General features: G+C 37.4%; 3 protein-coding genes and 1 long non-coding RNA gene across 6 annotated transcripts; 1 reads left to right on the forward strand and 3 right to left on the reverse strand.

Annotated features, from left to right (window-relative positions):
* Nucleotides 1-13,519: 13,519 nt before the first annotated feature.
* On the reverse strand, nt 13,520-17,509 carry LOC149500301 (uncharacterized). Of its 2 annotated transcripts, none has more exons than XM_089736820.1 (2): nt 17,402-17,509; nt 13,520-13,790 (listed from the first exon to the last, which is right to left on the reverse strand). In XM_089736820.1, the coding sequence occupies exons 1-2, from the start codon at nt 17,409-17,411 to the stop codon at nt 13,603-13,605; spliced, it is 198 nt and encodes a 65-aa protein (XP_089592946.1). In that variant the 5' UTR covers nt 17,412-17,509; the 3' UTR covers nt 13,520-13,602. The 2 variants fall into 2 exon arrangements, with proteins under 2 accessions (XP_089592946.1, XP_089592944.1); XM_089736818.1 differs by lacking the exon at nt 17,402-17,509 and adding an exon at nt 17,130-17,286.
* Nucleotides 17,510-23,742: 6,233 nt separating this feature from the next.
* Nucleotides 23,743-24,692, reverse strand: LOC114240484 (uncharacterized). The gene is made up of 3 exons (XR_016325017.1): nt 24,490-24,692; nt 24,218-24,286; nt 23,743-23,814 (listed from the first exon to the last, which is right to left on the reverse strand). It is a non-coding gene; the product is annotated as an uncharacterized LOC114240484 (long non-coding RNA).
* Nucleotides 24,693-29,342: 4,650 nt separating this feature from the next.
* On the forward strand, nt 29,343-108,050 carry spg (dedicator of cytokinesis spg). Of its 2 annotated transcripts, XM_028171554.2 has the most exons (36): nt 29,343-29,573; nt 30,083-30,166; nt 30,860-31,053; nt 34,097-34,245; nt 55,215-55,329; nt 63,999-64,289; nt 66,414-66,626; nt 68,820-68,919; nt 72,604-72,839; nt 74,217-74,376; nt 75,174-75,297; nt 75,617-75,771; nt 76,062-76,230; nt 76,740-76,874; nt 77,929-78,175; nt 79,906-80,089; nt 81,294-81,541; nt 82,069-82,230; nt 82,313-82,441; nt 83,250-83,379; nt 84,012-84,240; nt 85,324-85,341; nt 85,744-85,900; nt 86,498-86,611; nt 87,278-87,406; nt 89,882-90,076; nt 90,761-90,902; nt 94,238-94,398; nt 95,529-95,636; nt 96,287-96,600; nt 99,299-99,388; nt 100,616-100,712; nt 101,458-101,630; nt 102,537-102,634; nt 103,270-103,413; nt 103,858-108,050. In XM_028171554.2, the coding sequence occupies exons 1-36, from the start codon at nt 29,537-29,539 to the stop codon at nt 104,025-104,027; spliced, it is 5,601 nt and encodes a 1,866-aa protein (XP_028027355.2). In that variant the 5' UTR covers nt 29,343-29,536; the 3' UTR covers nt 104,028-108,050. The 2 variants fall into 2 exon arrangements, with proteins under 2 accessions (XP_028027355.2, XP_028027362.2); XM_028171561.2 differs by lacking the exon at nt 85,324-85,341.
* Nucleotides 36,541-49,625, reverse strand: Inx3 (innexin 3). Its single transcript, XM_028171570.2, has 9 exons — nt 49,175-49,625; nt 44,940-45,127; nt 40,660-40,853; nt 40,434-40,556; nt 39,582-39,677; nt 39,370-39,480; nt 38,879-39,015; nt 38,348-38,495; nt 36,541-38,217 (listed from the first exon to the last, which is right to left on the reverse strand). The coding sequence occupies exons 2-9, from the start codon at nt 45,100-45,102 to the stop codon at nt 38,032-38,034; spliced, it is 1,158 nt and encodes a 385-aa protein (XP_028027371.1). The 5' UTR covers nt 45,103-45,127; nt 49,175-49,625; the 3' UTR covers nt 36,541-38,031.
* Nucleotides 108,051-144,179: the final 36,129 nt, after the last annotated feature.

Genomic DNA, 144,179 nt, shown 5'->3' on the forward strand with positions numbered 1-144,179 from the left:
ATGCACGGCACGCAATGTAACATAATGTGAAATCTGCTGACCCACGAGATTTACAGTCTCGCCCGAACTCGAATTACGACCACCGCCACATTGGTTGTACATTTCGGCTTAACGAAATATTAAATCACTAAAATTTTATACCAGTTTAGTAACTTCCAATCAGGTCACGTTCTTGGTGCCCGAACAGTTCACGATTATTCAATCATGACACATAATATATAGGTACAAGTTCGTTAAGGAAAAAAAAACCCAATCTATACTAATATATAAATCTACAGTGGTTTTTACGGATGTTCCATAATAACTACTGAACCATGCATCCTTTGACTTGAAACTTGGTATTCATATAGAAAATACATGTACTTAATGGATAGGCTAAATATTTTAATTAATGAGTGTTGGACTCCCTAATAATAATGACAATAAATAATAATGTTAATTTTAAATGCCCAGCGAAGCGGGCGAGTACGGCTAGTTATATTATAAAACTATACTGTTTGTTTGGCATTTTAGTGTCATTTGAGTCTGAGAACAGCCTAATGAAGGTTATTTGTGTAATTATAAAGGAGCAGAAGTTCAAGGTTTCTAAAGGGTGGTAACAATGTAGTACAAACTGTCAAAGGCCTTATATCCGACCACGTAAATGACGGCCTAACCGCGATTCAAATGCGGGAATGTAGAAAGGCAGCCCGAAACTTTTGTTTGGTTTGGTTGGTTAAAAGCAAATTGACGAAATTCTGTAACTTTTTACAGTAGGTACACCCGCAAGAGAAACGCTGATTCATAGAAAGCCCTTTCGTCGGACCATTAGACACACAAAGAAACTAAACCCGCTCCTGATTCTTCAATTGTATTTGAAAAGAGAAATTTGCGATTTGTTTTTAACTGTAGGTAGAATATTCGTTTTATAAAGAACGGTATATTGAATTACCGAGAGCTCTTTCAGTCAGCCATAAAAGAAATAAAGCCTAGATTCGAGGTATATTAGCAGACTCAAATTATTTCTTCGTATATAAAAATCATAATCTCGCAAATTTATCAAACATTTCACCGGTCAAACGGTTTGTCAAGACTTGGCTTAATATAGCGGTATGATATACACCGTGGAAACTTCTTTTACATTTTCTAGTAAAAAGATTAATACTGTATGCACAGGCGATGAAAATTGATGTTATCAACATAACGTAAGGTCGTAAGTCGTATTGTTAATTTCGAAATAGCGTGGTTGGTGTCCCTGTCGAAATTGATTAGGGCAATTTGGCTAAGGTAAAGTATATTTATTTTACTTTCTCGATTTCATCGACGACAAAGTACTGAAAGTACCTTTGTGGATTTAAAAAATAACCTGTAATAAAATATGAAAGTATTAAGTAAATAATAATAATAATAATTTCTTTATTTACTAAATAAACTCTTAAATCATGACCTAGAATACTATTTACATATTTAACAAACTGAGAGATTACGCAGATGGCATCAACAATATAAAATTAACCAATGATCCTCACACTAGGCATAGCCTATATCGTGAGGACCAAAATGCGATTTACTATGTATATAATTGACCTCAAAACGAATTCACTATTATTAATAATTATTACGCTCAAAAACATGTGTTACAAGATTCAACATAATATAATAAAAAAATTTGAGTAATAAAAATAACACATCAAATAATTACACATATGTGGGGAGCGTAGACATAAACAATTATAAAATAAATTAATAAGAAAAAATAAAAAAAAGATACAAAACTAATAAATCTACTGCTATTTCTTGCTTTTAATTAAGTTCTCTGTGCCCATATAGTTCAATGTAAACAACCATTTTTTCACTAGTGCTTTAGCTTGCCTAACCGTTTTGTGTTTTAGGTTTTCATTACAATGTCTAATAACCGCGTTATAAATATAGATCTTAGCAACATCTTGAAATAGATGTTTTTGGATATATGGTAATTTTGTAGCTGTCAAAGTGACAGGTAATTTGTAAACCGTACATTGCAGAAGAGAGCACCGCTCTATGTATCAATAAAAATATTTTTAAAATGAATAAATAACTGACGCACGTTGAGAACTTGACTTTCCCTGTAAACGCGTTCTGTAGAGTACCTTCGAGGTTTATTTAGTATCACCAAATCGAAGGGGACGAGACTATTGGCGAACTTATGTTAAATTATTACTGGAGCCAATTGATACTTCGTGTTTGCCGCCACCCGTAGTCGTTTTTCTACGGAGGCAACAAAAAGGTAAGGGTTATATACATATATACTAGCTGTACCCGTCCGCTTCGCTGGGCATTTAAAATTAACATTATTATTTCTCACCCCCACAAATATTCTCATCATTAACGGCCCCGCAACTGGTGTAGGGAGTCTAACACCCGTATCTTTAGTCGTTTACACGAGCTTAACTCGACTCGACTCAACCTCCAACACGCGTTTTGGTATGATTAGTCGTAAAAATAAACTCCACTCAAACGTCCTTGGAAAAATTTCCTAACCGGAGTGAAGTGACCGAACTGTCAAGTCAAGGTACGTCGCGACGTACCTTGAACGTTCCTCAAGGCTGGTTTTCTATCGATGTCCAAATAGTATGTGGACCGCAAATGGAAATATATGATATTGTTGTGCAATGGCCTGGATCTGTGCATGATTCGCGCATATTTTGATAATTTAAGTTTGATAATATTTATTAATAAAGTAAATAGTTCGAGGTTAGACATTTGAAACTCTTTATTTTATTTACCTACATAAGAGTCATATTTTGCTTACTACCTGATAAATAAAGTCAATGCGATTATAAGTTTTATTTAAATAATAATAAACTGGTGGTTGTGGAAAAGCACTTCAACAACACGATGCAACCAAAATCACACAAAAGCGGCGAATAAAAATACAAAGCCGGATCCGAAATCTAAAATAATAATAGGTTAGAAAATAAATAATACACTTTCAGATTTACCGCACACACATATTTACGAATAACTCAGCAACAAAAACATCAAACAAGTTCATCTAGTGTCAAACAGACAACGGCAGCTTGACTTTGACATTAAGCAATGACCATAGACTACAGAACTCTATGGGTTTGATGCTAGCTTGATCAAATTTTCATCATTATTACCTCATTATTACCTTATTACCTAACAACGCCGAACCACAGGCGGCGGTTAAGTAACCTGTCAACGGCTACCACAAGCCGAGAAGTGTGCAGTAAGTGACTTTCTGAAAAAGTGGTTATGGTGCCTTGGGAAAGTACTATAAAAAAAATTATCCCAACCCCCTTTTTAAATGAAATGTCGAAAAATATGGAATGTGTTATGTCGTGCCATCCGGCTGACCCCCGGCGCTCCCCGGTACCCGGGCCGGAGAGTGAGAAATTTGCTACCGAAGACCTCACTGAAGTAGGTGACCAGGCTTCAGTGTTCGTTAATGCTACTGGAAACAAGAAGAAACTAGTGCAGCAGGCCCTTCACCCAGGTTTATTTACCAGGGCCAAGAGTATGTCTATGAGCAACATACCAAACACCCAAACCAAAGAAAGCTCCTCTCAGCTGGATGCTGAAATGCAGCAATCAGATTTAGAAACAGTCACCCAGTGCTCCCAAATATCAAAACCACCAGACTGGCAAAGAGTTCCCATGCTACGCCATCCAAAAAAAAGAAAATTATCCTCCACACCTTCTCCCGAATTAATAAAAACAACAAACAGCTTTAGCGGACTTCCGATAGATCAGCCGGAATATAGGGCGAGAGATGCAAAAGACAAGAAAACTAATAAACCTCCACCTATAATCTTGTACGGAATTGAGGATGTTCATAAGCTCACTGAACTCCTAGAAACCGCAACAGATAGATCTAATTTCTCTTTTAAGATTATTAGCAGAAACCAACTTAAAGTTTTATCAGTGGACCTGGAGATATACAAGAAGGTAATAACTGTTATACGAGAACATGGACTAATAGGACACACCTTTAACAGAAAAGACCAAAAATCCTACAGGATCGTTATAAGAAATCTCCACCACACTACTCCTACTACTGCTATCAAAGAGGCTATTGAAGAGAGTGGCAACACAGTAGTAGGTGAGATTATTAATGCCAAATTTGGTCCCGACAAAAAACCCACTTCTACCTTTTTTGTAAATTTGCTTCAGGGTCCTAATAATAGAGCTTCTAGGGATATTAGATTTATATATCATCAAGCTGTTACTATTGAAGAACCCAGAAAAAGATCCAGTGTAGTGCAATGTCAAAGATGTCAGCAATATGGTCATACCAAAAACTATTGTATGAAACCATATCGCTGTGTCAAGTGTGCTGGACCGCATAAAACTTCGGAATGCACAAAAGTGGATCGCAATACACCTGCTTTATGTGCATTGTGTTTAGGACCCCACCCAGCAAATTATAAAGGCTGTGAGGTATACAAGGAAATCCTATCAAGGAAAACCTCGCAACACTTACCACGTAAACATAAGCAATTTGAGTATAAACCTCAAAAAAATAAGGAAGAAACTGATTATAAAACATCTGCAAATCAGAATAAAGAGGAAATTGAACCGCTGCAGGAGCAGAGGAAAGCACATGAGCACAAATCGTATGCCGATACGGTCAGATCTCAGGTACATCAAAACAATACAATCCATCAACCAGACTCTTATAAAGTCATAGAACAAATGTTTATAAAACAATCCCAAAAGATTGATACTGTATTACAGCAAATGAGTACATTACTTGAACTCATTACAGTACTAGTCTCTAAGTTAACAAAATGACTGCACTAAAAATAGCTACATGGAACATCAATGGCTTGGCACCCAACATCGATGAAGTGGAAATTCTGATCTGTCTACATAGTCTAGACATTCTCCTAATTTCAGAGACACATATGACGACCAGCAGCTCGATAAGAATTAAAGGATATAAGATCTATTCCACAAATCACCCAGACGGTACAGCCCACGGCGGGACAGCAGTGATAATCAAAGCCACTGTTAGACACCATGTGCTACCAAACTACTGTACCGAACATATCCAGGCTACCACAGTAGCAGTCAGTGACAGAAATGGAGACTTTAATATATCATCAATTTATTGTCCCCCGAAACATAAAATAAGTGAAGCACAGTTTTCTGACTACTTTTTAAGCTTAGGATACAGATTTATTGCTGGGGGTGACTGGAATGCGAAGCATTCGCACTGGGGCTCTAGATTAATAACTACACGTGGAAGGGAGCTGAAGAAAAGTGTAGATAAACAGTTCTTGACTACTGTGTCAACTCCAGAACCAACACACTGGCCCACAGACCAGAACAGACTGCCAGACGTTCTAGACTTTTTCATCACAACAGGACTGTCTCGACTGTTCTTCAATGTTGAGTCATGCCTCGATAGCTCATCTAACCATATTCCTGTAATATTGACAGTGAGCACCACTATTCTTAAGAAAGAAGTTCGGCAAACATTGTACAACAAATACACAGACTGGGATAGCTTCCGGGAAATAGTTGATACGGAGCTAAGCCTAAAAATAGCACTTAAAACAGAAGAGGATATCGAAGAAGCCACAAAGCATTTCACCACAACAGTTCAAGCTGCCTGCTGGAAAACCTCTCCGGAGCACTTGAATCCCAGGCCACGGCAAAATAAGATATCGTTTGAAATAAAAGAACTGATTCTGAATAAAAGAAAACTGCGAAGAGTATGGCATACTAGCAGGCTCTCAGTAGATAAAAGAGCTCTTAACAAAGCAGTCAAGGATCTTAAACTTGCCATAAAAAATGCAAGGGACAAAACTATGGAATGTTATCTAGATTCCTTAACTGCAACAAGTGCTACTAACTACTCTCTATGGCGAGCTTGTAGGAACTATAATAGGCCTATGGATCCCAAACCGCCGTTACGGTTGCAGAATAACACTTGGGCAAGAACAAGACAAGAAAAAGCTGACGCCTTTGCTGTTCACTTAGCAAAAGTATTCACGGCTAATGATGCTGACCCAAACACTGATGATTCCTTCATAGATTCGGCCCTAAGTCAAGACTTCCAGCTCGATTTGCCGATTAGGCCTACAACTCCGAAAGAAGTCGTGGCAACAATCTCAAAATTGGAGGACAAAAAAGCCCCCGGGTTTGATTTAATAGACAAAAAAGTCTTGAAGGAACTTCCCAAAAAAGCCATAGTTTTTCTAACCATCTTATTTAATGGCATACTAAGAACTGGACACTTTCCATCACTGTGGAGAGTTTCACAAGTAATTATGATACCTAAAGTAGGGAAGCCAGTGAACGAACTTAGCTCATACAGGCCGATTAGTCTACTAACCGTAACGTCAAAACTTTTTGAGTCAGTCCTGCTGCACAGATTATTGGAGGAGATTCATCAAAGAGCCATAATCCCGGACCACCAGTTTGGCTTTCGCCAGCAGCATGGCACTGTGGAACAAGTCCATAGAATCTGCTCTGTGATAAGGAAGGCACTAGAGAGAAAGGAGTACTGCTCCTCTGCCTTCCTAGACGTGCAGCAAGCGTTTGATAGAGTATGGCACAAAGGTCTCTTGTATAAAGTAAAAACTCTTCTACCCTGTACATTCTTCCCCATCATAAAATCTTATCTAACAGAAAGAATATTTCAAATAAGAGAAGAAGAGTGTACATCGCCATTTCACTCAATCAAAGCTGGTGTACCGCAGGGGTCTGTCCTGGGTCCTGTCTTGTATACCATTTACACATGTGATTTACCACAAAGCGAACATGTTACATTAGCAACATTCGCAGACGATACCGCTGTACTGGCATGTAGCAATTGCCCAAACGAAGCTTCAGACTTCCTACAGACTGGATTGCAAGAAATTGAAACTTGGCTTTCAAAGTGGAGAATAAAAACTAGTGTGACAAAATCCGTTCATGTAACCTTCACCCTCCGTAGAGGAGACTGTCCGCCAGTAACTCTGTGCAATCAACAACTTCCGCAAGAACACTGCGTAAAATACTTGGGAATACACCTTGATAGGAGACTCGTATGGAAACAACACATACAGAAGAAGAGAGAAGAAATCAACCTGAAATACAGAGGACTCTACTGGCTGCTTGGCAGAAATTCCAAGCTGTCAGTAGATAATAAGCTACTCATCTACGAAATGCTCTTGAAACCAATTTGGACATACGGGATTCAACTATGGGGTTCGGCGTGTGACTCTAACATAAATATCATACAGAGGGTTCAAAATTACATCCTGAAACAAATATCGAACTGTCCGTGGTTTATAAAAACATCGGAGATTCATGAACACCTCAAAATCAGGACTGTTAAACAGGAAATCAAGACCTGGAGTATGAAATACAGAAAAAGGCTAGAAATGCATCCTAATAAGCTTGCCACGCAACTAACCACACCGGACCTAATAAATAGGCTTAAAAGGCGACAAATCCTAAGTCTTGATAGACACGGTTGACAGAGTGGAGCAGTCTCGATGGAGATTTTGCTCTGACCGTCTAACAGCTCTCAACACATCTGCTCATAGTCTAGCTGACTGATTGCAAGATAAAGAAAAAAAAAAAAAAAAAAAAAAAAAAAAAAATTACCTCACTCGAGGACAGTTGAGCAATATTGTAATGGTCGACTAAAAATACCAAACTCGAGTAAGTTTGGAGGGAATTCTCGAGCATCATCGGATGAGTTAAGAGTGGAGGACTATTTTACGAAACGTCTAAAGATACGGGCATAACACTCATATAAATATTAGCGTATTCGTTAAGTACATGTATTTTCTACATGGATACTATCGGACATCTACATGGATCGGATGCATGGTTCAGTAGTTATAACGGAACATTCGTAAAAATTACTGTAGTTTTATATATTAGTATAGATATCGCAAAATAGGTAATTGTGCAAAGATACTGCGCATCAGGAATCGATGACAGTTCCGAGTCAGTCTTCACTCTTCTTAAGTCAGGCAACGATCTTTTTCGATTTAACCCGAGCGATGACACTTCGACTCTGCCGAAGCACAACACCCGAAGTGAGCCGATGTTTGACGAGTAGTTGCGGCACACATTCACTAGGTTGCACACTTTCGCTATCGATTATCGTGTCCGAGCGCGACATACCTAAATGCCAGCCATATCAAACTTCTGCTTCCTCCCGAACCACTAACGGTGCTTTTAGGTACCCCCAAGCACCGGTCAACGTTCTCGTCAAACCCGACGCCTGCGACGAAGGACTCGACGAGTAAATTAATGGACTCTCAAGGCCAACAGTTTAGGAAGGAAAAAAAAACTTCCCTACCTACCTCGTAGCCTCCTACCTCGCCTACGTCCTGGTCTGCGTTTCAGCCTATCTTCATATTCCAGTCCCAAGCTAGATAGATAGACTAAACAGTTAATTTCTCGTCGATTGATTCGTGATTTATTGTAAAGAAAACTAATTACTTGGAAATTCTTCAGTTAGTATGAAACAAGTTTGACACTTAGTTCCTTTTACTTGAGCATCTAATGTGGTTTGTGTAAGGAAAAGTTCCTCAAGATACAAAAACGTGGCGCGAAATTGTACGTTTTGATCTTGAAACAGATTGGGCCCAACATTTAGTTACTTTTATAGTGATTACCAGCGAATTTTCGTGATTCCCAACAGGGCGCTCAACGTATTACGCGAGGCTCCCCCTCATTTTCGTGTGTTTACGTGAAACCAGACACAGTTTCCAGAAAATTCCAAAAGAAACATGTGTATGAAATGCATGCTTCGAGATCGACACTTATTTTATACCCCCAGATATAATTCGCTTAATGAAATGAGTAGTGATTAGTGAGCATATTTCACATATACATACCCTTTATTTTAAATTTATCTGTAACGTCGGCCCATTTTGTCCACTGGTAAACATATGTATATCGGACATCCCAATATGCGACAAAATGCGTATACATCATAACATGTTTCGCTCTTTGGCCCTATATAAATTACTAAGAAAATATGACACATGCTCCGTACAGAAATGTACAAACAAACCTTCATCATTATGTATAATGCTCGTGAGGCGCATAACATCTGCCCACAGCAATTATACTAAATGACGACCACGACCGCTCTGATAAGAGTGATATGACAAAGGAATATAATAAAAAATATAGTAATGAGAAGCACATAAATATAGCAAGCACAATAAAACTATTATGCAATAATGTTTGCAATCATATTGTTATCACACTATTTTTCAATTATCTTATGTTAGTGAAAGCGCAAACATATTTAAAACAATAGAATAACAGAGTTAAATAAATTCCGAGAATATTTTTATTTCATATTCGACCCTTATATTCAACAATTTTAAAGGAACATCGTCTCATCAATTTTGATTAGTACGAGTTTATTGACTTTTTAATGGATTCAGAACAAACAATAATGAAAAATGGCGTTTGTCGTACATACGTATAGTGTATGCATTGGTACATCAGCATCATTCAGTTGTCATGTTGAAAATGTTTTTTTTGCTCACTGCCCACCTGGTGTTATGTGGTTACCGGAGCCCATAGACATATACAACGTAAATGCCACCTTGAGATATGAGTTGTAAGGTCTCAGTTTTTATAATACAATTAGATAAAGATACATGAAAAAATGTACAAGTATTTATTTATCTATGTTTAAATTCTTACCACATACGTGCATGTCGGAGCATCACTTGAGAACGAATCGACCAGTTCCACTGATTTATTTAATTACTAGGACAAAGTTGATACGAATATATTTTTTGGAAAACCCATCGAGAGCTACACCGCAACATACCTGATATATTTTTTTCAGAATGTCTGTAGATAAACGGTTGACTGAAAGAAATTGCTTTTAGCAATAAGACCGCCTATTGTACAAATATATTTGCCAGGCGACTGTTTTTCAATGTAAACTGTATTCTGTTAAGCAATAAAGTATATTAACTCTCTCTTTCTCTCTACAGTCACACTGGAGCGTGGTTTTTCATTCGTTTTCACAATTATGCAATTTAAAATAATTTTTTTACACGACAGTATAGTTTATATTGAATTTATATCCGGCCGAATGTGTCAGGAATATAAATTTGCGTTGACAAACCAAATACCTTTGTATGAGTGAAGCTCGCGTCCCGAAGATTCTGGGTACAAGTTATGGCTCGTCGTACATGGCTACCCAACCCTTTAAAATGAATGTTATTCATGTATTATAATAAAACATACATGTGAGCTCAAACAAAAATAAAAACTTTAATAATTTTTAATGTTATTACATCATTAGGCTGTATAGTTTGTGCTTTACCTTTGTCTATATAATTGAACAAATAGGAGCAAAATAATTTAGATTTCAGGGGAATTGTAACAATGGAAACTAAATACAAAACAATTAGCAATACCATTACAACTTTAACAGCTGAGAAGATGCGATTTTTATTTGATACTAGCTGACCCGGCAGACTTCGTTGTGCCTCAATCGATAAATAAGAGACCTAAACTTTTGTATGAAATAAACTTAAAACAAACAAAAGGAATCCGTCCGACGGGTGACACATCAAAGGAAAAACAAAATTGTTATTTTTATTTAATTCCGAGCATTTTCAGTCATTTATCTACCTTTTAAACCTTCTCTGGACTTCCACAAATAATTCAAGACCAAAATTAGCCAAATCGGTCCGGCCGTTCTCGAGTTTTAGCGAGACTAACGAACAGCAATTCATTTTTATATATACATAGATTATTTATTCTCCACTAAAAATAAGAATTACTACAATCTTAAACGTCCAACCAAAGGCTTTTTCCTTTTACATATTTGAAAGGCAAACTAAACTTTGCGAATGAAGTGCTTGGTCTAACTTAGATTTTCTACGATATCTAACGGCCAATGTTTTACAAAGGTAAGTTTGCAAGTTATAAAATGTATTCTATATCAAAAATGCAAATATATTGTCTTCAGATTTTTCCCTTTTTTCTACTTTTTTTTTCTTTTATTGCCAAATTCTAAGCTAAAGGGAACTGCTCTATCGATTTATCTGAGTCACAAAATACGACTTTATCTTTTGTTTGCGTTAACTAAGAATCTAGAGAATATGTCTTCTTTTCGTCGTAGACGTAAGTATTTGAAGATTTTTTAAATAAATAAAGAACAAATTTTCCGCTGCTATTCAAAATGACTCTCTCTCTCTCTCTCTCTCTCTCTTCCCAGCTATTTATCCCACATGGTGGTGGGGTCAGCTTTCCTGACTTTACTCCTCCACTTCGCTCTGTCTTCGACATCCTCGTCAGAAACATTGCATTCTCTCTTGTCCTTCAGCACTACGTTCCTCCACCTTGTCTTGGGTCTACCTCTAGGTCTCCGACCGGGGAGGTCGAGCAGTAGCGCCAAATTCCCGACGTAGTCAGGCGGCCTCCTTTTCACGTGACCATACCATCTCAGCCTACTCTCCTGCATCTTGTCGGCGATGTCCCGTACACCTAGACTTCCACGCACGTACTCGTTGCGGATTTTATCGAGCCTAGTCCACGCCGCACATCCAGCTCAGCATCTTCATTTCAGCAACTTGGACGATATGCACGTTCCTTTTGGTTGCCGCCCGTGTTTCGCTGCCATACATAAGAACAGGCCGCTATTCAAAGTGACTGTTAGTAATTAAAACTGTCTTAATACCAACGATTAAGATAGCAAAGGTTTTCAAGAATTTCAAGTGAAAACAACTAATCATTAGTTAAATCTAATTTAAAGTACTGAATTACATTCGAACTTGATGCCTTTACCCGTTCCTGAAGAAAACAGTCTTGAGTATCGTCACGTCATTGGTCCTATGAGGGTTCCGTCTTTTCCTTTTGACAATTTGAACCTTAAAGCAAGAAATTCTTCTTCATAGTCGTAGTCTTCTAGTAATTTAATTAATTTAGTAATAAATTGTAATGTTATGATGTAGTACAATTTCATTTTTAAACAAAGATGAGCAGATAAACTCGTGAACTACTTGACGATAAGCAGTACTTCTAGCGCATCAAAGATGAGTTTAAATTTATTATGATATTCCACCCAAACATATATTATGTACATGGCAACAAGACGAGATAATAATAAGGGGTAAAATAAGATGGCAGACAGATGACAGACAAAGAAATACCAATGCGAAAAATCTTCATAATTATTTTATTAATAATAGATTAGACAGAACAGATTGGGATCTTACAAAGCAACCGTTGTGATATCACAATTAAAAACCGAGACAGAGTCCGGTTTTCTTTTAGATAGTCGTGTAAATACTAAACAATATGTTGCAGTAACAAACGTATGATTAAAAAAGGATATATGTATGAAAGTAAAATGTTCACTATCTTTACAGGACCAAATTTTAACACAAACCACTAATGATAAGCTTCGATATCGAGACTGTTTGACGTCATATATGGAAGTGGGCACTTTTACTGTTCGAGTACATTAAGTTCGATAAGGATTTTCGTAACCAATAAACATAAAACCTCAAAATAACGCTATGCTCTTCTTCAAACTAGTTTAAAAAGTCCCTGCTCTTCTTAGCAACGCTTACCGCCAATGCAAGCCTTATGTTCATTATTCTATCGGCACAATAAATAAAAAAGTACTTATTTAATTATTAAACATTTTAATAGTAGGTAAAACAACAAAGATTGCCAATCCAATTAAATATTGTGTCTGCACGCTTATAATACTACTGGATCTGGCTAGAACACATACATAGCATTCAAGTTTATGCAGGGAAGCAAGGACTACTGGTGGCTGGAAAGTCTTTCCAGTGTCAGGAGTCAGGAGGACATGAGCTCATGGTGAGTGGCAGCATATAGGTACACACATACGTTATGCTCGTAGCTTCATCCATATACCCGTCTAAGCTATAAAAAACAATACAAATATTGGACACCTTCTGCACTCAAAGTTTAGGTTTTCTAGTTTAATGTCGAAGTCTTGCACCTTCTACAATACCTCCAAAAGACCGCCAATTGTACTTTTTTTTTGTATTTAATGTTTCGCATTGTTTGTGTAATTCGCCAGAGTCTATAAATTTTTTGTTTCCTACCTATGCTGATAGCCTTGCGAGGCTATTTCAGCTTCACCCTAACGTTTGTAGGTGAGCTCCCGGGGCTCAAACCGGAGAGTTGCTAACACTGACCCTAGCCAGAGCAGTGCTTCGCAAGATCTACCGCCGGAACGGAAACGCGACCCACTGAGAAGATCCGGCGAGACCGAGAAACTAAGTGGGCTGTGTCTATGGGTTAATTCGCTCGTCGAGCCATTCGTCGCAAGCGACGGGTTCGACAAAGACGGTGACCGGTGCTTGTGGTGCCTACAAGCACCGTTAATGGATGAGGATCCGTAATGACGTACTTTGGGCGACGTCGACGGTTTACCATTCGTAGTCTATACGAGTATACATACATAAATACTATAATAGAATGTGATTTTCATTATTTTTATGACAAAATTCGCAATTCGTATTATTAGCGTCACTAAAAACGAACTAAACGAAATGAAATAAACAAATCGATAAAGCATTTATTCAAGATTTCACATAGAAAATTACATCATCTATACGCTCGAACAGTAATGAGATCGGAATTATGTAACTAGTCCAGAATTTCATCGTATTTCGGGCATTCTTTCACACATTTGTGAGCGATAGAGTCCCTTATGAGGCCAGGCTTGCACCAGCAGTCACAGTAGTGTTTCCTGTTTGAGTGTGCGCTTCGTAATGCACAGATTGTCTCGAAGGCGCAATTTGGACCCGGATCGTATTGGTCCGGTGGACATTCCGCTGCAAATGACAAAAACATTAACAATAGTACAAAAACAAAAAAAGAAAATCGACTATGAGAATATCATCAATGTAGCCAAAGTCAATTAAATATGCTTTATTAAGAATAACCCAATAAGTACTGGTCAAAACGTGATAAAGTTTAAATGGGACGACACGAGAAGTACCTTTAAAGAAGAAGTAGAAGCTTTTAAATAAGAAGAAAATCATGAAAATCTGTTCTTCTAAAAAAAACTGAGGTAACACAAACAATACAGTCCAATTCACAACCTGCTCCTTTTTTGAAGTTGGATAAAATAGGATAAGCAAGGTGTATTGAAAACGTTGTCGAAATTGAGTCGGAATAACCTACTACCCGAATGGCAACGGAACGGAGAATGTGATTAAAAAACTAATCATACTGATCGTTTTAGCAGAACAAGGCACGCTACCGGAGCAGAATTCACACATACTATCTGGAACAACTGGATTCATCCAGGGTGGGTTTTCAGAGATCTTTTTACCATGTTTTATTTTTACCACATTTACTTCTTCAAGTCTGAGGAGAGTCCTTAGTAGTAGACAGCGGCTTTACTGAAGTCCATGAGCGATAGTGACCACTCCACATCAGCCTAAGTAAGCTCGTAAGCTCGTCTGCTGTACGACAACAAAAACTCCAAACACTGCTTTAAGGGTAGGTGGTGCATAAAATACATAACGATACGATAAGCAATCACTGAAAGTTTTGATCACTAACTATCGCAAGTTTTTTTTAAGGGATTTTATGACCAGATTACTAAGACCTTTAAGTCGTGTCTTATTTTAATTTATATAATCTTATTTTTATGGAAAATGATAATATGGAGTGAAATGAAATGAAATGAGATTAGATGATATGGGATGAAATGTAATCTCACTAAAATGGTGGTCATTTACTGAGATTTTTTCAGTGGACTTTTTGGAGAATCCCGAGAAATTACGCCCAGCGGCTTTGTTTCGTTTTCCCACATTTGTGCACTTTCACAGATATTAAACAGTTAATAAACCACCGTTATTACACATTTAAACCTGAAGAAACACTAAAAAGGCAAAATAAAACAAATCGCACAACTTCACTGCTCGCGTTCCCGCCAAAAAGTCACTACCGCAAGTTGATGTGTTCCTGCATTATATATTATATAATATTTGTGAAAGTGCACAGATGAAGATGTGGAGATGTATGGAAATGGTAGTGCAAGGTAGAGGGGGAAGAGGTCGACCGAAGAAGACATGGATGGAGTGTGTGAATGACGATATGAGAGAGAGAGGAGTGAGTGTTGAGATGACGGCTGATAGAAGAGAATGGAAGAGAAAAATTAGCTGTGCCGACCCCACATAGTGGGATAAGGTGGAGAATAAGAGATTTGTGAAAGTGCACAAATGTGAGATAATGAAACAAAGCCGCTAGACATACTTCACGGGATCCTCCAAAAAGTCCACTGAAAAAATGTCAGTAAATGATCACCATTTTACTGAGATTATTTATCATCACATATCATCTCATTTAATTTAATTTCATCCCAGTTGATTAATGTCTCGAATTAATCATATTCATTTCATTTTACTTCATGTTATCATTTTTCATAAAAATAAGAATATAAATTATAATAAGACATGACATAACGGGCTTAGTTACCAGGTCATAAAAATCACTTAAAAAAAAATGTAAATCAAACAATTGGCTAAACGACGCGCGCACGCATACAGCATGCACCACAAATAAAATAATAAATATATTTTTATCATAAATTTGATATAGTGCTATGAAATAATACCTTATTGATTGAGAAAATAAACAGAGAAAATTTAAAACAATGGATGAAAAAACCTTCTCCCTTACAAAACAACAGATGTCGGTTCTTTTATCATATTGTTGATTATCATAAAGTCTACTATCTTTAATCAAGTAGGTAATTTATTCGGGAAAGTTGCATGATTTTTCTTCTTTGTAGCTACATCGTGTATTTCTACATCAATTCATTTCTCTGAGACTCGCGAATCGTATTATTTTATAATAAGTATCTACAAGTATTTTTTAATCAATAATTCTCATTAACGATAAGTAATTTAGCTTTTTTTGTTTTGTTTATAATTAATATTCGTTAGTTTTTTTTATATATATTTTGTTGCTTAAATGAGTAAACGAACTCACGGCCGACCTGGTCGAAGTGGATTTTTCAGCTATAAACAGATCGGACCTTTACAGTATTTGTATTCTAGATAATATCTATTTCTAGGTAAGTATCCACTGGTAATACTGGCCGTAGAAAGTACTTATATTGTGAGGCCACACGGGTAAAATACACGGGGTTCCTTATCGTAATCATAAATCAGCTAACTACAAAATTATAATTAAAACAGTTTCTTAGGAGATGGACTTATCTTAATAATTACTTCCTATATTCATAAGGTTAAGTAAGATTCAGTACGTGGCACCGTCTGCTTACAAAATAATGTATGTTTACAAAATAATAAGTAGTGAACGAATTATTATGCTCATTGAGTTGAAAAGGTACGCAATTTCATCCTTTATAGTTAATTTCACATTGTCCGTTAACTACTTATAGGTATATGTTAAAGCTGTACCTATATATTCTGTTATCAAAACTAAGTTACTATAGTTAGGATTTATAGACCACAGGACATACCAAATCGCGTTATTTATATACATACACAACTCAATACACAAGCCGTAAATGAATATAATATTCATAATTCTGTTAGTACCTACCTACTAATTAATCATTTTATTCCATATTATGTTAAGCTTCTTGTAAGATATGTTTTGAATTAAGATAATTGTAAATAGACATCCTTTGATAAAAACCAACTTCAAGTAGAAAAAAAAAGATATTCCAAAACAAATTAATATACACTAAAAACAATAATCATCGATCAGTTATTGAGTGATTCATTTATTTGTCGCGCACGTACTTAATGCAAATTTAAGACTTATGTGGTTTTCTCGAGGATACCATTATAAGAACTGGACTAAATTGAAATGGGACCACACGGGAAGCGTAAGCTTTCTAATAAAAAAAGAATTATCAAAATCGATTCACCCAGTCAAAAGTTATGAGGTAATTAATAAACACAAAAAAATAACATAGTCGAATTGAGAACCTTCTCCTTTTTTTAAGTCAGTTAAAAAAACAATAAAACATAAATTTGATTGTTTGTATTTATTGTACCAAATAAGTATACTGAATGACGTAATCATGAATACGTTAATTTTTGTAGAATACCCAGAACCCGAAACAACGCAACATGTTATTTATTACAACATATTTTGTTCTTTTTTTGTGTCGAACAAAAACTTACCAGAGCTAATTCCCAGACACGAAATAATGAATAACAAAACAAACCAAAGATTCATCTTGCCTCGTTTCACTCACAGCGATGACTACTTCGTTTATCATCGTTTGTATACATTTTATTTAACCTTCAACACTTTATCTGTCTTACAACTGTATGTATCTAGTGACATGGTTTAATTTCTTTCAGTAAATGGGCCGTCATGTCGAAAAAACATCACTGGTTTTCATGTAATTACCGAGATCCAAAAACATCGCTATGGGTACGCCTTCACTCACCTTGAAACATGAGGCCTATCTCTCAATTTTATTCGCGCAATATCCTTCAATTCGAAACACATGACTGCTTAATGGTAGACATAGCTAGAGGGTGATGGTGCCTACCCGTGCTTCCAGTATTGTAAAATACGCTTTACCTACAACCAGTAACAACACAAATTAGACATATTTTTTGTGGGTTCAACTTTTATTACAGTGATTTTCCTTCATCGTAGACAAGAGTTAATTACATTTTTTTGCGATCCTTTATATTTCTATTACAGTAGTACCTATCACATTAGTGCAATTAGGTAATTGAGGCATTAACTGTTCTCTATTTAGTAAATTGAGTACTCGTTATACCTATAATTAAAACCATTTAGTTCCAAGGAGTCTACAAGTACACATATAGGCTCACAGCCCACCTGATATTAAGCATCACCGAAGACCGTAGACATCAACAATGTAAATGCCGCCACCCACTTTGAGTGGGCAAAGTCTCAGTTCCAAAGTAAAATGGCTGTGCCACTCTTAACAAACTCAACGCAGTACTGCTTGGTGGTAGAAATAGGTTGGGTAGTGCAGGCTAACTAAACGGACAAAGTGTTTTTTATTCATGTACACTTTTACAGGCACTTTCGTATGGTCACAACATTAACTATGTTCCTTTAAAATAAAAAGTGCCCCGGTGAAGTCAATATTATTTTTATTTCAATGAAATCTGTAACAATTCCTTGGAATGACGCATTCGTTCGTATCGAGGTTCCGATTTATTCCCGGTTTGCACCAACACTCCCAAATTGGTATGCTTAGAGTATGCGTGGGAGCTTCGTGCGGCACATGTCGGCTTTAAGCCACAGTTCGGCCCGGGTTATATCGTCTCACGACATTAGAAAATACGACAGTAAATAAGTAATAGTAATTTTTTTATTTCCATTGGGACAGACATACCTATTTAGACAAACGATAAAGGTACATTTTTTATAGTATAGTGATTACCAGTGTGCTTAGTGCGAATTTTTTAACGTTCTCGATAGCGTAAAAGTTAACTCAAATTTGTATGCAATTAGAACGCTGAGAAGATCCGGCGAGAAACTCAGTGGGCTGTGTCTATGGGTTAATTCGCTCGTCGAGCCCTTCGTCGCAAGCGACGGATTCGACGAGGACGGTGACCGGGACTCGCACTAGGCACACAGAGCTTATATGCAAAACAACGTCGTGCACCACTCACCCTGAGATATGTGATTGAAGTGTCATTGTACCCTATAACGGCCGTCCCACTCTTCAAACCGAAACTCATGATAGCTACGCGTGAGAAATTAGTAGGATGGCGGTACCTACCCGTGCGTTCGGTCCTAAAAACACGCCTTATCACAAGCTAAAAAAACAACATTTAAACGTAGGTATTCGAGTTGTTGTGTAAGTATAGTGGTGCTCTAAGATAAATTAAGAATAGAAATTTCTATCAATTTATGAGAATATCAACAGCAATTAAAGATTACTTCAACTTACGTAGTAGGTACTTGTTAAACACGAGATCTGATGTAAAATTCCGGTGAACTTGAAACCGTTCTGCATCAGAGCTCATGACTACACGATGAGGTATAATCAATTACCTGCTGCGTATGTATGTTATTTTTGCCCAAGAACGTTGTTATTCTGATAATAATCACAATTTTTCAAATCAGTTTGTAAGCTAACAGAACTAAGATGTCATTGCAGATCGGCCTAAAACATTTCTAATACGAACAAAACATTGTCATATAATATTTGTTTACGTTTAAAACTCCAGCAGTCACAGTGGCCGATAAGAATATAAATCATTACACGCGTACTCCAAGCTAAGCACAATTGACCTATGAACTATCTCGGGCATTCTCGGGTCAACCGCACTGTTGCCGGATTTCTTCAGGGGCAAACAAACTATTGACTCTCGTTATCGACGTTCATGGCTATGAATTAACCAAGGGACCAACCAAGATACGGAACATCTCAATAGTAGCTCATACTTTGATTGAATCACATGGAATGCACTTTTAATTAGGTATTATTATTTTTGGAACTAAGTTCCCTATGGGACGATGCGGAGGGGTACGCTAACCGGGAAAAAACGTCCGTAACGTAATATTTTTTATTAGTAATGCACACAGTGTACGACTTAACTTTGTAATAACGTACAAAAATAACATATTTTTTTATCATTTATTGACCACGATCTCAGAGCGTTCGTTTGCGCAATACACTAACTCTTATGCAAACAACCGTGAATGAAGTGTACCACAATAAGTTCGCACGTTACCGAATGACCGTGGGTTGTTGCTAAACCTCCAGTTTCATTTTCTTTATACCTCTAATAGACCTTAAAATTAATATTTTTATAATAAGGAACTTCGTTTCTATTCGGTGACCCACGACACCACACATCTTTTTTTATTCGTCCAACCTTGCTGCATAAGAATGACTTCTCATCGAACAAGTCTGTAGCGTTAAACGTGGTTCACGAACACTTCGATGTCTGCCATCAGGCCTGAAACTAAATAGAATGAAAGCCCTTAAACATATCTTCAGAAGTCGTTAGAATACGATAGCACAAATAAATGTGCTTGCATGTGATATAAATTTAGGATTTACCATTTTATATCTCGCTAGTTCAAGACATAAAGGTCAACTCATATCGACTTGCTGTTTTGCATTTGCACTTTGCATACAAACATTCAGATAAGGACTCTAGTTGTAAGTATGACCTATGATTTATTAAAAGATATATTTGGAACAGAAAAGTCGCGCTCGGTCAATTTTATAATTTCTGGACATCTCCTGGACTATGCTCCTGGACAAATCCGTTTGCAATTCAATTTGTGAGTGAGCATGTTTATTTTAATTTTGTGAGCGAAAGTTTTTAAGGTCAAATTACAATAAAATAAATTGAAAAGTCAAATCGTTAGTTCGCTCTAGTTTCGTCATATAATTGAGTTACCGAGAATTTTAATATCGAGAGCCGGTGTGCCGTTCGATGTGACTTATCGGTGGTTGTGACGAGCTTTAAGCTCATTTAGCAGGTACAGCAGAAGTCGTTCGGATTATGATGATGATAATGAAAGCAATCTTTAAAACTGTGCATAGTCGGTATCATGTATAAAAAAATGATAAGCTAAAAAAGACGGCGTATGTTCATATTTGAGCTAATTCTATCACAAGTTTTCCCTCAATAAATTAAAGTGAAAAAGTAAAATTGGTTATTAAAATCTATTTTATTTAATTCCTTTGAAGTATATAGTTATAAAATCAAAATATTTCAGCTAATTTAAGAATTTTCTAAATTATCTACCTATTGCGTGTCACACGATCAAAATTATTCCCTCCAAATCTGTGTAATGTATTTGTAAGTACTAGAAAATGTTTACTTGATTCCCTTTTCACGTCATAATACCATAAATAACAAAAAAATTTTTAGTGCTTAAATGGGTCGACGAGAACACCGCCCGCCTAATGTTAGTGGTTACCGGAGCTCAGACATCAACACCAAGAATAACTTAAATGCCGCCACCCAATACCGTCTTTACCATAAGCGTGTAGGGCCCCCATTCTCAGGGGGCCCTGGGCCGACAGACCGACAATTTCTCTCACACGTTTATTCTCAACACATTTTTGTCGGGCACATTACACTTTTTTCACAAATCAGTAATCAGAAGGTTTTTACAAGGCATATACCTAGTCAGGTCATAAGTATTGTCACACAGTAAAAACTTTTCTTTTAGAATGCTGGCCACAAAAAAGTTTATTGAATTCGAATTTCGAATTGTTCATGAAAATAAAAATGTATACTTTTAGAATTTTACTCATTTTTAAATATGGAGTGGACGCTTAAAGAAGACCGTGTTGCAGTTATTGCGTTGCATCGTTGCGGTTACGCGCCAATTCAAATTTTTAACATACTGAAAAATTTGAATATAACCAAAAGATTCGTTTATCGTACCATCAAACGATACAATGAAGACTCTAGTGTAGATGACAGGTCAAGAAGTGGTCGCCCTTGGTCTGTTAGGACTCCAGCAGTGATAAAAGCTGTGAAGGCGCGAATTCAAAGAAATCCCAAACGTAAGCAGAAACTGTTGGCCCTTCAGATGGGGTTAAGCAGAACCACGGTGAAAAGGGTGTTAAATGAAGACTTAGGGCTTCGGGCATATCGAAGAAAAACGGGACATCGTTTGAATGCTCGTCTAATGGACCTGAGACTGAAGAGATGCCGCGCTTTGTTGAAGCGGTACGCGGGAAAAAAATATCGGGAAATTCTTTTTTCAGACGAAAAAATTTTTACCGTAGAAGAGAGCTACAACAAACAAAATGATAAGGTGTACGCACACAGTAGTGAAGAAGCGAGCAACCGTATTCCGCGTGTCCAACGAGGTCATTTTCCATCCTCGCTCATGGTATGGTTGGGAGTTTCTTATTGGGGCTTAACAGAGGTACATTTTTGTGAGAAAGGTGTAAAAACGAATGCAGTTGTATATCAAAATACAGTCCTGACGAACCTTGTGGAACCTGTTTCTCATACCATGTTCAATAACAGGCACTGGGTATTCCAACAAGATTCGGCGCCAGCTCATAGAGCGAAGAGCACACAAGACTGGCTGGCGGCGCGTGAAATCGACTTCATCCGGCACGAAAACTGGCTCTCCTCCAGTCCAGATTTGAATCCGTTAGATTACAAGATATGGCAACACTTGGAGGAAAAGGCGTGCTCAAAGCCTCATCCCAATTTGGAGTCACTCAAGACATCCTTGATTAAGGCAGCCGCCGATATTGACATGGACCTCGTTCGTGCTGCGATAGACGACTGGCCGCGCAGATTGAAGGCCTGTATTCAAAATAACGAAATCATTTTGAATAAACTTTAAAGTCATAAGAATCTATGTTTTGTTAAGTTCATTTTGGTATATGAATGGTTATATAATGAATAAACTTGTTTCAATTATTTTACATTAAACATGTGACAGAATTTATGACCTGACTAGGTACTATGCCTATAATAGAAAATTTTGCTCAACTGAAATCCCGAAAGAAACCGTTATCAAAATTGTAACCAAAAAACCAGCAGCATTCCAATATCATTAATGACATATAATATCATACTGTATTTGATTACCTACAATAAATGGTCATACTCAGTAATTTTTTATTATTATAATTCGCTTTTTTTACTTTCCAAAAGGACCTCAAATTCTTGTGTGCCCAAGGGCCCCATCCTAGTTTAAGACGTCCCTGCCGCCACCCACCTTGAAACATGTTTTAAGTCGCAATTCTACAGTACAATAATTGCCCCACCCATCAAAACAATGGCAGAAATAGGCAGGGTGGTAGTTCCTACCCGTGCGGGCCCATATTATTTAGCAGTACGTACCATTACTTACTTTATATAATTATATATTTTATTTCTTGTATTTTGACTAAACTTTATTAATTAACATTTTATTTATCACATATTTTTCTGATTTGCTCACAGCTGTAGAAGGTCACTGATTTAAGTCAAACTATGCACAATAACATACAAATGTATTGATTTCTTATAAAATTATTCCAAAATTCAACTTGGTTAAACAAGCTATTTTTTTTTTTCTTAAATCTTATTGGTAACGGAGAAACATACCATTTAGTAGATCTGGACCCTGAATACCAGAATAAATTTAGAAATATAACATTGTTTCTGATTCTTAATCAAAGCCACGATACAAGAGTCAAATACTTTTTATGCATTGCAAACATTTTCAGTAGAATGAGTCAGGAATATACAAGTTTTATTATTAATTTTAAAGATTTTCACAAAACAGTCTTATATGACTGCTCTTTCCACTTAATTACAATTTAATCTTTATAATTACTTAAATAGACTAAGCTATCCTATCTACGAACAGAAATAATAGAATGTAAAAACTAAAATACACTGTAAATACAATACTTATTGCTTTTCAAGTCATCAGTTGCTAATTACTGTTAAAACTTTTACCAAGACTTAAAGATACTAAAAATATTTGTTTACCCTATGTATTATCTATGTTTATATTGAATATATCTAAATATTCTCATAGCCAACAGAATAAAAAATCAAATCCTATTATTAAAAATTTTAAAATTTTATAATATAGGTCAGGAAAATACCTACATTATGTAACACTGTCTATCTATACATAAGAATAATTCCTTGGCTATTTTTAAATTATTGATCACAACAAAGACGCTGTCCATTTAATCAAAAACTTGCTTGGTAAATATTAATTTGACATTCTTGTAATTTTAAAGATTTTAATAAATTGATTTCTAGGTCATTATTTCGTGTTTTGGCGAAGTTGAGCCCACGGATCTTCCAGCATTGAAGGGTGCAAATATGCATCTATACTAGGCCCATTATCTGTATTATAGCTGTTGTTGCTATCACTCTGAAAAAAGAAACAAATGTAGTGCCTGTGTAGAATGTCTTAATATATAAAATGAATAAATTGACAAGACAATATACGTGAATAGATATGTCATTTTATTATTTAATATCATCCATATATATCACATTATCTGACTTTTACTGACTCTAGTGGTCCTGTAGTTAGCACCCCTGACTTGTGCCTGACTTTTTGTGGGTTCAATTTCCAAATCACACAAATATTTGTGATAAACATGTGTTTTCGATAAAAAGGTTTGTTTATTCTTTGTGTTTGGGTGTTTATTATTTATATATGTATATATAGAAATAACGATGTAGGTCAGTCAACACACAGGGAATTCTAATTTGGAGCCCGATTACCCCAAAGGTTTAACTTGGAAAAAATATAGCAATCTATAGCATACCCCAAAGGTGCTGTTCCTTGAATTGTTACCCCATCGGTTATAACCACTGCGTCTATGACCATTACCGTTCTGAAAACGATTGTTCTGATAATTCCTTTGATTTTGTTGTTTTCCAGGTTGCCATTTATTTTGCACCGGAGTGCTTTGATTTAACGGAATGAAGCCGTCTGACATTGTAATAATTGCTAATATTAAATGTTAACCAATCACAGTGCACAATATAGCAATACTCTAAAGTTTAAACGGTGATTTAAATGGGTAGGTGAACTGACCCCCTGTATTTGTTATTTATTTAGATTTTCCAGAGCAATTAGTAAATGTTTTATTAAGCTCCTCAGCAACCCCAGTTACACCACGACTGCTAGCCAAACGGTTTATAATTTATAACTTTATAATTACTACGAGTCTACTCTACCAAGAAGAAATTTATCGTGTACGAGTGTACGCCATAGATTATACACTTAAAGTGTACGCCACTGAAGTAGGAAACCTATGGAAATGAAACGTCAACAATAAATTCGTGCCACTGTGACGTCATCTGGCCACAAAACATGGCGGTTTTAGTGCTGCCCAGAAGATTTTAATGTTAGTAGGTTTTATCGATAATCGTTCTTGGCTTATTTTATTTTAAATATTGTTGAGTATGAATGTATTTGTAGAATTTATACTTTAATAGGAAGTATATTGTTATGTGCAAAGATGATGTGATTTAGATATTATGTGAAATCTAAGACGAGTTCGTGCTTCAAATTTTCCAAGTAAACGATATGACGATTTTTAAAATTTGCTACACTGATTTTATAAAGTTGTCGTTTGCCCCAAAACATAAAGATATGGCATAGTACAGTGCCATCAGCCCATTTCTAGCATGCTGAATGTTATCGTATTTTGAGTACGTGTTTTTCTTAGACTATTACAATCTATTTTAATTGTTTTGCTGACTCTAAAGTCCGTAACACACAACCGCAGCGCACCTCAAGGAAGGTGCACCGCACTACCGCACCGCACGCAAATTTTAAACTTATCAAGGGACCGCCTGATAAAAAAAAACACCTACAGAACATTTATTCGTTAATGAAATTACAAACGTCATTCCTTGTGACTTCCTCTCTAAAATCACTTAATTAATAAATATTTAACGAATTTACAATAGTGTTTTACTCACTGCGGAATAAAACTATTTTATTTAAATAGTTCCGAAGAGATTTTTTCGGTAGCCTTTTTCCCGAAATATCTAAACAGAATGTCTAAATATGTTTTGATGACATATTTTAAAGAGGTATTTATGATTAGTGTCATGATGAATAGATTCCGACCGAAAAATGGTGTCTGATATTTCGGATTCAGATATATTAAGTGTATAATCTATGTTTCGGATGAGGGCTCCATAATGAATTTAAATATATATAGATAATAGTTTTGGGGCATCGACTTTCTTGAGATCCTATAAAATATGTTTTAATTATTATTTTTGTATGTTTTAAGCATGAAAAAATTAGAAATTTTATATAAGCAATCATATTAAATCGATATCAAAGTCAATAAATAACGTACAACCCAAAACAGACGGCCGAACTGACGTGACAATGACATTTGGCGCGCTAAACATGGCGGATTTTCGGCCTCATTAGACGGAGACGGAGACATTTACGTATATTCATGTTTCATTTTATGTACGCACTGAAATACTGTTATATTGTTTTCCTGCGAGTTAAAGTGCTGAGTAAGAACGAGATAGATATATGTTTATGTGTGTGCCTTCAAAATGGGTGCTATTTATATAAGCAATTGTACGTATAGAACAATATGTCATGTCCCTACTATATAGGTCTATGGTGTACGCCGATAAAAGTTGAGAATTTTGACATAATACGATTCATAGATACCTATTTTTTTTTTCCTTATTAGGAAAGGCAAGGGGAGAGTTCATAGATAATACACTTGAGTGACTTATGCAAATGCATTGAATTAATAAGTACCGTACCTACTGCAAAATGCAAATGCTATTGTCATGAGCGTCCATGGCACTTAATTTTTTTTAAAAGGGTTTTTATGATCTGGTAACTAAGACCTTTAGGTCAAGTCTTATTTTAATTTATAAATATTCTTAATTAAGGGTGAGTCCGCTATATTAGTATTCATTAAGATATTCATAATACAGCTTGTATTCGTGTATCGGTAATCCGTCGAATTCTGATATGCTAATATTCCGTATTCACTCTATTCATAATATTAGCCAACTCACATCGGTCGGGTTGTATCTATCACTCGAAAATATACTGGCATACGCCGTACGTGTCTCGCGGATATCTGTCTATCACATTCATAACAATACTGCATGCGCTAAGAGTAAGCGAGATAAACTACATGTTTACATATTGAGCAATGAAAATAAGTACATATCATTATGAGTCTAAGGACTATTTTTTAATTCAACTTTTTACATGTCAAAGATGCTAGTGGGAATTTTTAAATGCATTACTTTTTAATGTTTGAACTTTCATTTCTTGATTCAACTAAAGATTCTACTGAAGGCAAAATATTGCATTTTTATATTTATTGGAATAAAATCGGTGAGCTTTATTTTCATTATTTTAATTTTATTTTCTGTTTCCTTTGAATTAGTTGGTTTTAAAACGATGATTTGAAAAACGAAAGTAGGTACGGTAATTGACATTGTTTACCAATTTCATAAATTAAATTTTTTTTACACAAAATGTAATACTGCCACAATTAAATTAAGTGTTTTTACGTAATAAATTATGATGACAATATATTTTTGCGGTGGTATTTAATTATCTTCTAAGGACTTTTCAATATTTAAATAAAAGTTTGATTTTTGAATCGAAATGACTTTCTAACAGTTCGTGGATTATAATATTATAACTGTTGTGTACCCACTAGCCACCTCAGTACCATGTGAGAGGATTTTTTCAAAATCTGGTAAAATCATTTCTGACCGACGTAACAGGCTTTCGGTAGAAAAAGTAAAAAAGCTGATGTTTTTATGCACCAATAAGAAATAAATAATATTACTAACTTGTTGTTTATATTAATGTACAATGTTGACCAAATTCTGATTTAATAATAATATTCATTTTAATGTACATAATATTACTTGTAAAATATTTAGATGAAGTCAAATTCCTAGATACAATATACTATTTATATTTTTAACTAGCTGACCCGGCAGACTTCGTAGTGCCTCAATCGATAGATAAAAGACCTAAGCTTTTGTCTATAATAAACTTAAAACAAACAAAAGAAATCCGTCCGACGCGACGGGGGACAATCAAAGGAAAAACAAAATTGTTATTTTTATTTCATTCCGAGCATTTTCATATTTATTTTACCTTTCAAGCCTTCTCTGGACTTCCACAAACAATTCAAGACCAAAATTAGCCAAAACGGTCCAGCCGTTCTCGAGTTTTAGCGAGACTAACTAACAGCATTTCATTTTTATATTATTATAATACCTTAACTAATACATGAATATCCTGATATCTTAATATCCTTCGATAAAACGGATAAACGAGTTAAACTTAATACGGTAACGAATACCGTATTAAGTCTATTAATAATCATTAACTTATTTCACGAATACCGTATTAAGTTTAACTCGTTTACCCGTTTTATCGAAGTATATTAAGATATCAGGATATTCACGTATTCGTTAAGGTATTATAATATTACATCATGAATATATTAGTATTCGCTAATATTGACAAATATCGGTATTAACCCATCTTTATTCTTAATTTTATGAAATGTGAAAATATGAAGTGAAATGAAATTTTGGGATGTTTAACGACGGAGGGAAAATCTTCCACCGAGCGGGTGATATTGCTCGATAGACCGACGGTCCGAATATTGTTATTCGGAACTTGTATATATGCGCTTTATCTTGAAAATGTCGTAAGCGAGATTCAGGCATCTGTCAATTGTCTTGCGTTGTATGATAGCTACCGCCACAAAGTCGTCGTGGCCTAATTGAAGTCGTCGTGGCTTATAGGATAAGACGTCCGGTGCATTCGTATCTAGCGATGTTCAATCTAGCGGGTACCAATTTTTCTAATGAAATACGTACTTAACAAATGATCACGATTGACTTCCACGGTGAAGGAATAACATGACATCGTGTAATAAAAATCAAACCCGCAAAGTTATAATTTGCGTAATTACTGGTGGTAGAACCTCTCGTGAGTCCGCACGGGTAGGTACCACCGCCTTGCCTATTTTTGCCGTGAAGCAGTAATGCGTTTCGGTTTGAAGGGTGGGGCAGCCGTTGTATCTATACTGAGATCTTAGAACTTATATCTCAAGGAGAGTGGCGCATTTACGTTGTAGATGTCTATGGGCTCCAGTAACCACTTAGCGCCAGGTGGGCTGTGAGCTCGTCCAGCCATCTAAGCAACAAAAAAAAAAAGATAAGACTTAAATAGCTCAGAACTTATGGCCTACCCGGTGCTAAGAGGTTGTTAAATCTCATTAACTGTTTCGTCTTCACTGAAACATCGGTTAACCTACTTTTTAAATACTTTCATAGGTAAATACCTATAATTATAATGGTAAGGCGTTTTGTGAACCATGGGTATTACATTAATGAAAAAGTAATTTTCGTTTTTTAAGGACCTGAATATCCTGAATTCCATACACGTAATACCGTCTACCGGCTAAGAAACTAAATGCTCCATATTTTCACACTGTTCGTGGTAGGACTGGTGTTAAGACCTCCCATCTGACAAGTAAAAAAAAACAAAAAGCTCCATAATATTTCTCCATATTTTATGTTTCACCATTAAGGATGAAGAAATTCTTTCTTTGTAATTGTCCAAGCCCCGTTCCCACACACGAATAATATTAGTTCAGCAGACTCGAATCTTATCAGTTCTATTAGGAAGCTTGGACACTAGAATTGAAGGTCGCTACAAGCCATAAGGTATAGCAAGTACAAATAACACACCTGCCGTAATTGGAAGTTATTGGCGAAGAGAAAAAAATCTCTTCACAGGCGTACAGTATAACACACAAAAACACAAACAAGAAGCTTTACGAAGATTCAGTGATTAACCTGTTTTTCTTTAAGTAATTTGATGTATCTCTATTAGTCTGTCACAGCTCTATCGAATCGCCTGTCAGCTGTCAAACTGAACAAATGCTAAATTTGAAGTTTTATGATTCGGGTTCCATTCAAAGTAGATTTTGTTCGGAACTGTGGGGAATTGATTATTTTTACAGAATAAAATAACACATGCTTAACAATGATTCAGTGGTAATCGTAAATTTTCTTTACATATGTGAACTATTATTCAATCCGAAATGTGGATACCATCGAAAACTCCGAAACTAGCCGTCGGTAAGTTATGATTTTAACTCGATCAACAATACAGCTTAGAACACATCCTGCCAATTACAGCGGAAACGAAATAACATGACGTGAATTTTAACTATAAAGCGCACGACAGGAATCATTTTATGATCTTTTATCAAATACTGTAAACTGTAGCATTGAATTTAATAAAAACAAAAATAGATTTACTCATGGCTGTTTGGAAACAAAAGCTTTTTTGTTGTGGTTTAATTATAATGAATGAAATTAATGGATATATTATGTTAATTTTTACTATCATAATAAACTGGATAATTTCAATGTAATTGAAACTCGTCTTAAGGTGTGTGACATTCATGTTTGATGTCTGTGGGCCCAAATAACCACTTAATATCAGAAAGGCAGTCATAAGCTTGTCCCATCTTGCAGCGGTAACAAAAGATGACATTAATTTTTTACCTAACATAAAAAATATATGTTGGATTTTGTTGAATTTTTTAGAGCATAATGTGAATGTAATTTTTCTTTTTCTTTAGCGGTCTACAACTGGAAAGGGGATGTTCGATCAGGTTTACCTTTGGAAATAGGTGAAACTGTACAGATATTGGAGGAAAATGGAGGTAACAAAACTTTAAAAACATTAAGTAACACATAATTGATTGCTTTACAGTTCCATTAGAATGTATGAACATTTTGTGTATTTGGAACAATAAAGTAATAAGGAAAATCAAAATAAGAGTGAACTCCAGATTAAAAATAATTAATTAATTATACTCATTATTACTAACTATACCCAAATTAGATGCCAAACAAGTCACAGATATTGGTAAGATAAGATAGCTGATTTGAAATGGAGCTGACCTGAACACTTAGCAAGGCGAAATTATGATAGATAGAGTAGGACAGTGATAGAAAGGTGCCAAGCTTAGGATGTAGAATTTCGAGACCCATGGCGCAGTGGTCTAATGACATATGACGGCGTGGAGATGTAGATGAGCATGATGGGCAATTGAACATTATGACATAAAAAAGGGGAGGCCTATGCCCAGCAATGGGTATCGAAGGACTGAAGATAAACTATACTAAAAACTTATATTGCCTTTGTTTCAAAATTGTAATGTTTACATAATTAATGATCTCTTGTACAAATAAAAAACACATTTAATTTTTTAAATAAAATAAATAAATTGAATTTAATAAAAATATTATAATATTTTTTTATTTATATAATTACTTATATAATAATATAATATTTAATAAAAAATTCAATTTAAATAAATAATTTATGTAAAATCTTAATAAATTATTTTCAGCTTGGTTCCGTGGGTTCAGCACAAAAAACAGATCAACATGGGGTATTTTTCCTGCCTGTGTTGTGTCTCTCAGACCGTGCACTGTGAAAGGCTCTGGGGCAACAGCTGTTGCGGAATTGAAGGATGATCCTCTAGTTCGTGAAATTGCATGTGTACTGAGAGAATGGGCTAGGCTTTGGAAGAAATTATACGTGGTAAGTGTTACATTTTTCAAATCTAATTGTTGTTAATCAATCTGATCAAAGTATAATTTTTAAATAACTAAGTTTTTAATCAAATACACATCTGTAGGTGAAATACATATTACCTTTATATTAGAACTAAACATTAGACTGTTATTAAACAAACTGTCAAAATGCTGATTAAGCAATTAATTGTGGGTTTTGCATTTCAAATGCCAATTATTATTTTTCATCTTTTCCATAAAATTTTTTGTTTAGTTGTTATACTCCAATCATTGCTTAGTCATCTTTTAATTACTTAAGTGTCTTATGGAGATAAATATTTTCAGCTGTAGTAAGATAACCTATGTTTTTAAACTAAGTCAAATCAAAGTTAAATATATAGTGGCACATTATTCTTGTGTATATTTACATTGTATTATAATTGTGGCAATCTCTTTCATTGGTACACTAGCAGAGAAGGTTTTACAAACTGCCTGCATAAAAGTATTCTAGATAGTGGAACTAATAGACTCCAATCTTTTAATGGGCTATTGAACTATTTGCATTGATTGCACACTGTCTATCTATCTATCTATCTTACCCATTGAACTAGAAACCACATTTGCTTCAAAATAGACAAATTAAATATTGGTTTTGACCCATTAATTTAAATTTAAAAATCTTTGTTTACAGTTTAGAAATCTAGATTAAAGCTGTAAGATTCTAGAATCTAGATTACGAAAACAAAGCTTTCGTTGAAGATTTAAGTGAATTGTAAACATATATCATGGCTTCCTAATGATGAGAAATAGACCCAGTAATTATGGTTGTTTTTGTCTTTAGCACAGAGGAATTTACATTTAAAAAGAGCGAGTTCATTTGTTTATCATTGTTTAAACTATGAATCATGTCATAGTGAGTGGATATTTTTGCAACTCCAGTTCTTAGAGATCATAAAATAGAATGAATTACATTATTTATTTATTATTATTATTGGCAGATAATCAAATGTCATATTTATTATTTAAATTATAAAACACAGCTTAGGTCCGAAAAAAAACGTAATCTAACATTTTTTTGTAAATGCAACTGCAAATATACTTAAATTATTTAAAACCTAAAATTAGAAAGAAAAATACAGAAGAAATCGAGAATATCGATTCCGCGCGTCACTTTATCTTAATGGAGCATACAATGAAAAAATATTAAGTCAGGGATGAAAGGCTATTTGGTTCAAGCGACATTTCGCTTAATACGCGACATTTATCTTTGTAAATAGCTGACCCGGCAGACTTCATAGTGCCTCAATCGATAAATAAAATACCTAAACTTCTGTATAAAATTAACTTCTGTATAAAAAAAAAAACGAACAACAGGAATCCGCCAGACGGGGGACACATCAAAGGGAAATACATATAATTGTTATTTTTATTTAATTTCGAGAATTTTCATATTTATCTACCTTTTAAACCTTCCCTGGACTTCCACAAATAATTCAAGACCAAAATTAGCCAAATCGGTCCAGCCGTTCTCGAGTTTTAGCGAGACTAACGAACAGCAATTCATTTATATATATAGATAGAAGAAGAAGATTAAGGTGTGTTTTATTTGGTATTTCCATCAACAGTTCGATGTTTTTTAATCGAACTGCGATTAAGTTTACTCCATTATAATAGCGTAAGAAGTTGTTTTGTTGTGATATTTTTACAAATTTGAAATTTTTATTTTCATTTTAAAGTTGCAAAAATCTCACTTAAACTAAGCCCTTAATATAACATAATTTTGAAAGTATTTTTAGGGCTGATAAAACTTTTCTAATATACTCTGCATACATATTTACTTTAATTGACAAAGTAATTAACGTAAATATTGATCTACAAAAATGTTAATCGATGATCTACAAATTTGTTAATCGATGATCTACAAATTTGTTGCGGATATTGTACCAATGTACTGTTGTACTCAAATTGGTCGAGTCTTGTTTGTTTTTTTTTAAATTCCCACAGTACATTTATCTGAAGAGCTTAGAGCCCGCATAGATTGACGCCATCTACTTGTTAGTAATTGTGTCCGTGTAATGGGGACTTAATCTGTGCGCGTGTTTTTTCAACTAGTAATTTAAAGTAAACGTTGCCTAAATTAATTCGAATGAAGCTAGCAGTGGTATTATACATTTATGTAGGTTTAGGACTCCCATTAATATTAATGCGCATATATATAAAACACAGCAACACGTTCATCTGTAATCTGTATATTTATTCACTGTTGGGCTGTTGACAAGATTTTTTTTTTTGCGACTACACAAACATTTAAATCTTTCGTCCTAAAAAAATACGCGGTTTATTTTTGATCATATTAAAGCTGAATACTAAAGCTTAAAAAAAAACATAGGTAACATAAAACAGCATCTCATCGGCGCAGTCTCACTTCAGCATCTCAACGCATCGCTGAAAAATCCACATCCAAATTTTCTTGCCCTTATCCCATTATGTGGGGTCGGCACCGCGTGACCACTTTTTCCGTTCAGGCCTATCATACGTCGTCTCTGCACTAACACCCTTCTCACGCATATCCTCTTTATCGAAGTTTTTTTTAGGACGAATAGGAATAAACAAATAAAATACAAAAAAACTACGTCAAAATCCTTACAAAAATTTATATAGTGTACATATTTTATGTAAATCCACGGTGAATGTAACGCAAAGAAAAATAGAAAAAAGCATGCTTACGATTTTATTAAAATTATAGATTAAACGTAATTTACTTACTTTACTAACTTAATTTTTACGTAATTTAATTACTGGTGGTAGGACCTCTTGTGAGTCCGCACGGGTAGGTACCACCACCCCGCCTATTTCTGCCGTGAAGCAGTAATGCGTTTCGGTTTGAAGGGTGGGGCAGCCGTTGTAACTATACTTGAGATCTTAGAACTTATATCTCAGGGTCGGTGGCGCATTTGCGTCGTAAATGTCTACGGACTCCAGTAACCACTTAACACCAGGTGGGCTGTGAGCTCGTCCACCCATCTTAGCAATAAAAAAAATAAAAATAAAATAAAATTGTAATTTTATAGGAACGCGAAACGTACAGATTCAGCGCAGTTGCGAAGGTAATGCGGGAACTGTTAAGTGGACGGCGTGCTCTTCTCGCGGGGACCCTAACACAAGATCAGACTAGAGCGTTAAGACTGAAGCTTGTTTCTAAATTAGATTGGGGCAATAGGTAAGTACTTAAAATAATGAATGACAAAGACTTTATATAATCTTTAAAAAAACAGGCGGATAAAAAGGTATCCTCAATAAAAGAAATTCATTGTCATCGTGAAATCTTTTTCATTGCTTAAACTGGTGGACGAGCTCACAGCCGACCTGGTGTTAAGAGGTCACTGAAGCCCATAGACATCAATAACGCAAATGCCGCTACCTACTTTGAGACATGAGTACTCAGTCATGTTTCTCAGTTTTTACAGTACAACGGCTGCCTCACCCTTCAAACCGAAACGCTGTATTGCTTCACGGCAGAAATAGACAGGGTGGTGGTACCTATTCGTGTGGACTCACAAGATACCTTACCATCAGTAATTACGCAATTATTTTTTGCGGGTTTGATTTATATTACACCGTGTTATTCCTTCCCCGTGGAAGTCATTCCTGAACATTTGTTAAGTATGTGTTTCATCAGAAAAATTAGTACCTGCCTGCTGGATTCAAACACCGGCACTGTCGTATCTTTAGATACGATTTCACCGGGCGTCTTATCCTGTAGGCCACGGCTAGTTAATATTTTATTACTTTAGTTTTGCAGAAAAAAGTATTCACCAATAAAAAAGGATATTATATAAATGTATAATATGTATGTATGTATGTACATGTGTAATCGTGTGACTTCTTAAACCCAATTCACCACCCTAATAAACCTCGCAAATTGTAAACTTAATTTAAAAAAAAATCGTTTTCATCCTATACACAACGGGACACTTGATAAATGCCTGTTTCTGGGCTCATCAAAACTGACTTAATATGAAGAAGCATAATAAATTTTTTTATTCCTTAGATGGGTGGACGAGCTCTCGGTCCATCTGGGATTAAGTGGTCACCGGAGTCTATAGACATCTACAACGTAAATGCCGCCATCTACCTTGAGATATGAGTTCTGAGGTGTCAGTTTTTACAGTAATTAATGACTAATAAACGTAAAATAAATTGGCAATTAAAAATGGTGGTTATGTACTAGCAAAAGTGATCGCTCAATTGTCATTGCTCAATCTTAGTAGCCTTATTCAGAGCTTATTTTTAATGTTTGTGACGTATTTCGAAGCCAAAATTGACCACGAACCAACCATAGAATCGACATTAAAACATCAGTCGTCATATCATTAATATTTACAAAAACAGTCATTTGATAATCGTTTTATTTTAATTAACAATCTTTATAACGACTTTTTGGTTTCTATTGTTTTCGGTTAGCGGTTGTTAATTTCATTTCGACCTTAGAATATTTTATTAATTAGGCGTGAACATGCGTAACGAATCTGATTTAATTTACGCAATTTTGGCGCTGTGGGCAACTACGAATATCCATGTTACTAAAGTTACTAACGTGGTCTATTCGACAATTTATGTCGATATGAAACTGAAATTGAATTACAGCCGAGATATTTCTTGTATGACAAGCTACTTTTATATAGGAACTTCTGCGGCGTGATTCGAACTTACTGATGGTGGTAGAACTAATTTACGAAGGAAAATTATTTACAATTCTTTTGGTTTTTTTTTATTGCCCTTGTAGGCAGAAGAGCATACGGCCCACCTGATGGTGAGTGGTTACCGTCGCTCATGGACTTCAGCAATGCCAGGAGCAGAGCCAAGCCGCTGCCTACCGCTTAATACTCTCCACAAGCCTCGTTTGAAGAAAGACATATCATAGCGCTCGGGAAACACCGTGGAGGGGAGCTCATTCCATTGCCGGATGGTACGTGGCAAAAAATACCTCTGGAAACGCAGTCTCAGGTGTGTGGTACGGGTCTCTCACCCTACGAAACGTCACGCCTGACTGATTCGCTGTAAAAACAAGCAGGATAATAAAGCTCATCTGTGCGCGTTTACATGTCGCCCTGTCACTAGAAAATATCGTTTGACGACCTCAATGTGCTGGTATAATACTCAGTATACACTTCTGCCTAAATTTCGATGAATCCTTTAGTTGCATCCTTCAACCCACGAGAGATGATGAGTTGAGGCTATTGTCAGCCAAATAATGTGTAAATGTTATAAGAATATATTTTGTAGAAATATACAATTGTTTGGAAAGTAGTCTGACAGATGTGGTGTTAACGAAACCACTAACGACATCTAGTTTGTGTTTACTAATTTGAATTTAAGTGTGTGTTCACATGTGTGTGTATGTGTGTTCATTCGCTTCTCAAGCGAAAAAATACATGTTCGAACTCACTCAACAAATGCGAAGTTATTACTAAATAGTACTTAGTACAGTTAATAGGGAATAAAAATAAATCACTAATATAATTATATCTTTAATATCGAGACAATATCGGCCAACGGCAAAGTTTTACATTTTACATTTGTATTAAAAGCAGTCTTCCTGTTTGTACGTAAGCAGATCAGCGAATACAACCACTGCAGGAATGATGAATAAAAATTTGTAAAACATTATGTTTTAAATCTTAACTACATAAAAAAGAAAACTAAAAATAATTGTCACAGGGTACTGCAATGTTATTGTGTTATTTAAACTAACTCTACATAGTAAATTTTAATGGCATTTTTAAAACTAATACACAGATGTAATCCTATTATACTTGAGAATTGTAGTTTTCTTTCCCATACCAATTATTAGTACATATAAAAATGCAAAAACGTTGACTCCGAAAATTTTATCTATTATAATGGCACTATGAGTATAACATCACTAGTCATAAAATACACTTATACAATGTCACACTCATTCGCAACTTAGATATCTAAACTATGAAGTTAGTAAAATAAATTCATAATTTTTTTTTATTAAAACCGTCTTTCATTAACTTTCTGATAAGCAGTTCAACTCTAAGTTAGAATTGAAATGTAGATGGTGAAGAAGAAAAATAGGAAAAAAAAGCACATAAACATTGTAGACAATATATCATAACATTAATAGATTTTATTGTCAATACATACTAATTGAAGATCACTAATGACTACTGTACTTATATACTAGGAGAGTTCAGATAATATGCATCAAATTATTAATTTTAAAAAAATGGAACAGAATTTTTTTTGTTAAGACTTCGAATGTGAGACAATAGCCATCACGGTTCCTTGTGAAAACTTATTTAAGAAACCAATACGTCTTTTTAAAACTATGATATATAAGAAAAAAAAATACTTAAAAACTAGTAATTCAATGTACTCTAAAATAGTGTCTTTCAAAAAAGATTTAAAATAGTGAGAGTCTTCTGCTAAAACAATAAATTTCACTAATAAATTTTAATGACAGTCTTAGTCAAATCGTTATTAAAAATCGTATCAATTCGTTATTTACCTACCTATTTTCTTTATTTTCAATTGTGCCCGTTAGACAAATTGAATATTGTAAATCTAACAAAAAAATAATAATATAAAGCTGAAACGAATGTTTTTTTTTTCATACTGAGATAATTATTAAAATGCGGAATGTCATGAACAGTTGCTTACATTTGAAAAAAATATCGAACGATCGTAATTTCCAGAACCATTCACAGTAAATTACATTCAAAGTTTCGTCCTTACTATTATTTGAAAGTCAAATACATTTAGTAGTGAAATATTAACATTTAGCGGAACTGTGACGTAAATGCTGAATATAAATCTTAAAAAACTATAATATTTCATCGAGGAACATGCTAGTTTGCCATAGTCCAATATTTCTAACTAAATATATTCAAACTAATAAGTGACATAAGGTGGTATAGTTCTGATTTAGAATGTAATCTTTACAGTGGATTGCTCTGTGTGTCGATTAAAATGACAGTTACGTTTCGGTTTCCTTAGAATACTTGTCAATGTCAGGATAAATAGGAGCCATCTCGAGCGTCGACGGAGCTGACGGAGCATGGGAACCTAGATTAAGTCTTCGTGATAGCTCATCCAAAACTTCACCAAACACTCGCAACGACATATTCTGGCCCAGCAGATGTAGAAGCAAGAAATCGCCAACCTGTAAATCGTATTTTACTAAAATCCAGACGCTCCGAGATTACGTCATTCGAATAAATTAGTCTTAATGGTCTTCATAATTCCGGTCAAGACCTTTGCAATTTAGTGTTATTGATCGCTAGGATAAGTACCTGTGTCTTCCTAACGAGCGCTTCGACGCCGTTTGGTGTTCCGAACCGGAATCTTCTTTTGAGTATAGTCTCACGAGTGCTTGGCAATAAACATACCGCAGCCGAGTATACCAGTGCCAGTCCGGAAACCACTGACAGGATGATGAACCTGAAGTAACAACAAATATAAAAATTTTTTTTTAATGCTTAGATGGGTGAACGAGCTCACAGCCCACCTGTTATTAAGTGGTTACTGGAGCCCATAGACATCTACAACGTAAATACGCCACCCACCTTGAGATATAAGTTCTAAGGTCTCAGTATAGTTACAACGGCTGCCCCGCCCTTCAAACCGAAATGCATTACTGCTTCACGGCAGAAATAGGCAGAGTGGTGATATAAACCCGTGCGGACTCACAAGAAGGTCCTACCAAAAGTAAAAATTGCGCCACAAACGATGTGTATTATTATATAAGTATTGGTTTGTTGAAAGATTTTAATTAGGGCTCTCGGTATTCATAAATCTCACAATTGTCCGTAACATAGACTCACCAGAACCACAGGAAGATGAAAATTTTCTCGTTAAGAATATTCAAAGCGAGGACGCAAAGCGCGTCGTGTTTTTGTATCGTTCCGGAGGCACCGAATTTATGGAATGTACATTTAGTAATTCTCGGGAAAACTTCGATCTGAAATAGGAAGATGGAATGTTAAAAATATGTTTTTTAGATGATTTTTTAGAGGAAAGGTTTCATGAGCTTGTCCGGTCATCGTTCTCGTCGAACCGTCGCTTGCAACGACGAGCTCGACGAGTAAATTAACCCTCAGACACAGCCCACTGAGTTTCTCGCCGGATCTTCTCAGTGGGTCGCGTTTCCGATCCGGTGGCAGATTCTGCGAAGCACGACTCTTGCTAGGGTTCGTGCTAGCAACGGCGTCAGGTTTGAGCCCCGTGAGCTCACCTACTAGTTAAGGTTACGCTGAAATTGCCTCTCAAGGCTCTCAGCTTAGGTAGGAAAAAAATGAGCTTGGTGTAGACTCACCATTGGATCTGTTCGTTGCTCTTGATTCATATTGGAGAATCTGACTACGTCGGTGCCGTAGGTCAAGAATGCGCCGCCAAGGAATGTGTCCAAGAAAAATATGTTTCCCACCTAAAATAATAAATAGTATATTTTATTTATTTATTTCTCTCGGTAAACTATACGAAATCCATGAACATATTCGTAAGTATAATACGATATTGTATACTTACGACATTAGCGAAATTTAACACTTCGCAGAAGAAGTAACCGAAGGAGTAAGTGTTGTGCATGTGCAACGTATCCAACAAATATTGAACGAGTCGATTCTGTAAAAGAAAATATAGAATTTTTTATTAGCTCCGACGGACGGATCAGCTCCAAGTTCTACTTGAAGTTAAGTAGTTACTGAAACCATAAAATTACGTCAGAGCAGCGTGAATGCCGCCACTAATCTCAAGACAAGGTCTCAGATGCATTACGAAAAAGCTTTTTTATTACTTCAAGCTTAAATAAATACAAACGCCTTCTGTGACCACGAAAACTGTACAGTATTCGGAACGTCGGAAATAATTTAACACCTTGAGGTCCAGAGTTCACACGTATTGGACATAATCTTACATTACATTCGTCTTCCGACCTCAAAGGGTTAGTGACAATAAAAAAATGCTAGATTAAACCGTAAAAGTACTTTTAAAAAGTTTACGATTCGCGAAAATAGAAGATGGTACCAGATACAAAATTGTTTTGGTGCCTGCCTATGGTTTGCTCTTAAGATGCCCTACCGCTAATAAAAATACTAGTTATGTTGCTGAACTAGGAAGAATGGTAGGCACCTCAAATAGGAATTCTAAAGTAAATGGGTACGACGTTGTATTATATTAAAAATATTCCTTTTATATATACGAAATAGATCGAGTCGTATACTTGTTAAAGACGTTAATCGAGCTTAATTAGTCCATAGATGTATCTCAGTTGTGCCACTTTATTGAGTAACAAGATATCATTGCCCATTAAAAGCATTCCAAGTTGTTGAGCAAAGCCCGCGGTGTTCAAATATGGGAAAATGTGTCTTTTTATTTCACCTGACGATTGTTTTTGTCATCAGCTATACTGGCCATTGTGCCTCTCATGCCTTCTGAAATCAGACGGACTTTTCCTTCTTCCCAGTTCTTCCAAATCCAATGAGGAATGTAAAAAAGTAGGCCCTGAAAATAAAAAAAGGTTATATGGAACTTTATATATAACCTATATCATAGGAGCTTAGTTGAATGAAGATTTTTTTTTACTATTTTTGGATTAAATCTTTACCTGGAAGAACAGCATGAACGGTACCCATTGATAGTAAGAGTGTATGCGTTTCTCATCATTGTCGTCGCCGAGACCAGGATGGGCTGCGGTTTTAGATGTAGTATTCGGCATCGTGAAAGTGTACGTGATCCAGCAGAACGTATTGATCACGTGTCCAGGGTTAGCGCCGTCACTAATGCAAGCAATGGGTTCACCTGAAAATATAAACTGACACTTAATTATTTTCGTATTAAACAAACGACTTTCATTACTATTAGGTAAAGTTGATTGTTGCTGGTCATGACACAACCAAAAAATACTTTTGCGTCATTCAAAATTGAATACCGAAATACCTTTCACTAAGAGATTTCAAGTCAGTAAATGTTTTCATGTTCGGTGATTACGAATCCTCCAATTCGTTGATCAAGAAAAAATCTAACAATTCTCCTCGTCAAATAACTATTGCACCGTTATATCTGCGAATGACCCTAATAGTTGACATTGCATCTGTCCCTACCTACTTCAATTGTAACGGCCGTGACTCAAAATACCTTGATCATTGTTGAGGGCTTTATTTAAATCTTTATAACCAATGCTATTCGTATTTAACTAGATTTCTAAAATATCCACAGCAGAATTGATCAACATTGTGTACATGAGTATTTATTTGTCATAGAGAAAAATGTTGTTTCATTATAGTGTTTCATTATGCCGACAGAGAATTAATTATATTGTAATTGCTATACTCCAAATGATTTTAAATCAAAATTTAATTAGAAGACTGAATCGGGAAGTGTAACATTGTGTTTGTCAATTCAGGTAGCTTACAAGGTTTCATGACAATCAAAAGAGGAAGTTAACCATCGAAATTCAAAAGAAACAAACGAATAATGAGATCGATCCTAAAAAAAAAACGTCATTTTTGTTTTCAAAATTCCAATCAGCAGATAATTTTAAAGCGGTATTTTCCTTAAATCCAATGTTTGTAACGTGGTTCTTAGAAATCGTTTCACAACACGTTACGGTATATCGCGAGTCATTTATGTTCGATTCATGTTTGCAAAGTAGCAGCCGGCGGCAGATTGCCTTAACTCGTATCTCCTTAATTTGTTGAATAGGGAGCGTCTTGTAAGTGCAGATATTAGTATCAAGGAATTACTCATACCCGATCCGGTGGACCGAATGGTAAACAGTCAACGTCGCCCTAAACATGTCATTACGGATCCTCCCGATCCATTAACGGTGCTTCTAGATACCTCAAGCAACGGTCACCGTCCTCGTCGAACCCTTGCGACCTTGCTTGCGACGAAGGGCTCGACGAGTAAATTAACCCATAGACACAACCCTCTGAGTTTCTCGCCGGATCTTCTCAGTGGGTCGCGTTTCCGATCCGGTGGTAGATTCTGCGAAGCACTGCTCTTGCTAGGGCCAGTGTTAGCAACTCCCGGTTTGAGCCGCGTGAGCTCACCTACTATATATTTTGTGTGAGTCTAGAATAACCTCTTGAGGTTACTAGAATAGGTAGGGGAAAAATGGAATTATAATAAAGAAATGAAAGAAATCACGTATAAGCTACATACTTTTAGCTTTCCGAAAAATAACACTGAACTTCTTCGAAATTGTTATAGGTAATATCAAAAGAACGCAGGCCATTATCAGTTTTTCTTAAGAAGTATTACTGTGGATCTAAAAGCGTTAATATGATAATACAAGTTATGGTAATCGCTAGGAAATTATACCATAAGAGGCCGCCACGTGTCATGCGGTATAACGGTACCTTTGCGTCTGTATTCTGTTTCGCTCATATACTTGGACCAAGCTATACTAGGTCACGGTAAACGTCGTACTAACAGCATTTTAAAACTACAATATCTTTATTTAAATAAATTACTGCATTTTTGTTGCAGGTAAATAAATATTCCTAATAAAATTCTCGAGTTTGAGCTCTTGTAAAATTAATCCTAAAACTTCTAGAAATTTTCATTTTTGGCTTAAGTGCTGTTTAATTTAGTTTTCTCTATAGGTTAGTCAGTTTGCAACGTGTTTTGTGTTCTTATTTCAAAACAGCTTACATATGCAATCTGATTACAAGCACCTGAGGCATAAATGTGATTGTGTTTGAAATCATGTTTATAGCATTAACATACGTACTATGCGCGGTTTTATGTCACGAATCGCATAATACAATTCAACTTTTTTTTTTTTTTTTGTTCCTACCTAAGCTGATAGCCTTGAGAGGCTATATCAGCGTAACCCTAACTTTAGTAGGTGAGCTCACGGGGCTCAACCTGACGATGTTGCTAACACGAACCCTAGCAAGAGCCGTGCTTCGCAGAATCTACCACCGGATCGGAAACGCGACCCACTGAGAAGATCCGGCGAGAAACTCAGTGGGCTGTGTCTGAGAGTTAATTTACTCGTCGAGCCCTTCGTCGCAAGCGACGGGTTCGACGAGAACGGTGACCGGTGCTTGAAGTACCTAAAAGCACCGTTAGTGGATCGGGAGGATCCGAGATGACGTGTTTTGGGCGACGTCGACTGCTTTCCATTCTGTCCGCAGGATCGGGAATGTAGTTACCGGCGGCCACGATGAGAGGGTTCTCGTGTCGTGCCGCTTTATCGAAGTGGACAATTCAACAAAATGTTAACTATTGATTTCTAAGCTGGTTTTATCGATATTGAACGTGACCCAACTCAAGCACATGCGGTTTTTTTTACGTGCCGAGGAAAGTATGAAATGTGTTCTTTGGAAAGCCACAGACAATGAAGTACAGTCTAATGACGCGTCAAGTGATATCGACCACATAGTAATGAAAACTACATATGGTAGTTTAATCCAAGCTAACCCAAAACAATTTAAAACTTCTCACCGTAATGATTACGAGTAAGATATAAGTAGCAATTAAGAAATTGTTCTGTTTATGTAAGTAGCTGACTAAATGAGGGGCACGTGATAACGTAAGCATAAACATCGCTTATGGCACAAGCTCGAACGATAGCTTCGGAGCCACTTAAAGCGCCCGAATCACGTATCTAAACATCATTACTACATCAATGATCGCGTATCGTGAGTTAAGTTATAATTTTTTTTTTATTTCCCCATCTACTACAAAACTGTCGTCTGCATTTTTATTAAAATTCTGTATTAGAACTTAACGTGGCATGTGGTTTCATCTGTCTTGAATTTGTAATTCAGAAAAAATGTAACTGCCAGTCAATTTATGATAAACCTGTGAACACTGTCGAATTTATTACAGCAGATACATCCGGAGTCGCCAAGTGTATATCATATAGCACGCTTAAAAGTATGTGTAAATCCAGGATATAAGTTATGTTAAATCCAAAAGTATTCGCCTGCGTTTGCGTGATTGAGTAACAAACATCCCAACATACAAACTTTCACAAAATACTATTTATTAAAGTATAGAATTAGGTATCGAAGAACCGATCTTCATGTTATTGTAATTCATCTACAGAAGTGACGTTGAAAAGAAAAATTATAATTCAAGAATAACAATAAGAATGGCGATCTAAAAGATACGATGATTTAAATTTCCTGTTCATTTTACGAGCAAGACGCATCGGAATTTTAATCAACCCGAATAGTTGCCTTACAAAGACAGTAACTTTTATAATTACGTAAATATAAATTTTGATATTTGACATCATTAACGAGACCTAATTAAGGAACCCGTCACCCAAACACCGCAACTATTTTATGGACGGTGTTAGTTCGCTGACCCGTTTTGCTCTACTGATTTCATATTGGGCTTATCAAATGCGATACAAACGCTTGTATTTATTTGTACAATCAATTTTTCGTGACGACGTATATTTGGGTAAATGTTACGTATACGGGGTTCATACACTGAACGATGACCTGAAAATGATTCATAATTTAACAGTAGTACGAGATTTTCGTCTCGACGTACTGTTATATCTATTTAGACCCTGTATGTTATTCGGTCTTTAGGCTAATTCTCTAAATGTGAGCGAATTTCGGTTAAAGCATCTGAAACATTTTAATGAGCTACTACTTTCGCTGATTTAGTTTCGCGGTGCACTGGAAAGAAACCGGCAGAAGATATGAAAATGCTAATTATGTATTTTTAGAAAAAAAAGGCTCTCATGGTGTGTACAGTTTAGAGCTAAGTATTTTAAAATTCAAATGAAAACGCTTCCATTGTATGGCTTAAACTAGAAAAAAAAACATTTGTTATGTGAATGTAAAATTTGAACTATCCAAGAATATGTATATACATATTTCTAAAATTAGTATTCAGGATATTCAAGGTACTCACCGATCAGGTTATTAGCCGTAACGAGTATGCAACAAAGAAACAGTATGGCCGATGTGATCCGATAGTGCATACGGAACACCATGTTATCGATGACAGCCTTGTCGATCAGATAGCGGACCTTCACGAAGCCCGCTACTGATGATACCAAACCGAAAACAGCCATCCCTTATGATTTCGCTTACTATCCTCTGAAACAAAGAAAGCACCAAATTAGTCTACATAAAACAACTATCTAAGCGTGACGCGCGGTCACAATACTAAAAATAAATGAATTCGGGTAAAATAACGTGACAAGTGCCGTCTGTTGCTCATACCAAATTAGAACGTAAACGGTAAACGGTTTATTGTTGTTTTGATTTCGTCCAATAGTCCAATGTGTGTAACAGCTGTGTCTACTCCCTAGTCGGCTTTATGTCTTTATTTTCATGAGAACGTGTAGCGTGACGCACTACTGATAGAGCACTCCGTCTTTAAGCTTCTTGAATTCGATAATTTAATGCACCGTTATGAAAGACTCACGGATACTAGTATCGGCGACGTGAACTGTTCAATCAATGACCTCATATGAAAGTTAACTATGCAGCTACCTCTCGCCCACGCCTCAGTTGTAACAACTTTTTTTAACTTGTCTATACAACATAAGGAACGTGACTTTTCTCATTGAAAACGGAAGAAGTTATTCTAGTATTCCAGACAATTTATGATTAATGGATCCAGCCTTGACTACTTGATCCTATTCCTACGCGTGTTACATGACAAGCTAGGACAATGTGGGTCACCAGCGGGGTACGTAGAATTTATGGAACGTTACAATTGATAATGAATGGATCGGTAGTGTTGTAGTTGCAAATTATTCGTTTCTATAATACAGTTCAGATGGTTCTCTTTTTAGTATTGCGCTTCACTTCAATAAGAGTTAGAGAAAACGGACAAAGAGATTCAATAAATTCGCTAGCATTACTTATATCAACCTGTGTTGGAGTAACGTTAAGCTGGCACAGGGCTGGCAGGTCATCGACCGGCGCTGCTCGTGCGCCTCCTGCGTTTTCAAACCCCCTCCCCTCTGCACCTCGCATCTTTACCTTAACCGACCCTGTTTGATGCATCGTCCGGCAACGCGAATTTTACGCGGAAACCAGTTTAGGCGACGTCAATTTTGACGGATTCACACGTCATTTCGACAATCGATTATTATTACGAAAAATATTTCAACACGCTAGATTCGTTGAAAGCTTTTGATTAATCTTGGTACACTTCAGTTTTACAATACACTCTGTAGCATAAGTCGAGCAGTGTAATACGACTGACTTGTAGCTAATATTCTTGAGCGAACTTAAATTCAATGCTAAGCACATTTACCCCAAATAATGATAAGACATGTGTTTGAGGTAAGCTCTGTTTGTTATGTTGACTGATAAGTATAGTGAGGAGCGGACCGACACACGCATTCCTTCGCTTTATGGCATACTATCGTTAAGTCCAAGCGACTTGTCACTGTACCTTTTAAAGTACATTACTCCTATTTATTCTGATATTTTTTGTGAAAGGTGAAAAACATTTTTCAAAATATGGCAGTGGTATTGAGTGAGATATTATTAGTACGCGTGGTCCGTTAGCAACGTCCTGTCTATTTTATACTGCAAAGCAGCGATGCGTTTCGATTTAATAAGATAAAGGATAATCGTTATTCTCATGTTATTGAAACATGTGTTCTCTGAAAGCTCCGGTAACCTTTCAACATGTATAAGCTTGTCTGTCCAATCTAAAAAACAAGTGAATAACATATTATAGCTTTTTTCATCTTCACGAAAGCTGATAATGACATTAGTATTAACGAATTTCTTGTTCCTAAGCGGTGTATGAATACCTTGTAATTGACGGGTCGAATACACGGTGTCGAACTCTAAACATCATAAATTTATATACAATGCAACCTACGCTCTCGTGGGAAAGGAATCTTAAACCTGTTCTCCGAGCGGATCGATGATCCTTCAACAATATATCTTTCATCAGACGTAAAAGCGTGTCCAATGAGACGAAATAGTCGAACAGATCGTTAGGTAATCTGGTGATCTGCGGAGAAGCGATCGAGTGAATGGCCGGTTTCTGTCCTCTGTTGTAATTTACGTGTCTCGAGTGACGCTTGCGGCAACTACTGGACCCGTTTTCATATGCCGACAATGATGCTCAACAGATATAATTAATTAAGCCCCATTGAACGCTCCAACCTCCAGTAGCAACTATATAGTATTCCCGCTTGCCAGCGTACTATGGGAATCGAGAATTAGACACGCAACAAAACAAATAATCGGAAATAAGTACGCAAGGGCGATTAGTTAAGATAACAATTATTGCTCATGCATCCTGAATCGTCATCTATTTGCGGATTGTGCCATGAGGAACAATAATAAACCGTTTATTCTCGGTGCTATTTTTTTTTGTAAATGTTAATTACTGATCCAAACTGTAGACTCGTTGTTATTTTTGTCTATTACATTGTTATTAATAAGATACTTTTGAGATAAGAGCAGTTATGGCTAGTCTACAGTGATATACCATGCATTTGTAAACAAAAACTCTTTGTAGGCCCAATGCGGGCTAATTGATATCGCGTGTACCGCGTGCACAATGAGTACTATAATGAACCTTCGAACCATCATAATATATAATCGAATCGTATTGAATTGATCTCAATTAAAATTAAAGATTTAGTTTCACGTATCGCTTTGGACCTTTGTTTGTATTTCGCAAAAAAAAAAAAAACTTGAAACAATTGCGTAATTATAAAGTACGGTGGGAATGTATATATTAATACGTGAAGCGTAATACGTGGACGGAATAGTATGAAATTTCCCACACTTATAGAGAATATAGAGAAGGAGTGCAGAATGTTAATATTTTATTAAATTATGCCTAAAAAATGCATTAAATCAATAAAAAATACATTACACACACTACTATGTATTTGACACACACACACACACAGGCACGCATACTATTTGTTTTTTGTCAAACCTCTCTTATTGCTTTTTCTGTGGTCAAATTCAGAATAGAATAAATATTGTTTGTCTTTATTAATATTTCTAAGTCTAAAGTGTTAGCGTTAAATTTGTGATTATAGAAGGTTAATAGTCTGTGACAATAGAATCATAATAGTGTACAAACTTATAATTTCAATTAATTATAGTCGAGTTTCGACTACCGGGGTACCACTGTTTGATGGTAATACGTATATAAACTAGTTTGCAAGTTCACAGTTTAATACAGAAGGTTATGGTCGACGGCGCTCGGGAACGATCGTCAATGCAGGTGGCGTCGCACGCGCTGCGTGACGGGATTTCAATGACGGACCGGTTAAAGATATGCCCCCTTTCGTGTCACCATCGAACAAGACTCTCACGGCACACACTTGGAAACTGATAAATTATTGACGCGTTATCGTCGCTGCGCTTTTTGTAATTTTAATGCGTTTATAGTAACTGTATCTTCCCGAAACGCCAATGTATATCAATTGACCTAAGTTCTATACAAGTTTTTAATTGTGATACCGGAATGTATGACATAACCTCTCTATGAGTATGGGTTGCTTATAGAATCGGCAAATTGATGTTCAATGTTAAAGGGGATCGGTTTTGTGAAGCCCCCTATTTTTTTTTAGGCGTTCCAACTGATTTATATAATTTAAAAAAAAAAAGTCAGTGATGTGATTAACAACCGCCTGCGATCGTAAAACGTTCACAGAAAAATCACCGACCGTATAATACAAAGCTAGCATATATCGTAGTATCGTTGTGATGAAACAAAAAAAAATTGTAAATTTTGAGAAAAATCTGCGTAATAATGCAATGACTTTGAAGTCGTGGTATTTTAGAGGCATGGCTATAAAAACTCTTAGGCATTCTATTCAAATATGTTGTTCCCGGTAATGGAGACGCGTCCCTTCCCTTTTTCATCGCCACTCAGGTAAACGAGCCCTACTGCTACCTGCGATTTTTTAAATAATATTTCCACCATCAATCGTTAATTTACATAATAATTTGCAACGTTTATAGAAAATTTTTAAAATAACGCACGACGTACTCGCAAGAAAGCGGGCGGAATAAAAAGAACCAAGATGACTATGCATAATGCTTTTGTTCCTGCATACGCATGCTGTCAAACAGCATTCCTCTTTTCATCCATGGGTAAAAGTTAAACATTAAACGTTTCAATTGAATCTCAGTGACACTACTCACCTTTTCGAATCTAACAGTAATTCGGAACTTCCCCGTTCACTTGAAACTTAACAAACACAAGTGGGCAGTGTCCACAGCACCAGCAAAACGATCTCACGTTAGTTTATAATTTCGCTCCGATAGTGTATTACTTCATCGCGTTATTCAAAATGTGTCATTATAGTGAAGCGATTTGTGGAAACGAGTAGCGAATGTGTACCGGCAGCTCACGACACGCCAGCTGCCTGCGAGTCGGAAACACAAACTGGCTCTGAGTCTCTGACTGCGAGTCGGTAAGGGCAGCCGAATTGGCCTCCTGCATGCCGCGGGCTCACTACCGAACTCTTCGTCGGCGCGACGTGTGCGCATCTGTATCCGTCTCTTTCTGACACGAACAATATCACGCTTAATGTTTGCCTTCCCTTTTTTGAGAGCAAAATGCACAGTAGTCAGTAGTTAAGAGCATCCATCGCTGAACGGGTTCTGTCCAGGATCTTGACTTCGTCTTTTCTCTGTGGGCAATACCACAACGTGTCTTACGCAAATTTTTTGTCCGTTATTGAAACCTGTTTCTCATACTCATATCATCTAATTAACTAATTGACTGATTAAACTAATTAGCAAAATATCTCTCTTAATCTGTAGTGGAATAATTTAAATATTTATACATGTTGAATGATTTCAATAAATATGATATTAATGTTATGTCCCTCTTGGAACGGTAATTATTAATTTGATAGTTCGACTTTTACTATTAATGTATTTTATATTTACGCATATACGCAATGAAATTCACGGCTCACTTCGTGTTAAGCCACCGCCGACCTTAATTCATAAGATCGACGTAGACGAATTTAATTTTATATTTTATATATATTTAATAGTATATTGTAATTGACGTCCTATTCTTCACATCACATTAATCACAAACAATATTATTTTGCGGCAAAAATAGGCAGAATGGCGATACCTGACCGTGCAGGCTTACAATATGCCCTGACACCAGTAATTAAGTTGAAGTATTCCATGTCCTAATAATTTGCGGAAAATAGTAAGTACATGAAAGATTGGTATGGATCTCTGCAGGATTTAAACATGACATGGTCATGACATGGCTTTATAGACGTATATTGAGCGTTTTATCTTTTAGGCCATGACCACGGAATTTCCGACGATTTCAATCGGCATATTTATAAATAAATGCGATATTAAATCGTGAAAGTATAGAACGCCACGAAAAATTTTGGAAACGCTATATTTCAGGTGTATTCCTTTACAGCTCATTTAAGGATGTCAAAAAAAAACATATATGCTTCATAGTTGTTTATTAGTCACCAGGGATTTTACTTTAGCAGTTGTCATCAAGAATGGTCGATACCTTTTCCGCTTACAACATTTTCGAAATGATTAGTTTTTATATAATGAAACATTGAGCCAAAAAATTGGAGATAATTCTAGAAGATAGGCTTATGATAACAAAACCTTTTACCAGCCTGCCAATCGTTTACCTAATTAACCAACCAAAGCTAACCATTTAATCATTTGCGGGATATTTTCGTGTTTCTGAGATCTCTCCCTACCTCGTTGTTACCCCAGCGTTATGAGGTGACCGTGGCCCTAATATCTTCTTACTATTCCTATCCATATCCATGAACAATAACGACTTAAAGCCGCTTGAATCTGGCCGGTCTTTGTTTGCATTAAACAAATGACTTATCTATTTTTATATTAAAAATCACAGTACTCACCAGACCTTGCGCTGACAGAATTCTACTTTTTCCAAAGCTTGGACAACTTCTTGGCAGGGAAAAAAAAATTCCACACTCCAGAGACAGTACAAAAACTTTGTTTCTGCCCGTAAATCTGATCTCTTCAAGAAGGCCATTGAAAAATTACCAATGCGCTGGCAGAGAAGCACTGTTAACGTGTGTGCATATATTGATTGATAGAAATAAAAAATGTATAAAAAAAACTTTAACTTTTTGTATACTAAGCGGCAACTTTATAAATAAAGCCCTATTATTATAGTAGTTCTAAAATAGGCGGTATAACCATCTACCATTACATAACAAGTCCCAAAATAATTACGAATGTTGATTGACACTGATGTAATTTATTACGTGTACTGATTTTGTTTTTCTAAGAAACTACACTAATTACCTCATTATTGACTATCGGAGATGCTCAGAGGACTTCGTGTCTTACTTTTGACTCCTAGACACAAATACAAAATAACATTGACACAATGTCGATCCCTCGAAACAGATACTCGTTATAGCTTCACGCCAGATTTAGACGGGATTGTGATACACACACATGTGCTGACAATATATCCTACCAACAATACGATACCAAGCTGTGATAGGACCTAATGGGTTGGGAATTGGGGAGTCGAATTTAAAAAATAGCTAGGATACTGCAGGAATGGACGAATGATAGGGATATAGCTATAGTTTGGAGAGCCACATGCACACACCCCTATCTTTGGACATATAGCAAAAGAGACTTTCTATCAGTGCGCTCTGAATTTCTGCACAACGACGCAGAATAGTATCTCACATTTAGAGCTGTTAGTCCTTTGACTTAAATACTATTCAAGGCTTTGATTTTTTTTATTAATTTAATTTATTCAGTCCTATTCAATAATAGTTTATTTCTTTTATTTATGATACGTTTCATAAAATTCATCAGGTAAAAATTATTTTATGCGTAACCTAAATGTCTGCAAAACTTGATAAACCAGTTTCATCTGTGCGATCGTCGTCTAGGTAATTCAGGTTTGCATTTTTACTTATAGCCTACCTGGATTACATGTTTAAATTTAATTTCAACAGTTCAAGTACTCTCCCACGAATATTAAAAATTAAATTGAACCATAATGCACTAAAATTAATTTGCAATGCTCATTTTGGAATTGTCAATGTCATGGCAATCCAAGAATTTGTAAGCCATACACGTTACCTTCTAAGCGTGTAGCAGGTTTATGTAAATCCATATAAAATAGACTATACGTAACTTTAAAACTAATATAATAGAAAGGTAAATGACCTATGAATATGTTAGTAGGCGGATACAACGATTCATGCTAGTTATGTCAATTTGACCACGTGTATATTTGAACACAAAAGATAATATTATGTACTTTTATAGACCAACAATCGATATAGAAGCATCGTTTGTTTACAACAAGAAATTGATTTTAGATAAAGTAATTATCGAATTAATTATTTTAAAAAAATCTTAAAACTGGTTAAACGCATGCGTGCTCCGATCTTGTGTCTTGTTTAATTAAAGGTTTGAAATAAAATACACGCTTAGCTATTGTGTTTATTTGTTGGGCCGGTCATCGAAATATCCGTTACATTTAAAATGAGTATGTTTGATTTCGGTGGCCGAGCAATTCCAGACGTCAACCAGTGTCGCTTGACTAACTGGTTTGGTGACCTTTCTGTGTTGCACACGAACTTCGGTTCGGTTCCCATCACATGAATTTCTTTATTTATTGTTCGATCACAAAAACTCATACAAAAAATTCGGCGCGGAACGAGCTAACGATTCGATCGATGGCCTTACGAAACGTAATCCGTCTGTAAAAAAATATATATTAATTTGGTAAGTAGCAGTGGAATGAATAATTTAATGTTTGAAATCTTATAATTTTTTTCTTAGCTGATCGCTTAAAATAAGTCGTGTAATCCGGTAGCCCAGACAGACTTATCAATGAAATATAAACTGAATTACTTGAAGTACTGCTTTCTGATGTTAATTCGTTTCATATTTGATAAATTCAGTTTCTTCTACTCGTCGTCTAGGAAGTATTTAGATAAGTAACGGTAAATATGAACCGTTAAGTTTGTCTTCGTAAAGAAAATACTAAGTGACGAAATTTGTAGTTGTTCGCTTGACTTACTTTAACAACCCAAAGTTTTTTTTATTTTTAGGAGAATTTAATTCGGTAATTTTCATATTTTTTTATTTAAAAAGTACTTACTATGTGATGAGCATCGATGTCTCTGTGTGAAGCCATAACCTACTAAGTTTCTCGCCGGCTTTTCTCAGTGGGTCTATTCTGATCCGCTAGTAGATTCTGCGAAGCACTTTCCTTGAGCTCGTGAGCTCATCTAACCGTTCGCGATAAGCTGGAATAGCTAATTAGATTACTAGCCAGTAGTAGGAAAAATGTGAAGTCATGTCACGTGGGATTACAAGTTAAAAGATAACTTGCAAATTTTTATTAATTACCGAAATACACTGTGCCGAATGATAGGATACCGAGCCAGTACCGCCGTTTTCGTTGTTCAAACCAAAAAATCATCCAAGTTATATGTCTATGGGTCACGGTAGCCTCTGATAGGCTAGCAAACTATATGCCAAAGAAAAAGTAAGCAAAGGAGAAATGGCTGATCACAAAACCTTTTTTTTTGAGTGGATTGGTCGCGTTTGGCTTGCAGATTACAATACATTTAACAAATTGCATTAGTGCTTTCTTTGAATAACAAACAATTATCTACGCGTCAATTTAATTTATTAATATGTACTTAAAATTCTAAATTCAATTATTATTGCGTTTCAAATGGAAAAGGACCAAACATGTTAAATGATGCCGTAGCTCTATATTTAGTAGATTTGCCATTATATGGTCGTATCTCTCGCATCATATTATTTCATGTGCAATTTTCGCCAACCCGACTATTACAGATACGAAGATTGACAACAAAATTGTATGCAAATTGTATTCTAAAACTTCAATCATTGTTCGGAATGTGTTTTTTTTTACATTTTAACACCAACAGTTAATATGATAGCGTTTACAAAAGCCTTTTGTGGCTAAAGCTATCGGCGATATCCGGTTATGCGAATTCTAAGAATGCTTAAGTGATTCATAATATTCGCATGGTCAGGTAGGCATCCTCCGCAGCCCATCTGAGGTTTTAAGGACATTTTCTTTGTAGCGGTCTTCCCTCGTTTGTATTTTACGAAAGTATTTCACCTTGATTATTTATCATACACTAGCGACCCGCCCTCGCTTCGCTTCGGAAACATTAAAACACACATGAAACAAAAAACAAAAAAATTAAAAAAAGTAGCCTATGTTCATCAGGGACAATGTCGGCTTCTAATGGAAAAAGAATTTTTCAAATCGGTCCAGTAGTTTCGGAGCCTATTCGAAACAAACAAACAAACAAATCTTTCCTCTTTATAATATTATTATTATTATTATTATAGTATAGAAGAAGTGACTGTTCCTTTAAATGGATAGTTTGTTCTTAAAAGCATATATTTAAATTCCATAACGTTCTCTTGATGCCAGGGTCAACGAAGATAACATTTTTATTATTTTTAAACCTTGAGTCAAAAAGAGTTACAACGCGCAATGTTTAGTTTTTTCCGAGGACAAAAAAAATATTGTGCGAATTTATGTTAGACAAATTGCATTCTGGATGGTTTTCACTAAACAATAAAATCGTAATGTAATGTTCACACATAGTTATTTGTCACTTTAACCACATAAAATTATGCAATTAGTCATTTTAGTGTTTGAGGATAAATTTAAGGTAAAAATACATGATCGTTAGTCAGGTTAGAAATTATTCTTCAGTTTCTTGAGAGAATATTCGTCGGCTTAAAGTAACATAGATAATACACATAAATTAGTTATAGATAAGCAACTCAAGCATTTAACAAAAATGTTTACGGGCGTCGGACACTAGATGGCCTCGCTTCGATTAGTTTGTCATTGCTCCTGTAGATGGCAGTAACATATTACTTATCGTATATTTTATTTTAATGAAGTATTCTGTAAATTTACTATAACAAGTAAAGTCTTGTATGATTTATTAATTTTTTATTTTCTTTGTTTAGTTATACAATAATTAGATGCCTTAACTTTAACAACATATAAGTTTAGGGGCATCCGCTACAAGATGTTGCTAGTTGCCATACAAAAAAATATTTGTCTTAAAGTATCGCAGTTATAGGGCCCTATAAAGTAATGTAATCCGATTATAGCCCGGGTAAGTTGTTAACCTCAAAGTGAATTTCAAATATGTTTTCTTAACAGGAAGCTGGGTCTGGAGTTAGTACCGCGACGAGGGGCAGAAGCAGTCGAACCCGAAGATATAAGCCTCGTTGAACTTTATCGAGTTCATGTCGAAAGCGCGGAGAGAGCGGCTGCGGTAAGATTGCGATTTTATAATTTTTTTTTATTGATATATTACTGTAAGTTTTCTGAGAGAACGCTCAAGGACCTAGAATCTTATCAAAATGCTAGCTTATGCTGACAGTTTCGCTTGTGTGCAGCACACGTGGCGTGGATATGGGCGTCGCCATGTTCAGCAATAGTAGAAAGAAAAGTAGCATGTGTAATTCTTCTAGATTCAAACTATTTCCAACCGAATTTCGTAAAAGAAAATGGATTCATATTCAGGCTTATGCGTGAAGACGTAACAGAGAGATAACAATTCCAAAAATAACAGGTTTTATGTCCTAGACAATTCACTCCCTTACGATTTTACCCTACTTCTATAATTCATCAGAAACCAATATTGAAATTTGTTTAAGAAAATAATCAACATTAGTTGGAGTAGGTTTTTAGTTGTAGGGCCAAACATTATAGTAACCGTCTACAATTGCAATGGTTTGTTTGTAGCCTTGAAGTAGCAATAAAATGTATGAACGCAGGAGATTAGTATTAGATGTGCGGACGATGCTAAATATTACATTTTTTATTTATTTATTGCCCAAGCCGGCAGACGAGCATACGGCCCACTTGATGGTAAGTGGGTACCGTCGCTAATGGAAGTTAGCAATACCAATGCAATATTACATTAGTGTTTTAGAATTAAAGAATGCTAAACGTAGACACACGAGACAGATAAATTTATATCATAACTGCTATTGTACAAGCCTCAAATAAACTTATTAGTCGAGTCATGTTATTTCAGATACGTATATATTTTTTCATAATAATATATTATTGTAATGTCCATAAACATATTTAATAAACACATGTAGATAAGCCTACTGGGATAAAAATTTATAGGTACATAAGATACGGAGCGCTTATGAATTTCAAATGGGCGTATATGTCATACTCAGCTAGCCATACAGCCTATACATCACTGCGTCACCAGGTTTCTCCAATAAATAAATGTTTTCATTAATTTTAGTCAAATAGTTTTCCGAAATAACAAAACGAAATAGTCTGTCGACCATAAACTGCGGCTACAGGGCGCTCAACGGTTGAACAAGACTAAATAAATAAATAAAAAATCGCTATTTTATTTTCATGCCCTGACAAATGGACACATGAACATGTCGGTGATCATGTCAACCATCCACAGCTGTGTGGTAAACAAATAAATCAATCTAAAGTATGCATCATATTTTGAGGTTACCCTCATTCATGTAAAGGATAAATACATAACAAAAAATTATTCATGCGAATAATTCTTGTAATTGTTACCCATAAGTTTGGGTTTTAATTGCAAAATGGAAAATCTGAACTTTTGCTGACGTTTAAATAGAAAGTAAGTTTAGTGTTATTGTGAATTCGCAATAAAATCTACGATATCACTCATAAAACAAGTCTATTACCACTACAGCATATCAGACGCGTTATGATTTGAAGTTCAATAGGAGCCACCATTTTTTGTGCATTAGTATATATAGATTGAATTTGACCGTTCCTCTTCCTTGGGTCGAGCATCCTCAATGCTGAGGGTCGTGGACTCCTTTAATAACTTTCTCCTGGATTATCCTGCGCCAGCCCTGTCTATCCTCGGCTGCGCGCATGGCATTGTGGACTGAAGTGTGGAGAGTAGAGCGTATCTGGACCGAGCAGCGCATTGGACTCCTGCCTTTTTTTTATTGCCCTTGTAGGCAGACGAGCATACGGCCCACCTGATGGTGAGTGGCTACCGTCGCCCATGGACTTCAGCAATGCCAGGGGCAGAGCCGAGCCGCTGCCTACCGCTTACAGTTGCCTCTGGGCCATCTTCCACTTTGACCACTAGCGATAGTTATATTCGTTCTATCCAAGGGGCCAAAAATTATGAAACTTAATTATGTATTATACGTAATATATGTTTTTTGAAGCATTGGGTGAAAGATCTTACGGCCGACCTGATATTAAGCGGTTGATATCAATGTTGTCATCCACCTTGAAAGTTATGGTCCAAATCTCAATTGTCTCAACTATTTGAGGCTATTATACCCTCTATATACACCGAAGCCCGTAATTGCTTCGGGGCAGAAATGGGCAGGAGGATACGCGTCCGTAGGGGCTTACCTACAAAATTTCCTACCACCGATAGAATAGATGCACCGACGTATTTCCGTAAAGAAGTTAAGACCAAAATCGCATATTTTTGTACAGAAAGGAAGATGGCAAGTTTGTCATATATACCTTTAAACTACTGGTCCATCCAGTAACCTATTAACATCAGAGCAACATAAAGCACTCTTTTTGGCCTTGAGAAACGATAGAGAAATAGCAATTTATTTGTTATATGGAAGTTGTTGCAAGGCTAATCGGCTCACAACCACTGCTCCGTCCGTTCATTGTTAAGGACCGGTTAAAATAATTAACCAGACTATTTCAAATGTACAAGGGAAACAGGAATATCGTCTGGACGTTGTCTGCTGTGGGCATTCGGCAGAAACCGGTCATTAAATAACTGAGTCGCGTTCCGTACCCATAAATTATGTGGCCAGATTATATCTTAGTTGCAAATGTCTCAATTCAAAAACGTGGACGAAATTTAAACGAAGCTGGTACGTTTTGTTCTCAACTATTTCGGAGATAAGTGGATGTTAGTGTCTTAGCTTGATTTGAACGTGGCTTTAGTCAAATGCGATAATGCAATATGGATGTGAAGCGCTCAGTTGCAAGCGTAAGCGTAAATCAAACCCGCATAATCTTTGCGTAAATACTGATAATAAGGCGCTTAGTGAAGCCGCATACGTAAGTACCACCATCCTGCCTATTTTCAATATGCAAAGTAGTTTTGCGTTTTAGTTTGAAGGGTGCGATAGTTGTTCTACCACAATACAACATTGGCCTCACATCGATAATCCCATTCTCACGGATCGTTTGGAACCTCTAGGTCTACGGAGGGACTTCAGTTTTCTCTGTTTTGTACCATATGCTCCATCTTCCATGCTCTGAGGAATAATTGATTGAGATTAAACTATTATCTTGTTTTTACCATCGCCCGCCATCGGAGCAAAGTTCATCTATCGCCTCTGCTCGAAAAAAATATATCAAATTGTAATTATGAGCTCTGTTCACAAACGAACACCAGGTGGATATTGAGTTGGTCTTAACTTCCTAGAAAGAATGTACTCGTTTTGATGAGGTCTAAACCACAATTTGTAAAAAATACATAATACCACAGATTATTTGAAGGTCGGTAAAAACTTGCGTAACTATAAGAACCATAATATCGTAATAATTGTTAAAGGAGAGTGGGGATGATTTCCGAACGGGAATTTTAATTACTGAAAATTAACTGGAACCACTTGGTTCTAGCATCTTGAGTTTTCTTCACTGATTGAGAGTTTTTAAACTCTGCAATGATGTACCAAAAAAAAAACGTCTTAACATATTTCTTAATAATTCAGCGAGCTCCTAAAATATTCTTAAAAATGCTTGCACGTTTTGTGATTACAATTTCGGGATAACGTTCCATTACCATTGTTCAACAGAACACCCAGAGAGAACATCGTGAATACTTAATAAAATTAAATTATTCAAAATTTAAAAGTTGTGCTAACGGATAATTCACCTACATATATAGTAACAAACAGAGCTGTGCGCATTATCAAGAATGAAGAACGTGACCTTTTATCAAGTATCGACAATGTGTATTTGTTATTATATACAGATAACATATTGAATAATGTGAAAAAAATATTCCAATTCCACTTTACCGATCGGTCTATCAAAAATTACGAATTGTTCACTATTCGCGGCTTGAAATTAATTAAATAAATAACGCATGTGATTCGGTTTTTATTGTTCCGATAACTGATGTGTTTGTTTTTTAACATCAACTTTATAAAGCTTAGTTTAAAAAGGAGGTTTTTTTTTTTTTTGTTAAATTGTATGGACACCGTCACTCGTCGAAGACCGGTTTCCAGAGCCTGACCTCAATAAGTTTGAGTTTCTGACGAAGTGAGTTCTAGTTTTTGGCAATTGTAATTTTTTTTTAACCAGTAAAAACCGGATCTGCTAAGATACAATTTAATGAATTATCGTATTTATGGCCGAGAAACTGAGTTTGCAAATCTGATATTAACGACGGGAGAAGTCAGGGACTCAAAGCCCTAAACGGTATGTTCGATGTATCAGTTAATTCAAAGCGGTTTTTCCGTGATAAGAATTTCGAATATTATTAACGCGTATTTTTTTTCTGTAAATTGTTTTGCAACACCCTGTATTATTTAATATTTATAATCGACAGTAAACGTATGAGTATACATGATAAGAAACCATTTAGAGCTGTGTCAGGGCTAATAGTGGATATAGGCTGTGTTTTAAAATTACGATTTTATCGTCAACATTTAAAAGCAAATATTAGCTCACATAATTTTTTACGAACATTTTATTTATTCGTCTTTTGTGAAATTGAATGTATGCGGGCTATAAATAATTTATTTCTAGGTGCTAATTTCTTATTGTTAATTTGTTATGGAATTCAAAACTATGAACAACAATTCAACTTATTGTAAAAAAAAACCTCCTCAACATTTTCTCTTTTGTTTCGTTAAATAAACATAAATATCATTGTAGGAATTAGTTGACAATGCGATAGATGACGCTATTGTTCACTCTTTCAAATCGCTTGGAAATGCAACTTTGCTGTTCAAACCATGAAATATAATATCACGATTAAGAAAACTAATAACGCCATCTATCGAGCGCTGCTACTATTGAATCTTCTTCAAATGCTCGTATAAATTCGCTAGGTACATATTGTAAGTTCGAGCCCACAGAGTTTCTCGCCGGATCTTCTCAGTGGGTCGCGTTTCCGATCCGGTGGTAGATTCTGCGAAGCACGGCTTTTGCTAGGGTTCGTGTTAGCAACATCGTCAGGCTTGAGCCCCGTGAGCTTCACCTACTAGCCCGGTGACGCTGACATGGTCGCTTTAGACCATCAGCATCATCATCATCATTCTTTCCTATTACCCTCTGCTGGGGTGTAGGGCTCGAATCAATTTTTTCCATTTATATCGGTCTTGGGCAGTCTGTTCTAGCTCCTCCCACGTCATGCCCAAGACCCCTAGCTCCTGCTCCATAGACCATCAGCATAGGTAGGAAAAAAAATGTAAGTTCGCACTTCGCTGTTTCTTTGTCGCGGTATCAAAAACCAACAAAAATCTTGAAACACTGCGCCAGCACATCGCTTCGCGTGCAATTCGTGCGGTTATGTCGAAACTAAAGTTTGCGCTCAATAAAAATATATCTGCAATGCACTTTCGAACTAGTGGTCTGCATTTTACCTCCGAATGTATTTTTTAAATTACAACAATGTCTTTAGTCTGAAGCTACATTAAGATTAAATGTACTATGCGCTTACAGATTGTTCTTTTGCTTATAAGTCCTTGCCTCTTGCAAATTTTATGATTCTAGGTCAACGGGAAGAGTTAAAAGTTTTATTAGTGATATAATAGGGTTTATATCCTTTAATTGCTCTGAATGTAGTAGGCTGCGGCTTGGCTCTGCCCCTGCCATTGCTGAAGTCCATGAGCGACAGTAACCACTCACCGTTAAGTGGGCCGTACGCTCGTCTGCTTACAAGGGCAAAAAAAAAAAGAGAAATGAGAGACTTATGTATCTTGTCCATCTTACGCCTTACCGCCTTAGTTGGTTCTTATTTCGAATTTATACTCTATCCTCTCGTTAGAAAAATGGTCTTCAGTCAGACAGATAAACAAGCTGACATACGATTACCAAAATGATAAGGGTTTGGTTTTCTAGAACCTAAAAACCATAATTGGTTGACAATCAAATCGGTAGGCAGCGGTTTGGCTCTGCCCCTGGCACTAATGACGTCAATCAGCGAAGGTAACCACTCACCATCAGGTGGGCCGTATGCTCGGCTGCTTACAAGGGCAAATAAAAATTAGAAAAACAAGACTTCAAAACTCGCATGTGTGTTATTTCATTATAATGAATGGAAAATGCATGTATACCTAATGAGGGTACATACACAATTCTAAAAAAGAAGGTTCTCCAATTTTAATTCCATTCGATATACGTATTACTTATTACAAATAGAAGGCTGTTAGAAGCCCAGCAACATGTAGTCATAAATAAATAAGTACAATGATCTAAATGCACTTGATACGGTAGCCTAATTGTAAATTGATACGTATGTATACAAGCTTACTTAACACATTCACATCTGTCTGGAACGTGGTATGTAGCATTTATCCAGATATAACGAATCAGCGTTTTTCTCTATCTCTATCTGACTGGACGGGCAGGAACGGAGTTCAGTTTATCTTTTTAAATAAATATTTTTTTTTTTAATTCGGAACATAAGTTTTTTTTTATTGCTTAGATCAGTGGACGAGCTCACAGCCTACCTGGTGTTAAGTGGTTACTGGAACACAGTAGAAATCTACAACGTAAATGCGCCACCTACCTTGAGATATAAGCTCTAAGGTCTCACTATAGTTACAACGGCTGCCTCGCCCTTCAAACCGAAACGCATTACTGCTTTACGGTAGAAATAGGCAGGTTGGTGGTACCTACGCGCGCGGACTCACAAGAGGTCCTACCCCCAGTAATTATGCAAATTATAATTTTGCGGGTTTATTACACGATGTTATTCCTTCACCGTGGAAGTCAATCGTTAACATTTGTTGAGTACGTATTTTATTAGAAAAATTGGTACCCGCCTGACACAGATAACTGACGCAGATAACTGTGGCGCCTGAGATTCGAACACCGGTGCATCGCTCAACACGAATGCACCGGCCGTCGTATCCTTTAGGCCACGACGACTTGTAAACTATATTTTATATAAACTAAATTCATTTGTCTCGTCGGATCTCAGTTGGTCGCGATCCGGTGGTAGATTCAGCATAGGACTGCTTTTGCTAGGACTAGTGTTAGCAAGTCTTCCCAGATTGAGCTCTACTGTATCATGCGTTGTTGGAATAGTCCCTAGACTGCGAACGATTAGGAAGAAAACAAAAATCATTCATTGGTACTACTCATCGTGCAACGGCACAAACTTTTTTAACTATTTTGTCATACAATGTAATATAGAAAATTTATTTAGACTTAGATTTTTGTTTTGTTTTCCGTTGTTCTTAAGTTGTTGTATTCGGCATTAGTAATAATATAATTCTATGACAGTCTTACCGCTAAAAGCGATTTCTTCCCAGCAACCATTACTCAATAACAATAAAAATTAGTATGCAAGAAAAGTAGGTAGGCTGAAAAAAACGTAAACATATCTTAAGAAGTAAATGCTTGTCAATTTTGCACCTACAATTAGTAGTAATATTTATAAAGAATGCACATGAAAATCCAGCACTAAATTTTTGTTAGAAAACACATTTAGTCACGTTACGCTCAAAAATTTGTGAAAATAATGAAGTAATCACATGAAACGTGCAATTTCGGATTTTCCCTTGTCATACAGGAACCGGACATACGGATAGAGAGATACTCATACCCCAAGTACGAAATACCTCTATCTATGTTCTTGATTATAATGTGAAATGGGCTTCACCAAGCTTTAAGACCAATAAATTGGGAAATTAATTAAGCTTTCTCTGACTAATATCTAAAAAAAGCAGCCTTAATCCGTTCCCGTGACTGATACGAGTTGCCTTTAAAGGCGCGACACATATCGAACCTAGTAGAGGAGGTCGGATTTCATAACCATGTCTGGCTTATGCCAAAGTCGTATATGTACTTCAAAAGTGTGACCTAAAGATTGTCCTAGATTTTGTGTTTGTTATGAATTGATTTTGTCTTTGTAAATCATTTTGGAAAGAAACCTTTGGAGATTTTCTATGCCCATTTATTTGTTCATGGCCATTGGAATGAAAATCTCTTGGTCTTCAATTAATTTTGATACTTTTGTTACTGTTGATAATATCTGTATACTTTTTGCAAGAACTACAAAAACCTTTGCCTATAATTTCTTGTTAACAATACTTGTGTATCTTCATAAATATAAAGCGGCCTAGTCGTAGTATCTTTTAGCAATGTGATATCTAAACGAACAATAGATAAATAGTTTATGAAAAACAGTATTGAAAAAAATTTCAAATAAGACTCAATGTACTGATAAAGTTTTACCATTGTACGATCAAAAAATATACTGGTATGAAATAAATTTAAAGTAATAGTTTTGATTAGTTAGGTACTCTTAATTTACGTTAATCTTTGAAATCTGTATTTAAGATGTTTTGAAAACATACATTTATGTAACAACATAGATAAACAGTTTAAATATATTGGCATTCTATTATATCGTAAAAATCGTATCTAAATATAATTTTTTTTTATTGCTTAGATGGGTGGACGAGCTCACAGCCCACCTGGTGTTAAGTGTTTACGGGAGCCCATAGACATCTACAACGTAAATGCACCACCCACCTTGAGATATAAGTTCTAAGGTCTCAGTATAGTTACAACGGCTGCCCAGCCCTTCAAACCGAAACGCATCACTGTTTCACGGCAGAAATAGGCAGGGTGGTGGTACCTACCCGCGCAGACTCGCAAGAGTTCCTACCACCAGTAAAATATAATCACGTAAAGTATTATAAAATTACAAGTTTATTAGTTTTAAGCAGAAATCAATTTTGTTTCCTTCAGTGGCGCGGGACCCTGCGTCGGGCTGGCGGTTCAGGCAGCAGTTTCAACTCGGGAACGCTCACGAACAACTCGAATAATGCTCCGCCCACGACCACGGCTCAGTCCCACCACCTCATGTGCAGCATGCGAGACTTCGGTCACACCGCTGGCGGTGACGAAGCAGAGTTACTGCTGTGGCTTCATGACGCCAGACGATCGCAGCCGCTGTCGGAACGTTTCAGAATCCGTATAGCTAGAGATGGATTCTCTAATTATGTAGACCGCCTCCACGCTAACAGCACTTTATTTGCCGTAAGTATTGACTAGTATATATATAAATGTAGTTTTTTTTTATTGCTTAGATGGGTGGACGAGCTCATAGCCCATCTGGTGTCAAGTGGTTACTGAAGCCCATAGGCATCTAAAAAACGTAAATGCGCCAAAAGGTCTCAAGTATAGTCGCAACGGCTGCCCCGCCCTTCAAACCGAAACGCATTACTGTTTCATGGCAGAAATAGGCAGGATGGTACTTACCCTTGCGGACTCACCAGAAGTCCAACCACCAGGACAGGATTTTATGGTAGAGAGCGGTTTGACTCTGACCCTATCATTGCTGACGTCCATGAGCGGCGGTAACCGCTTACCATCAGGTGGGCCGTATGTTCGTCAACCTGCAAAGGCAATAAAAAATAAAAAAAATATCTTTAATTTTAAGTCAAACTTTTATATAGCCGACAAACAAGCCCACTTCAGAACATATGGTGACAGTCGCTCCATGGATCACCACAGACATACTAAAATTTTTATGTTATAAATAAATAATAAATATTTACTAACAATCACGCCACGTTAACTGGTCCCGTGCTAAGTTCGTAAAGAACTTGTGTTACAGGTACCAGATAACGGAAATAAATGTAAGATTTTTATTATACACATACATACATATATTTAATATACATCCATAACCCTGGAAAAGACATTTATATTTATCATACAAATATCTTCCCTTGGCGGGATTCGAACCCGCGACCCCCTTGTGTAGTGACCATGTCACTTACCACTACACGAGACGGCCGTTAAATCGAGTACCAAGCAAAGTATTGTGAAAAAGTCATAAAATTCGTTTTCTTGCATTAAAACTGTATAATCTCAAAACTTACTAATTTTGCAGGAGAATGTCTTAAAGGTTTAACAACGAATATTTTTAATATTAATCATCTTTGTAACGTTTATTTTTTATTTTTTACCAGTTACATTATCTGTCTTTTAAAGTAAGCTAAAATTATGTATTCATTTTGTTAATAGTGGTCAAAACATAGGTAAACTAAAAAAAAATAATACTAAAAGTAAACTACACTCTTTTGACAGTATTTATGAGAAAAATACTGGTAATACCAAAAGTTTACGTGTTAACTCAATTTCGAATATATTTGGAAATTGTACACTTTTAAATGCGAAGAGGCGAATATCAATATATTTGAAAGTTATATGAATAAGTCTGTGGTTGCAATAAATATTTTGCAACGTATTACGAGGAATTAAAGTAAACGGTGTGTTATATCATTCCGTTTACGTTGAACGATGAATCAAACACTGCCATCGATGAGTCAAAAATGGGATTGTCGTGCATACTACAATGAATACGTGTACTATCTGCATAACAGTATTTGAAAAAAAAATTATACAAACAAAGATTGCTACGCTTTTATTCATGAACTTGATTCATTTTTAAGTTTATCGTGATACATTGGATATGAATGATAAATCTTAAGAGTTTTAAAAATTGACAATCAAGTAATAGTGATTCATTATAATTATGCTTATATATAATGTTATATTCATTTCTATCACAACTTTCCCACTCGGTGCTATGAAAGTTCTTCAATGAATACGTCTTTCTGGTTATTAACTTATTGGGTGTAGATGAACTGCAATATCATTTACCCTCATCTATAATCTTTAATGGTGGTAGGACCTCTTGTGTTGGAAGGGTGGAGCAGCCGTTGTAACTATACTGAGACCTTAGACCTTATATCTCAGGGTGGGTGGCGGCATTTAAGTTGTACATGTCTATGGTCTCCAGTAATCACTTAACACCAGGAGGGCTGTGAGCTCGTACACACATCTGCGATGCTGCTCGCTAAGCTAGCTGGTTGGACAAAGTTATATAACGCCACCCACTGGCGGCATTTTCGTTGTACATGTCTATGGTCTCCAGTAACCACTTAACACCAGGTGGGCTGTGGGCTCATCCACACATCTAAGCAATAAAAAAAAAAATTAGCAAATAAAGAATTAAGAACTTATCTTAAAACTGTCTATTGTACAAATGTATCTGCATTTTTGACTGTTCTATCTCTCTCTCTTAATCTTTAATCCAAAAAATGGTTTTGTATCTAAGAAATATTTGTCACTTAATATCTCGCCGTCTTTCAGGACTTGTCGACAACAGACCTGACCAGGGAGCTGTGGTTGGTTGCGTGGGTGATACGGGTGGGTCGATGGGCCGGCGCGGGCAGTAGTGGTAGCGGCACCGGAGAGAGACGGGGCCCGGTGGCTAGAAGACCTCTGGGTGCCGGTGTGCTTTCCTTAGCAGATTTCCTTAGACAAACCGGGCAGCATCCTGCCGAAAAAGAGTACACCTTCAAAGTAAGATCATTTCAGATTCATGTTTGAACGAATATAATTTTAACTTTTCTATTATTATTATCTTCTAAATTATTACATTAAAAATAGCACTTCACATAGAATACGAAAATAAAATACCAACAACAATATCGGAATAAAATTAAAACAAAACTATCTTTTCTATAATAATTTATTGCTAATAGTACACCGCAACAAACCTTCTATATCTTTATCCTTTCCAGAATTTCTGTAAATTAAACGGTTGTCTGGAAGAGATCGCTTTTAGCGATAAGACCGCTTATTGTACAAATACATCTGCTTGTTGACTTTTTTAAAATAGTAATTGTGTTTTGGTGTGCAATAAAGTGTATTCTCTCTCTTGACCTATAGGCTGGTTTGGATCTATAGTGCTCAACGTTGAGTAAGGAAAGCACATTTATTACAATCATACCGCAAATGCTTCCGAATCGAAGTCTCATCTTCGTTGAATCACCTTTTGAATATTTCGGACCGGAATTCATGATTCTTTCAAAATGAAAAAAATCGAATCGTAGTTTGTTGCTTAAGATATAAATTAGAACGGTACGATACGGTGGCGATAACGGGAAGCTATTATTAAGGGCAGATAGCTTACTAACTGATTAATAACTTAATGGGACTATTATCATATTATGTTCTCTGATATATAAAGAGTCAAAGGTGGAATAGATCTATGATAAAAAAGAGTAAAAAGAGTCGAATGGTGAATTTCTTCGGACACGTTTCGCGACGAGATGGCCGGTCCATAGAACGCCTCGTTGTACAGGGAAGCGTTGATGGTACAAGACCGCGCGGGAGGCCACCAATGCGGTGGACCGACCAAATTAAAACTGCAGTGGGAGGTCCCCTAAATGAGTGCAGTAGAATGGCCTCGAGCAGAGAGAGATGGCGCGACATCGTGAGACGCATCAAGTCTGCCCCTTCCAACACTACATGACGATCACGACCACTCTGTCAAGAGTGACACGACTGAGAAGAAGAAAAAAAGAGTTACAATATATGTCACAAATAATACCAATATACAGTAAAAGCTTCTTATTCGCGCTTCTTTCGTTCTAATTTTCACTATTCGCGGATTAAAAAAATACAACCCTATTCCTATATTTGCGCTCAAAGATTTATTTATTCGCGGATGTAATAAGTACACACAAACATTGATTAAAAGAATTCCAATATGCAGGTATCCAACCGAATATTGTAAACGATTTTTCAAATGCTCTAATAAAAAAGTAAAATAGACCTTATTATAACTGTGTCTAAGTTATGTTTATATTTTTTGTCACCTAAGAACGCATCCCTTATACCCCCATATAAGTAAATTATCGTTCCATATTTACGGTTTCTGTATTCACGGCATATTTACGGAACATACATACATATATAGCCCTATATATGTATAGTCCTCGAATATAGAGCTTTTACTGTATTCAATACGAAAGCTATGTCCTAGAATAGCTCTATCTAATGTCTTCCTGTCGATGACGTGAAATACGACTAATAGATACCGCAGAGTGGACAACAGTGTTCTTACAGAGTATTATATTAAACTAGCTTAATGCGATCGTCAACTGGCACTTACTCGTGGTCTGAGCCTCTACCATCTCTTTCGGCTTAAAGAGAAGGCAGTGAGGGTATAAATTCAATATGGACTTGGATCTCATTTATCAAAGCTGCATTCCTGCTGTGATGTAACGGTATTAACAATAGGCAGCGGCTTGGCTCTCCGCCTGGCATTGCTGAAGTCCATGGGCAACGGCACCCACTCACCATCAAATGGGCCGTATGCTTGTCTGCCTTTTTTATTTATTGCTTAGATGGGTGGACGAGCTCGCAGCCCACCTGGTGTTAAGTGGTTACTGGAACGCATAGACATGTACAACGTAAATGCGCCACCCACCTTGATATATAAGCTCTAAGATCTCAGTATAGTTACAACGGCTGCCCTACTCTTCAAACCGAAATGCATTACTGCTTCACGACAGAAATAGGCGGGGTGGTGGTAACTACGCGTGCGGACTCACAAGAGGTCCTTCCACCAGTAATAACAAAAAAATGTCTACAAAGGCAACAAAAAAATGTCTTTCGGCTCCGGTAACCCTCTTAAAACCACTTAACCCGTAAGCTCATTCTTCCATCTGCCAAAACAAGAATAGTGTAATTTTCGTTATTTTCTAGGTATACCAATGCGAGGAGAAAGACTTCCATCAGCTACATGACATGCTTATACGAAAGCAAACAAACAAGTGCAATATTTTACCCGGACAACCGAACTACGGTTAGTAATTCTTTTAATTGCTTAAAAGGTGTTTTCCGAGCGCTATGACTTGTCCTTCTTCAAACGAGGTTTGTGGAGAGTACTCAACGGTAGGCAGCGGCTTGGCTCTGCCCCTGGCATTGCTGAAGTCCATGGGCGACGGTAACCACTCACCATCAGGTGGGCCGTATGCTCGTCTGCCTACAAGGGCAATAAAAAAAAAGTAAGGTCAGTAGACTACACCCTATGCACTATGGATTACATCTATACTAATATATAAATCTACAGTGGTCTTTACGGATGTTCCGTTATAACTACTGAACCATGCACCTGATTGACTTGAAACTTGGTATCCATGTAGAAAACACATGTCCTTAATAGATAGGCTAATATTGACATGACTGTTGGACTCCCTAATAATAATGAAAATAAATAATAATGTTAATTTTAAATGCCAAGAGAAGCGGGCGAGTACGGCTAGTTTTTAATAAAACTCAATTCGTTTTTATTGCAATAGATGCTTGGAACAGTTCAAAGCTCGCGTGATGTTAAGTGGTGTTCAGGATTGAACAAAATGATTAAATTATAATTTTGATACTTTTACTGTTCATTGCTTCCGCGCGATTCCATTTTCATAGTTTTTTGACAATATTTGACACTTCATTCTAGTGAGTTATAAAAATATATATTTAAATACAAAACTGAAATAATTTAATTATTTTATTTTATTTATATATTTAAATATCTAATTTTACATTTTTTGTTTTCGATATATACCTAGTCAGGTCATAAGTATTGTCACACAGTAAAAACTTTTCTTTTAGAATGCTGGCCACAAAAAAGTTTATTGAATTCGAATTTCGAATTGTTCATGAAAATAAAAATGTATACTTTTAGAATTTTACTCATTTTTAAATATGGAGTGGACGCTTAAAGAAGACCGTGTTGCAGTTATTGCGTTGCATCGTTGCGGTTACGCGCCAATTAAAATTTTTAACATACTGACAAATTTGAATATAACCAAAAGATTCGTTTATCGTACCATCAAACGATACAATGAAGACTCTAGTGTAGATGACAGGTCAAGAAGTGGTCGCCCTCGGTCTGTTAGGACTCCAGCAGTGATAAAAGCTGTGAAGGCGCGAATTCAAAGAAATCCCAAACGTAAGCAGAAACTGTTGGCCCTTCAGATGGGGTTAAGCAGAACCACGGTGAAAAGGGTGTTAAATGAAGACTTAGGGCTTCGGGCATATCGAAGAAAAACAGGACATCGTTTGAATGCTCGTCTAATGGACCTGAGACTGAAGAGATGCCGCGCTTTGTTGAAGCGGTACGCGGGAAAAAAATATCGGGAAATTCTTTTTTCGGATGAAAAATTTTTTACCGTAGAAGAGAGCTACAACAAACAAAATGATAAGGTGTACGCACACAGTAGTGAAGAAGCGAGCAACCGTATTCCGCGTGTCCAACGAGGTCATTTTCCATCCTCGCTCATGGTATGGTTGGGAGTTTCTTATTGGGGCTTAACAGAGGTACATTTTCGTGAGAAAGGTGTAAAAACGAATGCAGTTGTGTATCAAAATACAGTCCTGACGAACCTTGTGGAACCTGTTTCTCATACCATGTTCAATAACAGGCACTGGGTATTCCAACAAGATTCAGCGCCAGCTCATAGAGCGAAGAGCACACAAGACTGGCTGGCGGCGCGTGAAATCGACTTCATCCGGTACGAAGACTGGCCCTCCTCCAGTCCAGATTTGAATCCGTTAGATTACAAGATATGGCAACACTTGGAGGAAAAGGCGTGCTCAAAGCCTCATCCCAATTTGGAGTCACTCAAGACATCCTTGATTAAGGCAGCCGCCGATATTGACATGGACCTCGTTCGTGCTGCGATAGACGACTGGCCGCGCAGATTGAAGGCCTGTATTCAAAATCACGGAGGTCATTTTGAATAAACTTTAGTGTCATAAGAATCTATATTTTGTTAAGTTTATTTTGGTATATGAATGGATACATAATGAATAAACTTGTTTCAATTATTTTACATTAAACATGTGACAGAATTTATGACCTGACTAGGTATATATGTACGATATGTCTACCCAAACACATGCGATCCAATTAGTTTTCCAGTTAGTCCAGTTAGTTTTCCAGTTAGCCCTATTAAAATAACTTACACTGAATTTCTCGGGAACGAACGCATACAATTGAAAAATAACCGCATTCAAACCGCATTCGTGCAGATCTGACGTTCACGTATCTAATTTTCCTGTGTTTGTTGCGGTCGAAGTTACCAGTTATTCAAATGTGTGAATGACTAGCTTAGCTTACCCAATGAAACATTTGTTTACCGGTTCTGTGTGCCTGGTGAGTTTACGAAAGAATGGAAATGAATATAAGCGCGTTTATCGACTCAACCCGTACCTAGTTAAAGTACAAAATTGTATAGCCAAGTTTGGTTTCTAAGTAAACAAGAACCATAGTTCATTTCCTCTAGTTCAACTATTTAGTTTACTTAATTATTTTTTTTGGAAATTTCGTAATTTACTTTAGTGTTTTTTAATAATCCTATAGACCACTGCCCTTGTCCGTGAAAATCTGAGGTTTCTCCTAACCATGTCGGTTCTTAAACAAATTTATAAAATCTATGATTTGATACACACGAGAGTAAAGCCCAAAAAATCCCTCTAGTGTGAAAAAACTAAAACTGGTTAAAAAAAGGTTTTAAACTTAAACAGCTACTTGAATAATAATATTTCGGCCTCCTTTTAAAAGTTGATACCTACGCATTTGGTAAATCTCAGTAACATCGAAAATATTTCATTTTGAAATCACTTTAAGACAACTGCTCATTTCAATTTATATTAGACTTATGTCTTTTTTTGTCTAAAATGTAAAATCGATATAATAACTGACTGACTCGGTGGTGCAGTAGTTAGCGATCATGACTGTTGCGCCGAAGGTCGTGAGTTCGATTCCCGCATCGGGCAAATATTGTGTGATGAACAGATATATTTACTCTGTCTATATTTATGTATATATCTAAAACATGTTTAAGTATGTTAATCAGTCTTGTCACTCATAGCACAGGGAATCCTAAATTGGGACCGGACAACCTTGCGTGATTTGTTTCCAGTTATCATAGTTATAGTTACGGACGTTAAGTTCTTAGGGGAGCTGGGTGATGAGGATGGTCCATGAGAACTTGCATATATCAGAAACTAGAAACTAGTTGTATCGGAACCACGTTATGTTTCCGAAAAAAAAACAGAAGTTCTTAAGACAAAAAAACGAGGAATCCGTATATAGATTATGAATTTTTATCATGGTTGTTCTGAATGCCCCATGAAGGAAATTTAATGCACCATGGGCAAAATTACGAGCCATGGAAGAGGGAAATGATGTTTTAAAGGCTTTTGTCACTATCAACTTGATAGTATCAAGTGTGCAGGCGACAGCGCAGACTGACTTGTAGGGAAAAGACTATGTTAATTATCTATGAATTGTTTTTTTTAAAATACAAAATACAGCGTGTTGTATTTTTTTTTTAATAAACATGCTTGAAGAATACAGTAATGCATTTTTAATTGCAAATTCCATTTTATGACTTGTTTCAGTATCTTACCTATTATCGTAGAATTAAATAAACAAAGTGAAAAAAAAATCATACTTACGTATTAACATAATGAAGTTTATCTACAGGTATAGTAGTTGCTCTTCGTCTTCTTGCAAATTCTGGTAGCGTGACGGAAGCTGTTGCGTCAGGCGCCACCATCACTGCGAAACGTGGATTCCCTGACGTCATCATGCCGGGAGACGTCCGCAACGACCTCTATCTCACCTTGGAGAAGGCTGAATTCGAACGCGGCGGCAAAAGCACGGCTAAAAACGTTTTAGCCACTGTCACTGTGCATGACAACACGGGACAAGTAATCAGTGTAAGTACATATACGTAATATTACTTTAGACTTGGTGTGTCCTGCGGCTATGCCTGCGTTGTATGCTAAAAATAGTAAACGGCTTTATAGAGCTTACTGCTGAAGAATAACCTCAATTTGAAACCCACGGTACAAGAAAATGATTAATAGTAAAATCTAGTGTTGACATAATCATTTTGTTTTTAATCCTCATAGAATAATAGGTTTCATTTTGCAGCAATTAAACATAAAAATTTATTGCATTCAGCAGTTGCGCCCCATCAAGGGTCAGCTTAGTAAAAAATATAATACATGTTATATTAAATAAGTGTGTAAAAAATGTCCATATACAGCAGTCAGTTAAGATATTACATAAATAATTTATTAACTAGTGCTAAGAATATTAATTAAATTATTCAGTTTAATAAAATTTAAATTCTGTTGGATCTATCTTGCAGAATATATCAAAATAGCTCTGTAAACTGCGTAGATAGTGGAGAACTGTGAGGGAGGCCCAAGATCGGCAGTAGACGTTTAAATTTTCTTTTTTATATAAGACAAGCTTTTATTTGTGCTTTATACCTATTGTATATTCAATGAAAACCTAAAAGAAAACTCCAGTCGTGCATTAGATTTGACACTCTCATTTTAAATAGATATATCGTAGGTAATTACCTTATCTTGTTGTTAATTTGTAGCAAATCTTATTCTTTTTTTATGAATGAGGTATTACTGGTGACCCAGAGGATTTTTTAGTTTCACCAAGACAGGTGAGCGAGCAAAGGCTCAGCCAGGAGAGGTGGCGTTTACTAACAATTGCCCGAGCGTCCAATATTTTTTTCCTTACTATTCTGATAGCTTTGAGAGGCTATATCAGCTTTACCCAAGCATGTAGGTGAGCTCTCGGGGCTCAAACCAGGAGGTGTTTCTAACACTGGCCCTAGCAAGAGCAGTGCTTCGCAGAATCTACCACCGGATCGAAAACGCGATCCACTGACAAGATCCGGCGAGAAACTCAGTAAGCCGTGTCTATGAGTTAATTTACTCGATGAGCCCTTGGTCGCAAGCGACGGGTTCTGCGAGGACGGTAACCGGTGCTTGAGATACCTAAAAGCACCGTTAATGGATCGGGAGGCTCCGTAATAACGTGTTTAGGGCGACGTCGACTGCTTACCATTCGGTCCACGGGATCGGGTATGAGGAGACCTAACAACTCAAGAGAAGATCCGGCGATAAACTTAGCGGGCTGATGTACGGGTTAGGTTGCACGTTGAACTCTTTGCCGAGTTCCAGAAGTACGGTTATTCTCAATAAAATACCAATCAAATATTTTTTATGTCCCATTTCCAAACAGAATGTTATATTGATACCCTATTATACAAGTGCAAATCATTGTAGGACTGCGTGTGGGGCGCAAGCGGGAACGGCTCGACGTCCTACGAGTCACTGGTGCTGTACCACAACAACAGTCCGGCGTGGGGCGAGCAGCTGCGGCTGACCGTGCCTCTGGAGACCTTCACCCACGCGCACGTCAGGATCGAGTTCAGGCATTGTTCGAGTAAGTCGAATTTCGTATATAAATAATAATAATAATAATAAGCCTACTTTATTTTCAAAAACAAAGAAAAAATAATCGTATATACGGGGTATTAAACTTCCGTGACCTAATAGGAAAATTCAGTAAGATGCTTCGCGAACGACTTTAACGATAAAAGAATAATATTGTGTAATAAATTCAAATTATTATCTGATCTTGGCTACTTCTACAACATGAAGTCCTCTCTCCTCTATGGCCATAAAAAAATTGTTACTACGTGTAAATTCGGGTACACACACGGGTACATCCACGTACACACACACACACACTAATTTTCTTTTCAATTCGATTTTTCACTATTGAAGTACTTCGATTTCTCACTATTCGCTCACAATCAGAAACGGTACCCATATCTTTACTACCTAAGTCTCTCATTCCTAACCGCCTAACTTAATTACTTAGAGATAGCTTCTTATGAAGCATTAGGAACCCATAGGATTGGCACCATTATGTCTTTCTGTTTAATGAATGTAACGATGCAGTCCGGTTTGTGAGACGGGTAATTGACAACCTAATACGATATAGGAATTGCATCGTGTAATTAAAATGTAATGCTCAAAATTTCATACATGCTTAAGGCATGGCATGTTATGAGCTCTCACTGGTAAATATCACTCATCTTGCGTATTCTGGCCACGGAATATCATTTATACTTCAAAGTGGTAAGATAAAAAAGCTCTTGTATCAACTTATAACAGATGCATCGTGAGTTCGATAGAGCAGTAATTTTTTTAAATTGTTTTTTTTTTTTATTTAAGCTCGAGATAAGAATGAACGAAAGCTGTTTGGGTTTGCCTTCGCAAGGCTGATGGAGGCGAGCGGAGCGACACTAAGGGACGGAGCACACGAGCTGCACGTGTATAAATGCGATGACCCTTCCAAGTAAGTGAATAGTGTTAAATTTTTTTTTATTGCTTACATGGGTGGACGAGCTCACAGCCCACCTGGTGTTAAGTGGTTACTGGAGCCCATAGACATCTACGACGTAAATGCGCCACCCACCTTGAGATATAAGTTCTAAGGTCTCAAGTATAGTTACAACGGCTGCCCCACCCTTCAAACCGAAATGCATTATGGTTTCACGGCAGATATAGGCAGGGCGGTGGTACCCACCCGTGGGGACTCACAAGAAGTCCTGCCAACAGTAATTACGCAAATTATAATTTTGCGCCGCCGAGACAGTAAATTATCCCAATTCCAGACTGCTATCAGCAAGTTACCTGTCGCTGCCGTCGTGCGCCAACGACGCAGCGCGCGCGGCGCCCCCCAACGGCGTCGTGCCATCCTTCCAGAGAAGCTCCAAAGAGAATTGCACCATCAGCACGTTGTTGTGTTCCACTAAGCTAACTCAAAACGGTAATTTTACATGATTACGTTTGAAGAGTTAATTGTAATACGTATTGGACAAATTGAAAGCGTCTAAAATGAGTTAAAAAAATCCAACCTATCATTTCTATCGAAGATATAAGATCCGACGTAAGCAAGCTTCGTTATAAGCGGCGCAGTCAGATTAAATCAATATTTAAAACTAGTGAACAATTGAAAAACATTCCCGAATGAAGTTTCAGAACGCGATATAACGACACTCGAAAATGTACTCTATCTTTAAGCGATAAAATAAAAATATCTTTGTTTTGTACTAACAGAGGACCTGTTAGCCCTCCTCCAATGGCGCGCCCACCCTGAGAAAGTTCAAGAAACATTACTGAGGGTGCTCCGGCTCGGCGACGGACTGAGCTGCGAAGAGCTCATCAAGTTCCTCAGAGACGTTTTAGATGCTTTATTCGCTTTGTTCTCCACTGAAGATGGTAACAGGTAAATAAAAATTATATTTGATTAAATTAAATTAAATTAGATTAAAATAAAATATTCTTTGAAGTTTTTAAATCCTTGATTACTCGCCATGCAAATTCACTTTATCTTTTTTTTTTTCATAAAATCCAACTAGAGTACTTAAATTCAAAGTATGCTTAATCCTTTTAGTACGGGACTTATTTTCACATATTTTACAGAAAATTATAAAGAATTTTTGAAAAAAAGAACCGGTTCCAGTATCTTAAATTCAATCAATGCTAAAGTCACAGCAAACATTTTTTAAGGTTAATACTTTTTAACTTAATAAAAACTTGATAAATGAGCGCGCAAACAGACGGCCGTACTGGTCGATAACTGTAATAAAACTGCGCAATGAGTCGGCAATCCAACGCTCCATACTTTGTACGCATTAATACAGAGTCGATATATCGACTGTTTGCGCGAATCGGAAGGTTAAGAAATGAAAAAAAAACAGTTGTTGTAAATAATATTTATAAAATTTGTTTCAGCACACCACACTCTGGCACCGTGTTCTTAGTGCTTATATCGATATGCAGTTTGCTTGACGAAAGCAGATTCCAACATTTTAAGCCGGTCCTTGACGTGTATATCGAAGAACACTTTTCTGCTGCCCTTGTTTACAAGTACGTATTTTATTTTCAGTATCTACCCAAATTAAAAGTATAAGGTTTATCTCCGTCTTGCCTTTGCCTCATGCAATGGAATCGGCACAACAAGAATCTACGATCTTCCATCTGCGTGACGTTAATAATCGTTTATAAGGTAACATAGAATAGGAAGACAAAAATACAATTCAAAGTTCAGTTACTTATATAATAATAAATAAAATGGCGCTAGTAATGACGGGTATTTAGACTGTATCTCGAGTTTCTGTTTGGTTTGTTAAGGACTTCAGAACTGCAGTTTCATTGAATGATGAGCTTGTTTGCAGACAGCTACCGAGGTCGCTATGTTTAAAAAAACGTTAGTCGTCGTGGCCTAAAGGATAAGACGTCTGGTGCATTCGTATCGAGCGATGCAACGGTGTTCGAATGCCGCAAGTGGGTACCAATTTTTCTAATGAAATACGTACTTAACAAATGTTCACGATTGACTTCTACGGTGAAGGACTACATCGTGTAGTTAAAATCAAGCCCGCAAAATTATAATTAGCGTAATCACTAGTAGAACCTCTTGTGAGTCTGCGCGGGTAGGTACGGCCACCCTGCCCATTTCTGCCGTGAAGCAGTAATGCGTTTCGGTTTGAAGGGCGGGGCAGCCGTTGTAACTATACTGAGAGCTTAGAACTTATATCTCAAGGTATGTGGCGGCATTTACGTTGTAGATGTCTATAGGCTCCAACACTAGTCACCTAAAAAACTTAAGATTTCTAAGGTCTATTCTATAGCAGTCTAATGCGATGTTGCTCGCTACGCTACTTTTATATTTTTTTTTTATTGCTTAGATGGGTGGACAAGCTCACAGCCCACCTGGTGTTAAGTGGTTACTGGAGCCCATAGACATCTGCAACGTAAATGCGCCACCCACCTTGAGATATAAGTTCTAAGGTCTCAAATATAGTTACAAAGGCTGCCCCACCCCTCAAACCAAAACGCATTACTGCTTCACGGCAGAATATGGTTGGAATACCTCGTTACTTATTAAACAAAGCTTAACTCGATGCTCGATCGTGCACAGAGGTCTCCTGTCGTCCGTCCAACACTGCGCGGAGTGGGCCGCGGGCGCCGAGGGGCAGGAGCCGATCCGCAAGTGTCTCCGCTCGCTGGGCGCTGTGTTCAGACTGGCGGTGCAGTCCCGCAGACTGTTCGCTCGTGCGACTGGCGGACAATACGAGGACAGCTTTAGGAGAGACGTTCGAGCCGCCCTGCACGCCTTGAAGGCATTCGCTCAGCATCCGCACAGGGAGCATCTGGCGCCAGCACAGGTTCGTTTTGAATTTTCTAAATTTCATCTTCATTGAAATGTAGTGTAGATAATGTGCAATGTTGCATATTATTGCAATGTGACGTGTATCCATGTGCGATGTCGGGCGACGCTCCTACGGGACTTTGGCGGGAATGCGAGGAGTGAAGTTGTGTGATTTGTTTTATTTTGTCTATTTAGTGTTTCTTCAGGTTTAAATGTGTAATAACGGTGGTTAATTAACTGTTTAATATCTGTGAAAGTGCACAAATGTGGGAAAATCAAACAAAGCCGCTGGACGTAACTTTTCGGGATCCTCTAAAAAGTCCACTGAAAAAATCTCAGTAAATGACCACCATTTTACTAAGATTATAATATTTCATCCCATATCATCACATCTCATTTCATTTAATTTCATCCCAGTTGATTAATGTCTCAAATTAATCAATTTCATTTCATTTCTCGCCATATTGTCATTTTTCATAAAAATATGAATATAAATTAAAATAAGACATGACTTAAAGGTCTTAGTTACCAAGTCATAAAAGCTCTTAAAAAAATATATATACGCTCCTACGAGGGAAATCGTTTGCCTACCGCCAGCTAAGTAAGATGTCCAATAAATGCCTAATATGTCATCAGTATTGAAGAACCCAACCAATTGTTACTAAACTGGTGAACCCGACGTGATTTGAACACGCAACCTTCTTTTTTTTAGAAGGGGGTGTATGTAGTGTAGATAATATGCAATGTTGCATATTGCAATGTTGCAATTTGAGTGTATGTCATCAGTATTTTATTGAAGAATCCAACCAATTGTTACTAAAGATTATTTCTATTAATGTCGAAAGCCACTAAAAAGCTATAAAAGGTAAAAATCTCAACATTCTAATGCGCTTCCCTCTGGACAGTAATATTAGATTAATTCTCTCATTATTTTATTGAATTAAATAGACTAACTAAGGTGCTACATAGGCTTGCCTTATCTTAGATATATACCAGAGTTTTATACTTAGCATAGGGAATCTCATCACCTACTTCGAGAAATAGTGTAAAACTCACTCGTGTGCGTTGACAACATCTATACTAATATATAAATCTACAGTGGTTTTTACGGATGTTACGTTATAACTACTGAACCATGCATCCGATTGACTTGAAACTTGATAACCATGTAGAAAATACACATGTACTTAATGGATAGGCTAATATTTATATGAGTATTGGACTTCCTACACCAGTTGCGTGGGCGTTAATGAATATTTGTGGGGGTGAGAAATAAAAATGTTAATTTTAAATGACCAGCGAAGCGGACGGGTACAGCTAGTTCCTTATAAAATCCATAGTAGTATTATTGTTACTAGTGGTCCCTCGCTAGTCGACATTCGACGGTAATTATTTGAAAATTCGACCACAGGCATAAGCAATAAGAAAAGTTTGACAACAAACAATTATTGTGGATTCGTGTGTGTGTCAAATACATGGTAGTGTGTGTAATGTTTTGTTTTATTGATTTAATGTATTTTTTACGCATAATTTAAAAAAAGTATTAACATTCTGCACTCCTTCTCTATTTTCTCTATAAGTGTAGGAAATTTCATACTCTTCCGTCCGTGCGATTTTCGTTAAAAGGGATACAAAATTTTTGCTTCACGTATTAATATATAGATTCGACTAATTCGATGCGTAGTGGTTACCGTGTGAATACGTACTTAGTACGAAATATACAGGACTGCGTGTTGCTCTGTATAGATAGCGTTGATGACGTCATGGGCGAGCGTGGCGCGCGAGGTGTCGGCGGCGCTGGGCGCGGCGGAGACGGCGCGCGTGTCGGCGGCGGTGCTGGACGCACCGGTGTCACCGCCGCCGGCCCTGGCGCACGCGCGTCTTGCCGCCGCGCACCACACGCTGCGGGGGCCGCTCGGCGAGGATCCCGGTACCACCTTTTTTTTCTACCTATTCTATTGACCTCGATACTTTTTGGCGGGAACGCGAGGAGTGAAGTTGTTTTATTTTGTCTATTTAGTGTTTCTTCAGGTTTCAATGTGTAATGACGGTGGTTTATTAACTGTTTGGTATCTGTCAAAGTGCACAAATGTGGGAAAATGAAACAAAGCCGCTGAACGTAACTTCTCGGTTCTTCCAAAAAGTACACTGAAAAAAGCTCAGTAAATGACCACCATTTTACTGAGATTATATTTCATCCCATATCTCATTTCATTTAATTTCATCCCAGTTGATTAATGTCTCAAATTAATCATCTTCATTTCATTTCACTCCATAGTAACATTTTTCATAAAAATAAGAATATAAATTAAAATAAGACATGACTTAAAGGTCTTGGTTACCAGGTCAAAAAGTCCCTTAAAAAAAATTGACTTCGAGGAGTCCTACTAGATTCACCGGACGAGTAGGTAGGTGAGTTCACGGGGCTCTAACTTGTAGATCTACCATCGTATCGGAAACGCGACCCACTGAGAAGATCGGGCGAGAAACTCAATGGGCTGTGTCTGTGGGTTAATTTACTCGACGAGAACGGTGACCGGTGCTTGGGGTTCCTAGTCCTAATCACAGTTAGTGTGTTGGGAGGATCCTGAAATTACGTGCTTAGAGCGACGTCGACTATTCGACTATTCGGTCCGCAGGAATGCATTCTATTCAGAATGTATTTATTCTTATTTTACTGGTGGTAGGAGCTCACGGCAAACCTGATGTTAAGTGGTTACCGGAGCCCATAGACATCTATAACGCAAATGCCGCCAACACCTTGAGATATGAGTTCTAAGGTCTCAGTATAGTTATAACGGCTGCTCCACCCTTCAAATAGTAACGCATTACTGCTTCACGGCAGAAATAAGCAGGGTGGTAGTACCTACCCGCGTGGACTCACAAGAGGTCCTACCACCAGTTATTATGCAAATTATAATTTTGCGGATTTTATTTTTATTACACGATGTTATTCCTTCATCGTGAAATTCAATCGTGAACATTTGTTAAGTACGTATTTCATTAGAAAAATTGGTACCCGCCTGCAGGATTCGAACACCGTTGCGTCGCTAGATACGAACGCACCGAACGTCTTATCCTTTAGGCCGCGACGACTTAAAACAGAATACAGTCCTGACAATAACTGTTCACAGAGGCGCGCAACATAATACTGACGACGGCGTGCCACCACTTGCGCGTGCACCTGGCTCGGCGCGACGAACTGTTCCAGTGCGCAGAGATGCTGGGCGAACTTGTCACGTTGCTCTGGAAGAAGAGAGACCCGGAACTGTTGGCTGACGATGACGAGCTCGATCCGGACGTGGACGTGCTGTGTCTGAACACGCTCGACGTGCTGGTCGAGACCGTACTGCACTTGATCGGAGGCAACTCGCCCGTGCTCGTGAGTCCGAAATCTACTACAGCGCGCTTAGTGCGAGTTTTTAACGTACTCGATAGCGTAAAAGTTAACCCAATTTTGTATGCAGTTGGAACAGCGCCCAGTAGGCAGACGTTCCAACTGCAATGTAAATTTGATCAACTTTTACGCTATCGAGCGCACTGTGTGCTTAGAGCGAGTTATTTAACATACTCGATATCGTAAAAGTTAGCTCATATTTGTATGAAATGGGATCGTTTGCGTACGTTTGCCGCTAGGGGCGCTGTTCCAACTGCATACAAAAATGGCTTAACTTTTACGTTATCGAGAACATTAAAAAACTCGCATTAAGCAAACAGGCTTCCAATCAAGAAGTTATATTTGAAAAGTAAATAGATAATTATATCATTTTTAAACAAATCTTCTATTTATCATTTTCAAGAAAAACATTAAATTTTAATATTTATGCTTGTGCATTGTGATCATTATCTTAGTAATAAGAAAAAAACATATAATATCAAAAATTACATTAACGTGAATTTTGTGTACAGGGTTCGATGGTAGCCGCTTTACTTGGCGTAATGGAACTGCTGAGGCCAATACATTATCAGCGACTGTGGAGCCATCTCGCCCCTCATCCTCACGACAGGAAACCACTAAAGGACTTCCTCATGCGAGCTTTCCTCGTATTTAGGCATCTTATTGAACAAGACGTGAGTAAGAACTCATCAAAAACTTAGCTTTAATTTTGGATTCTAATTAATTTAAACTAAAATAACTGAGTTCATATTACAGGTGTTTCCTCCAGACTGGATGGTACTTCGCGTACAGAGTTGTAAAGTCTTATTGTCAGCTCTACAAGATCTCGCAGAGCCGTTACTTGAAAGGTTTTTGGGAGAAGAACCACCTCAATTCGATACACAGGTACAATTTTAAATTTGACGCCCCAATCATTTGATCAACATATTTTTGGTGCAGCTGTTGAAATCATCCACCATTAAAAATCACATTTTTTTTGTATTTTTCTGGTGTCGTTGTATCAAATAGACAAAAATTACAGATAGCAGTCGTAAAAGTCTTCATTATATTATTGTTTTTTTCTAATACATTTCACTAATAAAATTGTAATATGCAAAACAGACGTTGAAGTATGAAGGTATTTTAACGACGTTTTAAGCCTAATTTTGATGAAACAATTAAATAAAATTATTAGTATTATTTTTATTTTTCAAAAGTATTTATTTCTAACTAGCTGAGCCGGCAGACTTCGTAGTGCTTCAATCGATAAGTAAAAGACCTAAACTTATGTATAAAATAAACTTAAAACAAACAAAAAGAATCCGTCCGACGGGAGACACATCAAAGGAAAAACAAATTTGTTATTTTTATTTAATTCCGAGCATTTTCATATTTTCACTACCTTTTAAACCTTCTCTGGACTTCCACAAATAATTCAAGATTAAAATTAGCCAAATCGGTCCAGCCGTTCTCGAGTTTTAGCGAGACTAACGAACAGCAATTCATTTTTATATATTGTATAGATAATAAAGATAAAGCGTGTTGCATTTTTTATAACTTGGGTTTCCCTGAATTTAGTTTGCTTTAAAGACAAATTATGTCTGAGCTAAGCTGGTTTTTTTTACACGCCATATAAATGTTTTTTTAATTTTAATTTTTTATTTTGAGTATAGAGGATTATAATAATTAAGAATGGGCTTTGTTCGTGTTGCAGCTGTGGTCGGGGTACATGGAGTTGGGCGTGTCGCTGGTGACGGCGGGCGCGCTGCAGACTGAGCGGTGGCAAACGCCGCGCATGCGGGCGCGTGCCGCCACGCACGTGCTCGCCGTTTGGAACATGCTCGGTTACTATATGCTACTTTTTAGTTCCAAATTAGCAATTGGATTCTTATATAGCTATGATTACCAAACTTGAGTAAAAAGATTAATAAATCTAAAGTTTCCAAAATTCTATCTTTATGGGAAATGTGAGGAAATCCTAACTAGTGAATTTCTTTAATTTCTCTCACATTTGTGAATTTCGACAAATATTAAACAAGCAATGACCTGCCATTGATACCCATTTGATTCTCAGGAAAAAAATTAGATTGACAAAATAAGTAATTCACACAACAAAACTCTAAAATCTAATTGAAAGTATAAAACTGAATATTCATTAATGCGCGATACAATGCACATGTAATGAAATTACTTCTGATCACTTCATTGATAAAACCATAACTTTCCAATGTAGAAAAAATGTGGAACGCTTGTCTAATTTTGACTTGAAATTACTTTGAAACACAATTTAACTAACAAAATCATTATTATATAATATTATAATTATATTAAGCAAAGTCTTGCTTAGGCATACGCACATGGCTTATGTTGCAAGCCAGATTTCGTTTTTTTTTACTTCTTGTTATTTTTTTATGTCGCTTTTTAGCTTGTGATGTGTATTATCTGCCTAATAAATAAATAAACATTCGTCGTTAAGGCCCGGCCCAGCTCCACATGATACCGGGCGCGGTGGGGGCGCTGCTAGAGATCACCCTGATCAGCGAGCTGCGTCGCGGGGCGCTGGGCGCGCTGGTGTCGCTAATGGCCGCGGAGCGCGCCGCCACAGGCTCGGCGCGGCGCACCGAGGCGGCGCTGGTCGACAAACTGGACTCGCTCGTCGCCGAGAACAAAGCGGACGATCACTATCGACGTTTGTTCGATACTGTGTAAGTCGAGCTTCCATGTCAAATTTGTAGGACCTCTTGTGAGTCCGTGCGGGTAGGTACCACCACCCTGCCTATTTCTGCCGTGAAGCAATAATGCGTTTCGGTTTGAAGGGCGGGGCAGCCGTTGTAACTATACTGAGACCTTAGAACTTATATCTCAAGGTGGGTGGGGCATTTACGTTGTAGATGTCTATAGGCTCCAGTAACCACTTAACACCAGGTGGGCTGTGAGCTTGTCCACCCATCTAAGCAATAAAAAAAATCGATAAAAAAAATGACATTGTCTAGTGTTTGACCGTAGTCGATGTCGATAATTTTTTGTCTAGTCAATAAAATGAAAGTATTATTTTTTTCCTCGGTGTTACCGAGTCTTAGCCACAATGAAAAACTAGTCTTACGGCTTAACTTAGCCTTAATGTTTTATTATCATAACATTATTTTCGACTTTTCAAATATTTTAGTTTTCATAGTCACCGACGTTAGTCAGAAATATCAATTTGCATAAGTCGTTTTAATTTGAATTATGATTGCCACATATTCATTTAAAGTAATACTTTAGCTTATGATATGTCGTAACGATACTATCCTAGAGTAGATAAACTTCTATTTTAATATTATAAATCACTGCGATTAAAACGTCTACACAAAATGTAAAGCATGTCCTACGGTTTTTGGTTGATTTAACAAAAAAGTCGACCAGTCGTGCGATGACAATTTTTCTTCTAATAAATCTGCAACGCATATCAAAATTATTCAATTAACATGCAAAATAGTTCAATTACAGTTCAACAACTAGACCAGTAAATAAAAATTCTCATCCCCATTGATTAAATTCAAGAAACCTTAATGTCTTATTTATCTCACTTTGTTTTAAAAGATTCGTGAAATTTTATAAATTGGGACCGGCTGTAATATGTTTATAAGTATGTATATGCAATTTACAGATATTAGACTCGTATCAAACACTTAGGAGGAATAATTACTTATAGTTATTAATTTAACTAAAAAAATATTGTATGTAATGTGTATAATGTACTGTAAATATAATTCTGTAATATGTCTGTTTATGCTACACAAAATTAGAGAGCACTTAAGTTCAGTGTAAGTATTTTTCAACAATATGTTTACTAGTAGAGGCTTATCTAGATAACTATTTGTGTAATCCTATGTGAATGATAAAAAGAAATATTCATATGTATGTTAGTCGGTTATTTTTGTGTTTGCTAACCATGTATCCTGTCATAAAACTTAGTTTAGTTTGTTAAAACTATGGAAGGTTTCTGTCATAGTACCATTAACGCACAATAGATGGCGTAGGAAATTTATTTTATTTTTTTCAACCATTTTACCATAGTCAGAGAACTACTGCTTTAAAAAATATTATTTGCATAATCTAAATGACTAATTATCTTTAAGACAAATTATAAAATCGGCATTAATAATTACTGTTTTTACTAATACTTAATAAACGCTTAAATACAAGATGCTGACATTGTCTCTCAGGCTCATGGAGAGGGTGTCGACGGAGGGGTGGCGGGAGGCGGGCGCCGCGTTCGTGGGCTGCGTGACCCGCCTGCTGGAGCGGCTGCTGGACTACAGGGCCGTCATGCAGGGCGCCGAGCACAGGGACAAGAGGATGGCCGCCACCGTCAATCTCTTGGTAAGCTTTTTTTTTTTATTGCTTAGATGGGTGGACGAGCTCACAGCCCACCTGGTGTTAAGTGGTTACTGGAGCTCATAGACATCTACAACGTAAATGCGCCACTCGCCTTGAGATATAAGTTCTAAGGTCTCAAGTATAGTGACAACGGCTGCCCCGCCCTTCAAACCGAAACGCATTACTGCTTCACGGCAGAAGTAGGCGGGGTGGTGGTACCTACCCGTGCGCACTCACAAGAGGTCCTACCACCAGTAAGTCTTTCTACACGTCAGCCCAACACACGTTTTCCTCAACATTGTTAATTGTATGCTTATTGGTCGCGAATGGTAAGCTTCCTACACGTCAGCTTAAACACTGTCTCCTCAACATTGTTGATTGTTGGTCGCGAAAACTTATTAATACTAAAATAACAAAAAATCCTACTTTCTCCGATGAACAACGCTATTTTCAACAGTAGTAACACATTTATTTAAGTATTTGATCCATAAAACTGTCGGACATAAAAAAAATGCTAATTCAACATAAATCAGATTTTAATAAATATTTTTAAATTGTTGACAAAATATTTGCGTATATCATTAATTATTTTGGTTCTAGAATTTCTACAAGAACGAAATCGATCGCAAGGAGATGTATCTCCGTTACGTTTACAAGCTGCACGACTTACACATCGCCTCTGATAATTTTGTCGAAGCCGGATGTACACTATTGGTGAGTTACAGCCTTTAGGCTTATTTGATAATTCTTATATCGAATAGACTAGAATATTTAGTGGTAGTAGGCTGCATTGCGAGCCTTCAAGGGTACAAGGGTACGCATCACAATACCTGAATCGCCTTACCTTCCTGTTTTGGTGGCCTCTACAGTCTCCGGTAACAATCTAAGTCCGGGTGAGACGTGAACTTCTTAATCCTTTTCCTATGCGAATTAAAACAAAAAGGTGTATTGCAACACCTCACAAAAAATAATCAGAGCTGGTAGTACGAAAAATTAGAATAAAAAAAATAGTAGTATTATTTTAGGCTAACAGCGTTAGTGTTGAATATTGTGGTAGTTATTATTGTAAAATACATTATTCCCTCAAGTATTTATGATTAATTAATGTTAAATTGACAATAGGTTTAACGACTAGTTTTGGAGAAGGAAGATGTTCTGACATAGCAAATCGTGTTAAATGTCTCATCTTTAAATCGCGCAATGGTATGCGTATGGTTATACATTGCCGCTCCATAAAATGTGAAATTATCAATTTTTCAGGGGTATATTATTAAAATTAAATACGTATTTCTGTTTATGTTGGCGTATTACTTTATTCTCCTTGTTAGATTTGAGAAACGATACGTAATTTATAATTGTTTTTGTGGTGTCCACTCGTAGTTGTATGCGGAAACGTTGAGTTGGGACAGCGACCAGACCGGAGTGGACTCGGAACATCCCGACACGCCCGAGTGGAAGCGGAAAGAAGCTCTGTACAATCAAGTGCTGCAGTACTTCGATCGTGGGAAGGTTAGTTCATGAACTTTAACTGACTTGGCGTTCATTATTAGTACTTTAAGGAGATAATGGTAATGGGAGGAGGGGGCGTCGTAAAAAGTCTGAGCAACCTAACCGGAGCACATAGGTGAACGCTGAGAATGTGCTGTTTTTTTGCCTATCTATTTGCTTGTTTCCTAAGGGATTATTCCAGCTATACCCGGACGGATAGGTGAGCTCACGGACTCAACCTGAGAGAATTTGCTAACACTAGCCCTAGCAAGAGTATTGCTTCGCTAAACCTACCACCGGATCGGAAACGCGACCTTCTGAGAAGATCCGTCGAAAAACACAGTGGGCTGTGTCTATAGGTTAGTTCGCTCGTCGAATTCTTCGTCGTAGTCGACGAGGATGATGAATCCGATAAAACATTTTTCGGTGACGACGACTTTGTGTTGCCCTGTGACCCGGGTCGGATTTGTAATTTGGGGAAATAGTTTGGATAATAAGGGTATCTTCTCCACTAAGTGAGCATTGTAATTTGCGCGCAAAACATCGGTAATAATATCTATGAAGGTAGCCCAAATTGTATTAGGTTTTGTAAGACATTCAATGCCAAGTCTTGCGATACCGATGCGTCGCCATGTGGCATGATGTTTCGCAGAGCGAGAGCAATAATTTTTAATGGAGTTAATCACAGATTTTATGAGGTCAGTCCATCGTGTTGGAGATCGTCCGCGAAATCTTTTGCCCTCGATTTTTCCTTGTACCACCAACCGCTCAATGGAGTCCTCATTACTTGGAATTTTCAGTCTTGAATAACTTCAACATTTTGTATCTCTTTGTGAATAATTTTGATGACTTTGACCAACTCTTTAAGATCTTTATTTATTACTTCATGTTGAATTTCTACAGTGCGTCCAGTTCTTTTCAATTATACCCTGCTTCGACAGTAGACGTTTTTTTATTCACTAAAAGCATGAGATAATTCTCATACTTGTTTATAAGTTCGATGTCCCTAGAGTATTATTCTGCGAATCGTTCGTCTAATACTCCGGAGAGCGAATTTGCAACGTAGCCTATTTCAGTGATAAGCTCGAGACGCTGTCTGGAGGTCATGTCATATTGCTGATTAAGTGAAAGTTTATTGTAGTGTATAAATTCCTGGTATTCTTGATTTTATTGTATAATTAAGTACTGCATTGTTTTTGATTCTTAGGAGTTATTTTGGTAGTGGTCAGTAATGGTTCAGGGCGTTATCGGAAGTGAGATAATTAAATAACACAACTGGTTAATCAGAGTGTTTATTCGCGACTGAACTTAAAAAGTTATAAGCAACGGAGCTTGCGGGCGCAGCCGCATTTTATGACTACGCACAATTTTGTTTACATAACAATCTGTGTCACTACAGATTAGATAGAGACCCACAAGGTTTCTCTAAATAGCTTATAATTTTTTTACTGCTGCTTTGGCTTGCCAATGTGGAGACATGTGATAGGATGTTATTACACTATGGTTTTTACCTATTAATGTATTCTGATTTGGGATCTTTGACTGACTCTGTTAGTTTTTTTTTCCTTCTGCTTGATCAAGATAGATTCTTATAGCTCTAAGTTAGATTATTATGAATGGTTGCCAAAAATAAATCCTTAAATGGCGTCCATTGCGTCCACTTGAGATAAAAGAAAAATATGCTCGTATTCCGCATTTTCTTCGGCTAGCTCACTATCATTCTCCTAGTAATGTAGTGAATGTAGGTACATGCGACCAACGTGTTTGTAATGTTTTGATTGCTTTCTTTGAGTCTCTTACTTAAAGGCTTTAAATTTTTTTGTAAACATTGACATGCCCAAGTCTTGTCAATAATACAAAAACGATGTGTACGTAGCCTGTTTTTTTAAGGGAAGCAATTAATGTAAACTGTTACGTTAAAACAGTATCTTAATTGAGGGACCAGCCAAGAATTTGGCTGATTCTTCGATCCTTAAGAATGCACTTATACCACCTGCCTTTTTTATCTCGAAATACCACTTTAATTTGTTTTGTGGTGTTTTAACAAATTAAAACCGTTTGAAAGTCTCAATCCACATCCTGGATTCGAATATCCGTCACTTCGTCTTGTTTGACTGACACGGTATCTGTAACTAGCCAGCTTAATTAACAAACTTGAATACGAAGAACGTGGTAAAGACTCCTTCCACTGAATTGTGACACAGTTATATTAAGATTGTATGCATGTATTCGTCTGCGTTTTCTGCATACTAAGTTTTAAAAATATTTTTTTAATAATAAAATAAAATATAATAAAATATTCTGTAATCACTGAATCACGCAGACGACACTTGCGTAATACTTAATAATAAATAATCATATTATAATATGTATATAATTAAATTTTAATATATTAATAGTTGGTTGTTTATCATTTCAAATCACTAATTCAATCATACGTCTATAATAATATTATGTTTATAAGAGAAAAATTAATATAATGTATTCATTTTCTAGTGCTGGGAAAAAGGATTGCCCCTTCTCCGCGAATTGGCAACACTATACGAAATAAAGCTGTGCGACTACGCGCGCTTAGCGTACTGCTTACGTATGAACGCGACGTTCTTAGACTCGGTAATGGAACAGCTGAGGCCGGAACCCGAGTACTTCAGGGTTGGTTTCTACGGGAAAGGATGCCCGTTGTTTGTCAGGGTGAGTTATGTCTTAAAATGTTTGTTTATTCAGTGTGCCTTTGGATACTTTGGTAGGGAATTTTGTTCTTTTGATCTACATATTAAGTACCACCTTCCATTCTGTTTCTGTCTTCAACCTCATGTGTTCCAATTTCAAGAGCTGGACAGTTTGACAAATATGCTTCAATAAACACCAGGTTTCCCTTAATGCAAACATAAATAAAAAGTTAAATAACGAAGTGGCTCCAGCTCTTTTTTGCTTTACTAATGCTATGCGCTAGTGTACGGGATGAATAAAAATTCTACCGAAATGTAAATTAAAACTGTCACTTAGAACATTTAATAACCACTTTAAAATTCGCAATTCACTGCTTCCGCTTCTCTTCGGCTGATCCGTTCGCTGTTTTCGCTTCAAGTAGATCCGATTACTGACTGCTGCCTGCCATCTGTGCAACGCTTTTATAGTCGATACGACATCGCTAGAATTATCCAGAATATTCCTCACAAGTCGCGTATTTTCGATGTGTGTTTCCGCTATCTGACAATAGATGGCGTTGTACTTCTCGAGCGTTCTAGATGTTACTAGATCCTTTGATATTCGATTCGGCTATGTGCCAATACGTGGCGTTACTCTTACCGACGTAACACTAATATTCAAAATTGGAACGTTAACATTAAAGAGTTTCAAATTTACTATTTTCAGAACAAGCAGTTTGTGTACCGCGGTCACGAGTACGAACGTATCGGCGCGTTCACTCAGCGACTGCAGGCGGAGTACGTGTCGGCTCACATACTCATGCGGAACACGCCGCCGGACGAGTCGGTCATAGCCAACGACGGTCAATGTTAGTTTCAATACATCACACACAAATTACAGAACTCTAAAAAAAATTTCGTTCTTTGTCCTAACGTTTATACTAGGTTTTTCCGGTGAATTATTCACGAAAACGAAAATAAAATGCCTTTTTTTGGTACAAAGTTTGCTTTTGTGATAGTTATAGTATTAATATTCATTTTTTTTTTTTTTATAAATTTTAATTAATGTTAATACTTTAAAAAAAACCGCGCTATGAAAGTGGGCGGTTTACATTTACACAGTGCCACTAGATGGCACTCGAGTCATAAATAACGATCAGGTGTTTTGTACAAGCCCAGAAAAACTTAAAACGTCACGAAAGTTAAATACGATGCTGATGCATTTTGTTTCATATGTGGTCAATTTGTTAAAGTTCAAAAGCAAACTGTTTCATTCCATGTATTTTCCTTTTTCGTCTAATTACGATCTAAAATATCGAAATTTTATGCTTTGCCATTGGCGTTTGGGCCCCTAAAAAAAGTTGTCGGGTGATGATGATTTTAACTTAATTTGATAGACAAAGAAATATCGTTTCATATTCAGAAAACGATTTTTATATTCTTACCCAGGTTTAAGAGAAATCTGTTTTTTTCTGCAGCTAAAATTAAGTTGTTAATTGTTTTCTTCGAAATCAATAATCGCTCTCATCATTATTTACAGTATTAAATAAGTTAATTGTGGTTAATGTTGCTAGAAATAAGCCCTTACGTACATTTTATTATTATTATATCCTCTTAATAATAATAAAATGAAATGAAATCCGGAAGCCGGCAACGATATTGTTGTTGTTGTTTTTAAATTCGCCAACAAGCAGGCAAAGATCGTAGCCTATACGGCCTAGTCTGTCATAGTTATATTTTTTATATTTTTTTATGTTAATAAAAATCCGGTGTATTTCTTTTTATTGCTGTTTGGGAGTTTTGACGTCAACTTGATGAATAGCACATTGAGTGAGCGTGAATTTCCGCAGACCTTTTATCTTGAAAAAAAAAACAGTCACTGCTATGTTAGCCACAGTTTTATTCCCAATGCCTCAATACCATGCTTACAATACAATGCTTTAATACACAAAACAACACCCAATTTGTATATTATACATCACAATAAGCTATTAAAAAAACATAAAATAAAACTTCAAGTGACGCTTCACTCGGGTTGCTGCCAAAACTCTCTGATCATATATATTAAGAATAGAGTAATGGTAGGCCATTGAGATTTTTACTAATGGAATCATTAATATCTAAAAATATTAAATAATTCATGGTTTTAAGTAATAATTATTATTACAATACATAAATATTGAATTGAACAACAATAAACTAAAAAGTCTGTGAATTATAACTATTAGCAATTTTTTTAATGTTGTTCAAGTCACAGACAACTTTTTCGTTTGTCAGCATATAAGTTTACTATAAGGCTGTATGGGCTAATTTTCCCTTTGTCTATTGGCGAATTTAAAAACTATGGCACTCAGTTTTGGGATGTTATCAAATAAGTAATTTATTTTTTTGTAAAAAAATGCCAGGGTGAAAGAAATGTTGATACATAAACTAAACAACATGAAAAAGTAAGGCATAGTTTTTCAAGTACAAATAGTTTTGTCATGAAGTTGGCCCACTTTTGTGCATTGGTCCTTTGGTGTTGACCCGTGTTACATATTCGTTTTTCTCAGTCGTTTGCACTCTTCAGAGCTTCAGGGCACTCTTCTGGCAGAGTAGTCCTGGTTATCGAACTACATATAAGCAAATTGAAATTAATTGCCTAAACACGTCGATATACACATTGCACAATCACTCTTTGGTGGTTATGTTGGTAGTGTTGACTAATTGTTCAGGGCGTTATCGAAAGTGAGATAATCATAATAATTAAATAACACAACTGGTTACTCCTAGTGTTTACTCACGACTGCACTTAAAAAGCAAAAAGCAACGGAGCTTGCGGGCGCAGCCGCATGTTATGACTACGCATAGTTTTGTTTACATAACAACCTCTGTCCCTACTACTCATTCGAAACCCGTGTTGGATTTTTTGGCGGGAACGCGGGGAGTAACGTTGTGTGATTTGTTTAATTTTGTCTAATGATTCTTCAGGTTTAAATGCGTAATAAGGGTGGTTTATTAACTGTTTAGTATCTGTGAAAGTGCACAAATGTGAGAAAATGAAACAAAGCCGCTGGACGCAACTTCTCGGGATCCTCCAAAAAGACCACTGAAAAAATCGCATCATTTCACTTCACTAAACAGCTCTCCAAGGTCGTGCCGGGCACGCTCAATATAGTTTTGTACCGGCATTATGTCGGAAAAATTGGGTTCGAACACGAGTCCATCGCGCGGTCACCGATGAGCCCCTAGGGCCTGAATGGGTCGTATTGCTGTCGCTCACATGTGAGCCCCACGGCAGAACAACCACCAAATTTGAATCGGCGTTTCATTTTTTAACATTCAAAATGGCGTAAAATGTGTTTCCTAATTTTTCAAAAACCCACCTTCCTGTCTATTTTTGTCTTGTTTTCTCTGTTCTTGTTTGAAGAGAGGGACAGTCGGTATACTGGTACTATAGAATTGAGATTTTGGACAGTCCCCGAGTTGACATCAGAAGCGTGAACGACGCTTTTTAAAACATTAAGCCAAAATATCTTCTTTGAAACCGAAACGACAACAGTACTGGTAGTAGGACGTCTTGGGAACGGGGAGCTACCATTGTGCTATAGAACAGGCACTTAGGACTCATGTCTCGGGAAGGGTGGCGGCATTAATGTTTATTTTTATTTTTTATTGCTTAAATGGTTGGACGAGCTCACAGCCAACCTGGTGTTAAGTGGTTACTGGAGCTTATAGACATCTACAAAGTAAATGCCGCCACCCACCTTGAGATATGAGTTCTCAAGTCTCAGTATAGTTACAATGGCTGCCCCGCCTTTCAAACCGAAACGCATTACTGCTTCACGGCAGAAATAGCCAGGGTGGTGGTACCTACCTGCGCGGACTCACAAGAGGTCCCACCACCAGTAATAACGCAAATTATAATTTTGCGGGTTTGATTTTTATTACATGATGTTATTCCTTCACCGTGGAAGTTAATTGTGAACATTTGTTAAGTACGTAAATATTTCATTAGGAAAATTGGTACCCGCCTGCGGGATTCGAACACCGTTGCATCGCTACATACGAATGCACCGGACGTCTTATCCTTAGGGCCACGACGACGACAAACAACGTTCTGTTTGCCTGCTTCACGGCAGAAATAGGCGGGGTGGTGGTACCTACCCGTGCGGACTCACAAGACGTCCTACCACCAGTGAAACGTTCCAATTCTAATTCGCAGATATTCAGATCTGCAACGTGAAGCCGGTGCCGGCGCGTCGCAGCTGGCCGAGCGGCGCGCCCGACCAGGTCAAGCGGTACTACGCCTGCAACGACGTCGACACGTTCCTCTGCGATCGCCCTCTGCAGAAACCTCCCATTGACAAGGACAACGAGTTCAAGGTAACAGGTTTTAACGGTACGCAACGTTAATACGTTTAACGGTTTACTGGTGGTAGGACCACTTGTAAGTCCGCGCGGGTAGGTATCACCGCCCAGCCTATTTCTGCCGTAAAGCAGTAATGCGTTTCGGCTTGACGGGTGGGACAGCCGTTGTAACTATACTGAGATATTAGAACTTATATCTCAAGGTGGGTGGCGCATTTACGTTGTAGATGTCTATGGGCTCCACTAACCACTTAACACCAGGTGGGCTGTGAGCTCGTCCACCCATTTAAGCAACAAAAAAAAACCCAGCGGCTTGGCTATGCCCCTGGCATTGCTGACGTCCATGGGCGACGGCAACCACTCAGATGTGCCGTGTGCTCGTCTGTAGACAAGAGCAATAAAAAGCCACTCATTAATCTTGTTTTTTTTTTTATTACTCAGAGGTCTAAACAAGCTCACGGCACTCCTGGTTAAGTGACTAGTGGAGCCCTTAAAACATGAATACGTCCTGGGTGGATGTGAAACGCGAGTCTCAAGTCGAACCGGAAGCCATTACTATACTAATGCGCGGTAGATATAGGCGGGGTGATGATAGATGGTTACTATATGTATCTCATTGAATTTTTTTTTTTTTATTGCTTGGATGGATGGACGAGCTCACAGCCCACCTGGTGTTAAGTGGTTACTGGAGCCCATAGACATCTACAACGTAAATGCGCCACCCACCTCGAGATATAAGTTCTAAGGTCTCAGTATAGTTACAACGGTTGCCCTATCCGTCAAACCGAAACGCATTACTTCTTCAGGGCAGAAATAGGCAGGAGGGTGGTACCCACCCGTGCGGACTCCCGAGAGATCCTACCACCAGTGATTACGCAAATTATAATTTTGCGGGTTAGGTTTTTATTACACGATGTTATTCCTTCACCGTGGAAGTCAATCGTGAACATTTGTTGAGTACGTATTTCATTAGAAAAATTGGTACCCGCCTGCGGGATTCGAACATCGGTGCATCGCCACATACGAATGCACCGGACGTCTTATCCTTTAGGCCACGACGACTTCAAAAATTTTAAAACGTACCAAATGTTCGTACAATTTTTTATATATATTTTTGATTTTATTGTGTTTTATAAATTCTTCAGAGTCTCTGGATCGAAAGAACAACGTTAGTGACCGAGAGTCCCCTGCCGGGTATACTGCGCTGGTCGGAGGTAGTCTCACGTTCGGTCGAGGAAATACCACCAGTGGAGGTTAGTAGCCATTATTGTATACGTTAAAACCACACATACATATATCTTTAAAGTGGTGACCTAATATAAACGACAAATATTTCATAATTAAAATCGTGTCACTTGAGCTGGATACACTATTGCGATATAAAAATTAATGCTCAAATATATTAGTAACTCAAAAATAATTAAAATTGAAAGTTCTTCGAATTTTATTAATATTGAACATATCAAGAATAAAAAAATAACTGGAATCAAATCACGCACGGTCATCAAATTAGGATTTCCTGTGTTATTTGTACCAGAGACTGATGTAGATACGTTTAAAACATACTTAAATAGATAATAAACACCCAGACAAAGAGCAAACAAATCACGGCCACGAAATCGGGGGGCCCTAATTGCTGCACCACCGAGTCAATCAGAATAATATCATCTATACTAATATATAAATCTACAGTGGTTTTTACTGATGTTCCGTTATAACTGCTGAACCATGCATCCGATTGACTTGAAACTTGGTATCCATGTAGAAAATACATGTCCTTAATGGATAGGCTAATATTTATATGAGTGTTGGACTCCCTAATAATAATGACAATAATAATATTAATTTCAAATGCCCAGCGAAGCGGGCGAGTACGGCTAGTAATAAATATTTATGTTTTCAGTTCGCATGCGAAACTATGGAAGCGACCGAGCGCGAGCTGCGCAGTCTGATATCCCAGTACACCGCGGACCCGATGCGCAACATCAACCCGTTCTCGATGCGGCTGCAGGGCACTATAGACGCGAACGTGCAGGGCGGCATCAGCAAGTACGAGCAGGCGTTCCTGACGTCGGAGTTCGCCCGCAGCGCCGCGCCCCGGGAGGCCGCCGCCGCCGCCAAGCTGCGCCGCCTCGTGGGCTCGCAGCTCGCCGTGGTGGACGCCGGCCTGGCGCTGCACGGCCGCCTCGCGCCCGACGAGGTCAAGCCGCTGCACAGGTGCCTGGCCCTCTACTCAAACCACCGGGATGTTTCACTTTCCTCCTTTTTTGAAGTGAAACTTTATTAGAATCTTTGTGATGTGATTTCAAACTCGATGAAACGAAAAAATGAAACGTGAAGTTAAAATATCAATTCACAGAGGGCGCTACCTCATACTATAAAAGATGATTTACAATTATTTCTATTTAGTTTGTTATCAACTGATGTCGCTGCACATAAATTCAATAATTCCTGAATCGCGATGACGAGATGTTACACAGTTGATAGACGTTCCCGTATTTCTCTTGTTAAATCGTACTTACGTGGCGTAGAGATTTCGTGATCATGCAGGCGCTTCGCCCAGGGTGCGGCTGCTCCATTGCACTGCGGAGTGGTTGGTGGTTGACCCTTGCGATTATTCTTATATTTTATAAGGTTCACTTCTACCGTGAGTGACTTTCACAAGACACATTTTTTTTTCCTACCTTGCTGAGAGCCTTGAAAGTAGACGTGCGCTAATCATGTTCGAAAAAGAATTGAACATAACATCGTTCTTTTGAGTGTCAGAACTAGTTCCAGTAAACATGCAGCTACTAGACTTAAAATCTAGTAGTAGTCTAGTAGCTGTTTGTAGTGTAGCGAATCACGTATTAAATTATTATTCATTACACAATATTTTTCAAAAAAGGTATTAAAAATATATTTTTTTAAAAACACTATATAAAAATAGATTGCCGCTGATGGCAATTATTATTATAATTATTATTTTGTAAGGTTTGTAGTTTTAGGTTCATTGTTACAGTTGGTTTCATAATTTATTAATGTACTATTCCACTTTGTCATAATTTCAATTACTCTACTACTTTCATTATTTTTCAATGTATTGTACGATGCACCGGAAACTATAACCTATCAATTGTTAATTAAAATACCACGTTCTGATATACAACATATTGAGCTCGTAGCTTTACATTTTTCCCATAACCGAGATAACAATATATTTTATTTTCATTACGTAATGTAGCTAACAAAACTAGCGAAAGTGGTGAATGTTTTAAAATTCTCTAATTTTTTATTATGATTTTCTAAGAAATGGTCTACAAACACTTAAGGTTAAGTGCTCGTAGGAATGATGCATGGTCAAGATCAAAATCCTAAGCAAAACATTTTAATTTATTCAACTATCGACTGTATCACGTAGGTCGTAGAGCATAACTTCGATATTCATAAAAATGTAATGTGAAAGAGCTCCACACGCAGTTGCATACACTCGCTCCATCTCACTCCCTCGTATTAGCGCCATATTTCGCCTTATCTCTTTACGTAGACTCGTGTCGGTTCAAGACTCGTTCGGGTGGACTCGCCGCGCCACGCCTCCGCGCCGCGCGGTACCTATGCTCTAATCATGTCCGCATGTCCGTCATGTTCAACGCGTTCGTAGTTCCTGCATAACAGTACACTTGGAATGGAAATGGAACTGTCTGAACATGTTAATTTTGACAACTCGGATTGAATGATATAGTTCCATATGAGGACATAGTTCCATATGAGGACATAGTTCCAGGAGCTATTTCGGTCCGGAACTACGCATGTCTACTTGAGAGGCTATTTCAGCGTAACCTTAACTAGTAGGTGAGCTCACGGGGCTCAAACCTGACGACGTTGCGAACAAGAGCCGTGCTTCGCAGAATCTATCACCTAATGTCAATGTATTGTTGTCTAACCTTAATAGGTGTCTCATATGCATCAGGCCGATGGTGAAAATCGTGTCCAAAAATTTCGTTACATAGACATAAATCAAACTAACAAGAGCGTTTTAAAATAGAAATATGTTTCTGTATTGTATTTCGTGTGTTGCTCCGTATGTAGTGTTGTAATAATCGGTTTGAAAGTTGAACGGACATTGAAGTTTTTTGGTGGGGGCTTAAGAGGGGTATTTAGTATTTTCGAGAAAAGCTACTTTTGATATAGAATTTATAATAAGGATGTGAACACTGTCGTCACCGCAGTGTACGCAACACACTGTATTTCTTAAAAACTTTTTCAAATTTCCCTTATGCCTAAAAAATAATTGTTTCAATCGAGTGCTTGTATTGCGAAAAAAAATACTGGTTTACGGGCGGCGGTAGGCCGCGCATATATTTTCGTATTATTTATTTTAACCGCAAAGTAATTACATTTAATATCACTACCATAGTATAAAACAAAGCCGCTTTCTCTGTCCGTATATCCCTATGTATACTTAAATCTTTAAAACTACGCAACGGATTTTGATGCGGTTTTTTTAATAGATAGAGCGATTGAAGAGGAAGGTTTATATGTATAATAACATTCAGTAAATAGTGGAGAAATCAATAATAAATTACAGTTCCGAAGCGAAGCGAGGGCGGGTCGCTAGTTATTTTATAAACAATAAAATCGGTGCCCCCAATGAACACCTCTAAATTAAAATTTTGAAATTTTCGTTTTTCACGCAAATTGCTTCACTATTTTAAAAGTATTACAAATAATTATTGATGGAGTTCGAAGCAAGAGTAAATCAGATAGTTACACAAAAAAATAACCATATATATATCCGCAATAATAAAGATTTTATCAACTTTTTTTCTTTTAAACGCTCCTCCTGTAAACCTACGAATTTGGAGTTAGCGTAGTGTTCATTGGAGGCAGCGAAATATTCTCGAAGCATACATTTCAATTTGATATACATTTTCAGACGTCTTGTGGAGAGGTTCAACCAACTACGTCAGAATTTGGGTCCCGGCCTGGCCCGAGCTCGGCGCCAGCTGTCCGAGAGCATTGTCAAGTGAGTGCAATATACATACATATATAACAGTCATAGATTTATATTTCATCCTACAATTATGTGATTGACACAACCGCATAGATTTAATTTTTTTAGGCATAATAATAGTGATCATGATGATAATGAAATAATGACGAAATAAGATGTAGATGGAAGAGGTATTTTGAAACGTTGATGAATGAAGATTACTGGTGGCAGGACGTCTTGTGAGTCCGCACGGGTAGGTACCACCACCCTGCCTATTTCTGCCGTGAAGCAGTAATGCGTTTCGGTTTGAAGAGTGGGGCAGCCGTTGTAACTATACGTGAGACCTAAGAACTTATATCTCAAGGTGGGTGGCGCATTTACGTTGTGGGTGTCTATGGGCTCCAGTAACCACTTAACACCAGGTGGGCTGTGAGCTCGTCCACCTATCTAAGCAATAAAAAAAAAAACATGCATCACATGTCCATACCACGCTAACCGTTCGCTCTTTAATTTCTCAATCACTTCACACTTTCTCTGATATACTCATACCTTATCTTGTCCATTCTTGTCAGTTCACACATCCATCTCAACATTCGCATCTCTGCCGCATTCACTCCTCTTTCATGCTTTACTTTCGTCGCCCTGAATTCAGATCCATACAGTACGACAGGTCTAATGATCGTTTTGTAAATTGTCCCCTTTGGCACAAGAGGCAGTCTACAATCGCATGCTGTTGCAGAGACCTGCCGATTTTCCATTCTTATGTGACTAGGAGATGTGTGGAAATAGTAGTGCAAGGTAAAGGAGGAAGAGGTGGACCAAAGAAGACATGGATAGAGTGTGTGAATGACGATATGAGAGAAAGAAGAGTGAGTGTTAAGATGACGGCTGATAGAGGAGAAGGGAATAGAAAAATTCGCTATGCCGACCCCACCTAGTGGGATAAAGTGGAGACAAAGAAGATAATTTATAGTAGAATTAATTTTTTATTTTACATTAGAATATTTCACATTCCGCTGGTCCGGCGTCCCGAGGTCCCGGGTGATGGGAGAGATGTGCTCTGCATTAAACGCTTCACTTTCCCCTTTTGCTTTTTCATGAGTCATTCGAGGTTTGGACGTGGATTGTTGAGCGACAGGAGATTTTAGTCGGTTCGACTCCGACATACCCCGCCCTCCATCCCCAGTGTCCGGAAGTCCGGCGATTTCCCCCTGACAAAAAAAACTAAGTGAATTGATCAATCATTGATATTATTTTCAGTACGCCGCTACCTCCGGTTCCTGCCCTTGATAAGAGATCTCAAAGTATTCAACAGACCGAAAATTACTACGAAGAGGGACATTTCTATGATAAACCGGTAAGTGTTTTAGGGCTGTGTAACACTGACCACCTGGGGAGGCCTGACGTGCTGCCGTACCAAGAGGACCCACGTGGAGTGGCCGACCTTCGCCTCGACGACCTCTCGGTCGGGGGTCCTAGGGGTGGCGCCGCGAATCTGGTTGTAGTGTTGACCCCCCCCGGAAACCCCCTACTATGATCGGGTTCTAACCTCGGGCGGATATTGGACGTCGGGTGTGAGATTGCAAGGGGAGTTGTTTGGTGGGTACGGCCCTAAAACATCCTGCGGTCCGCAGTCTTCTCCCGACATCCGCAGGCCGTCAAATCCCACATACCTCGCTTGCCCCTTAGGCGCGGAAACTTAGTAAGATATTCGGTGCCCTGCGCGAAAAAAACTGTAAAACTAGTTTTAGATAAGAATAAAAGATGATACAGGAAGTTTTCAACCTAATTCAGCCTTTCCCAAAGTGGGCGATAATGCCCCCTTGTGGGCGCTATAGGCCTACAGGGGGGCGGTAAGAGACCCAGAAAAAAAAAGGGGGCGTTGTGTAGGGACTTGGGAGGTGATTTGTAATTTCATCTAGGAAGATTCTTAGCCACCAACTGAGCTCTCACTATAGTGGTTTATATTAGGTGAAAAAAGGGGGCGTTAGAAAAATAATTTTTTCTCAGAGTGGGTCGTACACAAATTAAGTTTGGGAACCCCTGACCTAATTTAAAAAAAGAAACAGTTATGGTCTCAACACTCTCCTTGTGTTCTACAGTTGTCAGTTGAAGACCCACTAGAGCAGAACATGATGTCGGCCAGTTTACCCGTCTGCGATAATCGCGACTGCAACGACGACGGTTCGATGGTGAAGTCGGCGCCGCCCTTACCTACCAGGCCCAAGTCCGGGGATCCGCGAAGCCCTACGCGCCCGTCCACGGATAAATATCGGTAAGATAATTTTCTTAATTTACATATGTAAATACTGAAATTAGAACCCTTCAAAGTAGAGCATAACTTGATATATAGAGGGGGAAATTAGTACATACATATATGTATATGCGTGCTGACAGCCCACCGAGTCGTGGACTTCACAACGAAATAATAAATTCTAGAACATACATACAGTAAGTACATTTAATGCAAATTAAATGCCTCTTAGGCTATCAACGATTAGGTAGGGTTTTATTTTATTTTGTTGAAAGAGGATGTTCCTTCATCATGATAGTCGATCGTGAACTTGTGCTAAATACATAATTGTTAAGAATAATTTGTAGCTGTCTGCGGCGATTGAATAACCGCATCATTTCTAGCGTCCTAAAATCTTGATCCCAAATCCATCAGATTGCTACCACTTTTTGTAAAAATGACTTCAAAACGAATCTGTTTTTAGTTTTTTTCTTAAGATTCATAGGTCAATTATTTAGAGAAATATTGTCTACAACAGCTCGCATACATATCTGCCTTTTGTAATATTCATCTAGTATAAAAAAAGGCTTATCGATATTTCTATAATTTATATTGTAATTTTTTTTAAAGATTTGCCTTCATCTAAATATTTGTACAGTCTCGAATGGTGAATTTCTTCGGACACGTTTTGCAACGAGTTTGATGGTACAAGACCGCGCGGGAGGTCACAAATGCGCTGGACCGTCCAATTTAAAGCTGACGTGGAGGGTCCCCTAAATGAGTGCAGTAGAATGGCCTCGAGCAGGGAGAGATGGCGGGATATCGTGAGACGCATCAAGTCTGTCCCTTCCAACACTACACGACGATCACCTGTCAAGAGTGACACGATTGAGAAGAAGAAATTATATGTCAATAATTCGAGTACTTATTTCATTGGTTTTGTTTCAGCGACTCGATCGATATTGATTTCGTCGAAACCCGTCGTCACAGTAGAACGTCGTGGAGCGAACCGACCGATGCCCCGCCGCTGCCCCCTCGCGTGTCCGGTAAACAACATACGACAACGTTGACTATAGTTTCATGTCCATTGCGTGGTATCATTGAGGTTTTACATAATACACTTTTCGGTTTTTTGCATTTCATTACTCTCAATAATGAACTCCAATCTTAAGTGCTTCCTGCCCTAAACACCTCAAAACGAAATCTCCCGATCCATTAACGGTGCTTTTAGGTACCTCAAGCACCGGTCACCGTCCTCGCCAAACCTGTCGCTTGCGACGAACGGCTCGACGAGTAAATTAACCGATAGACACAGCCTACTGAGTTTTTCGCCGGATCTTCTCATTGGGTCACGTTTCTGATCCAGTGGTAGATTTTGCGAAGCACTGCTCTTGCTAGGGCCAGTGATAGCAACACTTCCGGTTTGAGCCCCGTGAGCTCACCAGAAGAAGCTGAAATAGCCTCTCAAGGCTATCACCATAGATAGGAAAAAAAACTTAGCACTATCACATACCCTTATCGATGTTAAAGGGCAGGTCCCTCTCTGATTTTACATAGCTACTAAAACCTCTACTCTACTCTACTCAGTCTCAACAACATTGCCTAAGAGTCTTATTTACCATATAGTCAAATTCGGACGTAATTCGTTGTGTAATGTCAATTAACTTAAAAATGTACATAGGGGGAGGTGTACGGTCGTGGTGCGACGCGCCCCCCGCGCCCCCGCGCCGCGCCCGCTCCGACCCCGCAGACGACGCGCGCGACTCCGGCGTCAGTGTGGACGCGCACGCCTACACCAACGCGGACGAACATCGCATGCATAAAGGTACGCGTGCGCCATCTCTACAGTAAGTAGGCAGAGTGACATCGCTGAAGTCCATAGGCGACGGTAACCACTCACGATCAGGTGGGCCGTATGCTCGTCTGCCTACAAGGGCAATAAATAAAAAACCATCAGATGCTTAATTATCGAAAATACTGGTGGTAGGACCTCTTGTAAGTCCGCGCGGGTAATTACCACTACCCCGCCTATTTCTGCCGTGAAGCAGTAATACGTTTCGATTTGAAGGGTAGGGCAGCCGTTGTAACTATACTGAGATCTTAGAACTTATATCTCAAGGTGGTTGGCGCATTTACGCTGTAGACGTCTATGGGCTCCAGTAACCACTTAAGACCAGGTGGGCTGCGAATTCGTCTGCCCATCTAAGAAAAAAAAAATGGAATTTACTCTTCAACAATCTTATTAATTTGTTCCCCGTATTATTAACAGATCTCGACCTAACAGTCGAATCCCTTCGCTACGAAGAAATCATCTCGATGATGTCGGAGCCTCTTCGGGTGGGAGATGACGAGATACCCCCGCCGATACCTCCGAAAGGGCTCGGACATCTTAGCAGCTTCGATTCGGGCCATCACGAAAACGGTGAATCGCATTGTTAATATCATAAAATTTCTCTCGGTTGAGAATACCAAAGAAGGAGGCTATGTACCAATGTTGAGGTCGATATTCGGTGGATCTTAGAGTCAGTTCTATCTTCTACCTCATTCGCAGCCAGCAAGGAACTCATTTAAATAGACTTCAATGAGATTAAGATTGAAGAACGGGCAGATCTCAAATAAATAATCAAGTGATGACTATTGAGGTATCTGCAGAGAGAAAAAAAATCTGCGCCAGAATAATTAATCAAAATAATTTCAACGTAGTCGTTACAAATGTTTTCTGTTTAGTAAATTTTTTTTTCTCACATCTAATATCCGGTGTTCATATTGTTCCATGTTTAATATAGAATTAATTTTACTTTGTAGGTTATAAATATTATTATGAATTACGTATCGCCTGACGTAAATTTTTAGCAATGTTTTTTAACTACAATTTACCAAGTTCTTCCAATAGGCAGTTGTTACATTACAGGATGAATTTTTATATCTACAAATCATGTAGCAGTTAATCTAAGCAGTAGACATCGCTAAAATTAGATGCGATTTTTATGAAAAAAATGAATTTTTGTATACTTTTTTTTTTTAAATCTATATATAGGTACATTTTATATTTTTTAAATATAATGTCTACTAAATGAATTGCTTTCCAAGATTTATTCGTCTAGTTTCTAAGGGTAGATATCGTTTGAAGTTTCTTGACGGACCGCGTGCGAGATTAAAGATTTGTCAATATTTATTTGACGAGGCCATAACTTGGTGATATCTAATTGAATGTAAATAAAAATACACCAAAGTACAATATAATATCTGATCATTTATTTTTATCATTTTATAATCTGTGCTTCTTTTTACGAATACAATAGCTATACGCCATTTAAAAAAAAATGTCGTCTTAATTTATTAATAGGAAAAAATTTCGGAATTCTGCCTTTTTAAATAAAACATGTAATCTACAATACAAAAAACGTGTCCACGTCGGATCGATGGTTTTAGTGGTGTTCTGTATACAGCTTCCAGTGTCCAATCAATAGTGTCTATTAATTTATTAACTTTTTGAAAAAATTGTCGTAATAAAAAAATATTAAACTAAAATTTCGTTCCATTCAACATATTGTATTAGTTAATTGCTCAATTTAAAAATGCAATAAATAATTTAGGTTTGCTTTGTGTAACCATTTAACTTAAACATAAAGTCTGAAACTTTGATACTATATAAATTTGAAATGTGATCTTTGAAAAAATTTTTTTGGCGTCTTATATTTTATTTAACAAAATTTTATTTAATTATTACTTATATTGAAAAGACAAACCAATGACAATGCAAATATTATTATATTGATTAATTTTGAAGTTTTTTAATGTTCGATCTCTTAATAAACGAATTGTTTTGAGGTAAAGTAAATAAATAATTACAAAAAAAATATGACTACACTTTTCTACGCTTGAGTATTTTAGTAAATTTAAATTAGCGACAAAAAAGAGAGTACGCTAGAATATATTAAGCTATAGTCTGTATCAGTATTTAAATGTTTTCTAACATATTATTAAATCAGCTATACATTTTGGTACAAAGTTAAGATCTTTATACTATATACCGTGTTCTTTACAACAGCCTTTTCGATAATCAAGTGATATTTTGTTTTATTATATTATAGCTTTTCACACCGAAATCTAGTTTATAAGTTTTAGTACAATAAGACCTAACTTCCAACGAATAATTTCGTAATCTGTTTACTTTATTCTGGATTGAAAAATTCTAACAAAGGAGTTTACGTACGCTCGCATTGCTACGTACAATTATTTAGTGTGTGATATATATTCTAATATGAAAAATAAGTCCAACGTGATTAATTATACGACCAAATTGCATTACGTATATCGTATAGGGATGAAAGGCAATTTGGTTTAAGCGACATTTCGCTTAGTACACGACATTTGAGTTGTCTATTATCAAAGGTGCAAAAATGTTATTGATATGTCAATACAGATTGATTTGAATATAATCGTCTCCTTCAAAGAATACGGTTCAAAACCTGCATTAAATAAAGGTTAATACTTAACCTGTTATTTATCTAAGATGTCGTTCAGAAGAGTTTTGTGACTGCCAATGGAATACAAAGTCAATAATTCGTTTTTCTGATTTACCAATAATTGTCCAAAAGTCACATTGCCGGCTTTGATAATAGTCGACTCATTTATCTTGGTAATTAAAGGTCCGTTTTACTTGGTATTAGTATCAACAATTCGATATTTTTAATTGAGTTTCAATTAAGTATACCCCATTCAAATAGTCGAAGAAGTTTTTTTTTTGTATTGATATTTTTTCCAATTTTGAAAATTTAAATGGCCCTCCTGTAAAGTTGTAAAAGTCTCCGTTTAACTAAATAGCCTTTCACCGTCGATATTAATTGCTTTAGACACCCGCAATTCCTCGAAGTCAGTCACCCAGACTAACATACGCGTGCTATTTTTTATTACAGAAATCATTTACATAATATATTATGTATATTTTTATTTATTTCAAATTTGAAGTAGCTATTTTTTAATTAAATTTAAATATTTGTCAAAAATGTCCACTAAAAATAATGTTTATGTATATTATGATAAAATATTGTCGGTATGTCGTCATTATTAACATAAGGAATTGTCAATTGTTGGTATTATGCAGATTATCGTAGCTGCTATAATAAAACTGCTTGTACGAGTTTTTTCAATTTGACTGTATTTTATTCATTTCCGAACGATGCGATATAGTATGTTCATTATGTCATTTACATATATGATTATTGTCACAAACAATAATGTAGTCAAGGAATGTTGCTTGCAAAAAAATTTTTTAATGAACTAAAAAAAGTCGACATAGCAACGACCATCTTTTTTACATTCTTCAGTGATATTTTGATTTTGAATTTACTGTATGAATTATGCGTAACATACAAATAAGTGATATTTTATTTTAAACATATTATGATATATTTTTATATTTTTCTTTTCTAAGATAAGTGATATTTTTTTTATATTAACTTTGAAATGAGTATTGAGTTTTTTTATAGTTTTATTTTACATTTAACAATGCAATACTTTCTCGCATATTTTACAGCAAACTTATAATAGGTGATTTTTTAAATACGCATTTACACCTCGACAAGTATTAATAAGCCATTAGCATGCCATTTTTGTTTGTACATTTAGAATATTGACAGGTCTTTCAACAGATAGTAAAAGTTTTATGTAAGTACTGTTTTTTTTTTTTTTTTTTCTAGAAATACTTTTGTTTCTCAAACATTTGTTAGCATTCAACCGTGATTTCAATCTTGAAAAGCTACTGTTTTCTTTTTCAACGATAATTCATATAAAACAAGTAATTTACATGATAAAATATAAAGAATAAATTCGTATTATTGTTAACACAATTTGTGAAATGCAACTATATTAAGTTACCTAAGATTGAATTGTATTGGACCGAGCGTTTGTAAGTGTTTTTTTGCAATATATGTATATCACATTTGTACGTGAAAAAAAATATATGTGTATTAATAATTCATAATATTAGTTTTATAAATCGTACCAAAAAGGTAGGCCATTTTTGATAAACGAATCGATCGATATCTTTCTGTCCTATTGAATGTTGTAAAAGAAAAAAAATGACCAAAATTTTAATTCGATGTTATGTTATATAAAATTACAATATTATATTTTCATGAAATTTGTATATTTTTGATTGAGAAAATAAATATTAAGTGATAATTAAAGAAAATAGAAAATAAAATTATCACCAATACAGCTTGAATTTTGTGAAATATTAGACATGCTCTTTTTTTAAATTGCAATATATTTTTTGTCAAAATAACAGTTCGCATTCCGTCTGATGCATGTATGTACGTATTCGAGAGAGCAAATTGGTCGCAAAATGATATTATTCAGTACAAAACGTAGGCTCTTGTTATTAAAGAGACTAGTGATTTGTAGCCATTTTTAAAATTTTATGTATTACGGAGCGAAATAAATTTAGCTGTCAATATATTGAATTTGTTTTATTTTGTATCTTGTGTTACTTGGCCATCAAACGTATGAAGGAGATAATAAGTTTAATTAATGAGAGTATACACGTTAACTTAAACCATCTGTTATAGGTGGATGGATGAGAGAAGTTTTTCTTGAAGTGTGCATATAGGTACTCAAAGTTTCATCTATGGAGGGTAGAGGTAAGGAGTACTTTATATAGGGGACAAGTTAAAAAAGTTCACCTGTAAACAACAAATTATTGTTGGAAGACTCACCGAAATAACGCTAGTTTGGGGAATGGAAATGATATGAATATAGCAGTTTTGAACAGAGTGAAGTGTACTGGATTGAAGTTTTTATTTAGGTATTGCCCGTAAAGGCAGACGATCGTACGTACGGCCCACCTGATGGTGATTGGTTAAGTGGTGGAAATACGACAGTTATAAGATAGCAGTTATAAGTAATTTGTAACTATTAAATAACCTATGCTTGTTATGCTTTTTTGGGCTTATACATTGTTTTGTGGGAATGCTAAAAACTAGCATAAATGAAATCTTCACACTCTTAGAAGGATTCTAATTGTAATACAATATTTAGAAAAAACTATGGGTATGTCATTATGGCAGCCGTCGATATATATTGTATGCGTGAAAATATTTGTTCAAATGATTTTATCCACAAAGAGAAATTGGCAAAACATTTTTAGTATTGTTGTTTAGTATTTAATTTTTCTAAAAAGCGTGTAACTAGTGTTTCAATTAAATCAAAATCAGGCAAAGTCAAAACAATTTGGTAGCAGTCTAAGTCTAATTAAAAAAAAAAAACATTTAAGTAGTACCTATCAGTCTAAAATTTGAGGTTCACTGATTATGCTCATATCTTTAATTAGTACCTAAGCAAAAACACAACTTATATTAATTGTACTTATTTCTATCAAACATCATTCTTAAGTTAAAGATAGATTATCCAATAATTTCATACTTGCTTGCAATGTTTACTGTATGTCTATTTGTGATAAACACTAAAACATTGAGATTCAGAACCCTAATAAGGTTTCTGTGATTTTCGAGATACTACTACAACTAAGCTTTTCTCTCACTTTTTATAAATTAACATTTACAACCGCCTCGCTGGCCTGGTTAAATGATTAGTGAACTGATTTATATCAAAACAAGAATGCACCTTATGAGAAGAGGTGAAGTCTAAATTTTATTTAACTGCCCCATCCTTCTATCTAGAAATAGAAAAGAATAGTGATACTTAATTTTACTGACCCACAATACGCCTTACCAATAGATTTTAACTAATTTTAGTAGATAAGATTTAATTTAGTGTTTACAAAAGACCAACTGAATGTCCCAATGAATCAATTGACCCCTAAAAAAATTGAAAGTGTGCCTTCGCCCACGGCACGAGTATCGGCAGCGCTACGTCATACAAAATCGATTATTGTATTTACATGAAGAATTTCTATATAATAAGCGCTCTTAGCACTATAATTGAAGGTAATCACATCGGACATTTGACCACGCCCTTAGTGGATGCATACGAGACATGCTTAGTTGAAACTAGTCTCAAGATTTTTTCGTCTTTGAGTCTAGTATCGGATTGTCTTTTTCATAACTAGTTGGGCATATAAGTATACGTCGGATCTGATTGATCAATAGTGCTCATCAAATTGATCGATATAACATGGTCCCGTTTGCACCGAAATTATTTGAATAAATACTTTTTGCTTTAACTTATTTGCTTTTATTTATTTATTTAATGTATTGCATTACTTTTTTTTTTGGTGTACAATAAAGAATACTCTCTCTCTCTCTTTCTCTCATAATTGTACATGGTAAAAATATCACGCCGCACTATCCACAAATGCCGTGATTTCACGTAGTACAAATGAACTTTGCTCCGACGACGGATACGATACTAAATACCTTTTTCTTTCTCATTAGTTCCTCGCAGATATGACGACCGTCGATAGACTCGGAACAAGGATGAACCACTATTTGTGGTTTTCTAAATTCTAAAGGTCATCTAATTATTTACATAACCACTGAAATAACTTGTTTACCTACGAAATCCCGCAGTCGGAAACCAAGGCACATCTTATATCACAATATCTAATAACGTCTTGAGACATGTTTTGAAGACGAACGTGACGCTTACGAAACTGATAATTTCTCATTGTTCCACCCACTTCGATGCCCTTAATGGATGCAGTGAATATGTTTGACAAAATTTGACGCCATAATGAGAGGGAAGCGCCCTGTAGCGTAGTGAGCGACCTTAAAGTTACGAGATCGACTATTGTAATGATTTCATAAAATGAATTGCAAATAGTTCACGAGATATGTTTGCCTTGTTGTTAGTTACTTGCGAAATTGGGTACCGATGCACAGGAGCTCACAACGGTTCATCAGATTTGAATTTTTTGCGGATGACCATATCGAAGAGGTGAAAAGCTATTTCATTTAAATGACATTTTTGCAACGTTATAGTAAAGCCATTTAATTGCAAAACTTGCAAAAAATATTGTACCAAAAAAAAATCTTCATCTATTATAATGGGGTAAACTTAAATGAAGTTCAATTATAAACATCGAATTGTTGATGCTGATACCAAATAAAACGGACCTTTTTTTTTTATTGCTTAGCTGTGTGGACGAGCTCACAGCCCACCTGATGTTAAGTGGTTACTGGAGCCCATAGACATCTACAACGTAAATGCGCCACACACCTTGAGATATAGTTCTAAGGTCTCAGTATAGTCACAACGGCTGCCCCACCCTTCAAACCGAAACGCATTACTGCTTCACGGCAGAAATAGGTGGGGCGGTGGTACCTACCCGTGCGGACTCACAAGAGGTCCTACCGCCAGTAATTACGCAAATTATAATTTTTGCGGGTTTCATTTTTATTACACGATGTTATTCCTTCACCGTGGAAGTCAATCGTGAACATTTGTTGAGTACGTATTTCATTAGAAAAATTGGTACCCGCCTGCGGGATTCGAACACCGGTGCATCGCTTCAACATGAATGCACCGGACGTCTTATCCGTTAGGCCACGACGACTTCAAAATTTTAATTACAAAAATTAATGTCGCGCTTTAAGCGAAATGTCCCTTAAATCAAATGGCCATTCGCCCCTCGGTATGTACTATAAATGGTCCAAGGACTTAAGAAATTAATTTATTAATCATATGCAATTGCATCGGCATAACTATCATTGAAACCGGAAAACATGAATACCCAACAACGCAAACACGCAGCATGTTGTACCTAGTAATTGGCAAATTTATAAAACATTGGACGAACGCATATACCTATTATATAACCTAACCCCAACATTGACCCACCACATTACAACACCAGTCATCGTCCTATCATATAAATCACTTGATTAACAAAAGATTTATAAACGTTAATATAATAAGTAGGTAAGTAGTTTATATTATTAAAGATATCTAGCGGAATCTTGGAATGGAGTTAAATTTAAAAAATAAAACTTCAATTGCGTTCGAAAAATACACTTAGGTAATGAAAATCTATGTTTATTCTGCATAATAAATCATGGATAATGAAACAAATGTATCTTCAGGTCGTACGGCGCTGTTTGGAGGCGTCACGCGATCCTTTAATATCGCTAACGAAAAATAGCATTCATTAATTCTCTTCATTAGCGAGCACCGACAGAATCTTTAAATGTACATACCTTCGCCTTAAACGTCGATTAAGACTTTATTTCATAATTAATCTCCGAGTATTTAACAAATCGCAAGTCTCGACTCGCAACGGTGCGTTCGCTACACAATTAAGTGATCTGTGCGTCGGCGACACGGCTCCCGCATTCCTCCTTAAAATTCTCTATCTTCGGAAACTAATTAAAAATTCGCCTCGCCCGCGCCGCCCGGTGTTCAATCGGGACGATATAACTTCATTTAAAAACGAGCAATCTTGTCGAAGATAAGGGCTGGTGAGAAAACAACAAAGAGCAGAGCTCGCCACACGCGGCAACGACGCGACGCAATAAAAAGACAAACCAAAGAAAGAACTCCAAACTTTTAAATGGAACGCGAGAGAATTTACCACGTTAACTATGTCGATACTGGGAAGGACGCGACATCGGTAAGTCACGTCACCAAATAAATGATGCAGAGTCTCAAATAAATATATAAATATTGTGTAAATAAAGAAAATAATACGACGAGGACCCGAAATGCTTTAAATATTCAAATGAAGCGAGACGAGGTGAAATACGAAGGTGCGCTCGCTCGAGTTGAGCCCAATTAAATCGGTGCCACTGAGGTAGAAATTAAAAACAAAAGGAGGATGACGGGGGTCCGGCGCGCATTTTTCTCATGAGTATTATTAGCGCGATGTCAACCAACAAAAAACTGAACTTAGAGGGATGTCGTGGCCGCGATCATTATCGATAACATCCCGCGTTTTGTATTGTTTTGATAAGTGTGATGCTGCCGGGGCACGATGGCTTGTTGACGTTTAACATTCACCATACACAGGTGATTGATAAGGGGCCACGCGAACCAATTACGGCATTCTTTCCGAGCTGCATTCGTGTGGAGTTTCGTTGCATTAAAATTATGCGTCAATCACCAGCTGACAAGTGCTCACGTACTTAGAATAAATGGGAGAAAAACAAAACCTCAAACAGCATCGAACGCGGTCATTAGTCATCGTGAGGCCTGGTGAGAACAGATTTAATATTTGCCTATAAATCAATTACGGCCGTGTGGGGAGTCGCTTACTATTTAACGCTCCATTATTGAACTCCTTTCTTAAGCACAATGATAAATTAGGATCACTTTTAACGCCTCGTTAAAACATCAGACAAGTTCCATAGACTTTTATATTGTTTTTAAATAATTAATTCAGTGGAAAATCAAATTTAGAATTAAGTAAGAATCAATAAATTCAAACATTTTTGGTGACGTGAACCATCGGCAATTTTGTAACTTAATCGACCTGTTTACAAAAAGTTAACCAATAATTTATATTTTTACGGAACGTTATTATATATATACATATATGTATACACACAAATTGCTTTTATTGAAAAGTAATCAATACCACATACGATATAAGGTTTTTTTTAATGAAGCCGGAAAGGTACGTTGCTGGGTCGAGCTTCCCTGCAGGGGTCCGTCCAGGCTCTACCAGCGCTCATCACTATTCAATAAGCTGTATTTATTGAAATTACATAATTTGTGTGTGAATAATGACGACTGTGATGTATCTTCGTGGGCGATGCTAGTGACTTAAACCCGATTAACTTTTGACTGTAGAACGATATTAATAAACTGTCTATTGGACAATCGTTTATAGACATGGAAATAGTACGGGATCTTTTCGTATTCAACGCTGTCTTGTTTGAATGTTATTGTGTTTTGTTTGATCTTTATAAAAACTTACGATGTGTTTTTATACAAAGGCTTCCTTGTTGAAAAAGGAATGAGGAAAATAAATCGTAAGAGTTCCAATTGTTATTCAATTTACTGCTGAAGATTAAAGTAACTAATAAAGAGTATTTACAAAAACGAACTTCGGCCACGTAGAGGCCCCGATAACTTAGAGAAGCTGATGGTAGTTGGTCAGGTTGACAGGAGAAAGTCACGCGGACGCTCACCTACCCGCTGGTCTGATCTGGTTAAGACGCTCATCGGCCTGCCAATAACCGAGGCTATAAAGATCGCCGAGGACAAAAAGACGTGGGGAAGCATTGTGCATCGAGTGGTCCACATCTCAGATTAGACACGACAATGCAATGAAGAAACCGACTTAGAAGAAGAAGAAGAAGAAGAAGATAAAAACGAACCCATATTTTTTTTTGCTCAGATGGTTAGACTATTTCACGTCCCACGTTATGCTATTCGGTTACCGGTTAGATTAAAATACAGCTATATACCTATAACCATTATGAACTGCTCTACGAGATTTTGAATGATTACCGGATCTCATAAATACTACAACGTTAATGCCGATAACGATCGCTAAAATTCGTAAATGGACAATAAAAAACAAAAAAAAAAAAAAGATTAGTAAAACGCTAGAGAACCTACACACTCAGATGCTTCGTTTTTGTCAATTTATGTACGTACAGATTATGGAGGGTAGATGTAAAGAGGACCGTCTAGTAGGTATAGGGGACAAGTTGGAAATATGTCTGGGTTGAAAAATTTAATATTTTTCGTGACTTGTGTAGTAGTTAAAAAATATTTCGGAATTAAAAATATTTCCAATTAAAATATTTCTATTAATAATCTTTCTTTTTAATTTAGTATCATATATTAATAGTACCTACTTAATTAAATGTTCACGATTCACTTCCACAGTGAAGGAATATCATCGTGTAATAAAAATCAAACCCGCAAAATTATAATTTGCGTAATCACTGGTGGTAGTACCTCTTGTGAGTCCGCACGGGTAGGTACCACCGCCCTGCCTTTCTGCCGTAAAGCAGGAATGCATTTCGGTTTGAAGGGTGGGGCAGCCGTTGTAACTATACTGAAACCTTAGAACTTATATCTCAAATTGCGTGGTGCCCAGTTTTTTAAATATTTTCACTTGCTGTTATGGTGCCACCATAAGTGACTCTCTTGTGGCGGACACTTTTTAATATATTAAGTTGGACCTCCTTACTTCTAGCCTCCACTATACCGCACCGTAATACAAATGAAGTAACATAAATACATATATTTATCTCGGTCTTGAAACCCGGGTAGTGTGACAAAATTCAATACAGTCTGGATTGACCTTCTCCTTATCAGCCCATAGACGTCCACTGGTGGACATAGGCCTCCCCCAAGCCTCGCCACAAAGACCGGTCCTGCGCTGCCTGCGTCCAGCGGATCCCCGCGAACCCCGATAGATCGTCGGTCCATCGTGTGGGAGGCCTACCCACGCTACGTCTTCCGGTACGCGGTCGCCACTCAAGAACTTTTTGGCCCCAACGGCCATCCGTTCTACGAGCAATGTGCCCTGCCTACTGCCACTTCAATGTCGCAATCCTTTGGGCTATGCCGGTTACCGTGGTTTTCCTGCGAATCTCCGCATTTCTGATTTGATCTCGCAGGGAAACTCCGAGCATAACCCTTTCCAATGCTCTTTGGGTGATCTCGAGCCTTCTCATAAGGCCCATTGTGAACGACCACGTCTCGGTGCCATATGTCATCGCTGGGAACACACACTGGTCAAAGACTTTCGCCTTGAAACACTGTGGTATTTGTGCTGAGATTTTACGTATTTGATTGATTTGACCTTATATGGACTAAATAAAAATACATAAATATATTATGTATATCGGCGCAGTACTGCTATTTATTTAACTAAGAATGGTAATAATTTACTGTACTGATTCCGTAATGTTAAAATGATTAATTAAGTGTTATAAGTCCAACGCATGTATTCAGAAAATTCTTGAAGAAACAACCCCCACTGTTCTACTATAAATGCCAATGGCTATTGTCACGCAACACGTGTACGGATCCATCAGATCCAATAACCCTTGCATTAGACGCCTTCAGCTCTAACACTAGGGGCAGCCTTAGAGAACCTCGGTAACCGTACTCGTCGAGCTCGGCAAAGAGTTCGACGTGCAACCTAACCTAAGCATCAGCCCGCTGAGTTTCACGCTGGACCTTTTCAGCGGGTCGCGATTCCGATCCGGTAGTAGATTCATTCGCGAACCAGCTACTCTTGACAAAACAATATTGAGTTGTTAGATCTCCTGTGGAGGTGCTCGGATAGCTGTTAGCAAATACCACCCCTTCTAGCTAGGCCTTGCTCTTCCACCTGTCCTGGTGAAACTGGAAAGGCCTCGCGGTCACCAGTAATCCCTCAATTATAAAATAAAGTGCCACACATTCCGGCTCCAGCAGCCGAACAGTGTGAAGGTCTTTCTTGTTATTGTAGTAAACTTGAAATTCAATAATAGGAATTGTTTGGAAAAGTTAGTTTTATTTACTGTCACTGTGGAAGGAAATCATAATAATGAAGAGAATCAAGTCAGCCAAGCTGATGTCATCATTTTTAAAATCAACATGGCTCCAGATTCTCCGTCATATATATAGTATAAAAACAACAACAAAAAAAACACTCTTAAATAGCAAACCGAACGGACAATTAATTTCCTCATTTTTATGCAGTTGAATATTAGAGCGAAATTGTATTGTCATCGAATCTTGATGCGTATGCAAATTTTCAAGTTAATCAAACGGCTTGAAGTCGATGAAAATTACGTTAAAAAATTCCGTACAGACATACAAACAAACAGACAAGCCAAACTAATAAAAACGTTTTAAAAAAACAAATATTAACTTATGCTTTTATTAGCTTCAGACGTATGTATGTATGTTTGTAACGGAATCTTTGAACATGATTTTGACTCCCTTCAAAACGTCGGATTAACTTGAAATTTGGCATACTTATTAAGGACCGATGACAATTCAATATTTAAAAAAAATATATAATAAAAATTGAAATTCAACTAAACAAGGCGTGGGATGCTTTTCAGGATATTATCAAAATAACCCTTCTACTCATATCTGTTCCTAAAATATTTATAACTACTGATATACATGCACCCCACGCTTTTTTTACAATAAAATCATTTTACTTACACTATTTTTAAATCAAATTTATTAATATTTATTTTCTATTTTTTAGTTGGATTTTCTATAAAAGCGTATTTTTTTTATATTTTTTTTAAACTATTATTTATTATACTAAACATGTAGTGTATTCGTTTGTTGCCATTTCAAAAACGTTTACCTTATGCCGTATAACTATGATTTGATTATACAAACAAATGGCTGCAGCATCATATTAACAACTTCAACCACAAGATTCTATGTTGTAAGAAACTGCAAAACACACACGATCACAAAATACATACATTACCGCTTATGAATAAAACATAAACTCTTATATCCGAGTATTGCGGATCTGTAGTAGACAAACAGTAAAACAGGATAACATTAAAAGTGACTTTTCGTTTAAAAAAAAACATTTAAAATTAAATTATCTGATGGATTTTTGTTTTGTAATACACCATAAAGCATTATAATCGCCAAGGCTTAATGTATTCCTTTGTAATAAAATCTAATGGCTTAAACGTAATTTAATAGTAGCGTGGAATTTAAGAATATTAGTTAGTAATCTTTGAATTATTTTTTTAGCATTGACAGGTGAACGAACTCACCGACCTCCTGGTGCTGAGCTAATGGAGTCTATGGGGCTATCTGTCCTTAGATGTGAGGCCTAATAAAGAGGACTAATGAGGACTTATTAATAATAAATCTGAATGGTATAATACAATGAACGTTTCATCCATCAGACCGTAACACGTGACAGCTTTGCAGCAATAAATTCACACTACACTCACTGATAGAGTAATTTCAAAAATTACTTTTTTTTTCCATTTGTCTTTTATGACACGACGTTCATTCCTTCATAGTGGAGTAAGTAATTCATGAGTCAAGTATTCCAACAAATAAATCGATACAGAATTAGAATATCGCTAACACACTATACCGGATCTCTTATACATTAGATTACGACAACTTTTGGCATTTTAAAAGCAATCAAACTTGACCCTACGACTATACTATTTGACCCACTTTATGGTATGCGATCACTCCTTTTAATGGGATATAATTTAACTCATGGCTCAAAATTGGCCATAACCACTCTCTACACTAAAATTATAAAATTCTGTTTCATATGACTTTAAAATTCTATCATGACCTTGTCACAAAACAATAAATAAGCACTGTGACTTAAAAAAATCTAAACCTTTTTGACCAATAAAACGTTTTAAATTCCCGTAACACATAAGCATAGTAATGTAGAAAGCTGGATGATACGTACAAACGATGCGCCCGCGCACCGCCGAGAAACATTTACGATTTCTCAGAACAAGATACAGAGGTAACACGGAACACGACATCACTGAAAACGGTAAAAGTAAATTAAATTAAATAGATGACCAGTCGTGATTTGATTCCGTAATTAATGTTTACGATGTAATATTATGTATTTAGTATCGCCGCGAACTCGTAAAATTCTTTTACTGTCATCCGGTCAACTGGTATGCTAACAATTCAGAACGGGTGCCATTTTATTATAAATACTATAGTCTTATTTATTTCGTGTCATTATCTACAAAAACAATAAACCGACTCGCGTAAACAGTTAATGCGTTAGAATCGAAACGTGTCGTATTTCCCAGCGTGTGTGTTTTCATAATAAATTATTATAACTTAGTCGATAATACATTTTTAATAACGGCACGAATATTCATAAATTTTGGGGGATCGGTAGTCAGCAAAGGACATAAAAACAGTTGTAGGCCTTAAATTCGGCAGCGGCCGCCCGCGGCGAGCCTTACTCCCTCAATTATACTCCGAATGAATACCATTAAACAAACGCTACGTTTTACTGCTGAAGCATAAAAGCGACAGTACTCGTAAACTTGCCTCTTGATTGATAAATTCTCGTCAGTAATGACAGAAGCGACGCCCGCGTTATGTTTGCCACCAAACGATATTTAAAACGCAAACTCTCGGGTGTAATGTTCTTGCTTTGTAATAAAGCAGGTCGCATAATGGCCGTATGATATCAAATATAGCGTTGAGTTCGCATTCTCGACGTTCATACTCATTACTTTAAAGATTGTAAGATGAGAAAACTAACTTTGGTCATTCCGGGAACAAATGAAAAACAGTTAGGCCGCTGTTGAAATGTTTCTCCCAAATGTGACATATGCGATATTAACCTTGGCATTCTGAGTTTTTTTGTTTGTACTCTGATTTGTAAGTAATGTAATTTTGTGTTAAATGTATTTTCGTCGAGGCTAGATAGCTTAAAGGATATAATAAATTAGTATAATATCAGGTTGATGTGTTTTAAATGTCCAATACATAAAAATAGCGCTTTACATATAAATTAGGTTATAATCAATACCTACAACATAATTAATTAATATATGTGACTTTAAATTATGATACTTTTCTTGTTAGGGCTAAAACTTTAAAATAGTTTTTAATCGATGACAATTCAAAGAGGTGTTATAGAAATAGAAAGTTTTTGAATTTAGCCTTGCATTATCTACTTATACCATTGATAACAGTAATCGGTACAGTTATATGTATTCTAAATATGTGTATATATGTACCTATGTATCATGTCCGGTTAATTGGTAAAGTGGTGGTATGGTGGGGAGTGGGTAGATTAATGAGCGGCTACCGCTGGCTTATCTGGCAGCATCTGGTCCATGACTGATCATCTGTCGTGTGCCTGCGCCTCGGTTGCTAGTGTTGCACTTCTACGTTGCATTGATTTTATCGATTGAGTTTCGATTTATTAGAATTAGAAAAATATTCAAACTCTTCGTGGGTGGTTCAACGACCTTTGTGACACTGCACTGAGTCATTCTTTAATGTTCTAGTATTTCGGCAGTTTAAATAAGTTTAACAGTTGTCACACAAGTCGCGAACATTACTATAATTTATTAAACGGATTGTTAAGTTAATGGTTTTATTGACCAATATAATTTTAAATGATGAGAACATCAATCGCAATAACAAATAAAATTAACATTTCCACATAGCACAACACTTTATAAGTACCTAATAAAGGAACGTTCCGGTTTTTTCGACATAACCGTCGTGTCGTTATGAATTCAAATGACAGACAAGTAACCCGTACGTTTGATCTTATTATCATAAATATCGAGATGATGGTTTTATCGACATCTGATGTGATTCGGACGACGAAGGAGCATCACTAGAGCCGTGATATGACAGTAGATCGCATTGCTTCCGAGAAAAACTCATTGAATATCTTACGAGGACCATCCGAGTTTTTTTTTTTCTTTTCTCCTCGCCATAGTTTTATTGGGCGCATTGAAATATTTTTGTTTAGATTAAACGTCGTTTAGCCTGTAGATCGGTGCATTAGGATTAATGTTGTACATCAGTTAGTTTGTCTCAGCGTGTCTTTACCGAGAACTGCTATGGGAATCGAGCTTTGAATGGTTATGTTAGATTGTTTTCTGGTTGTGATCCTATGATAAAATTCTTACCTACTGTATTACGAAAGCGCTCGTTACGATTTCCGCTTATATTGTGCTGGGTGTTTCACCATTGTTTACGTTAGCCAGATCTCTAGATATCGGTTATTCGAATACGTATTACGTGACCACGGACACTGTAAGATATTCGGAGCTTCGAAAGTAATATAATGATGATAAATTAAAACGCAAATAATAATAATAATAGGTCTAATTATAATTTGATTACTAAATTAAGTCTCTCATAGTTAATAGTGTTTGATATTAAAGAACGATATGAATTTTGCAAAATTCTTCTTTTGTAACCGACTATAATTTTTTTATGATCTCGAACATTCAGGGCTAATTATTCTTTTTTTTTTATTGCCATGATATGTGGACGAGCTCACAACCCACCTGGTGTTAAGTAGTTACTGGAACCCATAGACATCTATAACGTAAATGCGCCACGCACCTTGAGATATAAGTTCTAAGGTCTCAGTATAGTTACAACGGCTGCCCCACCCTTCAAACCGAAACGCATTACTACTTCACTTCAGAAATAGACGGGGTGGTGGTACCTACCCGTGCGGACTCACAAGAGGTCCTACCACCAGTAAAAAAGCCTTATCCGAAATTAGTCGCATCTATCCGTTAAAATCGTAATGAAATTCCTCTGCATCTCCCTGGCGTTTTCCCGGCCTATACTAGGGTCTGCTTTCCCACTTAATCTCCTCCAGCTTACCAGGTCTTCGGCATCCTTCTGGGTGAGGTTATTCTCCCCCATTATTGCCATGTTAATATTTTTGTTAAATGCTTTATTGGTTATTTAATTTTAACTGCATTTTAGATTACAGCCATAGTGCCCTATTGTTAGGTATGCATCAATAAGCAACCTCTTTTTTTCTGAATAACAAGTCGATACAAAGGATATGAACAAACTAGATAATATGGCGGAGTAAGTGACGTAAATATGTATAATAACATTGTTTATTTTGTATCAATGTCATGTGAGTGGAAGAAACTAAGTTTAAATCGGCAAAAAATATGAATTTATCCAAATTTTTTTTGCTACCTATGCTGATAGCCTTGAGAGGCTATTTCAGCTTCACCCTAACGTGTGTAGGTGAGCTCACGGGGCTCAAACCGGAGTGTTGCTAACACTGACCCTAGCAAGAGCAGTGCTTCGCTCAATCTACCACCGGCACGGAAACGCGACCCACTGAGAAGATCTGGCGAGAAACTCAGTGGGCTGATTTATCCAATGTTTTTGATAGGGCCTATTGAGAACCCATACATGTAGGTATTCTGCCTATTTCTCTGAATAGTGAAATAGCCAGTATATAGCTGAGAACTCGACTTCTTATCTCAAGGTGATACTTTGGGGGGCATTCTGTGCTAAGATAACCACTTTTTAACAGGGGGGCTGTGAGTTCATTCACCTATCTAAGCAATAAAAATGTATATTATGGTTGTTCTAAGTTTGGAGCAATAGACTCGGATATTCATTCCTTCAGATTTCAAATTAAGTAATTCGAGATTAAAGTAATTGTAGTTGGTTGTATGTATTGAAATACATATGTGACTTCACATAAAATATAGATCCTTAGACAAACACGAAAAACTACTAATGAATTAATACAGAAATGCCTTTTTAGACCGCAAAGTTATATTTTGTTTACTAACATGTAAAATGAGAACACATAAATCGTTTACGAATACAAAATTTATGTTTTCGTTAAGCATATTAATGTCGAAATTATCATAACGGCATTTAGAATTTAACTGCATATAATAGGTTGGACAAAAAAGTTTCTTCGCATTTTTTAAGAAAATTCACAACATTTTTTAATATATTTTATTTACATTTAACTAACGTATGTAGGTAAGATTTTGTTCGATAACTTTTTGTCATCTTGTAGGTAGGGACATGATTCCATTGCTATAGAAATTTTGGGGCTTCTGATTAAAATACCGCGACAATTGGTTTTGGCAGTCCTCTCGTTATGTTAACCTGACACTGCCTAAAGAATTCTGAAGAGACCGAAACAGGTGGAAATCTGAAGGCGCAAGGTCAGGACTATACGGCGGATGCATTAACACCTCCCTGCCAATCTCTCTTAATTTTTGCTGAGTGGCTAAAGATGTGTGAGGTCTAGCGTTATCATGATGAAAAACCACACCCCTTCTGTTGATTAATTCCAGCCGCTTTCTTTCAACTTCTTGCTTTAATCTCATCAGTTGTTCGCATTAGAGTTCAGAATCGATGGTCCTGCCTGGTGGTAACAGCTCATAATGAATAATGCCCTTCCAATCCCACCACACACACAGCATCACCGTGTTGCGAGTTAACCCGGGCTTCGCCACAGTCTGTGAAGCCTGACCGGCTTTTGACCACGATCTTTTTCGCACGTTCTTGTCGCACATGATCCACTTTTCATCACCAGTTATCAGCATCTTCAAAAATGGTTCGGTTTGATTACGTCGTAATAAAGATTCACAAACGAGTACACGGTTCATTAGGTTTCTTTCAGTGAGCTCGTGAGGTACCCAAATATCGAGCTTTTTTGTGTACCCAGTTTTTTTTCAAATGTGCTAAACCTGTTTTGTGGTCAATTCTTAGTTCTTCAGCTACGTCGTAACTACAGATATGCCGATCTTGCTCCTCTTTTTCAAAAATGGCATCCATTTTATCCGCAATATGGCGACCAGAGCGACGTGCACCTTTGACATCAAAATTTCCGCATTGAAAACGCTTAAACCAAATTTGTGCTACTCTCACAGACACTGCACTAGGTCCATAAACATCGTAAAGTTATTGCGCGGCTTGCGTTACATTTTACCTTTTTTTAACAATGAGCTTTCTCATTCTCTAGCATGCTCATTGAGCATTCTCGTCTTTACGACGCGAAGATTATGAACTATTTGCAAATGTCCACGGTGCATACGACTATAGTAAGCGTCTCCGTCATAATTTATAATTGAAGTAAAAAGTTAGTACAACCGTCGGGAGGCCAGCAAATTTGTTTAACTAAATGCTTTTACTTCTAAGGTCAGTTACAATGATAACCTGAGGTCAAGACATTCGTAGCTTGAAAACTTCATATTTCGAGTAATTCGAGATCTCAGACTTGATGAAACCGTCATCTTCATTGTAAATCTGTTCTTTTGTTTTAATGCAAACAATGGACGACGACGCAGTTGTTTCTTATTTAGAATTATTTAAATAAAATTCATTTACTTTCGTGAGATTGTCATCTGCTTTTCAAATTTCTATTATTTTTATGCAACGTTAAATCATCAAATTGTCAACGAAAACAGCATGCTATCAGAAATAACGAAAGTGTTATTTCGATTTATTAATCCCACATTTGATGTAAATCAACTTTTTTTTTATAAGATATTTGAAATGAATATGTTATATTCTCAAGACTGAGGCGGATAAGTATATTATAAATTATATAATAATAAAATTATACAAAAATAATAAATTATACGTAATTTATTCAAAACTTTATTTAAAGAAAAGCCACTGTTAATAACATTATGCGTTAACTTGTTAACCCAAACTGATAAAAGATACTTAAAAATGATATTCGTTTAGCTGACACCCGCGGTAACGCCCATCGAGCTATAGGCCTATCGCGATAACTTTCTTGCTTTCCAAGATCATGGAGCGAATAATAGGGCATAGGGCACTTCTGTCGAAGCTACCATCTTACGGAATCCCCGAAAGACTCAAGTGGATCACTAGCTTTTTGGATGGGCAGAGCATCGTAGACGGTGTGACGATGGACGGGCTGTCGTCGTAGACGGTTGCTGCTCCGATACCATGACCGTATTAACATTGAGGTTTCACAAGGTTTGTTGCTCTCCCCCATGCTTTTCATCATGTATATCAATAATATGCTATCTATTGATTTCATTCATTGCTATACGGGTGACAGCATAGGGGATGCGCGATTTATCGGCCATCAGGGTCTTTCTCAGAAAGTAGTGTAGGAGGACGATCTAAGATTGTGTCTGAAGTGGAAAACTCTCTGGGGCGAGTTCCCGAGTGCGGTGAATTTGGTTCAATCCAAACCGTTGAAGACACAAGTTTGCATGTTCACTGTGAAGCAAGACCCATTTGTCATGGTGCCGCAATTCCAAGGAATATCCCTGAAACCGTATTAGGATATTTGGGGTCGACATTTTGAGCAATGCCCAATTTCAGAGTCATTTGGAGAGCAAAGCCAAGTTGACGTCCAAAATGCTGGGAGCCCTCAACAGAGCGAAGCGGTACTTCACACTTGGACAAAGATTATTGCTTTAGAAAGCATACAACCCCTCGCGTGGAGTACTGCTCCCACCTCTGGGCCGGGACTCCCAAGCACCAGCTACTTCCATTTGACTACATTCAGAAGAGGGCCGTTGGCATTGTCAATAATCCCATTCTCATGGATCCTTTGGACCTCTGGGTATGCGGAGGGACTTCGTTTCTCACTGTAATATGTACCGTATGTTACTTGGGGGGTGCTCTGAGGAATTGTTTGAGATGATACTATCATCTCGTTTTTACCATCGCACCGCCCGCCACCGAAGTAGAGTTCATCGATAATACCTAGAACCACTGCGTTCATCCACATTACGTTCATCCACAGAGGCCTTTTTTGCCCCGTATCATCGGGCTTTGGAATGAACTACCCTCTACGATGTGTCCCGAGCGCTATGACATGTCCTTCTTCAAACGAGGCTTGTGGAGCAATACTAAGCAGTACGCAGCGGCTGGGCTCCGCCGCTGGCATTGCTGGCGTCCATAAGTAACGGTAACCAATCACCATCAGGTGGGCCGTATGCTTGTCTGCCCACAAGGGCAATAAAAAAAGTACTCGTTATAACGCGTATAAAACGGTGTTTTGAGTTGTGGCTTTTTTCATTAGGTTTCCACTCATTCAATTTATAAACTATTAACCATATAAACGATATTCAAACTTGGGTTTAGTAGCAACTCAACTTCCAGACTCGTCACCAAATCAATTCAATGAACAAAAAAAATTAATATACCTATATAGTTTCTTCTTCGGTATCGTAATTTGGCGAAATATTAAAAAAAAGATTTCGCTACGTGCTTTCAAATACACATCGACACACTTAATTTCGTTACACGAATAAAACTATTACTGGTGGTTGGACCTCTTGTGAGTGCGCACGGGTAGGTACCACCGCCCTGCCTATTTCTGCCGTGAAGCAGTAATGCGTTTCGGTTTGAAGGGTGGGGTAGCCGTTGTAACTATACTGAGACCTTAGAACTCATATCTCAAGGTAGGTGGCGGCATTTATGTTGTAGATGTCTATGGGCTCCGGTAACCACTTAACATCAGGTGGGCCGTGAGCTCGTACATCCATCTAAGCAATAAAAAATATAAAAAAAATTAAATCTTTTCTTGGATTTTTATTTTTTTACCGTTAAATATTCTTTCGATTTTTATTACTGTTTAAGTTTTCTCTGCACTGCTGCGCTCGGTCATACTGTTTATGATGGTGCACTAGTCTTTAAATGCCACTAAAACAGTGTTATTATCCGACGCCTATTAGTAACAATGTATACGTAATTACCGTGTACAAAAAACGTTGTTAGCTGATATTAATTTTATAGCGAACATAAATAGGATAAATCTTCAGGAAAAAAAAAAAGAAGTAACTAAGTGATCGCAATCTCTGTACATCCATTGTCCCGATCAATAAGCCAAAAGCGCACACGGATAATTAATTGTGAATTTAAATACAAAGACTAATTTAATAAGTGGTCCGACTTCCAAAATGTCAAAGCGCTGCGTAGAAAAAACGACAATGAAATATTTGAAGAAGGACGCGCGCGGAGCATGGGCCGGACAGAACGCCCAGACTTGTGTCATGGGAAATGTGACTTTTTATACAACAAATAAATTGGGAGTCATTTTTTAAAACACCGTCTCCTCTTAGGGTTCTTTCAATAAATTTTCGTGTTCTCTGTATTTTTACAGCTGCGTTTTAAACAAAATTTTTTCCACTTTTACGCATTTAAATTACTTACTTACATTGCTACAATCACACACTCAAATGTATTACATAACAAAATTATAATGTCATATAGTGCTTATAATATACTAGCGGCCCGCTCCGGCTCCGCTCGGGTTTTTAACAAAAATTTCAACGATATTTGACTTTGTTTTATTTTTTTAAATAAAAGAACACTTATTACGGCACGACTATAATATTTAGACATATGCTGTCGCGACACTTTTTGTGAATAATAATGTGTTCTACAAAGTCGTAGCACATTTTATTCTATCGTCAATAGTTTTCGCAGGGCACGTGATGTAAAGAATATTTTAGGTAATTCTTTTACATATTATTGGAGTTTTATTAAGGATCCTTAATTTTTTCAAAAAATATTATAGCCTGTGTCACTCGTGAATAGTGTAGCTTCCAAACAGTGAAATAATTTTTCAAATCGGTTCAGTAGTTTCGGAGCCTATCAATACAAACAAACAAATCTTTCCTCTTTATAATATTAGTATAGACATATATATTAGTTATTCATAACTTAAAAGATGTTGTAAATGTCTTGTATTCATATTGTTATGCCTATGGGCTACTTAAACAGATGGGACGTGAGCTCATTTCTATATGACTATAAAATATTCAAGCTAGTTCCAATAGCCGTGTAACTGGTTTGATAAAACAATAAAATTAGTGTCGTGAAATGAACATAATTGTTGAATGCCTCACAAGAGGGCAACTTCATTTAACTTTTCTCGTTATAGATATATAGCGCGATACTAGTTACATTTTGAGCTTTTTTTATGTGCTATGATGGGCATATTGGGCGGTAACTGTCCCTCAATAAGATATGACAATTGCTTCGGGCAAATAGAGGCAAAATGATGGCATACGAGCTTGTGGCACTAGTACTGAGCAGATTACTTCGATTTTTATAAAAAATCATTATCCTCAAAGACTACGCTAAAGAACATTGGTTTTAGTTAATTCGTATAAGTAGATATTAATTTTTTATTAAGTTAATAATCTCAAGTCCGCTTTACGCTCTATCAAGTTAATAAATGACGCACATCCCATAAATTGATGTACAGAACCCGCTGCTTACCGAAACATCAAAGGTAACCATTATTTTTTGTTGGAGTGCAGTGCAGTGGTATAATGGGTGGACAAGATGGTCTGTTAGGTAGAATTTTAACATCATTATAAGTGAAAAGCTGTGAGTGATGGCGTTCCACGACCACAAGTGCTCATGGCAGTGAATTCTTAAAAGTTCAATGGATAAATGAAATTGATTGACTTAGCTGACGCAATCCGGATAGACCTGAAGACACAAATATAATAACAATATTGTAGCTAAGACATTTGTGAAGACAAAGTAAGTAAGACGGTATTTTCTTCAGCTTTCGGGTCTCGTAGACATAATTAGAACTGATAGTAGGACCTTTTGTGAGTCCGCACGGGTAGGTACCACCACCCTGCCTATTCCTGCCGTGAAGCAGTAATGCGTTTCGGTTTGAAGGGCGGGGCAGCCGTTGTAACTATACTGAGACGTTAGAACTCATATCTCAAGGTGGGTGGCGGCGTTATAGATGTCCATGGGCTCCGTTAAGAGGTGGGCCTGTGAGCTCGTCCACTCATAGATAGAGTAAAACAATTTTTTTTTGCGGTTTTGTCTGTCATCACTAGAGACTATTTGAAAGAACAGTGTAAAGAATTAGAAACATCAGAAATAAGATATAAAGACAATAAAAACTACAACATTAAAACTTAAAAGTAGTTGATAATACAACAAGTAACCAGGTCGAGGTATAAGTATATCAATTTATTAGAATTATTATTTTAATTCATTTTTTAAAACTCCTCTTAATAAATAGCTTTTACATAATGCTTTTTTCTCGGCCGCTAAGCGCATCAACACCGAAACGTGATAAGGGCCTTTCCCGAACTTCCTTTTCTTTCTTAACAAATAAATTAATAACGTTTAAAATCAATGTGTAGTCCGTTGAAAAAATTTAAACGTGGGAATGTATGGGCGCCTCCCGAGACCAGTTCCGACGGTAGCCACGTCCCAGACCCCCCCTGCAGACTTTCGAACTATGGATCGTGTTAGCTTAAAATTAACATTTACCTGTCTGTTTTTTCAATTTATTTTTCGAAAATATATTTATTCGTTTCTGTTCTTCTCAAAAAATCGAATTAAAAGTTTCACCTAAAATGAGAATTTTTCGAAAATATATTTTTTCGTTTCTGTTCTTCTCGAAAAATCGAATTTAACAATTTAAGCTAAAATTAAATGTAAATCATAATGTAAATTAAAGTTGCTATAGCTGATTGATGTTTTTATGAACTATTGTTTGTTTACAGATTTTGCTTACTTAGACTCAAAAACGTATGCACATTGAAACATGTAAATTAATAGATTTTCTATTAAAAACAACTAAAATTTTGTACTTCGATTTCAATTGTATAAAATAATATTGTCATAATAAGAGCTAATTTTATTTCCACCGTTTCGAATACTCTACAGTTTTTATGTTCGCAGATAATAAAAATGAAAGACAATAAAATGATAAATAAAAAAGCGAAATTAAACCATGCACGGTTTCATTGTCTAGCGAAAACCACAAAGAAAATACCAATATTTGTAAGTGCATTAACATTATAATAAATTTAGTATCTTCTTCGTACAATTACGGATATATTTCACATTATTAATTTCTAATTAGATTATAAAGTTGTATTTAAAGACTGTAAGCCGTCAAAAATCCACCTTCACAATCAAATAAAAAAAACCTTCGAAATTCACTACACAATCGTATCTCAAATGAAATATGCAAAGCATTTCTTTAACGACCTCTTTTTTTTTTAAATTGGAATTTTCGAATCCTATCCGCTAGTTGCGGTCGTACCGATTGTTAAGATAACGAAACATTAAGATTTTTTGTTTCATACTTAAACTTTGATATTTAAGCATCGACAGATATATCTGTCTGACTTATCTACTTGTAGACAAGACGAAAAACCCGACTTTGTTCCCTAAAAAAGGAACCTCCGTGAACAAAATATACGCGTGTTGTATTTTCAGTTTGGTTAAGGGTGTGGTTTGGGAATATTGTTTTGGTGTGTATGGGAAATCTTTACATACATACAAACGGAGATCAGTCAGACCTTAATTTTATTGATAGAACTATTGGAAGTAAAAATATATGAATTTTTTTCCGTGCTCAGCCGACTTCAATTCAAAAATTAAAATTCAAACAGGAGTAAGAAGGGGTTTCTCATTTTTCAATTTTACCTATTCTCCTCTCCATCTACAATATATCTATTTTAGTTTTTTAAAATACTAATACAATTATATTAATATGCTACTCGTAATCGAAAATAGATGCTAGCACGGAATGAACACGTAGTATTTTTGTAATAACCACACACACGTCATTAATACTATTGTTGTAACTTTTTTAATTGTATTTAATTGTAACATTATAAAATATTGACATAGGAATCAAACGCCAGTATTCATAGTATTGTTTACATTTAATTGACCACTACAGCGTTTGACCTCGAATAGTAAAACTATGTACTAACTAAATCAATGTACTGGAAGAGTAAGGGCCTTATTGCATGGAGGAAATGAGTCGATTCCTTAATTTCGCTTTATGATCGCATCGCCCTTACATCACTTCTTTCATACACCGCGCGTTTTCATAAAACATGTTCTATACGATCCGGGTCTGCATTGAAATCTTGATCCTACTTGGTATTTCCTGAGCGTTGCACAGCATCCTTCTTCTTATGAGTTATGTTAAAGAAGTGGCTTGATTTGGCAGACTTGTATAATACATCACAAACAAACAAACATACTTAGCAATAGTTTTATCGAGCTTTGATCAGGTATCTCTGGTACTTTGAAATATTGACAAAGTATAGACATTTCTTCGAAGTGCGAAGGCATATTTTTGGCTAAGGCTAAGCTCATAGCCTTGAGAGCGGAACCCTAAAGTGTAGGTGAGCTCTCGGGGCTCAAACCAGGAGGCGTTGCTAACATGCTAACACTGACCCTGGCATGAGCAGTGCTTCACAGAATCTACCACCGGATCGGAAACGCGACCCACTGAGAAGATCCGGCGAGAAACTCAGTGGGCTGTGTCTGTGATTTATCTTGAAGGCTTGCCTTTTTTTATTACTTAGATGTGTGGACAAGCTCACAGCCCACCTGGTGTTAAGTGGTTACTGGAGCCCATCGACATCTACGACGTAAATGCGCCACCCACCTTAAGATATAAGTTCTAAGGTCTCAAGTATAGTTACAACGGCTGCCCCACCCTTGTTGTTCCGTTATTGGTCAAATAAATGTTAACAAACGTCAAGTGACTCCCAAACTATTTATTTATTTATTTATTTAATCAACAATTAATCCACAAAAATCAAAAGCGTGCACAAATTTCTTGTTCTCATCGTTTCACTATTAATACTACATATTATATATATGTATGTATTCATGAAGTATATAAAAACGATACGATAAACTAATGATCGATATAAGCCGCTACCGAACTGCCACTGTAGTTCGAACGATCGGGCGTACGTCATTTAGTTTATTGAATTCCATTCTAATAAGCATTAGATTGACATCTCGGGCGCTTGGTTTAATTTACCAGACGTTATATTTAGCTTTTGTCAATACGAAGCCCCGTTGTATTTTAAATGAGGCTTTTTATTTTATTGTTCAGGATCAAGTTTCATATCGATAAATAATTGATTGGGTAGATACAGGAAGATCTTTCGATGGACAATCAAACAAACAAGTGGCTGTGTGGTCAATAAATAGCAAATCGTGATAATTCCAAAATGGTAGAAATATCTGAAACCGACCATACTATGATAACCTAACAAAGTAGAATTAACGTTTTTCGACACAGAGGTACTGAAATATAAATATGAAGGTTATAAGTACTGAACATTTACTGTTTTGGAGTTAACGTACAAAGCAAGTTGATTTAAGTTCAGCTTCAAATAAGGCCGACTATATTCAAATCACAATATAACAATTCCTATTGAAATATATCGTTGTTAAAAGTTTCTCTGCCAGGTTGCTTAAAAGTCCCTATTTTATTATTACGTAGATAGGTCGACAAGCTCAAGAACCTAATGGCTAAGTGGTGCGATAACTTGACATCACAAAGTGATCAGAAGATTCCAGGTTCGAATCTAAGTGGTACGATAACTTGACATCACAAAGTGATCAGAAGATTCCAGGTTCGAATCTAAGTGGTACGATAACTTGACATCACAAAGTGATCAGAAGATTCCAGGTTCGAATCTAAGTGGTACGATAACTTGACATCACAAAGTGATCAGAAGATTCCAGGTTCGAATCTAAGTGGTACGATAACTTGACATCACAAAGTGATCAGAAGATTCCAGGTTCGAATCTAAGTGGTACGATAACTTGACATCACAAAGTGATCAGAAGATTCCAGGTTCGAATCTAAGTGGTACGATAACTTGACATCACAAAGTGATCAGAAGATTCCAGGTTCGAATCTAAGTGGTACGATAACTTGACATCACAAAGTGATCAGAAGATTCCAGGTTCGAATCTAAGTGGTACGATAACTTGACATCACAAAGTGATCAGAAGATTCCAGGTTCGAAGCCTGGCAGGGTCGCCATGTGATGTGTGGGCTATCCAAATGAAACGAGTGCTTTGGTCGACGATCGTTTATTGACTGCCTTACTTAATTACTTAATACAAAATACAATGGTTATACCTATACTACAACTAAAGTAACGTGTTGTTGCACACTACAACCTAAGGCTTTTTTTTTGTCAGGAGGAAATCGCCAGACTTCCGCCCTTCACTGGAAATGGAGGGCGGGACATGTCACCTAAGGCTAGACAGAATTATCCTGCCTATACGTACCACTAAGCAGTTATACGTTCCAGTTTCAAGAGTGGAACAGTTGTTGGTTTGTTTAACCTCATGTTTCAAGGCAGGTGAGAGAATTCACGTGATCATCTCTATAGGCTGTTGTAGCTATTAAATTCCAGACCGTCAGCTCGTCCATACGTCTATGCAATTAAAAACTGTTTAATGTTTGGTACCGATCACAGAATAGAAAGCAATCGGCATAGACTTAAATCGCGCTAACGGTAATTTCAAGATAATCTTGGATCTTGGAAATTCTGAAGAACATTTGGAGCATTGGTCTACGAAGTAAAGAGAGCGCTTGCTTGTTTGTAGGTACCTATGTATATCATTCGACTTTTCGTATATGCTGCTTAATGATCCTACAGATGCAAAATGCTGTGTCAAATTGTTTCCAACATTAACAGCACGACTTTATTAAAATAGTAATGTAGATTTTCGACAAATGAAGTTCCTAAACGCAAAGGCATATCACATCAGCTAAAGTACCTACTAATTTAATGGGCGTAATACGCAAGGAACATCTACCAAAATCAACCAGTAAATGAGTTCACTTAAAATGACTTGATTGACTTCCACGGTGAAGGAATAACATCGTGTAATAAAAATCAAACCCGCAAAAATTATAATTTGCGTAATTACTGGTGGTAGGACCTCTTGTGAGTCCGCACGGGTAGGTACCACTACCCCGCCTATTTCTGCCGTGAAGCAGTAATGCGTTTCGGTTTGAAGGGTGGGGCAGCCGTTGTAACTATACTGAGACCTTAGAACTTATATCTCGAAGTCGTTGGCGCATTTACGTTGTAGATGTCTATGGGCTCCAGTAACCACTTAACATCAGGTGGGTTGTGAGCTCGTCCACCCAACTAAGCAATAAATAAAAAATTAGAGGACTTTGTAATGTTATTTTAGACTTCGTTTTAGCGAACTTTCTTTTCATTTAATTAAAACTACTTTTTCGCTTTGATTTTTGTTTTGTTTTGATTGTTTGTTTTGTTTTAACTTAATAAGTGCCGTATTTTATAAAAAAACGTTTTACAACTGTATGTTGTTAAAACATAAACATTGGATATAACGTGGTATATAATTATTATAGGGAACTTTTAACAGCGAGATTAATTTTTTTTTTTGCCAAATTACGTCTATTCTATTATAGTTACAGCTGCACAATGAGCACTGCCCGGTATAGTTTCCGTGTCGGAAATTCCTTGTATTCGAATGCACAAAATTCTTCGTTAGCTTCGGTTTTAAACTGTTTCTTAATAATAATAATAAATGGAAACAAATCACGCACGGTCATCCGGCCCCAACTTAGGATTCCCTGTGTACATAAATATAAGGCACCAGTAATCCTTCATTCCAAAAACAAAAGTAAATCATTGTGCACCAAAGGAGAAAAGTTGGACATTTCCTCCCGCGTGCTTACACATTTACATGAGATGTCCTACTTTTTTCCCAGGGTGCACATAGTATTTTTCTCCTACCAGGCTGAAAGTTCGACATTGTAAAAAATTTAGCACCCGTGGAGTAGGTACCGAGCTGGGGTCCAGGGGCGAAGCTCTGGCGGGGGGTGTGGGGAGCGGAGCCCCCCTACTCATAAAAAAACAATGTAACTGTTTTTAAATTTTTAAATAAGATACTTGAATAAGAACTGTCTGATGAACTCATCTTTGTTTAATACTTCACTATTAAATTTTATTGCGTTTTATTTCACTTTTACACTAAACACAGTATTGCAAATTACCCGAGCACAACAGTGGCGGAGAATTTTAGGTGCGTGAGAGCAGACGTAGAAACTAACACGCATGCGCACTTGTCAATATCCAGGGAGAAAAAGTTACACTTTCTTCCTTGTACATCGGGACGAAAACCGAACTTTCGGCGTAGGTAGGAGAAAAAATACATATATTGCTCAACGTCATAACCGTCAAAATGCGTCTCGACCCTAGTCCAATTTCAACAGCTAATAGAAATCAGGTGCATCAATCGTTTAACTAACAACAGCTAATCTAAAACACAGGTAGCATATCGAATCGAACTTATTGTCCACGTCCCACCAATACATTCTGGTTATTAATGAAAGCGTAACATTTTCGAATTTTGATGTCGCATCGCTAACTTATTGACAGCTGTTTATTTATCAATGTCCAAGTTCAGCTGAAGCAGAGGCACAATGATCAGTATTCAGAAGGCGGCCACGCTTTCATAACGTGCTCTCGGATCCACTACGCGTCCCATAATTCTATATAGAACGAAACAATAATCAAACGAAAACCCGCTTTTTATCATTTTACCGCTCTTTGAGTTTTTCTCGGCGATACATCGATCGCATTAAAAATTCATAACAAACCTGTCGGCAACTATGAGAATTCACGTTTAATATGTCGACCACGGCGAGGCGGCAGTCAAATAAAAACCCGCAAAGGCGCTTTTAGTGGAAAAACAAATCGAGCGTACCATGGTCCGGTGCCGACGTACTACGTTTTAATTGATGTTAATTAATAAATTAATTATCCATGTTAATACTACGCTTCAGTGGACCGAGTTTTTCCCGTGCCACGGTTGTGTTTGTCCGGGCCACATTTTTATCGCAGACCGCGGCATTCCACGTTTTTGCCGACAGTCTTCGATATGGCTCCGTGCATGATCATAATTCGAAATTAAATTATTACTGATATTAAATTATTAAGAACGATGACATTCGCTTCGTAATATAACGACTGAATCAACAACGCGGCCCAATTAAATTTATGACATAATATTGATTCAAAAGATTTGTGTCGTGTTAAAATAATAAATAATTTTGTATTTATACTCGTATATGTCAATGTTATTATTAAACTAGATATATTGGGTTTTAGTATTCACTTATTTGGACGTGTTAAATTCATATGTACATCTTCTTTTACAGCTGTAGTTATCACTTCTGAAACGGCTCCTCGCACGGTTCAACAAATAATGGTGACTCATTGGCATCGATAGATACAATGAAGCATAGCCAGACGCAACTACTGTAAAATAAGCTTTAGTTTTTTTTTTGTGCCTTAGTCGTAAAACTGTAATGCCTTGTAACACGGTAGGTATTTAATCGCGATTGTAGGAAAACTGGAAAAACGTTGCGGGCACGCGCGGGCAGTATTGAAGTCGCCGCGGCGCAGACAGCCGTCACGTATGGGACACTTCACCAAGATTCTTAGAAATGCATACGGTTTCAAGAGCACGACATAACCCGTTCCTTTCCAAATCTAGATTTGGAAATTGCGCTACGTGATTCAGCGACAGCGTGGGCGTACGATACTATTTTGATACGGGCCCGTCTTCTCAGAACGACACAGGGCTGATAAGTGGAATGACCGAGGCCTTAGTTAAGCATTCACTTATCTCTCGCATGACCGTCGATTCTTGGCCAGTTTCACTCCTTTTTACAGAGGAGTTTAGCAGAAATTTTGTGTTGTTTAGAAACTGGTTTCCGCGTCGTCGAGATACAACAAATTTGATAGGAATTTTGCCATCATTATTATGTAATACCAAGAATGTGGCTTTGATACCACATTCAAATCGCAACGGTAATTTATCTTAAATAGAGAAATAGTTCATTTTTTTTAGAAAGACCTCACCAATTCGCTTGAAATTCAATACAAAGTATTACAATTAAAGGAAACCTTATCGCTTCGGATTTTTTCCCAAACAAACGCTGTATGAAGAAAAACTAAATAAAAAAGAGCATGGCGGCTTGCAATATTGTTACTTAGCTATTGTTTCATGTATTCTGTATACAAGAAACAATAGCTATAAAGCAAATGTGACACCAAATATTAAACTGTAAATATGTAGAAAATAAAATGCATATAAATTAAAGAAGCTAATTCTACGATCGCGAATAACTGAGACTTGTCACGAAAGGGAGATAAAGCCGTAAAAAGAATTTTAATTATGTCTCTAAGCCGCGAAAACCGAATGTACACAAATAGCACGTATATATACAGTATACTAATATATTAAATAAAAATGATACATATTATGTATTGTACATAGCCCCCTGGCTAGGTGGTCCAAACGGTGACCGGCAAGAGGTGGATGAGGAGAGCTGAAGACCGGACTCAGTGGTGTGGATTGGGAGAGACCAATGTCCAGCAGGGGACAACTGTGGGCTGATGATGATGATGATATGTACTGTTATGAGGAGCATGTGGCCATAAAAGATTCTGGGTATTAATATCCGTAATGTGAGGATATAGCGTCCTGAAAAGACTTGGATGGACCGTATGAAAAGAATATGCACGAGAAAAGTTTGGAAGGACAAATGACGTAATATAGGCCTGAATGGAAAAGAGACTATCCCGTGGGATAAGGGCAAAATGAAGAAGACACCAACTTGCATACATTTATTACTGTAACACTTAAGAGTTTTAGTGGCCGTGTATATATATATAAGCATGCGCGCATGAGTACCACCATCCTGCCTATTTCAACCGTTTTGCAATATAATTGAAACTGTGGCCTCATATCTCAAGGTAGGAGGTATTCAAATTGTAGTGTCTGTCATCTCAGATGGAGTCTGGTAACCGCTTTGCACTAGTTGGTCCTTGAGCTCTTTCACCCATCTACTCGTACGCGCATCTAATTAACAATATTTTGTATAAAATTATGCGAAATATATTTAGAAATGAATTTTAGCATGACAAGAGATTTTTTTACAATAGTGGTTTTATTTTTCTAACTGGAAAGGCAAAGGTATCCTACCATACAGCCTAATCTTTTTTATATTTTTTTTTATGAAAAATGATAATAATTATGATGTGAAATGAAATGAAGTTGATTAATTTGGAACATTTATCAATTGGCAGGAAATTAAATAAAATGAGATGAGATGATGTGTGATGAAATATAATCTCAGTAAAATGCTGGTTATTTAATGAGTTCTTAGTGAACTTTTGAAGGATCCCGAGAAGCTACGTCCAGCGGTTATGTTTCATTTTCTCACATTTGTGAACTTTTACAGATACTAAACAGTTAATAAACCACCGCCATTACACATTTAAACTTGAATAAACTCTAAATAGACAAAATAAAACAATTCACAAAACTTCGCTCCTCGCATTCCCGCCAAAAAGTATTTTTTTTACAATTCGTTTATGTGTTGTCAGTTGAGAGTGACAGTCTAATAGGCAAAAGTTTCTTGAAGTGTACGACTTTGACACTAAAATAACAATCACAATCATTGTTTAATATAATCTTTGATTTTATAGAAGACAACGAATCGGTAACCCGAAACTCGAGAGCCAAAACCTCGTGATTTCAAAAACGAATCTTTGAAAGAATTTATAAGAACGTACGGGCACGCACCCGACAGACATAAATACAAACACACAAACAAGTATAGGAGACCAATTTAACAGACTTATTGTCTCCGATCTGGCTACAATGCGAGACACGGGGAGACAAAAACGAACACGACTCAGGGGAGTCCGCTCGGTCGATACAAAACAATGGTATTTAATCAACGATGATAAATGCTGTATTCATGCACGTTTTTTAACGATACCGCCATATTGTTTTGGCGGGAGCTTACCGTGGAATACGGAGATAAGTCGCCGCTGAGAGTGGCTCTCCTGACAAATTGGAATAAAAGGAATATTTATTCGTGTCGGACGTCGCGTCGTGCCCTCGTGGATTTTCGTTTCGTTTCACTCACGTATTCTTGTGGACACGAACGATGCCTTTTGTTTTTATTTTTGCCTGTCGTTTCCGCACACTCAACTTAAGATAGCTAGAAAATACCTTCATTTAACACGGAGAACGCGAACTTGACAACACAACTCGCTAGCAAACATAGCAAGTTCCGCCTTTTTCGAATGGAATCTTGTATAATTGCTGAAAATATTACTTGACAAATGTTATTTATGCTTTGCTCCATAAAAAAAGAACAAAGTCGAAAGATTTTCAGTAAAATTTGACCATTAATATATAAATTTGAATAATTTTTTGTTCGTCTTCAGTGTGATCCTAAATGATTCATTTGATTTTGAAGAAACTTGGCATTTGAAATGTAGATAATTAAAACTACTCTTTGTAACGTCAACCACAAATTAATATGACGACTATAAGAAATGCCCGACTAAAATTTAAAATTAGTTTTAAAATATTTAAAATTTATTATAACAAATGTTATATTGTTAAATCCACTTTGAATGGGAATTATTTCGGTTTAGCAAGGCAAGGTTTAATCAAGGCAGAATTTTGTATTATCTTTAATTCTAAAACCGAGATGATGATGATGATAATTATTATGCAAACACATGTCAATCGTGAATCACATTTAATTAAAGAAGTTTAAGCAATTAACCTGATCATTAAAATCTGTTACGGGACAGCTGAACGTCTTAATCACATAAAATCGAATGTAATAAGCGACTCTTGTGTTTTTTTTTAACTTTAAATCATTTATTATTTAAATTAAACTTTATATCGTCAAAGTTGCACAAAACCAAAGCGTAAACGACAAATATAAAATTAAGAAAACACTAAAAAAAAAAAATTTTACTAAAAATCCAATTGTTTATGTATGCGTAGATATGTTTAAAGAAACAATGAGAGAGAGAGAGAGAGATGTATGAATGATGTATTTTTTTATGATAAATATGTCGTATCTTGTCTGTTTCTGCAGAAAAGCATCGTGCGTTACGGTGTGAAGGGTAAACAAACGTTACACACAATAAATTTGAGACTTTGACTCCTTCGAGTAAGTGGAATTTGCACGATTTACACTTACAACTTACACACAACACAGAATGTATTAATGTATTATATTTAATAAAGGATAGGTTTGTACGTAACACAAATATACAGTATCGTAAGAGCAAAATTACAATTTAAAAACGTGCTGTAAATAATTACGGAAGAATATAAAAAAGGTCAAGTCCCTGCTGAAGCTGAAGCTTTTTGGAACCATAGGTAGGAAGAAAAAAAAAAGAAAAAAATTAAAATCTTTCGAAACAAAATTTTCAAGTGAATACAAGTTCCTTAATTGCCTTTAATAACTTTGTGTTGCCTTTAATAACTTTGTGATCTATTGAAGAGCAGCGATCACAAACCACATCACAGGTTTTCACGAAGCCAAAACAAACACAACAAAAAACAGCAATGATAAATCAAATTTTCCGCGTAAGCCCTACTACGCTCCGAGCAAGAAACGCGAGTTTTACCCATAAATCACGCCATTTTGTTGAAATGACGCTGCGAGAACGATCGGCATCTCGTGTTGTGCGAAGGTATCGTTCAGAGCTGCTCGTAAATTTTTGGACGGGAACAGCAGGACGCCCGTATTGGAACCGACGACAGCGACGGATAGAGCAATGCTTTGATTTACGACCGGTCGGCCGTCGTGAGCGCACTTCGAATTTCGCAAATGCGTTTCGTGTTGCGAATGGCTTCACCGATGCTTCGAGTATGTTATGAAGATCGTACATTGTGCGTAACATAAATATCAAGATGAAAAGTGTTTGATGTCCACAAATTGGATATCACTAGCCCTCCTGGCTGAGCCTTGCTCGCCCACCTGTCCTGGTGAAACTGGAAAGGCCTCCGGGCTACCAGTAATACTTAAATCATAAAAGAAAACACTGGCCACGGGCATCAGTGCCGCTTTTGAATGTATAGACCCATTCTAAATGGAACTCATAAATGTCTAGCGTACAACATCAGTAGTTTTGGAGGGTTTACGACAAAGGGAAGATCTTCCACCGAGCGGGTGACATTACTCGGTAGACCGACGGTCCGAATGTTGTTTTTTTTTTTTTTTTTTTTTTTTTTCTTTTTTCCTACCTATGCTGATAGCCTTGAGAGGCTATTTCAGCTTCACCCTAACGTTTGTAGGTGAGCTCGCGGGGCTCAACCTGAGAGTTGCTAACACTGACCATAGCAAGAGCAGTGCTTCGCAGAATCTACCACCGGATCGGAAACGCGACCCACTGAGAAGATCCGGCGAGAAACTCAGTGGGCTGTGTCTATGGGTTAGTTCGCTCGTCGAGCCCTTCGTCGCAAGCGACGGGTTCGACGAGGACGGTGACCGGTGCTTGTGGTGCCTAAAAGCACCGTTAATGGATCAGGAGGATCCGTAATGACGTGCTTTGGGCGACGTCGACGGTTTACCATTCGGTCTACTGGGTCGGGTATGTAATTTCCAGCGGCTACGATGAGAGGGTTCTCATGTCGTGCCGCCTTCTCAAAATGGCGCAGCGATGCCGACTGTAGATACTTACTAAAAGAGTCGAGCTCCAGGTCGTCGTGGAGATCCACATTCCTAAGGAACCAAGGCGCTCCGACGGCTATCCTGCAGAATCGTGATTGAATAACCTGAAGGGATTTCAAGTTGGTGCGGGCTGCGTGAGCGAACACTACGCTTGCATACGTCATGACGGGGCGTATACAAGTTTTGTAGAGAGTTACCTTATTGCGGAGGGACAGTTTGCTTCGACTACAAAGCATTGGATAGAGTCGTCCTAGAATAAACGCGGCGCGGTCGCGTACCGTTTTTATATGGGGACGGAATGTCATCCCTCTGTCGAGGGTGACGCCTAGATATTTGACCTTCGAGACCCACGGAATGGGCTGGCCAAAGAGAGTGATGGGACTAACGGCGGAGGTGTTTGCGCGCCTACTACGGAGTGGGATGCTCGAAGTGATGTTCGGAGTGCGACCCCTTTTGAAGAGCACCGCTGCGCTTTTCGTGGGGTTGATGTCTATTCGCCACTTCCGGAACCACTGTCCCATGGTGGCTACTGCGATCTGGAGTCGCCGATGAAGCAGCGACATCTTCCTACACGAGTAGTAGATAGCCGTGTCATCGGCGAAGAGCGCTAGATGGGTCTCCGGAGACCGGGGTATATCATTGATATACAAACTAAATAATAACGGGGAGAGCGCGGAGCCTTGCGGGACTCCGGCGGTCAGTTGACGGGGACGAGAACGAGTTCCCTCTACTCGATATCGAAACGAACGGTTCGACAAGAAGTCTCGTATGATGAGCACGAGTCTGTCTGGCACTCCCATGTTGTACAGTTTATAAATTAAACCGTTGTGCCAGACTTTGTCGAACGCCTTCGCGATGTCGAAGAAGAGGGCGCCGGTCGGGATTTGTTTACGCCTATTTAGTCCTATCAGAATGTGCTCCGTGAGGCGGTGCACTTGTTGTACGCACGAGTGTTTAGAGCGGAATCCGAACTGTTCGTCAATGAGAATTTTGTTCGCGGTAACAAAATCCCAGAGGCGTTTCCTAAGGAGCCGTTCGTAAATTTTTCCTATCGTCGAGAGGAGACTAATCGGACGGTAACTAGAAGTTTCGTTTGTCGGTTTGCCCGGCTTATGTATACCGATAACGTCCGCTTCTTTCCACACCGCGGGAAAGATGCAGTGCGTCATAGCGGTATTTAAAATTGTAGCCAACATTGCTATCAGTTGGACTGGCAAAAATTTTAGCGCGCGGTTGTGGATGCCGTCGGAGCCGGGTGCCTTCCTAGGTTGGAGGTTGTGGATCGCGTCTCTAACTTCGTCAGTGGTAATGGGGGGTAACGCGTCCGAGGGCGGCAGGGAAGCTCTGCGCTCGACCTCCCTGTCGACTAACTCGGTGTGTTCGGGGTCCGCGTGTTGAGTGCTGGTGGTGCACTGCTCTTGCAGTGCATCGGCCAGCAGCTCAGCCTTGTCATCGTCATCGAATGCCGGTGGTTGGCCTGAAGGGCGTATGAGGGGAGGCATAGTAGCGGTAGTTTCGGATTTGAGAGTCCTAGCTAGTCGCCAGTATGCTTGGTGGGAGGGCGCGAGTTGTTCTAGATAACTATGCCAATTATCGTTACGCGCGTCGCTTAAGCGGGAGTGGACTTCACGTTGTAGACGACGCATCCGAATCCGGTTTGAATGCGTGGGAAGACGATCGTAGGCCCGGATTGCCGCGTTCCTAACTCTTAAGAGATTCCTAAGATCGGGGGACAGTCTGATGCGGTGGAAGCTGTCCTCCACATCGACTTCTTTTGAAGATCTAATGATCGCGGAAGAGATGTGATCGGTAATGATGTTTATGGATTCGACGGTGTCCTCGGGGGATGGATTCGAATCCGGGCCGCAAGGGAGGATTGGCGGAGCGGCGTCGGCTAGGCACGTGCCCAGCTTATTCCAATCCACCATGGTCCTCGTAACAGTGACTGGGTTGTGAGGGCGACCGAGCTGCATAACGACAGGTCGGTGGTCTGAGTCGAGCTCTGACATTGCTTCGATGGAACGCAAGCGCAGAGTTACGTTCCTAAGCAATGCCAGGTCTATAGTGCTCGGACGGAGCGCGATGTTATACGGATAACATGTTGGAGTTGGGGGACCGACTATTTCAAAGGTGAGGTCGTCTATAAACGCGTCGAGACGCCTACCGTTGACGTTTGTACGATGGCAGTTCCACCTAGTGTGGTGGCAATTTAGATCGCCTGCCAGGATGACAGAGTCTCCCATGCCGAACAGTGACTCGATGTCACTGCTCAGAAGGGGCTTGTCCGGGGGAGATAAACGGATGCGATGACGATCGGCTGGTGTCCCGTCAGCGAGATACGGCACACTGACGCCTCGATATGTAAGAGCGAGGGAGTATCGAGAGGGACAACGTGCAGGGCCCGTCTATAGTAAATGGCAGTCCCGCCTTTGGAGGCGGTGAGTCTGTCATTCCTAACCATGACGTAGTTCGCGACTTTCGGGTCGCGACGCGAGGGCTTCAGACAGGTTTCCTGCACTAATAGAATATCTACAAGATTATCGCGGAGGAATTCAAAAATTTGATCGCGTTGCCGCGCGAGTCCGTTAGCATTATAGAATGCTAACGTAAGGGAATACGGTTTTTCTCTACCTTTTTGCGCCATTGATTATCGGTAAAGATTTTATAACGTACGCGACACGGACTCGTAGACGTCCATGTGATCGAAAGCGGCCGCGAGCCGCTGTTCGGGGGTTACCGACCTACGTATCGCGTCTGCGAACGATCGCAGACGGTCGAAGTTGACTGCGGTGACGAAGTCACGCACGAGCGCGAAGTCGTTGACGGCAGAGGGTTGCGGGGGACGGAACGCGGGCGCGGGGCGAGGTGCGAGCAGGGGCTGGGGCGCGGGGCGTGTCACGAGCGGGGGCGGGGGTGCGGTTTCCGTTCCCGCCTTCGTATACGGCAGCGGTTTTTTCCACGCCGACACCGTGGGAACTGCAGCCGGCACGAAGGCGGGTTTCGGCACTGAAGGCGCCGAAGTCTTTGGGCCGACGGTTCGGGGGGATGGGTGGGTCGGACGTTTTCGCGGAGCCCTAGGACATCCACGGTAGTTCGCGGGGTGCCCTTGCTTAAGGCATAGGACACAGCTTGGAGGTTCGGTCGCGGTTTCCCTAACACGCGAGCAATCTAGTGTGGCGTGGTCGCCGAGGCACTTTACGCAGCGGGGGCGCGCGTGGCAATTACGAGCCGAGTGGCCGTAAAGCTGGCATCTGTAGCACTGCCCGGGAGTGCCACGTCTATGGGGGGCTTCAATTGAGATCCCGGATAGGCCGCAAATTGTCGTGAGACATGCGATCTTCTTTTTGGCCTCCGGGGTGGGTTCTAGCGCTACTAGAATCATGTTGTAGGGCTGTTTGCCCCGCCCACTGTGCATCCGGTGCACACTAACTAGCGGGAGGGACTGAGCGGTCAGATCCTCCTTAATGTACTCGATATCTAGCTCTTTTGGGACTCCGCGTATTACTACGCGGAGCTCGCGGTCCTCCTGAAGAGCATAGGTGTGAAAACCTATGTTCTCCTTTCGGAGGTATGAAGAGAGGGCCCTATGGTCGCCCGGCGTTGCGACCTTTATCTGAATCCCATGCGCGACGTTACGCGCATGGGTATAATTAATTTTATTTGCCTGAAGGGCCTGGAAAACGCGGTTCCACGCAGTTTTTTCCTGGAGAATCAGCGGGGGCGGGGCAGCTACTTTAGGAGCGGGCGCGGGTTTGGGACGCGGCGGTGGGGTTACACGGCGAGCGGAGTCCGACTCCGGTGTCACGACTACCTGCGGGCGGGAGGCGGTCGCGGATTTAGTCTGCTTCGTCGTGGAGCTCCGGGACTCCACG

This window comes from Bombyx mandarina, chromosome 22, assembly GCF_030267445.1.
Source record: "Bombyx mandarina strain Sakado chromosome 22, ASM3026744v2".
Classification (NCBI taxonomy): Eukaryota; Metazoa; Arthropoda; class Insecta; order Lepidoptera; family Bombycidae; genus Bombyx; species Bombyx mandarina.

Excerpts from the sequence above, each read along its gene's own strand:
- LOC149500301 (XM_089736818.1), bottom strand. The coding sequence starts at position 17,184 with ATGAATCTTTGGTTTGTTTTGTTATTCATTATTTCGTGTCTGGGAATT. Across the intron at positions 13,791-17,129 it reads GTGTCTGGGAATTAGCTCTG|CGGAATGTCCACCGGACCAA; the intron begins GTAAGTTTTTGT and ends TGTCATTTGCAG.
- spg (XM_028171554.2), top strand. The coding sequence starts at position 29,537 with ATGTGGATACCATCGAAAACTCCGAAACTAGCCGTCG. Across the intron at positions 80,090-81,293 it reads GCCGCTCGGCGAGGATCCCG|AGGCGCGCAACATAATACTG; the intron begins GTACCACCTTTT and ends AACTGTTCACAG. Across the intron at positions 83,380-84,011 it reads CGCCGTTTGGAACATGCTCG|GCCCGGCCCAGCTCCACATG; the intron begins GTTACTATATGC and ends TTCGTCGTTAAG.
- Inx3 (XM_028171570.2), bottom strand. The coding sequence starts at position 45,102 with ATGGCTGTTTTCGGTTTGGTATCATCAGTAGCGGGCTTCGTGAAGGTC. Across the intron at positions 40,557-40,659 it reads CGTTCATGCTGTTCTTCCAG|GGCCTACTTTTTTACATTCC; the intron begins GTAAAGATTTAA and ends TTTTATTTTCAG. Across the intron at positions 39,678-40,433 it reads ATGACAAAAACAATCGTCAG|AATCGACTCGTTCAATATTT; the intron begins GTGAAATAAAAA and ends TTTCTTTTACAG.